The following is a 138,661-nucleotide window of genomic DNA, read 5'->3' as shown; positions in this document are numbered from 1 at the left end:
TAGGAGTGAATCTTCATAACTTTGGATTTCACAGTGGATTCTTAAATATGATACCAAAAGCATGAACAACAAAAGAACAAATAGATAAATTGGGATTTACAAAAATTGAAAACTTTTGTGCGTCAAAGGACATTATTAAGAAAGTAAAAAGACAACCTACAGAATGTGAGAAAACATTTGCAATATAATCTGATAAGGGTTATATATCTAGAATATATAAAGAAGTCTCACAACTCAGCCACAAGAAGTAAAAATTCCAATTTAAATATGCGCAAAGTACCTGAATAGCAACGTACCTATCTCCAAAGAAGATATACAAATGATCAAAAAGATGTCCAGTCTCACGGATCATTATAGAATTTCAAATCAAAAACACAATAAGGTACTACTTAATACCCACTAGGATAGCTATAATGAAATGACAACTACAAAAAACCATAAAAACAGAAAATAACAAGTCTTGGTAAGGGTGTGTAGACATTAGAATTTCCATACACCGCTGGTGAGACTGTCAAATGATGCCTCTGCTTTAGAAATGAGTTTGGCAGTTACTCAAAAAGTTTAGCATAGGTACCACATGACCAAGCAATTCCACTCCTAGGTGTACACTTTCCCAAATTGAAAACAGGTGTTCAAACAAATATTTGTTCATGAATGTTTGTGGAAGCATTATTCACAACAGCCAAAATGTAGAGACAACCCAAATGTCCATCGGTGGATGAAAGGGTAAACCAATATGGTGTATCCATACAATGGAATATTATCCCACCTTAGAAAGGAATGAAGCTTTGCTGCGAATCTAAAACCACTCTAAAATATAGTCTATTTTTTAAAAAATGAAGAACCTATACATGTGCTACTATATGGATGAAACTTGAAAACATTAGATTAAGTGGGAAAAAAAACAGACATCAAAGGGAACATGTTGAATGATTTGTTTTACATGAAATGGCTAGAAGAGGCAAATCCATATTGAGAAGATAGTTAAAATCTTATACAATAGAGTCTTGGAATCATATAATTTTTAAAATTACCCAAGGGCAGATTGACACAGAATCACGGAAGCCAAGACCATGATGCTGATTCTGACTTTCCACTTTGGAGTCCAGACGGCCACCCGGTCCCCTTACCCAGAGGTGACAGAGACATCAATATTGTACTTTACAACCAGACCTGGAGCTGCCAAAGGATGGAGCATCCACATCTGATGGCTTAATTAGGCGTCCCTGTAAGAGCTGGCCTGCTGGGGCTTGCTGCCATGACGAGTTATCCTGCTTGTTCTGGGTGTGTATGTGTGTGTTGCTTGTTATGGGTGTGGCCTGTTCCGTGTGTCTGTCTGTGGGTCTTGTCCAACTGCCAGGAGCAGTAAGAGGGGGGGTGTGGAGTCTTCTGATGGGGAGCCTACCCACCTGCAAGGCATGTCATTGGAAGTCATGCTCTTTCCCAGGCGGCTGCTCCGCGTGCCTGGGCTCATCCCTGGAAATGACTTTGAACTGTGGCCAGCTGTAGATCCATTGCCTTCCCCTCCCCTCGCTTGCCTGGCACGCCCAGGCACCCACACTTTTCCAAATGATGCCCCGCCCTGCTTATGGCTCAAGCATCTGGTTGCCCAGCTCTGTCTAGAATTTGGCTGGAACCCTGCCAGAAGGAGGTCGTTACATCTGCCATCAGAGAATATTGCCTTCCATGCCAGATGCTGCTGGGGAACGGGGAGGACAGGGTGCCAGCCCCCCCTCATGACCCAGTCTGGGTCTGCTTGTCATTGAAAGTCTGTGTATGAGGCAGGCAGTTTTCAGCCCCTTCATCTGTCTGAGTCTAGAGATCACCTGCTGGGAAGGCTGTGGAGAGGAGTGGGCCTCGCTGCCCTCCTAATGGCAGGATCCTCGAATCTGCCAAAAACAACTTGGTGACTAGTTTATGCTGGTTCAGAGCAGGGCCTGGGGCATCACAGACCATAGGTTTAATCTCTGTCCCCAGGCTGGGGCCAGAAAAGATGCTGCAGTTCTCTGGACAAGGCAGGAGGGGGGCCCAGGGTCCAACGAGGGACTCCCTGTGGGTAACTCCATGCCAGCCCTCTGCTAACACAGAGCTGCCCAAGCGTTCCCTGGTCCTGAAACTTCAGTGTCTCAGTAATTTTTTCACGGTGCTCCTAAGCCAAAAGAAATATCTAACTGTTCTATTTGTGAATTATTTTAGGTCCAATCAATAAATAAGTATGATCTAATAACTTAGTAGTCACTTAGAAAATATATTGAATAATACACACCAATAGAAAGAAAGAAAAAATGGCATTTTTATTTCCTTCACTAATAACCACCGGGCTTCACTGGTAGCTCAGTGGTAAAGAAGTCACCTACAATGTAGGAGACACATGCAGGAGACTGTTTTGATTCTTGGGTTGAGAAGATCCCCTGGAGAAAGAAATGGCAACCCACTGCAGTATTCTTGCCTTCAAAACCCCATGAACAGAGGAGCCTGGTGGGCTACAGTCCATGGGGTCGCAGAAGGGTCGGATATGACATAATGACTCGACAACAATAACCACTGTGACTTACAAACTGGCTGTGTGCACCAGTCAGCTTCTCAAACCTGAAATCAGATGGGACACCCCCGGTCTCATTTCTTGCTCCATGGTTATGTCCATTTTTTTATCCCGAAACCACAGGAAACCCACCTTCTCAAAGATGTGACATGAAAGGATTTGTGGTGTCATCTAACGCTGAAACTGTGAACCACCTGAACCTGTTAATTTGCTCAGAGCGGGGACATGTCCACATTTTAGACAATTTAAAATATCCTCTGTGCCCTTGTGAGTTTCCTACAGGCTCTGTGGACCTTGGTGCCACCACAGATACTGTTTACAGAGGAGGAAAGTGGCTCAGACGGGCTGACCCCCTGTCTGAGTTCCAGAGTCTGGCTCCAGGGCCCGCTGAGGCTGCTGGAACCAAACTCAAGTGAGGTCTGCGGGAGGCAGAGGAGAGAGGGCCACACTGGGTGGAAGAAACTAGGAGACCGATGCCGAAGTGGGTGTGGACAAGGGTCTGGGAGTCAGCCAGGGGTGGATGTGCTGTGAGGAGGAATGCTTTGGCTCCAGCATTGCTGGTACGGATCTGCTGGGGTGCAGCTGGGCTCCAGGACCCTCCTGTGGTCCCCTTGTGGGGATCTCAGTCCCCTCTCCCCACAGTGGTGGGTGACCTCGGGGGATAGGGGTCTGCCCCTCCCACCAGCATCTGCATCCCTCATGGACATCACAGAGTAGGTTGTCACCCCGGAAGACCAGCAGCCAAGTTTAGCTGGGCTCGGACATCAATGCCCCAGGCCCATACTGGACACAGGGTGACCCTCGCATGGCTCAGAAATGGACTTGGCCCCAAAAGGAGTCCCTTGGGGAGTTGTGGGCAGAAGCCGCCCAAGGGGTAAAGAAAAGATGGGGGTGGGGCAGGAGGGCTGGGGATGTTAGAGGAGGGGGCAGCGGGACCTGGGCTGCAGGATTCCATCCCCTCCTCTAGACCATCTGGGGGGCTGGCTGCCCCCATCACACTCCCCTGAGGTCCCTACTGACGAAGCCCAGGCGCCTCTTTGTCCTGGGTGGGTGGGGTGGAACTGGCAAAAGCCAGCGGGGGTGGGGAGGGGCGGTACCTCCAGGAGCGGGGACAGCCTGGTGAGCAGGGCTTAGGGGACCCTCCCTCCCCAACTTCAGTTCAAGGCAGGCGACCCCAGTGCCCCAGTCGGCTAGGTCACCCGGCCACACACGCCGGGCCATCTCTGCTCACCCACGACACGCTTCCCAATCAGGACAATACAAAAATCTCTTTATTGCCCATTTTCTTAAAGTCATACGGACCGTGGGATAGAATGTGCAAAGCGGGCGACACATCAATCGGCCCAGACCTGGAGCCGGGAGCTGGGGCGGGCCGGCGGGGTCCCTGCCCCGGGGCTGGGGCCGGGAAGGGGGTCGTGGAGAGAGGACCCCTAAGGTCAGAGGAGGGTTTCCGCTGTGCGGTCTCTTGAACACTGGGAGGGGTCTCGAGGACCCAGCCCGCCTTGGAAGAGGCTGCGGGGAGGACCCCAAGCTCCAGGTGGCCAGGCTCTGGGAGGGGCGTTCCTGAACTCGGGGCGGGGCGCGCAGAGGGTCCTTCCTGAAATTGGCGCGCGGAATCAGAGGGGCGCCGACCTGAGACGCGTCAAGCCTAGGCCGGAGATCACGCTTGGCCCCTCACTGCTCCTCCGGCCCGTCGCCCCCCTGCGCCTGTTCGTAGGGACAGGGCCGGCGGCAGAGACCGGCTGGGTCCGGGCCGGGCCGTGGCCCGGCGGGCGGCGCCTCCTCCTCCGCGCAGCGCCCCCGGCCGCCGCCTGCGCAGCCGCTGCGCTCGCCCTCCGCGTCGCTCGCGTCCGAGTTGTCCTCCTCCAGGTAGCGGTAGCCGCGCACCTTGTGCTGGGGCCGCGGGATGCGGGGCTGGCGCGGGGCCACGCCCCGCCGCAGCTTCTGCTCCATCCACAGGTACGAGGCGGCGGAGGCCGCCAGCGTCACCAGCAGCACCGTCAGCTTAGCCTGGGCAAACAGCGGGGGATGCAGGGGATCCGCGGCCCTCCCGGCCCAGCCCCTCGCCCGGAGAGGCACGCTCAGCCGCAGTCCCTCCTCCTGGGGTCCAGCCAAGCTTTTTGGGTACCGTCCTGCCGGCAAGGCCCGAACCCCAGCTCCGTCCTTTATGGCCGGCCACCCTACTTCTCAGGGCCTCGGTTTCCCTTACTGTATTGATAATCCTTTTGCCTCCCGGGGTAGACGTGAACGGAGGCTTGGCCCACCTTAACAGGGCTTAAATTACTCTCTCCCTTACATGTGAGGACCATAAATGACACTTGTTACAGGGTTTGACTGTAACAGGCAGTCAGAAATAATTTTACATCATAAGGCAGTACATTCACACATATTCACAGGCATACTCCCAGCTATTCCCTATGCTATTTCATTTAAAAAAAAAAAAAAAAAGTTCACCAGGGACTTCCCTAATAGTCCAGTGGCTGAGACTCTGTGCTCCCAATGCAAGAGGCCCAGGTTCAATCCCTGGCCAGGGAACTAGATCCCACATGCTCCAACTAAGATCCTGTGTGCTGTGACTAAGACCCAGTGCAGTCAAATAAATAAAAAAAAATTTTTAATTGTTTTTAACGTTGGCCAGGACCCTTGAGGGTCAAGGAGGGAGAGAGACTTTCAGCATCCAGCTCAGAGCCCAACATCTAGTTAACAGGTGACCGAACAGCCTACAAGGCAGCTGGGACGTGCCCACAAGGCTAGAGGGCAAACTATGAACCCTTTCAGACACAGGTAAACTGAGGCTGGCAGGAGATGAAGCAGTAAGTAACAAGCCAGTGGGCTTTGCCCAGGGTCTGGCTCTTGGACAGAGAATGCCTTTCAGCGTCTGTGAGGCCAGGGCGGGCACTCAAAAGTACCTGTTGTCTAGGGAGTCAAGTAGGGAGGGTCCTCACCTTCATGGGCAGGCTTGAGCCCAAGTAGACGGTGAAGATGGCCACAGCCTGCCACCAGTGATAGATGGTGAAGATGAAGTCTTGCCTCTCCTTGTCCTCATACAGGATTCCCAGGAGTGCTGCAGACAGGGCCGGGCAGAGAGGGGAGAGGAGCCAGGTGGGGCCCAGAGCTGCGGTTCTCCCTCTGGGGATCCCCCCATGCCCTGCGCTGGTCCCAGCCCTTGGCAAGAGCCCTTAGAAAGCTGTTGTAAACCGGTCCTGGCTTGCCCCCTAGTGGTTCATTATTGTTGGGTCACTCAGTCGTCTCCCTCTCTGCAATCCCATGGACTGCAGCACTCCAGGCTTCCCTGTCCTTCACTATTTCTCGGAGTTTGCTGAAACTCATGTCCATTGAGTCAGTGATGCTAACTAACCATTTCATCCTCTGTTGACCCTTTCTCCTTTTGCCTTCAATCTTTCCCAGCATCAGGGACTTTTCCAGTGAGCCCCCTAATGGACACACCCTGGTTATTATTCTGGGATGCAATGGACCTGTTCTGGGGCAGAGACCTTAATATGTTTCCAGTGTTCTGAAAACTATGCCAAGGTGGACCCTGCCCCCTAGTATGAAATAAGGCCTCCCCAGTGTTTTTTTTACATGGTTCCTAACAGGTGTCCAATACTTTGGCCACCTGATGTGAAGAACTGACTCATTGGAAAAGACCCTGATGCTGGGAAAGATTGAAGGCAGGAGGAAAAGGGGACGACAGAGGATGAGATGGTTGGATGGCATCACTGACTCGATGGACATGAGTTTGAGTAAACTCCGGGAGTTGGTGATGGACAGGGAAGCCTAGCGTGCTGCAGTTCATGGGGTCGCAAAGAGTCGGACATGACTGAGCAACTGAACTGAACAGGTGTCCACAGAGCCCCATACTCAGCTCACGGAACCACACAATGTCACCCTTGGTCCCATGCCTGCCCTGGGAGTCGACAGGATGTTCATGCAGGTGACTCCATACCTGCTTTGAGGGTGTCCACTGCCCCCATCTGTCCCTGCAGTGTCCACGGGACTTCCCCCCCCCCCCAACAGTGTGCATAGGGATCCCACCTGCACCCACCAAGGCACAGTCCTCATGACAGCCCTCCAGAGTGTCCATTGACCCTAAGCCTGTCCCTGGGATGTCTGTGCTCCCCACAACTGCCCCGAGGAGCCACTGGATCCCCTGTCCAGCTACCCAGGGCCCACGGCTGTACTCACTGCTGATCCCAGTCTTGTTGAGGGCACTGCCCACACCCCAGAGCACGGCTACTGTGTAGAGAATCCAGATGTGCTGCAGCGTCCGGGGCTTGGGGGCCCAGAAGAAGAGGCTGAGAGTGAGCAGCAGGTGCAGTCCAGCCCCAGCCACCAGGGGCACCGGCCGTGGCAGCCACGGCCCCAGCAGGCCCAGGGCCGAGGAGGCCGAGGCGCCCAGGCTATAAGCCACGAGGAGGTACGCCAGGCGTTCCAGCCCCACCGAGCATACGCCGTAGCCCTAAAGGGGACGGGGGTGAGGTTGGTGGTCAGCTGGCCCAGGCTCTTTGACTCAGGTCAGGCCACATCCTGCCCTCTCAACGGCCACCACAGGGCCAACTTCCTCCAAAGCTTGTGGGAAGTTTCCTTAGGGATAGACCATGAGGAAATGCTTGGACAGTGGCCCCAGACACCAAGGTTGGAACCCGCGTGGAACCAAACACTTTCTGGGCCCGATTCTGTCTCAACTGGAAGTGAGTCATTAGACACTTCCCAGATGAGGAAGCAGGCTGGGAGAGGTGAAAGTAACTTTCCCAAGGTACACAGGGATTGGGGGAGAGAGGCAAAAGGAGAGGGGAAGGATATCTGGGCCTATGATTGTCCCTCGGTGTCTGCAGGGGTTTGGCTCCAGGACTCTCTGCGGATACCCTCTGTAGATGCTCAGGTCTCTTCTATAAAATGGGGTAATACCGTGGGCCCTCTGGATCTGCACATGTGGAGGGCCGACTGTATTTGTATTACACATACTTATAAATTCGAAATTTGAAAAGACCCTGATGCTGGGAAAGACCGAAGGCAGGAGGAGAAGGGGACGACAGAGGATGAAATGGTTGGATGGCATCACCGACTCAATGGACATGAGTTTGGGTAAACTCCCGGAGTTGGCGATGGACAGGGAGGCCTGGCATGCTACAGTCCATGGGGTCACAAAGAGTCGGACACCACTGAGCCACTGAACTGAACTGAAGTGATCAATTCGAAACTTATTTGAAACTTATTCGAAACTTGTTTATCCGAAACTCAAATTTAACGGGATGTCGTGGACTTTATCTGGCTTTACCCTCTGCAGGCTGCACTTACCAGCGCGAGACCAGTGCAGGCAAAGAGCACCTCGAAGCCGCTGTAGATGAAAAAGGGCACGAGGTGGCGCAGGCGGAAGTCGCGCACGTGCTTGAAGGGCAGCTGGAAGATGTTGCCCCAGCCCACGCTGCGCAAGTCGATCTCCTCCGTGGGCCGGTATGCGGCTCCGCACAGGCCCAGCACCTGCGGGCCAGGTGGTGAGGGAGGGGGCGGGCAGCCGGGAGCCCTGGCTCCGCCCCTTGAACTCGGCCCCGCTCCCTAAGCCCCAGCCCCGCCCCGGGCAAATCCCAGGACTGGCCTCCCGGCCCCGCCCCCAGGTTGAAGCCACACCTCGGACCCTCGCCCCGCCCCCCATCCCCCCACCCCCGGTTCCGCCCGGTTCCACCCGGTGTCACAACCAGTCCTCCAGGACCCTGTCTCCAGCTCGACCCCGGATGTGGCCTGGACCTTCTCTCACTGGCCTCCAGTATTCCAACTCCACTCTCAGTCCACAGGCATCGGCCACGCCTCCGAGCCTCAAGCCCAGCGCGTAGGCTCAGATCCCCTCCCGAGGACTCAGCCCTGACTCCGGACTCAGACGAAGCCGCCTCTCTCCCCGCCAGGGGCCCCAGACCGACCCCGCCACACCCCCACCCCGGGCCGCACCAGCAGCATGGCCAGGAAGGCCACCGCCATGAGCACGCTCTCCACCACAATGAGGTTTCGGCTCCGCGGTAGCGTTCGCAGAACCGTCTTGTTGAAGCCGAGAAGGATGCCCTGGCTGTTAGTGCCTGAGAAACGGGGGGGGGGGGGGGGGGGGGGGGGAGCATCGTGAGGCAGGGAGCAGGGCACACTGGCAACTCAGCCATAAAGAAATGGGACCAAGCAGATGGGTGAGGGGAGTGTTAGAGGGGGTGGCTGAGGACCCGTGCCTGCAAAGGCAGGGTTCCCTTGGAAAGCACTTTGGAGGTGAGGGCCAAGGGGGCTGAAAATACCTCTCCCCAGGTTGCCAGCCCACCTCCCACCTCCATACATCTCCCTGCATTGAGGGTATACTTGATCCTGAGAGATTCCACAGGCAGCCTCAGCCCAGATGGCACCTCCTCTAGGCAGCCTTCCCTGATGCATCCTACCCTGACCCCTGGCTGAGTCAGATGTCCTAATGACAAGGCCCTTTGCTTTTCCTGATCACCAGAGTTGTGACGGCACGCTCTCAGCTCTGGATCCTGTGAGCGAGGGCATCCTTTCTGCCCTTGAGGGCCCAGTGTCTGGCGGGTGACTCAGTGGGGGAGGCGAGCAGACCTTAGGGAACCCACCCCCCTGAGCACTAACCGCAGTTCTGCACGTTGTATAGCGTGTGGTTCAGGTCATACAGGTAGTGGTTCAGGAAGTAGATCATGGGCAGCTGGGCACAGGCGAAGCTCAGCTGTGGGCAGAGGGTGGTGTGGGTCAGGTGTGGGGCACGGACCCAGGTGGAGCGCACAGGCGCCATCTGGGAGGGGTCTGGGCACAGCCTTGGGAGGACAGGGACCCTCCCACCTCTGGGGGGCAGTCCGGTGGTGGGGGGTGCCCGTTGCAGGAGGACGTCCTCCTGGTCAGCACCATGGACAGTGAGGTAATGAGGTCTCTGTCACCAGAGGTAAGCAAGCAAGGGTTGGCCTAAGAAAGGGCAGTGGACTAGAGGGCTGGAAAGACTGTGGGATGGGCTGCAATATGTGATTCTGGGCCTGGAATAGCCTGCCCCCAGGGTCCCCAGGTATGGCACTCACGTGGAAGAAGCTGTAGAAGATGGCTTGGAACACCATGAGGTAGGGTGCATGGGAGCCCCGCGGTGGGCGCTGCTGGGGGCCCTGCTCATCCTGCTCCTTGTAGTGGGAGTACTCATAGTATTTCTGGGCCATCCTGGACCACAAAGGAGAGAAGGCTTTCCCCAGCTCTACGTGAGCCAGATGCCTTACTTTCTGTACCCAGGCATATGTGCTACCTGGCCTGTGTCCCACCTATGGGGAAGCTGAGGCCCAGAGGGCAAATAAGGCTGGCCTAAGGTCCGCCAGCTGAGGTGGGCAGTACAGCTCTGTTGGGTTCCCGGTCTTCCACCCTGCTGTCCACCAGACTCACCTGGTGATGTAGTTGCCCATGGAGGCCCAAAGAGGCACAATGGCCATGCCCAGGGCCACGGCTGAGGGCACAAGCGTGTAGTAGCGCTCCCAGTAGTTGGTGGAGACAAAGAGGGCGTAGATGCCCACAGCCAGGAACATCATCCACTTGGTGCCAAAAAACCTGCAGGTGGTAGGAAGGATGCTGGCACCACGGGCTACCTAGGCGGCTGCGGCCCCAGACCACAGGGGCCACAACTCCGGGTCCCAGCTCCTGAGGCTGGGTGAGGTGGGGAGAGACCCCTGGCCTTGGAATCGAGGGACCCGAACTAGAGTCTCAGAGATACGGACTTGCTGGTGGCCTCAGGTGAGCCCTGTAACCACACGATGTAACGTGCGTCGTGCCCCAGCTGCGAGCTTCTCATGGCCACCGCAGGGACAGCGGAGGTAAAGCGAGGAGAAGGTGTCAGGAGACAGTGGCCTGTGGACACAAGGCCCCTCCTCTACCCATGAACAGTGACTGCAGGACCCAAAGCGAATGTCTAAGGAACTTGTCCCAGGAAACTGGGTGGAGGAAAACTGAGGACCACGCAGAGAGCCCTAGCGCCACGTCCCCTCTGCACTTTGCCCTTTCAGTCCAGCATGGTCAGTTGGGAAATTTCCTCTTCACTGGCTCCTAGAACAACAGCCTCACTGGCTCTTGGAAAGTTTCACACTATGTTAGGAAGGGGTTGACAAATGACAGGATAAGGGCCCATTCAGAGTGTGGAGGCTGATCGGGTTAGAAACCACCCCTCTCATCTTGGGATTAGCTTTGTTTTGGTTTTTGTTTTTCTGTTTTGAGTATTTGTGCTCATTATTTCCTTTCTTTGTTTGAGTTTCCAGCAAGCTCAAAGTTCAGTGACTCTGGTTTTCTGATACAATTGCTTTCTCTTCTACAATAGGGTCCTGGTTCTTTTTTATTTTATTTTATCTTATTGGAGTATACTTGCTTGTGAAGAGATTAAGAAGAGGTAGCAAGAATACACAGAACTATACAAAAAAGGTCTTAATGACCTAGATAACCATGATCATGTGGTCACACACCTAGGATCAAAATAGTCAATCCTAAAGGAAGTCAACCCTGAGTATTCATTGAAAGGACTGATGCTGAAGCTGAAGCTCCAATACTTTGGCGACCTGATGTGAAAAAGTTGACTAATTGGAAAAGATCCTCATGCTGGGAAAGATTGAGGGCAAGAGGAGAAGGGGGTGGGCAACAGAGGATGAGATGGTTGGATGGCATCGCTGACCCAATGGACATGAGTTTGAGTAAGCTCCAGGAGTTGGTGATGGACAGGGAAGCCTGGCGTGCTGCAGTCCACAGGGTCACAAAGAATCGGACACGACTGAGAGACTGAACTGAACTGAACTGCCATCTAATAAAGAGACATTCAGCTTCCCCTGATCTATTTGGGGAAGGGCACCGAAACTGCACTGTACATTTTGAAACTGCAAAAAGTAAAACTACTAACACTCATTGCTGGTGAGGCTGTGGTTTTAAACATGACACAGTCAGTGCTCAGGCAGGTGGTACAGTCCTTTGGAAAGTCCACCTGGGAGTATGGGGGTAGGGAAAGCATGGGGTTCCAAGTCACTCTGCCTGGGTTCAGGCTTTCCAGTCTGCACTTCTGCCTGTGGGAATCGGTTCAATCTCTTGGCCTCCCTGTGTCTAAGATTAGAGCATCCACCTTGGATTGTAGGGAATGCGATATGCTTATAAAATGCCCAGCACAAAGGAAATGAGGTCGCTGTGAATAACAGTGATAGGTTTCAAGAGCCATAAAGCCTTTTATATGTCTCTGACCTAGTCAGGGCAGGTCTGAAAATTTATCCTAGGAGGTTTTCTTCCTTCCTTCCTTTCTTTCTCAGCCTCTCTCTCTCCCTCACCCCCTCTCTCTCTTTAATTTTAAGACAAGGAAACAGCCCAGAAGCTTGGGGGTGGGGCGGGGTTGCTCTTGTTTTGGAAAGACAGGGGAAGAGATCCAGTGTACGCACTGATCTCTGGGTCCCATCTGAACACAGACCTACCACCTGGTGGTTAGGTTCTTGTGGAGGGCCTGGCGATGGCCCCGGATGCCAGTAAGGCTCAGGTCTGGAGTAGACACCCCCAGGGCACCGGCCCAACCATGCCCTTTGCAGTGAGCAATGTCCCTCAACACTGCCACCGCTGATGGGTCCTGGGGTGTGACCCCGGGCTTTGCTAGCCGATCAGGTTCTTTCCAGAAACGCCACAGCCCTGACCTCATAAGCTCATTGTGGCTACAGGCCACAAAGCAGGGCTCGACAGTGATGTCACATGGGGTACGGGCAAGCTGAGGGAAGGAGCCAGAGCGAATTTCTCTTGCTTGAAACCCACGGTGTCCCAGGTCAAAGCTCTTGTTTCTTCCCCAAACCTGGGTTTCACCCCTTCTCTCTCACCCCTCCAGGTCAGCAAGGCCTCTCCCCAGCCCCCAGGAACACCAGGGCAGCTGGAGACCCCGGTGTCCAATAGCCCTTGCACCCCTTCAAGGTCGGAGTGCGGGCAGCCCAGCCCTGGCAGGGACGGTGGCCGGCGCACCTGATGAGCACCGGCGTGTAGAGCAGGGCCGCGATGGGCGTCACGTTGATGCCCATCAGCATCTTGCTGTCGATGTCGGGCAGCCCCATGTTGCCGTACTTCACCTCGCGGTAGGTCTCGTCATAATGCAGGATCAGCTGCATCTGCAAGAGGCCTGGGGGGCAGGGAGCGGGCATGGAGGGGGCCGCCTGGCTCTGGGGTCAACCCAGCAGAGGCGGGAACGCAAAGCCCAGCAGGGAGCTCCAGGCACCAAAGGGATCCCTAACTCCAATGCCCAGGAGAACAGCGGGGAGGCCCAGGTCCCACCGGTCAGTGGCAACGACAGCGACTTGAATCTAGATCCCCCCCCCCCCCGCCCCTGCGTCGCTCTGCAAGACTTTCGGACCCCAGAGCCCCCATGCCCCCCGCCCCGAGGATGGCAGCAGATCCGCCCAGGGCCCCCAGAGCCGCCCCCACACTCTCGAGGGCCGAGGCTGGCCCCCACCCCGGGACGCCCCCACTGAGGGGGCGCCACAGCTGCATCTGCACGGGCGCAGATCGAGAAGTGAAAGAGGAAGGGAGGCCGAGGTTTCTCTTTCTCTGAGAAACAGATCCGCAGATGGAGTCGGAGGAGGATGGGGGAGCCTTGGGTCCCCGCGCGGAGCCCATGGGCAGTGCCTCCTCGCTGGGCCCGGGGCCCAGCCCGCCCCCAGCGGGGTGCGCCGCCGGCCACCTACCCAGGTAGACTCCGTAGATGAGCATGCCGCCCGCGCTGGCCGCCAGCACGTTCTTGAGCACGCCGAGCCGCTTGCGGCGGTAGTAGCGGCGCTCCTCCTCCTCCTCGTTGTAGTTGGGGTACGCGCCCACCAGCTCGTCCAGCTGCGGGGCACCACTGCCGCTCGCAAAGGCACATCCCAGCCGCTCCCGCGTCCAGCCCCGCTGCCCTCGCCCCCCGGGGCCGCATCCCTCTCCCGCCAGGGAGACCCAGGCCCTCCCGGTGTCCGCGCCCCGACGCCATCCGCGTCCCCGCTCACCGGGGCCTCGGGCCCGTCGGGGACTCCGAGCCGGTCCTCATCGCCCTGCGGCCCCGCGGCCCCCGCCACAGGGTAGAGCGGCGGCTCCGCCTCCATGGCCCGACCCGCGGGAGGACTCGCCCGGGAGTCCAGGCAGGGGGTCGGTACTTCCTCCCGGCGCCGGGACCGGCCGCGCCCCGCCCCGGGGCCACCTCCTCCTCCGCTGGGGGAGGCCCTGCGCGGCTGAGGGCGTGCCTGGCGTGTGTGTGTGGGTGTGTGCGTGTGTGTGTGGGTGTGTGCGTGTGTGTGTGTCCGTGTCTGTCTGTTTCTAGGTCTCTGTGTCTGCGTGTCTCTGCGTGTAGGGGAGCACACATGTGTCCCTCAGTGGCCTCAGGGATGGGAGGTGCTAGTTCAAATCCCCACTCTGCCACTTCCCTCTGTTGTGACTCTGGAGATTAACTCCACTTCTCTGTGCCTCAGCTTCCTCACCTGTAAACCAGGGATTGAAAAGCAGAGACATCACTGCCGACCAAGGGCTGTCTAGTCAAAGCTACGGCTTTTCCAGTAGTCCTGTATGGATGTGAGAGTTGGACTATAAAAAAGGCTGCTGAGCAGGGAAGAATTGATGCTTTGGAACTGTGGTGTTGGTGAAGACTCCTGAGAGTCCCTTGGACTGCAGGGAGATCCAACCAGTCCATCCTAAAGGAAATCGGTCCTGAATAGTCATTGGAAGGACTGGTGCTGAAGCTGAAGCTCCAATACTTTGGCCACCTGATGTGAAGAACTGACTCATTAGAAAAGACCCTGATGCTGGGAAAGATTGCAGGCAGGAGGAGAAGGGGACGACAGAGGATGAGATGGTTGCATGGCATCACTGACTCAATGGACATGAGTTTGAGCAAGTTCCGGGAGTTGGTGAAAAACCAGGAAGCCTGGCGTGCTGCAATCCATGTGGTTGCAAAGAGTCCGACATGACTGAGCGACTGAACAACAAACCAGGGATACTCAGCTCAAAGGGTTCAAAGGGCTGTTTCGGGATTACTGGGTTAACGCAAAGCCTTAGGAAAGTGCCAGGCCCATAATAAGCTCCCCTCAGTCTTACCACTGTCACCCCTATCCCATCTCCTGGCCACATCTGGTGTGTTCACAGGTCACCAAAGAGCCCCCCAAGGATTCCCTGGTGGCTCAGTTGGGAAAGAATCTTCCTGCAATGCAGGAGACCGAGATTCAATCCTTGGGTCAGGAAGATCCCCTGGAATCTTGACAATGGCAAGGAAATGGCAACCCAGTCCAGTATTCTTGCCTGGAAAACTCCATGGACAGAGGAGCCTGGTGGGCTACTGTCCATGGGGTCTCAAAGAGTCGGACATGACTGAGTGACTAACACTTCACTTCAAAGAGTCCCCACAGCACCCAGGAGAGGCTCCCAACACGGGACTTGGCAGCCCACACCCACCTCCCACTCACCCTGAGCTTCCTGTTGCAGGGTCATTGGGAGACAGAGGTTGCGGGGACTGCTGGACTGCAGTGGGGTGACCACCCCCAGCACCACGATGCAGCAGGGTTCAGAGCCTCCTGCCCCCTTCTGACTGGACACTGGGTCTGGGGCTTCAGTGAGAGCCCAGGAAACTTCTACTTTGCTGGAGGTGACACTCCACAGCTCTGGGTATCTGCCTGGTTAGAAACACCTGGGGAACTTTTTAAAATATTAGTTCCAGGATAGTCTCTTCAACAGATAGTGTTGGGAAAACTGGATAACTACATGATCAAAATGAAATTGGACCTCTCTCTGAAGGTACTCACAGAAATTAACTTGAAATGGATCAAAGACACTTTGTTGTTCAGTCACTCAGTCACATCTGACTGTTTGCTTCCCTGTCCATCACCATCTCCCAGAGTTTGCTCAAACTCATGTCCGTTGAGTCGATGATGCCATCCAACCATCTCATCCTCTGCCACCCTCTTCTCCTCTTGCCTTTAATCTTGCCCAGGATCAGGGTCTTTTCCAATAAGCTGACTCTTCACATCAGGTGGCCAAAGTATTGGAGTTTCAGCTTCAGCTCAGTCCTTCCAATGAATATTCAGGGTTAATTTCCTTTAGGATGGACTGGTTTGATTTCCTTGCTGTCCAAGGGACTCTCAAGAGTCTTCTCCAGCACCACAGTTCAAAGACATCAATTCTTTGGCTCTCAGCCTTGTTTATTGTCCAGCTCTCACATCCATACACAACTACTGGAAAAACCATAGCTTTGACTATATGGGTGTTTGTAGGCAAAGACACATAATACCTAATAACCTAATACCTGATAAAACTCCTAGAAGAAAATGTAGTAGCTCCTGAGAGTCATGTACACACTTCTATATTCAAAATAGATAACCAACAAGGACCTACTGCATAGTACATGGAGCTCTATTTAATGTTATATGCCAGCCTGGATGGGAGTGAGGTTGGGGGAGAAAAGATACTGTGTAAGTATGGCTGAGTTGCTTAGTTGTTCACCAGAAACTACCACAACATTGTTAATCGGCTATATCCCCAATACAAAACAAAAAGTTTAAAACTTGAAAAAAAAAAAAAAAAACAGTAGCTTCTCAGTATGGGTCTTGCAATAATGTCTCGGTTATGACATCAGAAGCACAAACAACAAAAGAAAAAAAAATCAACAGGTAGGACTATATCAACTTAAAAGTTTCTATACCGGATGCAAAGAACTGACTCATTAGAAAAGACCCTGATGCTGGGAAAGATTGAAGGCAGGAGGAGAAGGGGACAACAGAGGATGAGATGGTTGGATGGCATCACCAACTCGATGGACAGGAGTTTGAGTAAGCTCCGGGAGTTGGTGATGGACAGGGAGGCTGGTGTGCTGCGGTCCATGGGGTTGCAAAGAGTCGGACATGACTGAATGACTGAACTGAGCTAAACACTGCAAAAGAAACAATTAAAATAAAAAGGCACCCTTAGGACTACCTTGGTGATCCAGTGGTTAAGAATCTTCCTGCCAAAAATAAAAAAGAATCCTCCTGCCAATGCAGGGGACACAGTCTTGATCCCTGGTCCAGGAAGATTCCATGTGCTGAGGGGGCAGCTAAGCCTGAGCTCCAGCACTGCTGAAATCTGTGCTTGCGTGCTCTGGAGCCTGTGCCCCGAAATAAGAGACACCACCAGAAGGAGAGGCCTTCCCTGGAGGCTCAGCTGGTAAAGAGTCCGCCCGCGATGCAGGAGACCCGCGTTCGACCCCTGGTCGGGAAGATCCCCTGGAGAAGGGAAAGGCTACCCATTCCAGTATTCTGGCCTGGAAAATTCCACGGACTGTGTAGTCCATGGGGTCGCAAAGAGTCGGACGCAACTGAGCGACTTTCACTTTCACCACAAGCCGAGGCCTGTGCGATACAACTGGAGAGTGACTCCCACCCACTGCAACTAGAGAAAGCCCAGGCACAGCAACAAGGGCCCAGCGCAGCCAAAAAATAAATTAATGATAAAAAGGCAGCCTATGGCATGTGGGAGAATTATTTCAAGGCTTGCATCTGATAAGGGGTTCATATCCATAATTCATAAAGAACTCATACAACTCAATAACAGCAACAACAAAAACCGCTTTAAAATTGGGTAGGGGAGACTTCCCTGGCAGTCCAGTGGTTAAGACTCCATGCTTCGAATGCAGAGGGTGCAGGGGTCCAATCCCTGTTCCGGGAACTAAGATCCCATATGCCTTGAGGCCAAAAAAAAAAAGAGAACAGGAGCTAAATGGACTTTTTTTTTTTTTTTTTTTTCCTGAAGAAGACACACAAATGGCCAACAGCACACAAAAGTGCTCCATAGGTGAGTATCACCTGCCACATCAGTAAATAAAGGATGTTGCTGCCCTCAATCACTGAGGCGGCCCCAGACTCTGCTCCCCGAGGAGACTCAGGATGGAGAAAAGGATGCTGGCCCTAGATAGTTCAGGTGCAAATCAAAGGAATGATTTCACTAAGCCTAGATTCTTGCTTCCCATACCTAGAAAAGCACTAAATTCATTAACTTTGGCATGTCTGATTTTCTTTCATTATTGTAACGGTTATATTTTGATGTTCCCACTATGTGGTTTTTGTCGCATAACCTCCTATATATCCTAGCTCCTACCTGATCTCTTCAGAGCATTTCCTCAGAGTTTATTTGAGAGGCTGTCTCCCAGGCTTAAGTCCTCAGCAGGTCTGTTGAATAAAACATGCTTCAACTTTGAGGTTGTACATTTTTTCATCAACAGCAGAGCATCACCAATCATCAGGGAAATGCAAATCAAAACCACAAACTAAGATATCACCTCACACGTGTAAGAACGGCTATCATCCAGAGATGACCGGTGCTGGAGAGGATGTGGAGAAAAGAGAACATTTGTACCCTGTTGGTGGGGATATAAACGGGCCCAGCCATTGTGGAGAACAGTCTGGAGATTCCACAAAAAATTAAAAACAGAACCACCGTATGATCCAACAATCCCACTTCTGGCTACTTATCCAAAGAAAACGAAAACAGAACATCAGAGAGATACCTGTGCTCCCATGTGACTGCAGCTTTATTCAGAACAGTCGAGATATGAAAACAACCTGTGTCCACCAGTGGATGAGTATGGATAAAGATGCAATAGACACATACAATGGAATACTATTCCATCATGAGAAAAAAAGAGAATCTTGCCATTTGTGACAACTTGGATGGATCCTCAGGTTATGCTAAGTGAGATAAGTCAAAGAAGTGGGATGTCTCTTCTACGTAAAATCTTAAAAAATAAAAAGAATCTGAGAAAACAGAGTGGGATGGTGGTTAGCAAAGGCAGGTGATGGGGTATGGGAGAAATGTTGAAGGAACACACTTACAGCTAGCAGGTAAATAAAGCCTGGGGACCTAATACACTGTACAAGGACTACACACAACAAAACTGTATTATAAATATTAAGCCTACTGAGAGAATAGATCTCAGTCACTAGAAGAAATTTTGTTGTTGTTATTCAGTCGCTAAGTTGTGTCCAACTCTTTGTGACCCCATGGGCTGCAGTGCACCAGGCTTCCCTGTCCTTCACTGCCTCCCAGAGTTTGCTCAGATTCATGTCCATTGAGTCGGTGATGCCATCCAACCATCTCATCCTCTGTCGCCCCCTTCTCCTCCTGCCCTCAATCTTGCCCAGCATCAGGGTCTTTTCCAATGAGTCAGCTCTTTGCATCAGGTGCCCAAAGTACTGGAGCTTCAGCTTCAGCGTCAGTCCTTCTAATGGGTATTCAGGTTTGATGTCCTTTGGATTGACTGATTTGATCTCTTTGCAGTTCAAGCGACTCTCAAGCGTCTTCTCCAGCACTGGAATTCTCCAGTGCACAGCCTTCTTTATGGTCCGGCTCTCCCATCCGTACATGACCACTGGAAAAACAATAGTTTTGACTACATGGACCTTTGTCAGCTCCTAGGAGTGCACCCTCCTAAAGCCACATCAGAAAGGGGGCCCTTGGACTGGGTGGAGACTAGCATCTGTAGTCTGTTAATGACCTTCCTGTCTGCCGCTTTCTGCACTTGAAGCAATTAAGGAAAGAAATCACTCAGCCAAGTGTACCAGACTCCTCCACTCCTTGGATGGAGAACTGAAAATCCCAGACAAGCCAGGGCGGAAGGGTGGGGGACAGGCCCTCTCACCCTGCAGGGGGATCCCCAGGGTGCTTGGTCTTCTCTGGGTGTTCGTGTGGGAAGTCCCTTTGCCTCATTTCCTCTCACCCCAATATTTCCTCCCTTGGAAAACAGGCGTACGTGAAAAAGGCTTCCGCCGACTGAAAACTGGGTGGAGGGGGGCGAGCTGGTGGCCAGGGGAAGAGAGGAGTTTTAGAGACTGGAGCAGAACTTTGGGGGTGAGCGCGGACTGTGACAGCTGTGGATGAAAATAATCAATAAACAACCCATAATAGGAATAAAAAAGGGTTTTATTTGAGCCAAACTGAGGACTATAGCCCCGAAGAGAACCTCTCAGGCTATTCTGAGGAACTGCTCCAGAGAAACAGGGTTTTCAGCATAATTTTATGTCTTGTCAGAACACAGAATGTCAAACAAGTCAGGGAGATGTTCCTTCAAGGTTTCACAGAAAACAAATCAGGGTGAATACAGTGAGTCAGTATGGTCTTGGCGCCTGGGAACGGAGTCTTATCACCAAAGGAGTTACCAGCATGGACGTCCCAGGAAGAGAGGCATATCATCTTTATCTTTAACGTGGATATTCTTCTGGTCAATGCCTCCTTTTGTTTAACGATTGAAGAAGCAAATGCACAGTATTTGTCTGATAGGCCACAAGCAGTCTGTTCTAGTTAGCATCAAGTTCAAGTTAATTCATGGACAAGGCAGAATGGGCTCCCTAAACCTCAGTATGTGAGCATTTCTTCTATCACACCCATGGAAAGAGAAGGGCAGTGCCCCAGACCCAGTGGCTCTTAGAGAGAGGCCGGATAGGGGAGCTATTTAGTTGTCACTGTGTTGGAAAGAGGACAAGCCCAAAGAATTCCTATAACAGGACAAAGGGAAGAAGGGGTGACCTCTGAAGGGGCCAGGAAGCTCCAAGATGCAGTCTCTGGAAGCTGCCTCCAGCTGAGAGCTCACCATCCACATTTTGAGGTTTCACAGAAAACAAATCAGGGTGAATACAGTGAGTCAGTACGGTCTTAAATACCAGGTGGCCCGGTATTTACCCAGAGTGGATGCATGTCCTCCAAGAAAGGGTAAAGGTCACCTGGCTGGGCTTGCGTGCTCATGGGCAGACACCCTTGGGCTGTGAATCTCTCACAAGGAGGGACCCCCAAGATGTAATCAGATGGAGTGTATTTTATGAACCAGCCAGAAAGCAAAGAGAAGGTAGGAGGAGATCAGGGACGTTGCTCTAGGAAGTGGGTGGTTTGCCTGTACAAGTGGGTCCCTCCGCCTCTGTGCTGAGCACCACTGGAAGCTACTTCTTCTTTTATTTATTTATTTATTTATTTTTTTGGCCTTGCGGCACAGCATGTGGGATCTCAGTTCCCCAACCAGGGATCACACCCACACCGCCTGTGTTGGCAGCACAGTCTTAACCACTGTTCTGCCAGGAAAGTCCCTGGTATCACTTCTCAGATGCTGGCTTTCTACAATATTGCTTGCTTTATGTGGGATCTTGGTCCATGCCTAAGAAGCAGGTTACTGTACAGTGTAAGGTCCCAGAAATATTTAATTAGGTCTTAGAGTCCTTGTTACACATGGACTCCTTCTGTGATTTTGCTAGCTTTTACTTTTGAATTACTTTCTTAAAATCGATTCATTTTAGAACATTTTGGGGAGGTGGGGTCATGGTAGCTCATTTCCAAATCTGACTTTACGGCACCCACTGGTTAATGACACTATCTTAATCCTATCAGGCTTCCCTGGTGGCTCAGTGGTAAAGTATCTGCCTGCCAAGTAAGAGATGTTGGTTCAATCCCTGGTCTAGGAAGATCCCCTGGAGAAGGAAATGGCAGCCCACTCCAGGATTCTTTTTTTTTTTAGGAAAAAAATGGTTTTGTACATGGGAAGAAACAATATAAATTCAAAACTTACAGATAAGGGTTAGCTCTATCACTCATCTCTATAAAAAGTTTATACGAATATCCAGTCAACACCAACAGGGTTATCTCCCTTGAAATGTTATCTATACGGATTTCCAAGTAGACCACAGGGCTGTATACTGTCTTGGAATGTCCTCAGAAGGCTCTGTCATTGATCAGGTAACAGAGTAAAAACCCCAGAGTCCTTTCTTTCAAATGGAAGAGGGAGAGACAGGGATAGAAGAAACTATTCAAACTTCATCTTCTTTCCTTGTGGCTTTTGGTCTCCTCCTCCTCCTCTGCCTCCTCGGAAGCCTCCTCGCCCTCCAAAGCCTCCCCGGCCTCTGCCACCAAATCCACCTCTGCCTCCTCCTCGACCACCAAAGCCACCTTCACCCTTAGGTTTGGCCCAGTCTAAAGTGACTTTGTTTCCATCGATTTCACCATCTTCCATGGCCTCCTTGGCAGCTTTGGCATCTCCCTCACTATTGAAGTCTACAAAACCAAACCCTTTGGAGGATCCAGTCTCCCGGTCAGTGACTATCCTTGCTCGAACAGAGCCATCAAATGACTCCTTTAACGTCTCTTCTGTGGTATCCTCAGAGAGACCTTTGACAGAGTTTCGGATGGCTGGCTTCTTGCATTAGGTGATCCCCTGGGTCCTCGCAACTCCAGTCTGATGGCTCTGCCCTCAGTTTCCCTTTTATTACATGAATTTAAAGCTTCTTTAGCATCTTCAAATGAAGCAAATTCTATGAATGCATACCCTTTAGATTTGCCATTTTGGTTCTGGGGCACCTTGATATGAGTTGCCTTCTCAAAAACTTCCTGAAGAGTTTCTTCCGTTGCACTATAGGAGAGGTTGCTTAAAACCAGGGTTTTTGATTCACCACTCCAAGTGCTATTCTTTCCCCCTCTATGGTCTTGACTTTGACCTTTCTTTCCAGTGTAGTACAGAGAAATGGGTCGCCCATCTATCTCTGTTCCCAGCTTTTCTTCCAAGGTTTTTTCTGCATCAGCTTCTGTCTTAAATTCAATATAAGCAATCCCTTTACTCTTTCCATCCTTGCTGACTAATCTGATCTCCACAGCATCTTCAAACACTTCTTTTAATTCATCCTGAGTAACTTTGTAAGGCAGATTTTTAGCCAAAAGTGTTCTTGCATCTCGATCTTTCTTACTGTCTTTTCCCTTTGGTTTTTCTAGTTTAATTTCATTGCCAAAGACTTTTAAACCAGTGAGTTCCAAGGCTTTTTCCAGGTCTTCGGCAGATTCAAAATCCACATAGCCAAACTTCCTAGACACACCAATTCTGACATTGACAACAGCAAGATCATTTTTAGCAAAAAGATCACTGATACCCGTTTTCAATTCAGGAGCAGATTTATTGAAGTTCAGGTTTCCAACAAAGAGATTGAAAGATGTAGTTGGTTCTGTGCCTTCCACTTTTTGTTTCTTGGCTTCAGGAGCTGCTTTTTGTTTGGCCATTTCCTTCTTTCGTTTTTCAGGTGCTTCTTTGACAGGCTCTTCTTCCTCTTCCTCCTCTTCCTCCTCCTCCTCATCCTCTTCCTCCTCCTCCTCATCCTCTTCTTCCTCCTCCTCATCCTCTTCTTCCTCCTCGTCATCGTCCTCCTCTTCATCATCGTCATCCTCTTCCTCCTCCTCTTCATCATCATCGTCCTCTTCATCTTCATCTTCAGCAGCACTCTTGGCCTTCACAGGAACAGCTTTTACTGAAGCTTTCTTTCCTTTGGCTGGTACAATCTCCATAGGTTCTTCTTCAGAGTCATATTCGTCCTGCTCATCCTCCTCATCCTCCTCCTCCTCCTCCTCGTCATCCTTATCATCTGTGGCAGGAGCAGCACCAAAAGCAGCAGCTGCCTTCCTCACTGCTGGTTCATCCTCCTCTTCATCTTCGTCGTCTTCCTCTTCACTGTCATCTTCATCTTCTTCATCACTGTCTTCCTTCTTGGCATTCTTGCCATTCTTTGCTCCCTTGCCTGAGGCAGCTGCTCCCTTCTTACCAGAGGTTGCTACCAATGCTTTGCCTGAGGTGGCTCCCTTTTTGCCAGGTGTTACCACTGCTTTGGCAGGTGTAACTGTCTTCTTGGCTGGCATAGCTGCTGCCTTTTTGCCAGGGGTGACAACTGCTTTCTTTGCCGGTGTGGCAACTGCAACCTTTTTTGTTGGGGAAACCATCATCTTCTTTGCTGGAGTCGTGGTAGCCTTCTTGCCTTTTTTCTGAGGGATAACAACCTCTTCTCCACTGCTCTCATCGTCTTCATCTTCTGACATTTCCTCATCTTCACTATCTTCTTCTACCTCCTTTGGGGGAGGAGCCATTTTCTTGGAGTCACCTTGATTTTCACCGGCCTGCCGAAGCTCTTCACTTCGCTACCAAGCAGCTAAAAGACGCGAGACCTCCCAGCTAATCGCGCGAGACTTCCCACAGCATGGCGCCCTCGAACGCGCCCGCGACGGCGAGCAGGCCCTCCTCCTGGCGGCGCAGCGCGGGCGCTCCTCGGAAAACAGGCCTTGACCACTCCAGGATTCTTACCTGGGAAAACGCATGGACAGAGGAGCCTGGTGGGCTGCAGCCCGTGGGGTCACAAAGAGTCAGACATGACTTAGTGACTGAACAACAACTTAATCCTATTAAAAGCAAAAAGAAAATATATTAACACCATTAAATAACAAAAAATCAATTACTTTTTTTAAAAAACACTGACATAAAGAGTACAAATTCAAATGTCCCAAGTTGTGCGTGCATGCATGCTAAGTCGCTTGGTCATGTCCATTTCTTTGTGACCCCATGGATTGTAGCCCACCAGTCTCCTCTGTCCATGGAATTCTCCAGGCAAGAATACTGGAGTGGGTCGGCATGCCCTCCTCCAGGGGATTTTCCCGACCCAGGGATGGAACCCTAGTCTCCTTTGGCTCCTGCATCGCAGGTGGATTCTTTACCGTTGAGCCATTTGGGAAGGTCCAATTTTTTCTGTACTAGGTTCTATTTTTGTTCTCATTTGAAAATAATAGATGCTCCTCACAGAAAAGCAAACAGGAGACATACACATTATTCCTGATTCAAACACCTTGAAACAGCTCCAGAGGCCTTGTGAAGTGTCACCCCTACACTGAATCCAAAAGAGCACTCAGGTCCACTGCTAATTCCCCTAACACTGCTTCTGTGGCCTTGAGGCAGATTTTTGCCATTTTTTGAAACTAAAAAACATGGCAGGACTTCCCTAGGGGTTCAGTGGTTAGGACTCCACACTTCCAGTGGAGGGGGGCCGGGTTGGATCCCTGGTCAGGGAACTAGCTCTTACATGCCTCGACAAAGATTGAAGATCTTGAAGAAACTATCTCAACTGTGCTCATAATTCCATGAGAATGATTTTCGTCTTCTAAGGGCCCTCATGGACCTTCCAAGGGTCCTGTGAACAGAACTCTGGGATTCTATACACTCAAATGGGGAAAACATACCTTCTGTTTCACTGAATTCTAACTGACATTTAACAGTTCCTTCAAATATAAACACTGACAACAAACCAAAAAAAAAAAAAGATTGAAGATCTTCCCACACTGCAACTAAGACCCTGTGCAGCCAACAAAATTGATTAAAATAGCTATTTTAAAAAATCATAAAAAGCACTGAGAACCACGGGGATGATGATTGTCACAAGCTATTGGGAGGTCCCGAGCTGGGATGTGCCACAGACCCTGCCTAGTGCCTGACACAGCAAGTATCCAGAATAGATGCTGCTTTCAACTGAGACCCAAAGGCTCCTGGGAGTGGGGGTGACCCCCACCCGGCTCCTAGGCAAGACAGCGGGGCCCCTGGAGACGCCGAGGGCTGGGCACTCAGATCTGGCCGGATTAGAATCCCCGCTTGTCCCTCTGTGCGGCCCTGGCCCGGCCACTGCCCCTCTCTGAGTCTGTTGCCTCGTCTGTGAAGTTCAGACCACACGTCTGAGAATTATACGAGAGTCTGTGTCCCGTGTGAGTGAAGCTTTGCTAAGTGAGCACACAAATGAGTGCCGAATGTATGCTGGTCACTGTGCCCCAGTGGCCTCTGCCTGCACCCCGGGGTCACACTGGCCTCCTTGGGGGTGGCTGCCGGGGCAGAGACAGGTCCTGCCTTCAAAGCTGGGAGCAGGAAGGAGGGTGCGGGCAGGGTCCTGGGGGCAAGGCCTGGGGTGGCCACTCCCTTAGGAGGGTGGGCAAAGGGGCAGAAAACCCTTCACACCTACTGAGCACCTACTGTATACTGGGGGCTTTCCAGACTGATTTCACCCTCACAGCAGTCCTGTGAGGCAGAGAGCCCCAACCCCGTTTTAGGGGGAGGAAACAGAGGCCCAGAGAGCTGTTGGGACTTGCTCAAGGTCACCAAGCAGGGGGGCTGGAGAGCCTGGGCTGGCCGTGGGGTCAGATGTTCGGATCTGAGGCTCTGTGAGTCAGGCTCATCAGGTGAGGGACAGAATGAATGAATGAACGAATGAACGTGATGCCTTAGCCCATGACCTGCTCACCTTCCATCTCTGCCCAGAGAGGGAGCCCAAAGGTGACGATCACGAGGGTCTTTCATCCAGATCTCCAATCTGAAACCCAGAGGAGCTGCAGAAGGGCAGGGCCCAGCTGGTCAGATGTGCCCCCCTCCGCCAGCCGCCGATCTCTGTGCACCCCCAACACCACCCCGCCGGCTCACCTGGGTCCTCGGAAGACCCTCCCACCACCAGACTGGCTCTGAGAGTGGCTCCTAGTGGTACCTTGACAACATCCCCTCATCTATCCCGAGCTCTCTGGGACAAGCGTGTCACCCCAGGTCCCATATGAGCCCCTGGAGCTTTAAGGATCAACACAAGGCATCCAACCCAGAGAGGGCAGGGGGTTGCCCCCTGTTCCTCCCCATGGGGAGGTGCCCCTTAAGGCTCCGGGAGCTTCACTCCCAGGCCAGGTTAGGACCCTTGTGCCAGGAGGACAGTCCTCTCTGGGGACTTCCCAGGCTGAATTCGTGACAAATTCAGGGGTAACCCCTGCAGGAGGGATCCCCGGTCAGGGAGGGGCCCCTCAGGATCCTGCAATACCCCTGCCAGCCACCAATGTCTCCCCAGGTCGGTCCCTGATTTGCTGTGTGGCCTTAGATCAGTGACTGCCCCTCTCTGGGCCTGGTTCCAGGCTGACCGCTGCCAGGCTCAGCTCCAGCCCTGCCCCGCCTGCCGCTGGCTCTGCCTGGCTCAGCTCCAGACAGCAGGGCAGGGCTGTCACATGCCGAGCCACGTGACAGGCAGCGGCTGGGGGCTCCATCCCACGCAGAGGACAGGGGCCCCAGCAGCCCCTTACCCCGTCCCAGTGGCTGAAGCCTCTGGGGGCTACCAGATCCTGCAGGAGGGCCCGGAGGCCTCTCCTGCCCTCCCAGGTAGGCAGGGGCCGCGGGGAGGGCGGGGGCCATGAGGAGCATCTCCCGGGGGCCCAGTCGGCCCAGAGGCCCTGGGCCATGATCCCGGGCAAGACCCAGGGCACCAAGGTGGAGGGGCAGCCGCGGGCCCGGGGCGACAGGCCTGGGGTGATGGCAAGGACGATACGCCTGTCCCCAGGCCTGTAACCTAATCACCCACCTGTCTGACACCAGCACCCGCCGGGGGATCTTCCCCCTTTGTGCTGGCTCTGACAGGTGTGCAGGCGTGGGGGCTGGGGTGATGCGGAGAAGCGGGCACATGGGAACCTCCACGGCCGCACTTGTCTCCACGGCGGCTCACCTGGAGGGCAGAGAGCGGCGCTGTTTCCCGGGAGGTAGGAGGGGGCTGCTGGAGACGGACCCGGCCCGGCACAGAACGACAGCCTTCTCGTGTGGGTCCCAGCCCGCCACTGTGCCCTGTGGCGTCAGATCCTCCCCTCCCTGGGCCTCCGTCTCCTCCTTGTAAAATGTCACGTTGCAGGGGTGACAGGCGCCGCAAGTGGGGTGCTGGGGGAGGCAGACAATGCTGATGGACACAGACACGCGGCCGTCAGGACGAAGCCTGCGGCCCGCCTGGGCCCTGAGGTTGTGTTTCCGGACTCCAGCTGTCTTTGGATCTGATCTCTTCACTTTGCAGATGGGAAACTGAGGCACAGAGGGGCAGGGGTGGGAGGGTTGTGGGGAGCAGGCTTTCCCTGCCGCTCCAGGCCGCCGCCCCCATCCATATCAGAATTCTACTCCCTGGACTCTCCTCCTCCTCCTCCAGCCAGGCCTGGGACCCTTCCCACCTAAGGCCTCAGGATGGAGCCTCAGCTCAGAGCTCCCTTGAGGCCTGCTGTGTGGCACTGGCCTGGTGCTGGCCCTGTCTGGGCCCTGGCCCTCTCTCTGTGGTCCAGGGAAGGACCTAGAGGCACCCCCCACCCCCCACCAACTGAAGGAAGTGATAATGAAATCTCGGCCTGCAGCCTCCGGCCAGCCCAGAGTCAAAGTCAGGCACGAGGCCAGGGCGGCCCCGCCCCAGGGGCCGGCCCAGCTCTGGACATTTCATAACCGCAGGGCGGGCAGCTGGGCAGAGCGCGGCCGACCAGGAAGACGGGCAGCTGGGCAGGTCCTCAGGTATGGTGCTCCGTGGCAGCTGGGGATGCAGCTGCCAGTGGTCAGGGTTGGGGGGCCTGCCGGCAGGCTGGCATGGAGACTCTGGGCTGCTGTCAAGACTCTGGCTGCTCTTGGTCAGGGCAGGCCTGACCCCTTACGGTCGCATGCAGAAGCTAGCTTTGTCTTCTCGGAGCTGCTCTGCCCTCCTGGGGAGAAAGGAGGAGGAGGAAGGGACTTCCCTTCGCCCCAACCTCAGAGATCAAAGAGAGGAGCCGAGGGTCCCTGAGGCAGCCAGCATCCATACTGAGTCTGAGCTAGGCTGGGGTTACTGAGGGAGCCAGGGGACCCAGCTCTGGACCGGCTGCCTCAGGAAGGAATACACCCCTGTCCCTGGGGTGGAGGGGAGTGGCATCAAGCATCCGTCTGACAGCACATTTCCTGGGCATCAGCCGCGCGTACCCACTGCTGGGGTGGGGTTCACTGTGAGTGGTTCTGAGCTATCACATTCTTGGGAATGGACCCTGCCAACATCCAGGAAGAAAGGTCAGCCAGGCCCCGCCTTCCCTGCCTTGCAGAGAAGCTGTTATCAGATGGACCTGACCAGCATCAGGGAGCCCAGCCGGGGGCACAGCCTGTCCGTGCAGCGGGGCTGGGGTTGGCTCAGCCCACGGCCAAGGGTTGGTCCCCAGCTCCCCACGGCCAAGGGTTGGTCCCCAGCTCCCCACGGCCCCCACGGCCCCCACGGAAGGGAGGCAGCTGCTGCCCAGAGTGCGGGAGACCTTGGGAAAATCCAGGTTAAGGCTACACAGGTCCTGGGGTGAGGCCAGACTAGAGACTCTAGGGTATTAGGGCCTGTGGGGCCTTCGAGGCAGGCCGGTGACCTCCACCTGATGGTCGAGGGGCTCCCCAGGCCCTCAGATCACCAAGGTCACCTCTGTCGCTCTTGCCGGCTCCGCTTCCCTGCCCCCACTGGGTCCCAAGTTGATGTCCTTGCCTCCCAGGTGTCCTCGGGTTCCCACCCCAGGGTCTTCTCCTCTCGGCCCCCTCGGCACAGATGTCCTTTGCGGTCTTGTCTGAATAACAATCGTCAGGAACCATCCTCACGAGCACTCATGGGGCTCGGCCCGGCCCCAAGCGCTTCCCAGCACCACAGGGTAAACATAGGCATCATGCCCATTTCACAGATGGGAAAAGCGAGCCACAGGGAGGCCAAGCCACCTGCCCAAGACCCGAGCTGATAACCTGGGATTTGGACCCAGGTCCTTGGACCCCTGACACGGCATACTGGGAGCATGCTTTTAGAGGGACTGTGGTATAGATGGGGAAACCAAGGCAGAAAGCATGAGAGGGTAGACAGGGGTGGGGGCTGGGAGGTAGCTCATCGGCAGGACCAGGCAGGGTGCAGGGGCGGGGCCCGGGCAGCAGAGGATTCCCGATACTGCTTTGGAGGCAGCAGACCTGAGTGTCCACCCCGCCTGCCAGTGTCCTCAAGGCCACGGGCCCGGGGCCTCAGCTTCCTTCAGGGATGCCATCCGAACACCATGCTGTACCCACGTCTGGTGCCCCCGCCGCTGACACAGTACCTGCAGCGTCAGCACCTGGTCATTATTATTCTCACTAGCACATCCCCAGGCCCCAGGCCCCGGGGCCCCCTGGGAAACCAGCCGTCCCTTGTCACATCAAATGACTTAACAGCTCCCAGGGAGGTGGGCTCAGGGCCCCCAGACCCCCCGGTGCAGGAACCCATGCACTGGTGTGTCCATAGCAGCTGCTCGGCTCCCTTGTGAGGTCACAGGCCCAGGGTTCCCTCAGGCCCCAGGCCCCACAGGTAACTTTGGCTCACCTGCTCACGTGGGTTGAGTCAAGCTCCCCGCTCCCCAGCAGGCACCCCTGGGGGGTGGGGGGGACTCGGTCCTGACCAAATTGCAGGGGGCACTATTGTGTGAGTTGACCTCAGTGTCGCTGGAATGTTCCAACCAGACCTCCACCCCCGCAGAGCTCCCCGCCCCTCACTGCACCGGGAGATGCTCCCTTCAAGTGAGATGCCTCACATTTTTGTGGGTTCTGCGGAGACGCTTAGGAAAGGAACCCTGCAGAGGAGGGAGGGGGCAGGTGTGGTTCGTCCTCAGCATCTGTCAGCAGGAATCTGAAGGTGAGAGGGGGTGGGGGCAAGGGAAGAGGGATAAATAAATATTTGCCGAGCACTTGGTAACAATAACCACAGCTGACCATTAACTATGTGGGCAACGGCCACTGCTTCCCAAGGTGATACGTCATTTAATTCTCCGGATGGTAGCAAGTGTTATTGGTGATGGTGGTTTAGTTGCTCAGTTGTGTCCAGCTCTTTGTGACTCCAGGGACTGTAGCCCGCCAGGCTCCTCTGTCCGTGGCATTTCCCAGGCAAGAATGCTGGAGTGGGTTGCCATTTCCTTCTCCAGAGCAAGTGCTATCGGCATCCCCATTTTACAGACACGGAAACTGAGGCAGAGAGAAGACGAGTGACTTGTCCAAGGTCAAACAGCCAGAAGAGGCCGGGTCAGGGTTTGAGCTCACGAGGCGGCCCTGGGGGTCATCAAGGCTCTGGGCTCCTGGGCCTCTGGCCGGTACGCCTTCTTCCCAGGAGGAGGGTGGGAGCGGAGGGTGAGCCTGGGGCTGAGAGCGGCCCTGACAGTGTGCCTGCTCTGGGGCACTGTCACCCTCTCTGGGGGACGTGGAGCCCGCCCTGTGCCCAGACAACTGCCCGCTTTCTCCTGATCGCAGCAGGAGGCCTGTGGGCTCAGTCTGGCCTCCGTCACACGTATGGGGACAGCGCAGGGCTCCCGTCAGGCTCTAGCACAGAGTCCATCGTGCCAGGCCATCCTGTCGGCTGGAGCAGCTTGGCCCAGGTGGTCATGGAGCCCTGCAGAAAACAGGGCTGTGGCCGCAGCGGCCACTTAACCGTAGCTGACCGCCCCGGGGGCACTGATGCCACGCCCTGGGCCCCGAACTGGCTGGCAGGGTGCCACCCTTGATAAAAAAAAAACCCTGTCAGCTGGTAGGTGGAAGGGAGACCCTAACAGATGGGGAGCACGAAGACCCAAATGACAGGCCAAGAAGGCAGAGTGGGGCCCTGCCTCCCAGTCTAGTGGGAGAGGAGAGGGATGGGGGGGTGGGGACAGAGAAGCGGACAGAAGGAAACCAGGTATTTACCACAAAGTACGACACAGGGTGGGCTTCCCTGGGCTCAGAGGGTGAAGAATCTGCCCGCAATGCAGGAGACCTGGGTTTGATCCCAGGGTCAGGAAGATCGCCTGGAGAAGGAAATGGCAACCCACTCCAGTGTTCTTGCCTGCAGCAGTCCATGGACAGAGTAGTCTGGCGGGCTACAGTCCATGGGAATCACAGAGTCGGACACGACTGAGCAACTCACACACACGCAGTGTGGTAGGGAGCATGGTCGCGGGACCCCTGTGAGAATGTATAAGGGAGTAATCATGGTGGGCTGCCTGAAGGAGGCATCAGCCTAGCAGAGACCCGAGGGAAGGGAGTCAGAAGGGAAGAAGGAAAGGGCCCCCATGGGTCTTTGGCACCAGGCCGAGGACCAAGTGCGTCAGAGCACTCCTCTCATGAGCTTCAGGTAAACAGGCGGGGGCCCGGGGGGAATGCCAGGGCCCTTACCCAGTTTGCTGGCCCAGGCTGATGCCAGCACGCGGGCCGGGCTGCCCCTCACTGCTCGCCACCCCCGACTCCCTGTTCCTCCTGCACCGTGGCCGCGGAGTGGGGGTGGGCTGCGGCACCTGGGGGAGGCGAGCTCTTCCTTCCCCATTTTGCTGCGGAGCTGGGCCACGGCTGTGGGGGGAGGTCCTGTCACCTGGCCTCTGAGCCACCGCCCAACAGCCCGGCCTCTCTGGGCAGGGCCCCCAGCCTAGGGACCAGGGATGGCAGCACATTCTGAGTCAGGAATGTCCCAACGAGGTGGCTGCAGGGGCCGTTGGTGGCCACACTCCCCCCGGTTGCTCCACTCAGGCCTGCTGGGCTCAGGGCTGCCGTCTCTGGGAGGGGTGCGGAGCCGGGGGGTGGTGGGGGGGGGGCCGTGGTTTAAGGCTCTTCTCTGTGCGGCAGGAAGACGCATGGTCCCCTGGCCGCCTGCTTGCCCTTAGGGGCAGTGGAGTAGCTGTCCAGCCCAGGCCCAGGCCCGTGACTGCCCTGGGGTCCAGGGCCCTCCTGCCCACTGGCCGAGGGGCGTGATCTGTAGTTCTGTCAGTGGCTGTCTAAGTGTGTCCTGTGTGCGCATGTGTGTGGTGTGTGTGCGTGTAGGTGGGGCAGCCCGGGTCCCTGGGATTATGTGTGAGTCCCCGAGCGGGTGTCCGTGGGCCCATGTGGGTGTGAGCAGGGGCCGTGGAGGGGTCCGTGGAGGTGGGAGCACTCCGACCCACGCTGCCCCCACCCTGCAGGATGGACCCCTTTGCAGACACCCTGCAGCGGCTGCGGGAGGCCTTCAGCTCAGGGCGCACACGGCCCGCAGAGTTCCGGGCCGCCCAGCTGAACGGCCTGAGCCGCTTCCTGCAAGAGAACAAGCAGCTTCTGCAGGAGGCGCTGGCTCAGGACCTGCACAAGGTGGGTGGGGGGCGGGGTGGGGGGAGGAGGGCAGGGGTGAGGGAAGGAGGGCAGGGGTGAGGGGAGGAGGGCAGGGGTGGGGGGTGGAGGGCAGGGGTGGGGGGGGAGCAGGGGTGGGGAGGGGAGCAGGGGTGGGGAAGGCAGGGGTGGGGGAGGAGGGTAGGGGTTAGGGGAGGGGGGTTGCGGGGAAAGGGGCAGGGGTGGGGGGTGGGCAGCAAAGGTGGGGACAGCTGCATCCTCCACAAAGGGGAACTAAAAGCCATCACGCCCACCTCCTTTCCTGTATCAGAACCCACTCTTCTGCATTCATCTAGTCATTCATGCCTACCTCCTCTCCACTGCTATTTGGGGCTTCCCAGGTGGCGCTAGTGGAAAAGAACCCACCTGCCAATGCAGGAGACATAAGAGACACAGGTTTGATCCCTGGGTCAGGAAGACCCCCTGGAGGAGGGTATGGCAACCCACTCCAGTGTATTCTTGCCTGAAGCATTCCATAGACAGAGGAGTCTGGTGGGCTACAGTTCATGGGGTTGCAAAGAGTCGGACCACGACTTAGCACGCATGCGCACGAACCGCTTTTGGGATTTTAGTCCCCCGACAGGGAATTGAACCCGCACCTCGGCAGTGAAAGCTCCGAGTCCTAACCACTGGGCCGCCAGGGAATTCCCCCACTCCACCACTATTTACTGAACACTTACTATGTGCCAGGTCCTGTTCTAGGCTCTGGGGACACAACAAATAACACCAAGTCCCTGTGTCCAGGGAGCTGGCCTCCCGGGGAGAGACACAATTAGACAGTAAATAAATACAAAGCATGTTGGGTGGTGATAAATACCATGGAGAGACACTCCCAGTGAGAAGGGGGTGCGAGCGGGCCAGGGTCAGGGTGCTGTTCCGTATGTGGGAGTCAAGGGAGGTTTCTTGGAGACGGTGTTGTGTGAAGGGGGAGGGGGAAGTGTCCCAGGGACAAGGGGGGAAATGGCAGAGGGCCCAGCACACGCACAGGCCCTGAGGCCCTGTACTTGGTGTGTTTGTGCTGGAGGAGCGGCAAGGAGGCTGGCGTGGCTGGAGGGGAGGCCTAGAGGTGGAGACACATGAGGGATGAGGTCCAGTGAGGAGGGTCGCACCCTTAAGGCCACGTGTGTTGGGGGGACTCTGGCTTCACCAGGTACTGTGGGCATCATGGCCTCTGTCCAAACCTTGGAGGCCTAGGGCTCAGTCCCTCCCGTTTCCAGCAGTAGCCATGACAGGACCCCAAGAAATATCCTTCCTTGTAGTCAGCCTCCCACCCTCTCAGCCAGTAGGGCCCACCCATGTGGCTGCCGCTGCCCCAAGACAGCTGTCCCCGGGTTTCTTCTCTGGACAAAAGATCCCTGTGCTCGCCACAAAGCCACAGTGTCCAGACTCGCCCCGGCGCCCCCCTGCCCCTCACCACCAATAACCCTCCAAGGCTGTGACTCTTTGCCAACTGTAAAGGTGCTATTCCGATACTTCACACCAGGACAGGCCCAAGATGCATGTTGGCTGCTGGGCAGCTGCTGTGGTCACCACTTGTCCCCAGGGGCTGCAGCAGTCCCACACTGGCTCGTGCTGAGCACCAAGCTTTTCTTCAACCCTCCTGAGTCCATAAGCAGAGCCCTCCAGGGAGCCCTGGGGTCATCCCTTACCGCCCTCGGGCCATCTTTGCTGTTCTGCTGGGCCTGCTGGCTCCACCCAGTTCGTGGGAGAGATGCCAGCCCTGGCAGACCTGGGGGTGGCTTTTCAGCCTCCTTGGGACCCATCTGATTTGCAGACACCCAGCCGGGTGTCCACCCTGGCTCCAGAGCAGGCCTGGACTCGGAGACTACAGGGTTTCGTGGCATCTGAGGTCATGGATCAAGTCACCCCCATTCCATGGGACAGTAAAAGCTGGTCACAAGGACTTGTCCTCAGGACGTGGCCTCCTGGTGATGCCTAGCCACTTTCTCAGTGTCTTCAAGCTTCGGTTTATCACCATGCTCCAGGACTATAGCTGGGATCCCTCATCAGCTGTTTCTGGAATCATCTGTTGCCCCATTTATGAAACCAGGGTGCCAGAGCATCCTCTCCTTGGCTCTCTGACATCCAAGGGGCCTGGCTCTGCCTCCCTGTGTGGAGTGTCCTCACTGGACCTGGTCCACAACAGAGGGGACTCCCATCCCCTAACCTGGCTTATTGGGCTCCCTGGGGGCTGGTACCCCCACGGAGCCTCTGCCCGCACACCTGCGAGCCTGGCCTGTCCGCCTCTGTGACACCTGACCCGACGGTCTATCTGGTCCCTCTTCTCCCTACAGCTCAGTTTTCACCTCCCGCCTCCAACCCTCAAGGCCTTAGGAGCCAGGGCCCCATAAAGGGAACAGCAGCCCAGGAAATCCAATCTGTCCCTCCCTCTGGTCTCAGCCAGCCCTGTTCCCACCCTCCCAGCAGGCAGCATCTGCCCTGTCTGCCCTGCACGAATGCTCCCACTTAACCTCCAACAGCCCTTCCGGGTACAGGTGGTCACACCCAGTCACCCTCAGAGGTAACTAGGGCACACAGCCCCTGCTGAAAACAGCCTACTCTTCCATGGCATTCAATGGGGTCCAGATCATCCCTTGAAAACAGTGAAAGTGTTAGCCGCTCAGTCGTGTCCATCTATTTGTGACCCCATGGACTGTAGCCCCATGGACTGTAGCCCACCCCATGGACTGTTCATGGGATTCTCCAGGCAAGAGTACTAGAGTGGGTTGCCATGCCCTCCTCCAGGGGATCTTCCCAACCTAGGGATCGAACTCCGTTCTCCTGTGTTGCAGGCAGATTCTTTTCCATCTGAGTCACCAGAGAAGCCCCTTAAACAGGCCCAAACCTCACACAGGTCACAGGAGATCTCGCTGGGCAGGAGGGTGGCCTGTGAGCACAGACACAGTAGAAGGCATGCCTGAAGCAGGCTCAGCTCCCAGAGGAGCCGGTGGCCAGGGCTTCCTCCTCCAGGGTCCCCACACCCTTCCCGCTCAAGGCTCAGCTCTGGCACCCTGGGCCCATCGCCCTCACCTCTGGCAGGAAGGTGCTCTCCCTATAACAGCAGAGTCTCAGGCATGAGGACAGCTTGGCTCTGGTGCCCCGGGCGATGGGCCTCCAGTTGCCTGCGGCCCACGCGCTGGGTCCCTCCTCCCTCGCGGGGGTGGGGCAGGCATGCCAGCCAGCAGAGATCAGGACAATGTCCCTATTGATTTTTGCCTCTTTCTGACTCCTGCCCTCGAAATCTGCCCTTGGCCCCTGGGCTGTGGGAACTGATGGCAATTATCCAGAGACACCTGTCCCCAGTGTCTGCTGCAGACTGGAATCCACAAAAGCAGGCCACAGGGGCCACACGGACAGTCCTGTTCAAACTTGAGTTAGATCCTGTCCCTGCTCTGCTCAGCAGTCCTCACCCCAGTGGCTGGGCCTCATCACCACACCCACTCTCCTGCTTGCTAACCAGGAAGAGAGCAAAGCCTGCACCACCTCAGGGCCTTTGCACATGCCATACCCTCAGCTTGGAATATCCTGCCTCCAGGTATCCATGGCCTACCTCCCTTTCTTTCTTCACTGCTCAAATGTCACGCCATCCCAGAGGCTGGTACTGACCATCTCGTGTAAAATAGTGCAAAGAGACACACACACATGCACAGGCACTCACACACACACCCTGAAACCCTGTTCCATCCCTTCTATTGCATTTGTCACATCTTAATGGAGTAGTCAGTATTCTCATCATCACGTGGACTGTGCCCCCCACCACAACGTCAGCTCCGGGGGGGCAGGTCTTCTGTCTGATTCATCACCGCTACGTTCCCAGCACAGGAATGGGAGCCGTACGTTGTAAGCATTCAGTGAACGTGGAGAGAATAAATGAATGAATGAATGAGTCAATAAGACAGGCTTTGCCCTCCCCAGGGATCCAGCCCTCTCCAGGGCTCCAGCCACATGTGGATCCTGAGTCCCCAATCCTAGCCCTGACCCTGCCCCTTCCCCCTCACCCACCCTGCAGTCAGCCTTCGAGGCAGAGGTGTCTGAAATCAGCATCAGCCAGAACGAGATTAACTTGGCCCTTAGGAACCTGAGGGCCTGGATGAAGGATGAGAAAGTGTCCAAGAACCTGGTGAGTGACGCTGGGATCAGGAGGCCCCTCTGGGTGGAGGGTAGCTGAGAGGCTGAGACCCCAGCCTCTCACTGTTCTCCACCACGCTGGCCCTGGCCCAGGCCACTCAGCTGGACTCGGCCTTCATCCGGAAGGAGCCCTTCGGCCTGGTGCTGATCCTCTCCCCCTGGAACTACCCCTTGAACCTGAGCCTGGGGCCCCTGGTGGGCGCCCTCGCAGCAGGTGAGAGGGGCCCTCGGCCTTCCTGCCCCCTGCCCTTCCCCTCCCAGCCTCGTGGCATCACAGCTTCCCCAGAGCCAGGGCAGAGTTGGGGGGGTCTGGCACCAGGTGGCCACGACGGCCTGGTTTCCATGTGTGTGGCCTTGGGGCTGGCACCGCACCTCTCCTAGCCCAGCTGTATTCTTCACCTGGAGGGGGAGCGAGGCGGGCTCCTGCCCTGCCGGTGTGTGAGGACCCAGTGGAGACGGGCCCTCTCCCCACCCCGCCCCACAGGCAACTGCGTGGTCCTGAAACCCTCGGAGATCAGCAAGAGCACTGAGAAGGTCCTGGCCGAGGTGCTGCCCGGATACCTGGACCAGGTGAGCCGGGCCCAGTGCAGACGGGCAGCTAAACTGGGGCCGAGCAGGGCCAGGCCGGCCCCCTGGGCCCAGGGCAGGACCCGAGTTCCGACCTCCTCTGGGTTGTGTGGCCTTGCCCAGGTCACTGGCTTCTCTGTTCCCCTCTGCGTGAAACAGAGGGGTGGGGCCTGTCCCCAGGGGCTCCCTGCCTGTCTCTGGTCACCCTGGCCTCAGTCCCCAACCTAACTCTGCCAAGCCCCAACCTCACATGTGGTGGGCTGGTACTGCCCGTGCCCAGTGTCCCTGGGGGGGCTCCCAGCTCCCCACCCAGCCCACCTGGAGCCCTGGCATCGCTGGGTCAGGCCAGGCAAGGGGGGAGCGGCCGCAGGCAGGCAGGCAGCCCCCTGGGCTCTCAGGCTGGGACCCCAGAGGGAGCCTCCGTTTGTCCATCCCCCCTTGCAGAGCTGTTTTGCCGTGGTGCTGGGTGGGCCCCAGGAGACCGGGAGGCTGCTGGAGCACAAGTTCGACTACATCTTCTTCACGGGTGAGGGGCCGGCTGCGGGGAGCGCACGGGATGGGAGGGGCGAGAGGCCTGAGCCCAGCTCCACCCTCAGGGCCTTAGGGGACAGAGGTAGACAGCCAGCCAGGGAGGACACGGGGGTGAGCGCTGGGGGCTGTGCTTGGCTCCGGGACAAGCAGGCTAGAGAGCGGCCCTGGACCCCTGGGACCCTTGGGGAGCTGGGCCCTGTCCCAGGGAACAGCCCTCTCCATCAACCACAGTCTTATGTCACAGCATCTGCCCTTGCTGAGTGAGCTCCGCTGTGCCAGACACTCCCTCACCACCCCACGGCCCTTCTGGAAGGCTGGATGGATGAGGGTCCAGAGACTTGGGTGACAAAGCGATGCAGTGCCCACCTCACTAGCCAGGGTTAGGCTGGATTTTGCCCCTAGAGGTCACCTGCCCTCACCCTGGCATGTGCCCATGGGGCCCAGACACCACCTAGCTTCAGGTGACCAGGGCAGAATTCCCAGAAGAGAAGAAAGGGTGGAGGAGGCAGACAGCCGTGTGAGCGGGCCAGGCCCTGGAGGAGGGAGGCCAGACCTGCCTCCCCCACGGCACACTTCGTCCCTGTCCGGGGATGCTGTCTCGGCCTCTCTCCTCCCCAGACCCTGCCGTGAACCCAGGACAAGGCCTGCCAGCTGCCACCGTAACAGACAGTGAAGGAGACGGGGAGAGCACAGAGGCAGGGTCCTCAGCTGTTCCTCCAGATTCCCAGGGGGCAGGAATACCAGGAGGAGGCAGCTGGTGGCGGGGGGGGCCTGCCACCCACCCTCCACTCACCTTCCACCGCCACAGCTCAAAACTCAGTGGGCTTTGGGCCCTGGTCCCTCTGGACTGAGGTTGCAGAGGCAAGGCAGGCAGACCCCAGAGGCCAATGTCCAGGTCAGGCCCTGGAGGCAGTCTGTGCAGAGGCTGACGGACCATCAGAAGGTACTCTGCCACATCGCCTGACTTGTCCAGGCCTCAGTTTCCTTATCAGTGGGACAGGGGCCATCCCCAAGTCTCAGGCCTGTCTTAAGGATAGTGGATGAATGAAAGCCTTTGTCACAGCACGCGGCCTGGGCAGCATCCACTCACTCGCTCACCTGCTCGCTCAGTGAACGTTTACTAGAGCGCAGACCGGGCCTGGCATGGCCAGGCCTTGGGATGAAGCAGGGCTAGGAAGACAAGGTCTCCTGCGTTGTCATGGAGCCCATTCCAAGTTGATCAGGGCAGAGGTGGGAAGGCACGTGGCGGGGGTTGGTCAGGATGGCCTCATAGTCAAGGAGGTGTTTGACAAAGACAGGAGGCTCTGAGGGAGGAGCTGTGGTCAGGGGAGGGCACCTGGGGGGTGAGGAGGGCCTGGATAGAGGGGACCAACGACAGGGAAGCAGGAGGAAGTGAGACCAGAGAGGTGACTGGGCTTTGGGCTCCCTCGGGCCGTGGTGGCTGGGGAGAAAGACCAGGGTCATCAGGACACATATGGCAGCATGGCACCCTGGGTCAGGCATGGGCAGGAGGGTCTCAAGGCCTGGGGGGCATCGGGAGTGGTTGGGATGGCTGAGCGGAGGAGGGACTGTGAGACCAGGGTGACCAGCACAGAGGAGAGGCAGCGGCCGGGGGGAGGTGCCAGGGCTGCCGCATCAGGTCAGAGGGACGGGAGACCCGATGTGGGCCAACTGGACTGGGACGCTGACCTTGGGCCACAGGGGTCATTTTCAGAGGCCAGTGGAGAGAAGGGAGGGTGCAGAGGGGTGGGTTAGAAAGAGTCCCTGCAGGTCCCAACCTGGAATCAGGAGCCGGGAGACACTGTAGGGGGTGAAGGGATGGGGCGGTGGTGTTCCTGGAAGTCTAAGCTGGCAAGTTAGGTGAGGGAGCCAGCCGGCTTGCTATCAGGGGCAGAGCTCCTGGGGACCTTCCGCTGTGTGGGGCTGGTCAGGGTGGGGGTAGGGGGAAGATGATGGGAGGAAGGTCCAGGTGTAGCAGCAACTGACAAGGAAAGGCCAGATGAGACCCCATTCAAAGGCCTCTCCAGGAAGGCACAGGGCAGGGAGTGAACCCCCTTGAGGGTGCCCAGCCCTGGGCTGGGACCACCCTGCCTGGTCAAGTGATTGAGAGCCACTTTGGTTTCCTTCCTTGCCCAGGGAACCCTCAAGTTGGCAAGATCGTCATGGCTGCCGCCGCCAAGCACCTGACGCCCGTCACGCTAGAGCTGGGAGGCAAGAACCCCTGCTACGTGGACGACAACTGCGACCCCCAGACCGTGGCCAACAGGGTGGCCTTCTTCCGCTGTTTCAACGCGGGCCAGACCTGCGTGGCCCCCGACTACGTCCTGTGCAGCCCCGAGATGCAGGCGCGGCTGGTGCCCGCCCTGCAGAGCGCCATCACCCGTTTCTATGGCGACGACCCCCAGAGCTCCCCGAACCTGGGCCGCATCATCAGCGAGAAGCATTTCCAGCGGCTCCGGGGCCTGCTGAGCTGCGGTCGCGTGGTCATCGGCGGCCAGAGTGATGAAAGCGATCTCTACATCGGTGAGCCCCGCCCTCCCTGCCACTGTGCCCCACCCCCACCCCCACCCCAGCGAAGGCCGCTCCACGCTGGGGGCCACAGCTGGGCCCCGAGTCTGGGCTCTGAGGCTCCCCCGACCCCACCCCTACAGCCCAGCTGGGTGCCATGGCTTCATGACACTGGTGTTCCCTGTTGCCGGGGTCTGAGCCCGCGACCCCACGACTCCACTCTGGCCCAAGTTCTCCAAGCTCAGACCCTAGAGTTCTAGGCTTAGGTTCCCAACTTCAGCCCCACGATCTGCTGCTCCACGGGCCACACGACCCCAGGTGCTACGTGCCCATGATTCCAGTTCTCCCCTTCCACTGCCCGTCCTGAATATCCGCTCTGCTGTGAACAAAGAACCCTGGTCTCCTGGGCCAAACGGCTTGGAGGGTCTAACAGGCTGGGACTTGCGGCCTCAGACTCTGGGGTCTAAGATCGGGTCACCCTCTGACTGTGAGACCAAGGCTGAATGGTTCTCTGGGCCCCACAGACCCTGTCAGGTTGGGGAGCCCCTCGTGGTCACTTCCCCGGGGCTGCGGGGATAGTACCATCCCTGGGACATCCGGGTCCCTGGGCCCTGACATTCCCGCGGGTCTGCCCACCAGAGGCTCCGCCCTCCAGAGGCCCCGCCCTCCAGATGCCCCGCCCGCCAGAGGCCCCACCTATCAGATGCCCCGCCCGCCAGAGGCCCCACCTATCAGAGGCCCCACCTATCGGAGGCCCCACCTATCGGAGGCCCCGCCCCTGGGCTGAGCAGACCCCTGTCCCGGGCAGCCCCCACGGTGCTGGTGGACGTGCAGGAGACCGAGCCGGTGATGCAGGAGGAGATCTTCGGGCCCATCCTGCCCATCGTGAACGTGAGGAGCCTGGGCCAGGCCATCGACTTCATCAACCGTCGGGAGAAGCCCCTGGCCCTGTACGTCTTCTCCAAGAGCAGCCAGGTAGGGCTGGATGCAGGCGGGGGCAGGTGGCAGCAGTGGAGAGTGGAGTGGGGTCAGCAGAGGGCGATGGCTCCACGACCAGAGTGGACCAATGGGCCTGGCAGGAGGGCAGGGGCTCCTGGGCCCTCGGGGGCACTGACAGGTGGCACGCTTGGCTCTGTCTCTCTCCTTTCTCCTGGGGGCAGCAGGGCCTCCCCCCTGCCTTTCAATCTAGGCCACGTTCTCCTGGGCCTTTAGTGGGCAGCTCCCCAGGGCCTCCTCTAGGGCCCAGGGTGCCCTCTAGGTCAGCGCTGGCCTCTCTTATTCTGCATCATCTCTGCCTGGTGGCCGCACTGTCCTCTTCAGTGCTTGGCTCGTGGAAGGCACACACAACATGGGATGGAATGACTGAGGGGGGATGAATGACCAGAACACGCAGACCCAAGAGTGAGCCCTGGTGCCCTGCCCCTCCCTGGGGTCCCCTGCCCCTCCCTAGGAGGGGAGGCTCACGTGTGTGTGGCCAGCGATCTGCAGCTCAGGACACACGTCCCTCACCCCCAGCACTCCTGAGATCCCTCATAGGCTGGGCAATGCTTCCCCCTGCTCCCCACCCCATCCCGGTGTGCTGTGTAGCATGCAGTATCTTAGTTCCCAACCAGGGCTTGAACCCATGGCCCCTGCAGTGGAAGTGCAGACCCTCCAGGGGATTCCCCTGGACAACGCGCTTTTACTTTTTATTTATTTAGGCTGTGTCAGGTCTTAGCTGTGGCATGCGAACTCTTAGTTGCAGCAGGCATGTGTGGGATCTAGTTCTCCGATCAGGGATGGAACACAGACCTCCTGCACTGGGAGCATGGAGTCTTACCCACTGGACCACCAGGAAAGTCCTAGCAAGGCTTTTTCAAAATAAACTTTTAATTTTGGAATAATTTTAGATTTACAGAAAAGTTGCAGAGAGTCCAGGGAAGGCCCATATACTCCAGTTTCTCCCCTTACATTGGTCAAAACCAAGAAACAGACATTGGCACATTGCTGTCAACCACACTCCAGACTTTAGACAGATTTTGCCAGTTTTTCTTTCCGCCCCAGGATCCAGGCCAGGGTCCCGAGCTGCATTTAGTTGCCATGGCTCCTCTGGTCCCCTTGTGGTCATCTCTCAGCTTACGCGGTGCTGGCCTTCTGTCCTGCAGAATGTCCCCCATATCCGTGGCCAGCTGTTTCTCTCATGAAAGAAACCCCCAGGGCCAAAGGCCCATCTCTGCTCATCCTCAGGGGACTATGAGATCCATGCATCACTGGTGAGGTTAACCTTCATCCCTGGCCAAGGTTGGGTCTGGCACAGGCCTCCACCAAAGACTATTTTTCCCTTTCCTTATTCTCTTCTGTGAGAGCAAGTCACTAAGTCTAGCCTACCTTCAATGGAAGGGGGTGAGAGTAAGCTCTACCTGCTGGAGGGGGAGCATCTAATATCCTACCTGGAATCTTGGCCTGGTTCTTTATATCAATGCCTTTTTTCTTTTTGGCCATGCCACGTGGCATGTGCAATCTTAGTTCTCCAACCAGGAACTGAACCTGTGCTTCCTGCAGTGGAAGCACGGAGTCTTAACCACTGGCCCACCAGGGAAGCCTGGTTCTTTATATCAGCGTGGACTCCAGTGCATCTGCTTTATTTTCCGGGTTACAACCCAATACCACCTGATTTGTTTCCTTGTTCAACCTGTCCCCAATACCACCTCATTTTCATTCAACCTGTCCAGCCTCTGGGCACTGGGAGCTGCTCTGTCCCAGACACCTGCCCATCCTTTGGTTTTCCCACCACTTCCTTTCTTTATGGGTCTACAAGCTGCCTGGCCCTAGAATCAGCTGTTCCTCCAAGGAGCCCTTGTTTATCTGTGTAATGTTAACTTTAGAAAATGCAACCCAGGGACTTCCCTGGTTGTCCAGTTAAGGCTCTGTGAAACCTGCTCCCAATGCAGGGGGCACAGGCTCACTCCCTGGTGGGGGAACTGATTCCACATGCTGCACAGAGCAGTCAAAAAAGGAAGTGCTACCCAGGTGCTTGGAAGCGGGGAGGGGGGTCATCTGGCCAATCGGCTTTCAAGCTTTTCTGACCGCCCGGCGCTGTTCCAGGGCACGCGGTGACACAAACCCTCATCCCACCCCGCGTGCCCTGCCCTGGGTCCTCACTGAGCACTGATGGTCCCAACTCCGCCTTCTGCTGTCCTTACTGCAGGTCTCAACGGGATTTTCTGACCCTGAGGATGGGGGTCCACTCTGCGGGCAGGCCCTGATCTAGCTGTGACCTGAGGGTCACACGTTGTAATTAACTACAGCCAAGATTTTGTGCAACAACTCTTTAGTGTCTGCTCATCTTGGTGATGGACAGGGAAGCCTGGTGCACTGCAGTCCACGGGGTCGCAGAGTCGGGCACAACTGAGCGACTGGACTGCATCTTTCTTTAGTGTCCACAGACTGAAGAGGAAGGGCCTTCATTAAGTCAAGCAGGGGTTAAGTTCATGTTTCCAAAGTACAAATCTCAGTGTCCTCCCGGTGGTGCAGACCGCAAGGCCTCCCACAGCTTCCCTGCCCCTCAGCCTCCCCACTTGGCCTTCACCCTGGGTGGGGAGGGTCCCTCCTACTCACCTCTGCCCTCCTGGACACCCAGCAGGCACCTCACATCCCTCCCAGGGCATCTCCCTGATCGCCCGCCCTTCCACATCCCCAGGAGGAGGCGGGGTTTCCCACCTCCTCTGCCAGCCTGAGTCTGTGTCCATGGCCGCCTGCGTGGACCACACTCAAGGGAGGCTCAAGACGCATGTCTCCAGTGGGGACGTGGGGGTGGCAGGCTACTCTTCAGCTCACACAGCGGCCTCAGACCCTGCCATGGGCCCCGGGGCACCGAGGGGGCCAGATAGAGCCTTGGGAACCAAGGAGGGTCAGGTAAGGGTCCTGGGGCACCAGCAGCTCCCTCACCAGCCTCACCGCTGCTTCCCCCCAGGTGGTGAAGCGGGTCCTGGCCCAGACCAGCAGCGGGGGCTTCTGTGGGAACGACGGCTTCATGCACTTGACCTTGGCCAGCCTGCCTTTCGGAGGAGTGGGTAGGTGCTGTCTCTCACCTTGCCCTGCTCCCCTCCACAGAGCCTGGAGTGGAACCTTCCACGCCGGTCCTGGCACTTCCATCCGCAGGCGGACCCACAGGCACACAACTTAGGTTGTTTTCAACATCACTGTGATTTCTGTCTGCGGTGCCTGCTGTGGCTTTTCTCCCCGAGTGGCCTGGCAGCGCGCGCAGGGCGGCCCAGCTGTGCTCTCTACTCCACGTGCGGCTACATGCGGCTCTTTCAAGCCCTCCCGCGCCCCCTCGGGTCCATGATGGAGATGGGGTGCTGCTGTCAGCTCCCCCCTGTACCAGGCCCTAGCAGCCCCCAGGCTGGCTGCAAGGTCCTGGCTTCTGAGGCTGGCCCCAGCAAGCCCGATGGCTGTGTGAGGTGGGGCCACTACGGCCCCTCTCTGAGCGACCTCGTCCTCAGGGGACAAGAGGGCCCACACTGGGCACCAGGGTAAATGACCGGCAGGGCCTGGCAGGCTGCCCTGGTAGTCCCAGGCCCTCCCAGAGCTGGGCACAGGGCCGACCCCCTTCTGGAAGTCCCGCCCCCAGCCCACCTGGCTCCCCACCTCCAGTCCCAGTCCCTCCTCCTCAGGGAAGTGAGCGGCTCTGTCGGTGGGTGAACCTGGTCCTGTTACTCCCCTGACGAAGCCCCCCATAGTTCCCAGCCCCTGACGGAGCCACAGGACCCCGACTCGGCTTCTGGAGGCTGGCCCTGCCAGGCCTGGCCGTGGAGTCCTGCTCCCGCCTCCTCTCCCGTTTCCCTAGCTGCTGCCTCAGCCACACGGAGCTTGACCTGGGTCCCAGCACAGCCAGGTCACCCACTTCCAACCCTCTCCCGAGTTGTCCCTCAGTCTGGGGCCTTCCTGCCCCCACATGCCCACTTTATCTGGTCAATGCCATATCCCTCAGGCCTCACCCACTCCAGGAAGCCTTCTCAGATTGCCTCTGCTTCCATCAGGCTGCATCCCCTGGACTTCCTACTACCTGGTCCTTGACTGCCTCCCTACCTAGACATTGTGGACTCAACACAGCACTCGCGGTATCTATGGGGCTGAACACGTGTCCCCACGACTCTAGAAGGCGGCGCCACTGTCACCCCACGTCACAGAGGGAGACCAGGCGAAGTCACTTGCCAGTTCAAAGCTGGGATTCAAACCTAGGGAGTCACCCCAGAATCCACTGTGGGGTTGCTTTCCTTACTTTCCATCTTGCCTCCCTCTTTTTTTTTTTAACTGAAGTATATTTGATTTACAATAATGTGTTGGTTTCAGCAATTCATACACACACACACACACACACACACACACACACACACACACACACACACGACTTCCCTATAGCTCAAATGGTTAAGAATCTGCCTGTGATGCAGGAGACCAGGGTTCAATCCCTGGGCTGGGAAGATCCTCTGGGGAAGGGAATGGCAATCCACTCCAGTACTCTTGCCTGGAGAATTCCATGAACAGAGAAGCCTGGCGGACTACGGTTCGTGGGGTTGCAAAGAGTTGGACACGACTAAGCAACACACACACACACGTTTTCAGACTCTTTTCCATTATAGGTTATTACAGGATGTTGGAAAAAAAAAAAAGTTGAATGTAGTTCCCTGTGCTATACAGTAGGTCCCTGTTGTCTATTTTCTATAGTGTGCACTCTTAATCTCAAATTCCCAGTCCCTCCCTCCCCCACCACCCCTGGAATCCACTCACCCACCATCCACCCATCTTGCCCCAGACCTGGCGTCCTCAACATTTATTTGACTGGGTGCTGGTGCCAGGGTGGGGCTAAGCCCTTTACCCACAGCATCTCATGATTAGCCCACTTTACAGGTGGGGAAACCAAGGCTCAGGGGATGAAGCAGCCCACCCAGGTCATACCCTGTGACCAGCAGAGCCCAGGTGTGTCTGACACCCCTCGGCTGGCCACTGGGGGGCCTCACTGTCGTGCCCCCTGCCCCTCTGCAGGCAGCAGCGGGATGGGCAACTACCACGGCAAGTTCTCCTTCGACACCTTCTCCCACCACCGCGCCTGCCTGCTGCGCCCCCCGGGGCTGGAGAAGATCTACGCCATCCGCTACCCGCCCCACACTCCGCGCAACTTGAGGGTGCTGCTGATGGCTATGGAGACCCGCAGCTGCAGCTGCACCCTGCTCTGAGCCCACCCCAGGCATGGGGGCACCGAGCGTCCCTCCCAGCCCACGTCCATGAGTCCTCTGCTGCCGTGGCCACCTGAGGCTGGAGGAGACACGACCTGGGATCCACGACGCAGGGGGAAAGGACCTGCCAAGGCCACAGTCCAGACCAGTGCTTGCCCTCCTCCCGCCTGGGGCTTCTCTTTTCAGGCCCTCAGCTGCCCCCCACCCAGGACGGGCCAAGGTGTGGGAGCGTGGGAAACTGTGTAGCCTGCTCTCTAGTTCCCAGGCTGGCCACCTATGTCCCGGGAGAGTCGGGCAGCTGTGGGCACTTCTCGGGACCGCTCTTTCTGTGGAGGGGCGCAGAAGGGGCCCTGGCATCTGGTCCACACCCCGCTGTGGACCTGCGGTGACCTGGGTCTTCCCTGCCCTCTCTGAGCCTGTCCCCCTATCTCGTGTACAGAGGAGGTGACGAACATCATCTCCTGAGATCATTGTGAGGATTAAATTTTGGAACATAATTGCGGACTCCAAGCTCCAGCGTCCTGTCTCCTCATTCGGGTGGGGGGTACACTGCCCCACCTCTCCCTCCAGGAAAGATTGATGAGATGCCCGCAGTAGATCCCCCTTCCCTTCAGCTCGGGCCTCAGAGGTGCTCTGAACACGCTCCTGTCCCCCAGGTGGCTGGCCCTGGGCACCCTCCCCTCTCCATGTCCCACCCTGGGCTCATCCTTTTCCCTGAACTGTTCATCCTCCTGAACCTCGATGCTATGGAGTGGTCCCCACCCATTCAGCTGTCAAACTCCCAGGCCTCCTGCTGGACACTCCCTTCTACCTCCCGAGTCCCATCTTTGAGCAATTCCTGATGATTCGATGATGCCACAGATCTCCCCAATTCACACTCTAAAGGCTGTGCCCAGGGCCATCCATCACCTACCCTCTTCCCGCAGGCCCAGTCCTTCTCCTCAGTGCACCCACGGACCAAAGCCCACTGGACCATGCCAGGCCTCAGCCTGAACCCCTTCACTGGCTCCCTCTGGCCCACGAGTCTGGACGGGAAACTTCCCTTGGGAGGCTCTGCCACAGCCCTGTGTACGCCCCGGGGCACCGCCGTCCTTGTCCTCTTCTGATGCCCTTGATGTGTCCTCCTCCAGGGGCCTCCGCACATGCCCTGGGCGCGCCCTCTGGCCCTTCTTGTTCTGCCCAACTCCTCCGTGCTCTCTCCTTGGATGTCAGCTCTTCCAGGAACACCTCCTTGTCCACATTCCACTCCCCGCCCACCCACCCCCGCCAAGACACAGAAGGCCTTCAAGGGTCTTCTCAGTGTCCGCAGCCTCCCAGTTCCCTCTGCCACACAAGTCACCGGGAGGAAACATGGGTTTGTTTGGTGGCTGTTGGGGTTACGGGGCTCCCGAGTGGTGTACATCCAGGAGCGGTTGAGGCGGCCGCACCGCGCAGCTCTCAAGGATTGGACCAAGTTCCTGCACAAACCCGGGTCTCAGTTTTCCCATTCGTAAATCGTTCCTCCACACAGGGTTGCGGTGAGGATTAAGTGAAGCTGCCCGGGTGGAGGCTTGGCATAGAGCAAGCACAGCTATGATGATAAAGCGTCTGCATGCAGTGCAGGAGACCCAGGTTCGATCGCTGGGTCGGAAAGATCCCCTGGAGAAGGGAATGGCAACCCACTCCAGTATTCTTGCCTGGAGGATCCTAACTGGAGGATTCCTGACTGGAGGGCTCCAAAGTGAAAGCGAAAGTAGCTCAGTCGTGTCCGACTCTTTGTGACCCCATGGACTGTATATGGAATTCTCCAGGCCAGAATAATAGAGTGGGTAGCCTTTTCCTTCTCCAGGAGATCTTCCCAACCCAGGTCTCCCGCATTGCAGGCAGATTCTTTGCTAGATGAGCTACAAGGGAAGCCCAAAAGCCTACCAAAGCCCAGCTATGGTGCAGAATCACCGTTATCGCCCGTACCCCGCTGGGGCGCAGCGCGTCTCCCTTCACCCGGAGGGCCCGGTCGGATGGGAGCTGCACCCTGAAACCACGCCTCGGATGTCCCGCCTCTAAGGGTTCGGGAGTCCCGGCTCCTTCGCCCTTCCAGCGCCTGCTCTTCCCTAGCCAATCGGGAGAAGATTTTTTTTTTATTCCGCCTCCTTCGGCTGCACCGCCAGCCAATCAGACCACGCCATGGAGAGTCAGCGCGGAAATGGCGAAGCCAGCCGGCCCAATGGCAGCGTCTCGGGAGGCAGGCTCCGCCTCTCGGCGGACGGGCCGCGCTGCACCGGACGGAGCGGCCGCGCTTCAAGGTGGGTGATGCGGTCTCAGCCCTTAAGGCCGCGTCTAGGCAGCGCGGCGTCGGGGGGCGGGGGTGCGGCCCCCGTGGGCCCTGCCGGCTCCGCGCCCAGGTTTCACCTCGGCCTGCTCAGCACCCGCGGCCGCCGTGTCCTTGGGCGTGCAGCCGGGGGCGGGGGTGACCGAGACGCCGGCGGCCTCCAGGGCGCATGCGCCATCGACTCCGTGGGGTCAGAGGTCGGGAGGAAAGTTAAGGAAGGAGCCGATTTGGGCACCTGACCCTGAAGTCAGCGGTCGAAAGAAATGGGCCCGCCAGAGGTCGCAGGTCACGGGAAGGGCACTTTGCGGCTCTGGCTAAGTGCCAGGCTCTGGGCTAAACCCGTGGCCTCTTCGAGCCCCCCTCCATCCCCGTGACCCCCTTATCACAGAGGAGAAGACCCAAGGTCATTCGGCAGGCAGGGAGGCAGGTCCAGAAGGACCTTGATGCGGGGGGCAGGGGAGAGGAATTTGATCTTGAGGGTTATTTAAGCCTTTAAGGGGTCCCAGCAGGGGCAGGCTGGGGGGTGTGAAGGGTGGGGTTTGGCCTGGTTCACATCAGGAACCCTCCCTTCAGTATGCGACTTTGGGCAAGTCACTTAACATGACAGCGTCTCATCCGTGACCCCTAGCACTGTGCCTGGCACGGCAAGCTCTCAATAAATGCAGGTGGCGGTTGGCAGTGTTACCTGGGTCAGGTTGGAGGTTGAGAGGGGCAGCTGCTGGGAACAGGGAGGCTATCTGTGCCTCTGGCAGGAACGAGGGTGAGCAGGGGCCGAGACGCCACAGTGGCACTGGGGTCAAGGGTCAGGGCACCAGCCGTGCTGGAGTTTCATATGGGGAGGACCACACCTGTCTGGGACCCACCTGTGCCTGCCTCTCTTTTCACACCCCACAGATGCGCTGCCTGACCATGCCCACGCTGCTTCGGGCCCTGGCCCAGGCCCAGACCGCACGTGCAGGTAGGACGAAGGGCACCTTTCCTGGGGGTGGGCGCCCAGCCTCCCGGCATGAGGTCACATCTGCACAGCGTAACCCTTCTCCTTGCAGGGCATGCCAGTGGCCGGGGCCTCCACAGCAGTGCAGTGGCAGCCACCTACAGTGAGTCCCGGGGTGCCTCGAGCCTCAGGCTTGGTGATCATGGTCCTGCCGGGGGCAGGAGAGAAGGCCTGGGTTCTTGTCCTGGCTTTGCTGGGGGCTCCCCCTCTCGGAGCTTCAGTTTCCCTTCTGTAAAATGAAGCGGGTGATCAAGATGATTCATGGGGGTGGGGTCTGTTATTCCAGGGTGTGGGGGCGGTGGTCGTGGTCCTTCGCTGTGGCTATACATGTGATCTCAGACCTCCCTGCGTGGGACAAGGAGGGGACTGCCAGGTGTGAGCCCTGGGAGCCTGTACCTCCTCCTCAGGACCCGAGCACCCAAGCCCCACCTGCGTCCCCTCTGGGCCTGAACGGCCACACAGGCGGAGGGGGAAGCAGGCCAAGACTGCCCCTGGCCGGAGGCCAGCCTCGAGGGTTGCTGAGGCAAGGGGCGTTTGATGAATGAACAAGCCCCCCAGGGACCCAGCTCTTACGTCTAGGAGGCCAGGCCTCATCTCCTGAGCTGGAGTCCTTGAAGAGGGCCTGTGCGCGGTTCCTGCCATGGCCTCTCTGCCCGCCTCCCCTGCAGAGTATGTGAACCTGCGGGAGCCCGCGATGGACATGAAGTCGGTGACCGACCGGGCAGCACAGACCCTGCTGTGGACCGAGCTCGTCCGAGGTGGGCCCGGGGGACGGGAGGCTCGAGGCGGGCTCAGGGTGGGTAGAGATGTGGGAGGGAGGAGGGCCCCCACCACCATGCCCGTGCTGCCCCCAGGCCTGGGCATGACCCTGAGCTACCTGTTCCGTGAGCCGGCCACCATCAACTACCCGTTTGAGAAGGGCCCACTGAGCCCGCGCTTCCGCGGGGAGCACGCACTACGCCGATACCCGTCCGGTGAGGAGCGCTGCATCGCCTGCAAGCTCTGTGAGGCTGTCTGCCCTGCCCAGGTATGCCCCGACCCCAGCTGACCGCCACCCTGACCCTGGCTGCTGGGAGGGGGCAGCCACAGTCTGCTGCAGAGAGAGAGAGACGCGGGCAGCCCTGGGTCCCAGTTCTCAACCCCCTGCTGGGTGTGTCCCCAGGGAAGTCCCCTCCCGCTCTGAGCCACTTACCCCGGGATAGGAACCATGAGGCCTTTTTGCCGGAGCCGACTCAGGGGTGGTGAGTCAACGGAGGGAAGCTTCCAGTCCTGAGCAGACCACAGGACACACATGGGGCCTGCCCTTGGGGGTCTGGTCGTGAGTGTCAGAGCCAGGCCGGAGCCTCCACTTTGACATGGTGCAGCAGCAGTGTCAGGAGCCCTGCCTACATGTGTGCCCTTCACAGGGCCGGACCCGGGGCCACTCGGGCCACAGCCGGGCCGCCCGTTGCCCCTGGCTGCAGCTCCTTTGAGCCCCTGGCATTTGGTTCTGTCGGAGGGTCCCGCATGGACTGCCAAGAGTCACAGCCTGTGGGTGCAGAAACAGACAAAGTGGGGGGCGCTCAGGTGGTGGATGTGCCCGGCAGTACGCAGCAGGCACAGGGTCCTCACTGCCCACACAGCGTCCCCCTCCCAGCGGTTGCTCCAGCCACGTCTCTATGACTCAGGACGGCTCCCGCCCGAGTCCTGGCTCGTCTCCTGCATCACTCCCAGGTTCTGCAGCCGTGGCCTTGTGATCCCCAGTCTCTGAAGCATGTAGGAGCCCCCCCAGAGATAACAGTGGCATCCGGGCAGTGAGTGCCGACCACAGACCAGCACTGTGCCAAGCTCACGACCTCTCTCTGCAGCAGCTCTAGGTGGTCAGGGTTATTATCCCCATTTTTATAGAGGAGGAAACTGAGGCACAAAGAGAGAGGCTACTAGGCAAAGGTCCCTCTGTGAGCGGTGGGCCTTACGCTCCTGGGGACGTCTCAGGGCCATGGCCACATCCCTTTGAAGGTCCTCGCCTCTGTGGAAGCCCTGGGCCACCCCTTCCTTCGGCGGTGCCAGGCTGCACCCGGGAACTGAGAGTTAAGGACCTGTGTTTGAGTCTAGGCTCTGCCCCTCATTTACTCCTTGGCTTTGGGAAGGCCCTCCACCTTTCTGAGCTTCAGTTTTCTTATCCATTAAGTGGAGATAACTAGGTGTAGTTGGGAGGGTTGTTCAACATGCAGCCAGCAGAAAGTGGGCATTATTTACAGGGTGAAACCCCCTGGGGCTGCAGGTGCTATGGTGTGCCAGGCAGGCAACAGCCCTCTCCTCATGGGACTCATGTCCTCGGGCAGGAGGTGCTGGCTGATAGCATATGAGAGTGTTGGCTCGGGCAAGCATGCAGAGGCCGGCCTCCTGGCCGTGCCACGTGGCCTCTTAGGAGGGGAGTCAGGAAAGGCCCACGAGGGCTGAGAGTGGACGACAGAGGGGCCTTTCTGTAGGCCCATGCAGGGCTGAATCCTGTGCCAGGGGCCAGTGTGGCTAGCAGCTGACAGTCCCCTGTGCCACCGCCCAGGCCATCACCATTGAGGCTGAGCCGCGGGCCGATGGCAGCCGCCGGACCACGCGCTACGACATCGACATGACCAAGTGCATCTACTGCGGCTTCTGCCAGGAGGCCTGCCCCGTGGATGCCATCGTGGAGGTGAGCGGGGCCCCGAGGTGGGGGAGGAGGGGGCAGGAGCTCCTGGGAGGGGCCTGACTCACCTGCTCCTGCTCCCCGCCCACAGGGCCCCAACTTCGAGTTTTCCACGGAGACGCACGAGGAGCTTCTATACAACAAGGAGAAGCTGCTCAACAACGGGGACAAGTGGGAGGCCGAGATCGCCGCCAACATCCAGGCCGACTACCTTTACCGATGACCGGCTGGCCGAGGCCCCTCCTGCCCAATAAAAAGCTCTGACCTCCCCCACTGCCTCTGTCATGCGTCTGCTGTCTGGGCCGGGACTGTCCGCAGTCTGTGGGTTCTTCCGTTGGATCAGATCCTTGGACCAAGTTGCCTTCCTGTGGGACCTGCCAGGCCCTCTCTGTGGCTGGGCCCCAGCCCACAGCAGCCTGCGGTCCACATGTCTTCCTGGGCATATTCCACAAAGGCTTAGCTGAAGGTCAGCTCAGGGCACTGTTTGCATAATCCTGTGTGTCCAGTTGGTGAGGCCGGGGCCTGTCTTCTCCTGAGGACCACCCACAGCTGAGACTCTTGAGAACCTAGAGCCTTCTGAGAAAGGGGGCTCTCCAGAAATAAATTGGGCAAAGTCTCATTTGTCCAATCGCGGGCAGAAGTACATCAAGTAGCAGGAACTTGGAAAGGCCAGGGCATCCTTGCCAGGGGTGAAGTGGGGGAAGCCTGCTCTGGGGTAACAGTCACGAGGGGATGACACAAGCCCTGCTGCCCGTGAGCTGGCTTTGCCTGTCCTCCAGCCACATCCCGTTTCCTCCCCAAGTTCCTCAGAGCAGACTGCTCGTGTGGCCTCTGCTGCTCAGGACTTCCTGCTTTGTAGCCCCAGCAAAGCAATGTGGTCCCTTCTGGGGACCAGTGCCAGTAGAATAGCCCCCACAACAACCCCTTCTGACTTGGTGCTGAGCAGTGTGAGAACATTTCATTTCATTCTCAGCAGTGAGGAAGCGGGTTCAGAGAGGTGAAGTGACTTGCTCAAGGTCACACAGCTCGCATCTTGAGGAAAAAACTAACTGAGGTCTGAGAGAGCTCAAGAATTCCCTTCATCATTTCCAAAAGTGCTTTTTTTTACAAAACTCTCATCTCCCCAGATGCTTCTTAGAAGGGGGAGGGTGTTCTTTGGATCAGTAAGTGTAGGAAGTGCCCCAAGGGGCCTCTCCTGGGACAGGCTCTGCCCAGGAGCATATTCAAGGCTCTGAGAAGGCCTGTAGCAGAGAAGCCCAGACTTTGGCCAACTCATTCCTGGAGACCCCCCTTTCTCAGACCACCTGCTGACATAATGGGCCTGCTTACCAGGCCCTACTGGGCCATCTCCCAGGACCTGTGTGGTCCCACCACTGGCCAAGGTTTTGGGGACCTTACATCCCACAGGTGGCTGAGAGGTAAGAAGTATAGGACCAGAAAGGACAACTTGAGCTCTGGGAGTATCAAGGAGTCCAGGACTGCTAGTCTTGGCGGCTGCTGGCAGCAGGAACTCCAAAAAATAGGCCAGCTGTCAGAGGCAGGCTTGAATATCCTAAATCACTTCTAGTTTTGCTTTTTTTCAGACACAGCCAGTATTAGATGCTTGACATTGAGTCTATCTGTACACGGAAATGGTTCACTCAGTCATGTCCAACTCTTTCTGACCCCATTAACTGCAGCACACCAGGCTTCCCCATCTTTTCCCCATTTCCCAGAGTTTGCTTAAACTTACGTCCATTCATCCGATGATGCTATCCAACTGTTTTGCCCTCTGTTGCCCCCTTTTCCTGCCCTCAATCTTTTCCAGCATTGAGGTCTTTTCTAATTAGTTGGCTCTTTGCATCAGGTGGCCAAAGTATTGGAGCTTCAGCATCAGTCCTTCCAATGAATATTCAGGGTTGATTTCCTTTAGGATTGAATGATTTGATCTCCTTGCTGTCCAAGGGATTCTCAAGAGTCTTCTCTAGCACCACATATGAACCTGTCCAGCCCCTGACTTAATTCCTTCCCTTACTGCCGGGTCAGAGTGCAGCTCTTAAGGCCATTTTGAACCATGTTAAGAGTTCCAGTTTGCCACAACATAGGAAGCACTGACCTGAGGCCCCCAGTGGCACTCAGTTCAGCTGTGTTGAAGTTTCTCCTTGAAAGTAACCCTACCAAAAGTGTCTCCTACTCTTCCGAAGACACCTTGGCTGTGACTCAGTTTCCAGCCCCCAGCTCTGGGGCTCCATTTGCCCACCCCTCAGAGACCCTTGGGCTTCCCTTATAGCTCAGTTGGGAGAGAATCTACCTGCAATGCAGGAGACCCAGGTTCAATTTCCTGGGTCGAGAAGATCCCCTGGAGAAGGAAATGGCCACCCACTCCAGTATTCTTGCCTGGAGAATCTCATGGACAGAGGAGCCTGGCGGGCTACAGTCCATGGGGTCACAAGAGTTGGATACGACTTCGCGACTACACCACCACCACCACCACAAGAGGCCCTTCCTCTGCTGGGGGTTCAAGGATCACCAGATCTGACGGGCCCCAGTGGGTACAGTCTTGGCCCGTCCAAAGTGCAGGCAGCTGGACAGTGGTGACCCACAGGCTGGGACCGGACAGGTTGCATGAAGCTAATTGGGAGTAAGGACACAGGGGCAAGTCCAGTCACAGGAGGAGTGACAGTGAGGGCAGAGCACTCCCCAGTGCCTGCTGGCCGCGGTCTGAAGCCTGGCCCTCGGGGTCCTGCTGCCACTGAGGGAAGAGGCCCAGAGAAGGGCAGCCGCCCACCCAAGGGCCCAGGGCACTGGGCCTGGAGTCCAGGCGGGTGCTCAGAAACAGGAAGATAGAAGGACCTGTGTGACTACAGCCTCACTCAAGAGGGAAGGGGTCCCAGAGGTGGGGACACGTGGGTCGGGCCTGGGGCCCGAGTGTACTGGGGGGTCTTGTCAGCCACAGGCCCAGGTGGTGGAGGTCCCGACATGTAGCCCCTGGGCCTGGGCTGGGCACCTCCCCACATCCCAGCCTTGTAGACGTGCACGGTGGACGCCAGTGTCTGCCCTGGGGTCTGGGCCTCCTCGCCCAGATTTAGGCGGCTCACGGCTCTGAACGGTTTCCCACTTGGGGGGCGAGCAAGCGAGGGCCCAGCCCGAGGCCTGCCTCCCGCCCGCTCTCGGCCGGGGCTCGTGCACCCGCTCCAGGACTCCGGGGGCGGGTCCGGGGCGGCCTGGGGGCGGGGCTTCCCTGGCTCCGCCCCTCCCTGCCCCGCCTGTCGGGAAAAGTGAGTTGCGTGGGCGCCGCGGAGGCAGAGAGAAGTTGAGCCAGGAGATCCGAGTGGAGTCGAGCGGTGCCGCGTGCGGCCGACCCGGGGTGAGTGCCCCAGAGCGGGCTGCGGGGCCCTCCGCTCTGCCTGCCGCCCTCGCTTCCCTCCGCCCCGGAAGGGAGTCTTGGCGCCCCCACCCGTGTGGTTCAGTAGAGGCAGCTCAGTCCGCAGGCCCGCGGGTGTCAGCCCTTGTTGGGGGGTGGGGGGGTGGGGGTGCACAGACGCGACTCAGAGGAGGAAGAGGAGGAGAAATGGGGGTGTTAACAGCCTGTGATCCCTCGTATTGAGCTCTGCTGGGCCAGGCTCTGCTCAGAGCTTTCTCTGCTGCATCTTCTTGGGAGGGAGGAACCCATTCTACAGATGTGGAAACTGAGGCCCAACCCAACGAGGAAGAGGCAGAGTTAAAAGAGAGTGCAGACCCTCGCCCGCAGCGTGGCTCATCGTGGCGAGCCAGGGTCTCAGAGGAGAGGTGTCTGGAGGAGCTGGCCTTAGCCTCCAGCCTCCCAAGGGAGGAGGCGGGGGGCACAAAAGTGACTAGTCTGGACCCTGAAGGACCTCGGCCCCTTCATTTGCTCTGTAAATGTCGCGGGTGTGGGTCCTGGCCCAGGCAGGGGCCAAGGTAGAGGAGGGGGAGGGGATGAGCCGGTGGAGGGCTGAAACCCCAGGGGAGGGGTCTGACCAGGTCTCTGGACTCCTGTGCTGACCACCCAAGGGGAGGGCCAGGCCCCGTGGCAACTGTGAGCTGGGTACCAGGCCAGACTGGTCATAGCAGCTGTCCTGGACTGCTGCCCACCGAGATCCCGGATCTAGCTCCCTGCAACCCCTCATTTGGCCAGCCCCGCCTTGCAGGGAGCCTGGGGCAAAGAAAAACCCTCCCTCTGAGGACATACTTCAGGCCGGAACTTCCAAACCTGCAGCCCGGAGACCGGGCTCCTGCCTGACTTGGCCATCTGCTGACCCGTCTATAAAACAGGGGTACAGTGCCCCTCGCCTCCAAGGCCTGCTGTTAGTTTTAATTGAGGTAGTGGAGGTGAAGAGGTACATGGGGACCCTGGTTATTTTTATCTCCCCACCAGGTCCTGCTTCTGCTGAGTGGCCGAGTCCCGGTCACCCAAAGAGGAAGTGGAGGCTCAGAGAGGGTGGGAGAGTCCCCCAAGGACACACAGCTAACCCCAGCTTGGGCAGGGCTCAGAGCCTCTGTCCCTGGGCCGTCTGCTCACCCTCCCCTATTCAGGGCCCCCAGCCGTCTCTCGCCATTCTCTCCAGCTGGGGAAGGGGCTGCTTTTCCTATTTACTCTTAAGTTAACCAGACCCAGGGGAGGAAGTGACCCGCTAGCGCGCCAAACGTTCACCCTCAGCGGGGCCCTCGCCCGGCCCTGCCCCTTTCCCACCTCAATGGAAGAGCTAAGGAAATGGAGTCCCACAGAGGGGCCGGGGCCGGCCTCGGGCCCCCAGGGCAGCAGCCGTCAAGTCCTGGCCTGTGGGCTGAGTGTCCACAGGGCCCATTGGAGGCCAGGGGAGCCTCCCCCGCCGACGTTGGAGCAGGGCCCCCACCAGGCCCTTCCTGCCCATTCAGTTTCCATAGTTTCACTTTCGGTGGTTTCGACACCTGGAGGACTCCTCCCTGGGCTGCGGTTGGGCTGCCCAGGCCCCAGGGGAAGGTCCTCTGTGCTCAGAGGCCCTGCCTGTCCACGGTGTCTTCCCCAAGGCCCAGGGGTGGCCCCCACCCCCTCAGCACACGGATGCCGCAGGACAGAGGCAGGCTCCGACCGCCCAAGGGGACAGGCCAGACCTCAGCCCCGTGTCCTTGTCATGGATATGCCCTGGGGTGGAAAGGCGAGGGCTCCCGCTGGCCACGGCAGGTCAGGGGGCCAGCGCTGGAGGTGGCCTTTGACCTGGGGCCCTGAAGAGGTGAGGGCAGGTCATGGAGAGGGGACAACAGGAGACGGGGCCAGGTGTGAGAAAAGCCAGTGTCGCCAGGAGCTGGGGGTGCAGGGGTCTCAGACAAGTCAGACCCAGCTGGGAAGGAGCTTGGTGTTGGACTCCGGGTCTGGCCGTGGAGTCAGCTGCGCCGCCTACTTCTGGTGTGACCTCAGCACCCCGCTGAGCCGCCCTGGGCCTCAGTTTTCCCATCTGTCAGATGGGGTGATGACAGCACCTTGCAGGATCATAGGAGCGTGGAGTTCCTAGGCGGTGGGCAGCTGCCTGTCTCCTGCCTCCCAGCCTGAGCTCCCATGCCTGCCTGCCCCGCAGGACCATGGGCTCCATGTTCCGGAGCGAGGAGGTGGCACTGGTCCAGCTCTTCCTGCCCACAGCTGCTGCCTACACCTGCGTGAGCCAGCTCGGGGAGCTGGGCCTGGTGGAGTTCAGGGATGTGAGTGGGGCTGGGATGGGTGTGGGGGGAGGCCTCATCCCTGGGCATCCCAGACGGTGGACTCTTGCCCTGTTCTGACCCCCTGCCCAGCTCAAATCCCAGCGGCCTCTGTCCCTGGGTACTCTGTTCTCAAGAAGGCTGGCTTTACTCACGCTTGCCCCAGCCTGGGTTCAGCCAGGCCTCCTCGGCCCTGGTCCACGTGGGGCTTGGTCGTCCTCACCTGGGCATCGAGAGGGTCATGGTGTGGTCAGCACCTTTTGGGGGAGGCAGCTATGGCCTAAGGAGAGCCAGCTTGGCCCTCGTGGGGGAACTCCTTGGCCCCCCGGCCTGGAATATTGATCCCTCCATGCACAACCACAGCTCAACGCCTCGGTGAGTGCCTTCCAGAGACGCTTCGTGGTGGATGTTCGGCGCTGCGAAGAGTTGGAGAAGACCTTCAGTGAGTTGGCCCTGGGCCTGCACACCCCAGGCAGGCTTCCTGGAGGAGGTGCCAGTGGAGCTTGGTCTGAAAGGAAGAGTCCCAGGCACCCAGTTGGAAGGCAGAGAAGGGAGAGCCAGGCCAGGGCAGCTGGGATCTGTGGGGTGTTCCTGAGTGAGCTGAGCTGATGCCCAGGCCAGGGTTTGGACGAGCCCTTGAGCGCCGAGTGAGAACTCAGGACATCATCATGCAGATGCTGAGCGCCACCTGTAGGTCTCTAAGCAGGAGAGAAGCATGGACAGAACTTTCTCTGCTGCCGGTGGACCGGGGTGAGCAGAGGCCACCAATCTTGGCTCGGTGCCCCAAGGAGTAGCTTCTCCTTGGACCTGGGCAAGAAGGACCCCTGCCCTAGGTTGTGTTCCAGAAACCCCTCCCAGGAGGACCCAGCACAGTGGGAGGATAGAGCGTCTGGTTAATGGTTGGCTTGCCTGATGGGTTTTAAGTACTCAGCCAAGTCCTCCGTGGGCCTACATGCAAGCTGCTCTCCGAGGCCCTGCAGTGCTAGGCCGCCTGCCGGAAGACCGCTGTTGGACCCAGGCCAGGGGCTGGGGATGGACGGAGAGCAGCCCAGAAGAGCCCCAGGGCAGGGAAGCAAAGTAAACACACAGGGGTGGACGTTTAGCCTGAGGTTTTTCTGGGGTCTTGGACTCAGTGAATCAGTTGGCTCGTGGCCAGGGGAATTTGAGGTGACGTTTGGAATCCCCTAGATGTTAGCCAGCCCTTGGCTGTGTGTGCGCTCAGTTGCTCAGTCATGTCTGACTCTTTGTGACCCCATGGACTGCAGCCCACCAGGCTCCTCTGTCCATGGAATTCTCCAGGACAGATTACTGGAGTGGGTTGCCATTTCCTCCTCCAGGGGATCTTTCCGACCCAGGGATCGAACCTGGGTCTCCGGTGTCCGCTGCACTGGCAGGCGGAATTCTTTGCCTGATGAACTGCTGGGGAAGCCTTCCAGCCCTTGGCTAGTAGCAGCCATTAGCTGGTGGCGGCCCCCGAGCGGTGCTCCCTGACACCCCTCCCCTCCGCACCCAGCCTTCCTGCAGGAGGAGGTGCGGCGGGCTGGGCTGACGCTGCCTCTGCCCGAGGGGGGGCTGCCGGCGCCCCCGCCCCGCGACCTTCTGCGCATCCAGGAGGAGACTGATCGCCTGGCTCAGGAGCTCCGGGACGTGCGAGGCAACCAGCAGGCCCTGCGGGCCCAGTGGCACCAGCTGCAGCTCCACTCGGCTGTGCTGGGCCAGGGCCACAGCCCCCCGGTCAGTGTAGCCCCCCGGGCGGGGGTGCAGGGCAGGGGCGCCGGGCCCCCCAGGCTGGGGCTCACGGTGCCTCTCGGCTCCTAGTCGGCAGCCACGCACACAGATGGGCCGTCGGAAAGGACCCCCCTGCTCCAGGCCCCCGGAGGGCCGCACCAGGACCTAAGGGTCAAGTAAGTGAGGGGCAGCTTGGCGCTTTTTCCGACCAGCGCAGACTCCCTGTCCAGTGCTCCCTCAGACTGCCCCCTGCCTCCTCCTCCCTCAGGCCTGGGATTCCCCTTGGCCCACGGGTTTCTTCCCCTCCTAGCTGTGTGTGTGCCGGGTGGGCTTCTGCCTACCTACCTGGGGGTGAGGGGTGGTGTGCCTGACCCGGATGGGGAGGCGGGGTGGAAGAGAGGGGAGGCCGGCGCAGCCCCTGCCCAGCCCCGCCTGGCCCCGCAGCTTCGTGGCCGGTGCGGTGGAACCCCACAAGGCCGCAGCCCTGGAGCGCCTGCTCTGGAGGGCCTGCCGCGGCTTCCTCATCGCCAGCTTCCGGGAGACGGAGCAGCAGCTGGAGGACCCAGTGACGGTGTGCAGGCGCGGGCGGGGGGCGGCCTGGGTGGGGGTGCGCCCCCCGGGGTGGGGACTGCAGGGTGACCTGGGCCCCCCTCCGCAGGGTGAGCCTGCCACGTGGATGACCTTCCTCATCTCCTACTGGGGCGGGCAGATTGGGCAGAAGATCCGCAAGATCACTGACTGGTGAGCCCCCCGGGGCCCTGGGTGCTCCCCCCCGCCTCGACACTGAGCCCACACCATCCTCCAAACTCCCGCGGGCGCAGCCTGGACCCCGGGCCCCGCTCACCGCCCGGCTCCCTGCCAGCTTCCACTGCCACGTCTTCCCGTTCGCGGAGGAGGAGGCGGCCCGGCGCGCGGCCCTGCAGCAGCTGCAACAGCAGAGCCAGGAGCTGCAAGAGGTGGGTGCCGGCGGCCGCGGTGGACCTCCGGCGCCACCCCACCGGCCCACACCCCCTGACCGCCCGCTCTGGCCACAGGTCCTGGGGGAGACGGAGCGCTTTCTGAGCCAGGTGCTGGGCCGCGTGCAGAGGCTGCTGCCGCCCTGGCAGGTGCAGATCCGCAAGGTGAAGGCCGTGTACCTGGCCCTCAACCAGTGCAGCGTGAGCTCCACGCACAAGTGCCTCATCGCCGAGGCCTGGTGTGCCACACGCGACCTGCCCGCCCTGCAGCAGGCCCTGCAGGACAGCTCGGTGAGTGGGGGTGGGGGGCCTCCCCCCCGCCCCACTGCCAAGCAGGGGCTCCTCCTCACAACACGCTTCCCATTCCCCGTGCCATGGGTGTGCTGCCTTTCCCGGGGCTCACCCTCCTCCAGGGAGTCCTCCAGGATGACTCTGGCCCCGCAAGCCCTCTCCCCACCCCCACTTCTCCCTGAGGCCCTGGGATGGGCCGTCGTACCCTGTGGGCCGTGCTGGGTGTTAGAACCATGTTGAGATCCAGGCTCTGCAGGCCCTGGCCCTGTGACCTTGGGCTGATTGGAGGGAGCCTTGGGCTCATCTGTGAAACGGGTGTGCTGACCCTGCCTCCCAGGGGTGGCCACGGTAGGCAGGGTCACCGGCGGCAACAAGGGGCTCCCTCTCCCCAGCCACCTGGATGGGGAGAAGCATGCTTGTGTCTCCCAAGTGACTTCTGGGCCAGTCTCTGGCCATCTCTAAAGCCTCCTGAACAGGGGGCAGGTGGGGCTGGTCATCCGGTTTCACAGGGAGAGAAGGGGCTGCCCCGGGTGAGTCCCCACAGTGCTCTGCCTCTCCAGCTCTTCCTGGCTGGGGAGGTCCAAGGCCCCTGGAGGCCCCTGCATTCAGCCTTCTCTGTCTGTCTGTCTGTCTGTCTGTCTGTCTGCCTGCCTGCTGGGTGCCCCAGAGCGAGGCGGGTGTGAGCGCCGTGGTTCACTGCATCCCCTGCCGGGACATGCCCCCCACGCTCATCCGTACCAACCGCTTCACGGCCAGCTTCCAGGGCATCGTGGACGCCTACGGTGTGGGCCGCTACCAGGAGGTCAACCCCGGTGAGGGCCGCCGCCTCCCGCAGCCCCGGCCTTCGGGAGGGTCAGCTGCTGCCCTGGGTGGAAGGCTGGCAGGGCTGCGTCTCCACGCTGGGGCTGCCCCAGCCTCCTGGGATGAGACACGCTCTGCTTCTCATGCTCTCACGGGGCGCCTTGGGGCTTCGAGTTTATCCCCAGAAAACCCCACCTTGTTACACGTACAAGGGAGCCAGCTGAGTTGTGCAAAGAACAGCAGTTTTGCAGTAGGAGTGGCCCGGGTTTGAGATCCTACTTGCTTACTTTGATGAGTTTTTTAGCTTCTCTGAGCCTCAGTTTCCTCATCTGCAAAATGGAGATAACGGTTCAGCTCTGAGCAGTCTTGGGAAGATGAATGGTCACCAAAGGTTGCAAACCAGTGGCCCACGAGGCCAGAATCAGTCTGCTGGTGTGTTTTGTTTGGCCATGTTGTCCAGACATGTTGAAAGGTTTGAGTTGGGTACAGCCCTAGGTCAGGTTTTCCCAGAAGCAGATCCTGAGGTGGGGTCTCTGGTGCAAGTGGTCTCTTAAGAGAGGTGCTCCCGGGAGAAACCAGTAAGGGACCTCAAGGGGATGGGCAGGCATGCGGGGAAGGGACGGCTGAGCAGGGCCAGGCCTGGGTGAAGTCCGGCCACACTGGAGCGTGTCTGTCTCAAGGCCGACGAGCAGGGCTTCCACACCCAGTGCCCTCAGTTGTTGGCCAGCCCTGGTGGGCGGGCAGCGAGGCTGTCAGCTCCTGGCACTTCCTGGGTGCTTACCAGCCTGGCAAGGCTGCTGCTTGTAGACTGGTGCACCCAGCAGGGGCCCACACAGAGCTGCCGAGGGCCCCGTGCCACCCGGGCCGAGCGTCTGCTGCAAGTACCAGGGAGTTTTGGCAAAAGTCTGCATTTTCCTAAGACTTTGGCAAAATGTGAGAGATTTGGCAGCATGGTGCCCGCCCCCAGGAGGCTGGAGCTGGGTGTGGCCACCCCTCCTGTTTGGGTCCATCCTGGGGCCAGCGGGCACTGGCTCCCTCTCTCCCTGGCGCTGGCCACCTTCCCAAGGCCCGTGGGACCTGGCCTGTCACCCACCCGGTCCCTCTCCTTCCAGACAGCACTCCCCCTGAGGCAGGCTGGCTGCCGTGTGCCCAGTGGCCCAGCGTCCCCAGTGTCGTTGGGTGAGGGCTGCAGGGCATCTCCGTGTGAGCCCGGAGGAGGGGTCTGGGGGTGAAGCGTGAGGAGGGCCCTTTCAGGAGTCGGACTTAGTCCGATGCCAGGGAGGGGTCCTGCCTCACCCAGTGGGCAGGAGAAAGGGTTTGGGGCCCCCAAGGTGGTACGAACAGGACCTAAGGGTGGAATCTGGGACTGTGTGGACCAAGGCCTGGATTGCATGTCCTCTGGGGCCTGCTGACCCTCCAGGACAGCACCTGGGAGCTTGATGTGCGCTCCCCCCACCCGTTTCGACTGCCCGTAGTGCCTCTGCCTTGGCAGGTGGCAGTCTGCTTGGAGCAGCCTGATCCCCAGATATCCACGGCTGCTGATGTGCCTGCCCCCAGCTCTCAGCAATAGCTCTGGGGAGGTATTCATTTGCTCGGGCTGCCGTAACGGAGCATCCCCGATGGGGTGGCTTCAACAGTAGGTATTTATCATCTCTCCATTCTGGAGTCTGGAAACCTGAGATCAGGGTATTGGCAGGGCTGGTTCCTCCTGAGAGCTTGAGGGGGCTTCTGTTAAGGCCTCTCTCCTTGGCTGGCAGGCAGCCGTCTTCATGTTCGCATGGCCTTCTCCAGTGTCTGTGTCTAAGGTCCAAATTCACCCATTCTATAAGGACAGCAGTCATATTCGATTAGGACCCACTCTACTGACCTCGTTTTCACTTGGTTACATCTGTAAAGATTGGATCTCCAAATGAGGTCACTTTCTAAGGAGCTGGGGGTTATGACTCCAACCTACCTTTGTGGGGGCGGGGTGCACAATTCGACCCATAACTGGGATGTGCATTAGAATCCTAACATCTATGAGAAATTCTCCCTATTTGCTAAAGGGAAGCTGAGGCCCCAAAGATGAAGTGACCAACTTGGCCTTCTGGAACTTGCCACGGGCCAGCCAGGACTTCCACTGGGCTCTCTGTGCTTCTGCTTAAAGCTCTTTTCATAAATAATAGCTAGAACTAATGAGTTTATATTGCTTATTTATGGCCTGCTGTCTCATTTTTAATAGCCCCAGAAAGTAGTGGTATTATTATCTCCATTTTGCCCATGGGTAGATGGAGGTTCAGAGAGGTTAAGACACTAGCCAAAGTTTGCACAGCTAGTAGATGGCTGGCTCTTGCATGCGGGCAAGTGGTGTGGCGGCTCTGCCTGGCAAACACCACCTTTGTGTCTCCTGGGGCCCTGGACCCTGGCTTGGGGGCCCCTCTACAGGGCCGGGGTCCTGGCTGACAGTGTGGCCCCTCTGCCCACAGCGCCCTACACCATCATCACCTTCCCCTTCCTCTTTGCTGTCATGTTTGGTGACGTGGGCCACGGGCTGCTGATGTTCCTCTTTGCCCTGGCCATGGTGCTAGCCGAGAACCAGCCGGCTGTGAAGTCAGCACAGAACGAGGTGAGGGGTGGCGGGGGGCTGGGGGTTGGGGGAGAAGCAGGGTGCAGGCACGGCCGGGGCCGGCTCTCACCATACCCACACCCCCAGATCTGGAGGACCTTCTTCGGGGGCCGCTACCTGCTGCTGCTCATGGGCCTGTTCTCCGTCTACACCGGCTTCATCTACAACGAGTGCTTCAGCCGCGCCACGGCCATCTTCCCCTCGGGCTGGAGCGTGGCAGCCATGGCCAACCAGTCCGGCTGGAGGTGAGGCCCGGCCACTCCCCTACTGCAGTCCTGAGGCCCCTGGGCCCCTAACCGCCCCCTCCCCACTCTTGTCACAGCGATGCCTTCCTGGCCCAGCACCAGCTGCTTGCCCTGGACCCCAACGTCACCGGCGTCTTCCTGGGACCCTACCCCTTCGGCATCGACCCTGTGAGTTCTGGCCATCCGTCCGGGGTGGTGTGGGCGGGAGGGTGGGTTGGGGCTCTCCGCTCAGGGTCCCCCAGACCAGGGCCTGCCTGGCAGGGCCCACACTGCAGCCACTTGAAAAGCAGAGAAGTGAGTCCTGATAAGGACAGTGTTCTGTGCCAGGCAGGCACCGTTCTGAGGCCTTGTTGAAATGATTTTGTGTCCAGTCCTTGTGACAACTCCATGGAGTGCATGCCAGTGCACACTCTCCCCGTTTCATACATGAGGAAGCTGAGGGTACATGCCCAGAGTTGCCCGGCCAGGAGGAACTGGGGTAGGGGCCCAGGCTGTGCTCCGAACCATGCCGCTCTCCTGCCCCTCATCTGGTGGGTGACAGATTGTGCAGGGGGCCCTGGAGGGGCACACACAGGCCGATGAGAGTGACTTGGGTGGGGAGGCCCCTTCGTGACCCCCCTGGCCCTCCTGCTCCCCCAGGTCTGGAGCCTGGCGGTCAACCACCTGAGCTTCCTCAACTCCTTCAAGATGAAGATGTCCGTCATCCTGGGGGTCACCCACATGACCTTCGGGGTGGTCCTGGGAGTCTTCAACCACGTGTGAGGGCCGGGGTCCTGGGGTCGGGGGGCCTGAGCAGGGCCAGAGTGGCCTGGTGACCCGACGCCCCTGCCCCAGGCACTTCGGCCAGTGGCACCGGCTGCTTCTGGAGACCCTCCCCGAGCTGGTCTTCCTGCTGGGGCTGTTCGGCTACCTGGTCTTCCTGGTCATCTACAAGTGGCTGTGCTTCACGGCCGACAGCGCTGCCACGGCCCCCAGCATCCTGATCCACTTCATCAACATGTTCCTCTTTTCGCGCAGCCCCACCAACCGGCCGCTCTTCCGGGGGCAGGTGGGCGGGGCCGGGGCCGATGGGCGGGACGGAGAAGGGCATGTGGGCGGGGCCGGGTGGGTGGGGCGGGGCGGGGCGGGACCTGGTGGACCCACCCCCACGACGGGACCCCGCCCCTTGGCGGCAGGCTCCTGGTCTGAAAAGCGGGATGCAGACCTGAGGCCGTGAGACGAGGAGGGAGGTCGGAGGACCAGCAGAGATGGTCCAGCCGAGGGGGCGCTGGAAGCCTGGGGTGCCATCCTCCCAGAACTGCGTGTGGGGCGGCGTCCCTGCTCCGTGAGGGGCCCCGGCGGAGGAGTGGGGGGCAGGCTCCTTGGGCTCCGGGAACCGCGTGGCGCCCTGACTCCCGCCCCTCCCCCGCAGGAGGTGGTGCAGTCCACCCTGGTGGTCCTGGCCCTGGCCACGGTGCCCGTGCTGCTGCTGGGCACTCCGCTGTTCCTGCGCCGGAAGCACCGGCGCTGCCAGTCTCGGAGGCGGCGACCGCTGGTAGGGGCAGGGGAGGCGTGTGGACTAGGCGCGGAGGGTCGCGTCCGGGCCGTGAGAGCCCACCTGGCCTGTGCGTCTGCTGATGCTGCTGCTCCCACCTCCAGGATGAGGACAAGGCTGGGCTCCTGGGCCAGCCCGACGTGTCTGTGGCCAGCCAGAACTCTGATGAGGAGAAGGCCGGATGCCCCGGGGACCAAGAGGAGGAAGAGGTGGGTGTGGGACTCCCTGGGTTGCAGGAGGCCAGCGACCCGGCTTGCCCCTCACTGCTGCCCGTCCCCCCCCCCCCCCCCCCCCCCCCAGTTTGTCCTGTCCGAGGTGTTCATGCACCAGGCCATCCACACCATCGAGTTCTGCCTCGGCTGCATCTCCAACACGGCCTCCTACCTGCGCCTCTGGGCCCTAAGCCTGGCCCATGCCCGTGAGTCCCGGCGCCTCCCCCCACACATCTCCTCCCGGCACTTCCCAGTGTCCCTGTCTGGAAAGGGGGGGTGGGGGTGGGGGTCCCCTGCTGACCCTCGGGGAGGATGGACTTCAGGACGCCGAGGCAGTTCCCACCACTCCCTCCCTCACCTGCAGAACTGTCGGAGGTCCTATGGGCCATGGTGATGCGAGTTGGCCTGGGCCTGGGCGGCGAGATGGGCGTGGAGGCCGTGGTGCTGGTCCCCGTCTTTGCCGCCTTTGCCGTGATGACCGTGGCCATCCTGCTGGTGATGGAGGGGCTCTCGGCCTTCCTGCACGCGCTGCGGCTGCACTGGTGAGAGGCCACGGGCTGGTGCGGGCAGCGCAGGGGGCGGGCTGGGGGGCAGGGGTCCTCTCACCAGCTCTCTCCTCCCCCAGGGTGGAGTTCCAGAACAAGTTCTACTCGGGCTCCGGCTACAAGCTGAGCCCCTTCACCTTTGCCATGGAGGATGAGTAATGCCCACAGCCTGCCCTTACTGCGTGGAGCAGGAAACAAATACCGAGGCCGCAGACTTCCCTGGTGGCTCAGCACTTGAGACCTCACGCTTCCAACAGAGGGACGGTGCTTCCAATACAGTCCGACCCTTGTTCAGGGAACTATGATCCCAGTGCCACACGGTGCGACCGAGTTAAAAAAATAACAGAGACGAAGAAGGCCTAGGACCGGTGTCTTGGTCTTGTCTGAGAGGCAGGGCCTGGGAGGCTGGTGTGCAGGAGCCTGGGCTCTCGCTGGGCTGGTCCTTCCTCGGGAGCCTCTTCTGGTTTGAGGGACACCGTCCCAGCCTATGTCTCTCTGAGGTCTGTCTTTGCAGCTGAAGCTGATATGGGGTGTGGAGAGGTGGGAAGCACTGATCTAGGATCTGGGGCCTCAAGATGTCACCAGAGGCCCAGAAACACACCTGCAGGACCCCCAGACTCAGGGAAGCGGGGAGAGGGCAGAACTAGGACAGATGACAGATGTGTCTAGCGCATTTTAGCTCAGGATGACTGTTGTCCCAGGCTGGACCAGGGGGAGTGAATGAGCTCCCTGTCCTTGGAGGTATGCAAACTGTAGGATGATGTCTCGGATACTCAGGGTGTGGAGGGAGGTGCTTGGCATGAATTGGCCAGATTCTCATGTCCTTATGCTGGCGCTGGCCACTGGCACTCACGAAGCTCTGGAGCAGAGAGCAGCCTGGGGCACTGTGTAACCCGCATTGCACAGGAGACAGTGCATCAGTCCACGGGGGATGGCAGGTCACACCCAAGGCCACCTTCCTGCAGATGTGGGCAGAGGCTGTCCAGGGCACCCCGAGCGTTGCCCAGGGCTCTTAGGGTCAAAAAAGGGCTGAACCGGACCCCACGCCCTGCCTCCCTTCCTGTCCCCAGAGGCCACCATCTTACCCGTTTCCCACCCCCCCCCCCCACCCTGGTGGGCAATCCTGCCCCCTGGTTGTCCAGCTGCTGGGGGGAAGGTGGCACCCTGTGGGCGTCTCTGACCTGGGACCCACTGCTGGCTGGAGGGCAGAGCCAGTGCTTCCCAGAGGCCTCACGCTCTTCTGCCGAGGAGCTGCCAAGTGGTTCTTCCGGCTGCAGGCCCCAGGAACAAAGGCTGCCTTGAAGGCAGAGACGCCCCGGGCACAGCGAGCAGGGAGGAGGCCCCACCACTGTGGCTCCATCTGGCCAGCTGCTGGGAGGAGCCTGTCCCTCTGGAGTCCAGGGCTGCCCCGGCTCAGGGCCTCAGGCCGCTGGGCTACAGCCTACATGCCTGGCAGAGACTCGGCTCCAAGAAAGAGCAGCATCTGGTTAGGAACAGAGGGCGGCGTGTGTCTCAGGAACTGGACTGAGCCCAGGACTCTGAGCTTCACCTTCCTGGGGAGCAGAGCTGAGCACTCGCAGGTGGGGCAGGTGCCCAGTGCCGAGCCGGGCGTGTTTGGGGGGAGGGAGGTGTGAGCCGAGAGAGAGGCTGGCCGCACGGACAGCTGGCAGCCTGGCTGAGAGCGCTGGGCGCTGTGGGACCAGCACACCCAGGGCTTGGGGTGGGGCACCCCGGGGCTGGAGGTCACTCTCAGGAGACGCAGGGACGGGGTGGGTGGGGGGGCCACCTGCGCCGGGGACAAGCCTGACCCCTGCTCCGGCGAGCGTACAGTCTGACCCAGGAAGACACTGAGGAGATGGGAAGCCAGGATGAAAGCAGTGAGGAGGGGGCGAGGGTGGGGCTGAGAGGAGAGCTGCCACCCAAGCCGTGACTTCAGAGCGGACTCGACCCTGCAGGGCGCCACCCGGCAGAGTCCTGGGGTCTAAGGCAGACGGGGCAGGGGTGGAGGGCCTCGTGGGCACAGGCAGCACTGGGGGCTGTGTCCCAAGACCTCGCACAGAGGGCACAGCATCGAGGGCCCCTCCCGGCCACGCTCCAGACATCTGGAAGGACGGGCGGTGGTCTCCCTCCACCTGCCCGGCCACCCCACCGTCCCGCCCATCCTGCCGCATCAGGAGCAGCTGCGTCCCCCCAACCCAGAGACTCAGGACACATCCCAGGTGACGGCAGAGATAGGCTTTTATACTTTTTATTGTTTGTATAGTACAATCTTTGTGGTAGCGGGAATGTATGCACAAAAAAACAATTCAAATAAGAGTTCAGAGTAAAAAACAAAAGGATTTATCCCAAAGGACATTTAATATACATGGACTTCACAGCTATACTCTATCCATGCCCCAGACTCCACCCACGGGCTGTGGTCTCCCACTGGGATGGCCGCACGATGACCACATGAACGGGCAGCGGGCGCAGGCACGCCAAGGCCCCAGCACCGGGGTGGCAGGAGGTTTCCGAGGGCACGGGGCAGGACCAGGCCTGGGGGTGGGGGGCCAGCCCTGCCGGAGCAGCCCCAGCTCCAGGCTGAGCAGGGGGGGTGGGAGCCGGGGGCAGAGAGCAGGTGGGGGGACAGGTGTGTCCACGTGGCCCTCAGTGGCCATGGCCCGCTACCCGCCCCGAAGCCAGGGTTAATAAAGCACTTTGTTAGAGGGCATGGGGCGGGGCACATCCAGTTGGGGTGAGACTCACCGGCGGAGGGAAGTTCGGACGACAGGAAGCAGGTAGCCACGTTCCTCACGGCCCCCGCGCCCCCCGCGCCGTCGGGGGGCAGTCAAGCCAAGGAGCATGGTCACAGTGTCACCGCCCCCTCGGGAGCGAGCAGTGTCTGCACGCCCATCACAGGGCCCACTCAGCGCTGTCCGCCAGCACAGCCATTCACACCGGGTAAAGATCAACATTAACCACAAAAGGCACCTGCGACAGAAACGTCTTCTCTAGATGAGAGGGGTCTGAGATCTTGCACTATTGCACTAGTGTACTATAATTCTGCTTCCCAATCTCAGAGTCCTAGTGAGGTCGTAAACGAGATAAGAAATAAATGTTACTCAATTTTAATACAGTCTTTCGTATCATACACATCTGTGTTGGGCGGCGCGACGTCTGAGCCTTCCGGCCGCGGGTACAGTGGTCAGAGCACAGAGGCGCCGCGGGCTCGGCCACCCCGACGCCATCCAGGGATGCAGGCAGGAAGGCCGCACATGGTCACACCCCGAGCCTCCTCTTCTGGTCAAAGTAGGCATCGAACCTGGCTTGGGCGTACTCCTAGGAGACACAAGCAAGAGTGGCCTCACCAAGGGTCCCACCTGTCCCCGGCACAGAGGGAGCCGCTGCGGGCCGGCCAGCAGCCGTGCTGCCCCAGGGCCATCCTCTCCCACTGGCAGCCCAGCTCCCCGCTGCGGCCTGCCACGCTGGCCCGGCCCTGCCGACCCAGACAGGAGACGGGACGTCCGTCTATGGACCTGGCGCTGCCACAGTGCACCAACTCATTCACTTCCAACGCTACGGACACAGGTTGACAGCCCCAACAGGCTCCTCTTCCAAAGCCCAAGGCCCTTGGGCGTCAGCAAGTGTGGCACCAAGGTGGAAGACAGGATGCGTGTGTGTGCCACGTATGTGCTGGGATCACTGCGGCACACTTACTAAAAGGAGGGAGTGAGCACACCTGGCCAGCCTGCGTGTCCCCGGTCTGTCCCCCCCGTCGGTCCATCAGTGTGGGGACAGTTTCTGAAGGACCACTCCAAGTTGAGAAGCCTGCTGTGCCAGCTGCCAAGATTATAGCATCACCTTAAAAAACCTGAACACTGAGGGAGAATTTATAAACCAACACAAACTCACTCATCTAAAACGTGCGGTGTTGGCTAAAGCACACAGCCAGCCTACCACCAGCACTACCGTCACCCTCCGAGTTCTTGGGGCCTCCGCAGTCAGGCCCTCCAGGCTGCAACAGAATGCTTCCACGTGAACGGAATCATCAGACACAGCCCCTCTGGGGTCAGGGACACTTCTGCGCGGCTGGGGAGGGCAGTGTTCGTCCGTCTGGTGCGGAGCAGTTCTCTGTGACATGGCCCCAATGCAGCGTGGTCACACAGTCGTCTGATGTTGGGCACGTAGAATGCTCCCAGTCTGGGGCTATCAGAGCATGTGAATTCGGGTCTTGGTGTGCAAACAGGCTTTCATTTCTCTTGGCTCAGTACCAAAGAGAGGAACTGCTGGGCTGTATGGTTAAGTGTGTATTTGACTTTAGATAAGAGGCAACTGGTTTTCCACACTGGTCACCCCCTTTTGCAGTCCCACCTGCAGTGTATGTGACATCACCTTCTTGCCAACATTCAGCATTGTCGGTTTAAGTTCTACCCACTGACACGGGTGTGCAGGGCATCTCTCTGGGCTTTAACTGGCATTTCTTTCATGACTATATCAGCAGAAGAACAGATGCTTCCTGGTCATTTATCTTCTGCATCGTGTTCAAATCTTCTGTCCTTTCATAAAGTAAGTTGTTTGCTTTCTTGCTGAGTTATGAGTTCTTTAGACATTCTAAACACAAGTCTTTGTCAGATGTAAATTTGCAATATTTTCTCCCAGTCTGTGGCTTGGCTTTTCATTTTAATGATGTCTTTCAAAAAACAAAAAGTTGTAAATTTTGAATCAGTCCAATCTATTGTATCTTTTTTCTTTGATGGTGAGAGCTGTGTGTAACCTCCAAAAATCTTTGCCACAGTCATGAAGCTTTTCTCCCATTTCAGCTTTTCCATTTAGGTCTATTATCTGTTTCAAGTCAACTTTTGTGTATGGTACAAGTTCAAAGTTCATTATCTTTTTTCCGTACAGCTTATTCAGTTGTTCCCATGTCATATTTGGAAAATCTAACCCTTCCTGCAATGAACTTTCTTGGCCTTTCTGGGGAATACCAGTTGCCTATGTGTGTAGGAGTCCATTTCTGGAACTCAATTCTATTCCATCTGATTTATGTATGTCTTTATACCAACACCACATGATCTTAATTATTTTGCTTGGTAAACTGTGAAATCAGGTAGCATGTCTTCCAAACTCTGTTCTACAATTTTGGTCTTTTAGTTATTCCAGGGCCTTTGCACTTTCACGTAAGTTTTAGAATCAGCTTGTCAATATCTATCAAAAGCCTGTGGGGTTTCGATGGGGTCATGGAGACGCAGAGATTGGTTTGGGGAGAATGAACATTTTAAGTCTTCTAAATCCATACATGTGGTTATTTCTCTGTTTATAATTGTCAGTGTACAGATCATGCATGTTATTTTAAGTATTTCACATTTTTTATGCCAAACTATTAAATTGTTTCCAGCACATCTGAATGCAGCTGGCTTTTGCATATTGACCTTGTATCCTATGACCTTGATAAACTCAGTGATTTAAACAGCTTTTCTATTGACTCTTTTCTATTCTTCCATGTACACAATCATGTCACCTATAAAATAAAGGCGGTTTTCTTCTTTCACCTTCCTGTACTGGCGAGAACTCAGCACACACACCCTGGCCTGCTCTCCACTCGGGGCACATGTGGGAGGAACGTCTGGTCCTTTACTGTTGATTGTCACAGCCCACTGTGGGCTCCCATGAAGCCCTTTACCTGGCTGAGGAAGTTCTCCGTTACTAGTTTGCTGAGACTTTCTGTCGTGAACAGGTGTTCCAAATGACTGAATTCTGTCAAACACTTTTCCTGCGTTCACTGAGGTGACTGCATGATTCTTCTCCTTTCTTCTGTTAACATGGTGAATTACATTAATGGGTTTTTCAAATGTCGATGGCAGTCTTGCACTTCAGGGATAAATGCCACTTGGTCATACAATAATTATCCTTTTATATATACTGGATTTACTCTTGCCTGTTCTTTGGTAACGGCTTTTGGGTGATGTCCATGAAGGGCACTGATGTGCAGTCTTCTTGAAATGTCTAGTTTTGGTGTCAGGGTCATGCTAGTCTCGTCAAATGAGCTGAAAAATGATCCCTCCCCCTTTATTTTCTAAAAGTTTCTGTTAGATTGTTACTTCTTCCTTAAATGTTTGATAATATTCATCAGGACCTGAAGTTTAGTCTACAGGTTTTTGATTATCAGTTCAATTTAATAAATACATGGCCATTTATGATGTCAGTTTTGGCCATTTTTATCTTCCAAGAAATTGGCACGTTTCAAGCAAGTCGTCAGATCTGCAGGCAGAGTTGTTTCTCACTCTTGTACTTTAACATCTACCGACTTTATGAGGATGGCCTCTCTCTGTACCTGGTTTTGGTAATGTCTGCCTTCTCCTTTCTTGCTCAGTATAGCCAGATATTTTTAAATACTTTTGTGGTATCATTGATTTTTTCTCTATTTTTAATATTTTATATTTCAATGATTTCTGCCCTTACCTTTATTCTACTTCTATATACTCGGGTTTAATTGGTTTTTCACTTTCTAGCTTCTCAAGGTAGAAGCTTATGTTACTAGTTTGAGAACTTTCTTCTTACTCAGAACAAATGTTTAAGCTACAAAACCAAAAGATTCCAAACACTGTTTTAACTGCATCCCACAAATTCTAGGATGTTGTGTTTCCACTCTTGTTCGGTTGCTAAGCCATGTCCTTTAAAACCCCGTGGACTGCAGCACTGCCAGGCTTCCCTGTCCTTCACCATCTCCCAGAGTTTGCTCAAATTCATGTCCATTGAGTTGGTGATGCTATCTAACCATCTCGTCCTCTGCTGCCTCCTGCTTTTGTTTTCAATCTTTTCCTGAATCAGGGTCTTTCCCAATGAGTCGGCTCTTCCTATCAGGTGGCCAAAGTACTGGAGCTTCACCTGCAACATCAGACCTTCCAATGGATATTCAGGACTGATCTCCTTTAGGATTGACTGGTTTGATCTCCTTCCTGTCCCAGGGACTCTCAACAGTCTTCTCCAACACCACAGTTCAAAAGAATCAATTCCTTGGTGCTCAGCTTTCTTTATGGTCCAACATGCACGTCTGTACACGACTACTGGAAAAACTATAGCTTTGACTATATGAACCTTTGTCAGCAATGTGATGTCTCTGCTTTTTAAGACATTGTCCAGGTTTGTCAAAGCTTTCCTTCCAAGGAGCAACTGTCTTTTTTAATTTCATGGGTACAATCACCATCCACAGAGATTTTGGAGCCCAAGAAAACAAAATCTATCACTGCTTCCACTTTTTCCTCTTCTAAAAAAATGGTGTTTCCATTATAACTCAATTAAAATGTTTTCTAATTGTCCTTTTAATTTCTCCTTTGACCCAGGCTTTATTTAGAAGTATACAGTTAATTTCCAAAAAGAATTTTCCAGATATTTTTGTGGTGGTTGGTGATTTCCAGTTAAATTGCACTGTGGTCAGAGAACTTACTCTACAGCAAATGTGAGGGCTCACAGCCCAGCCCGTGGCCTATCCTGATGAAGGCGCCCCATTCTCTGAAAAGGAAGTGTGTCCTGCAGCCTCTGGGGCTCCGCACATGTTCGTCAGGTTGAGCTGGCTGAGGTGCCGTTCAGGTGTCAGACGTCCCTGCGGCAGGGCTCCTGGCTCCATCCGCTATCGCCAGGGGTGCAGCCTACCAGGTGAAGGCGCCCCTCTGTTCTTTCAGCTTTGTCAGTTTCTGCTCTATGACTTTCGTTCTGGCCATGCTGTGAGGCACGTGAGATCCCAGTTTCCTGACCAGGGACTGAACCCATGTCCCCTGCAGTGGAAGCACAGAGTCCTAACCACCGCACCACCAGGAAAGCTCCTGCCCTGTGTCTCCTGAAGAAGACAGGGGCACGCACACTCAGGACCTCTGTGTCCCGCGCGTGAACTGATGCCTGTTCTAGGATGCAACCCTTTTCTCTGTCTTCGGTGGTCCTGTTCTGAAGTCCACTCGGTCTTACAGTAACATCTGGTCATGACTCCAAATCCGCTTTAAAAAACCTGAATGTTCTCGTCTACGAGCGTCTGTGCGTTACCAAAGCTTCTGCCCATCAGCAGAAACCATCCTCATGGTGGACTGAGGACAAAAGGAACCGGCCGTTTCCCACCGCAAGTGCCAAAGCCAGGTGCCGCTGCACTCGGGAGCACCCCTGCCCGGGACACCCCCACCACTCACTGCGGAACGGAGTTAAATGCAGGGTCTGTGCCAAGGACAGTTCTCAGAATAGAGTAAAAAAACAGCCTAGTATGGTATAAAACTTGCTGCAAAAAGGGGTCTAATTCATTCAGCTTCCAGCTCTTAGGCCAGGCACTGCAGGCTAGAGGATGGGGTGGGAAGAGATGAATAAACGAAAGCGTGGGAGGCACAGGCCCCCACCGCCGTCAGGAGGACTGAGGTCGGGATGGGTCTCGAGGGGCCGGATTTCTACATCCACCATCCGAATCACAGGACCACATGGCACTCCCCTGAAGCAGGGAGGCGGGGATTGCGGGCCCGGGAAGGGAGGGCAGCTCCAGAGGCAGACTCCGCACCCGCGACAGGGGCTTCCACTATGCGGCCGGGGGAGCCCGCTGTCCCGGTGTTGGTCACAAGGCACAGGCAGGCGGAGGGGAACGCGTGACCCTCTGGAAGGAAGAGCCGTTTACCGCCAGGTGCTCGTGTACAAGGACGCATTTCCCCTGGGAGGAGAAGAGAAAAACCACCCGCAACACATACCATGTACCCAAATTCAATGGAGGAAATCTTGGCCTGAACGACGGACCAGAGTCCCCAGAAGAAATGGGACGCGAGAGCAAACCTGTAAGGACAGAAGCAGGACGTGCAGTGAGACGGGGCCCGGGACGTCACTCCATGCCCAGCGGGCGCTCTGACTCGGCAGGGTGCAGGGGACGACATGCCCCAGCAAGGGTGGCGGGAGCCCTTGGCCAGCCGTCCCCGCCCCCAGCCGGCGGCCCTGAGGGGGTGAAGCCCCGACAGCCCATCCCATGTTGGGCACATGGGCCAACACTCACGGGACCCACACGGGGGCCCTGGCGGCCGTGCTGGTGAAACAGGGCTCACATGAGGAATGAAACCCTCTGCACGGAGGTGGGCGCCGGTGGCCCCCAGCACACACCAGCGACAGGAGGACAGCCTGGGCCTGGGGGACCTGCTGCGGTCCCGTCCCTTCTGCCCCGGAGGTGGACTGGGGGGAGGTGTGGCCAGGTCCCACCTCTAGGCTGTGCCATGCCTCTCGCCACCGCGAACCCATACTCCCCTCCAACAATGAAGATGAGCTCTCACTCGGGAACGAGCGCTTCGGGGCTTCTGCTGCTCTTGCCCCTGACCCACTGTATCCCTGGCACCACCATTCTGTCTGGGCCTGTCCTCCATGCCCCCTTCCTATTTCCATCTGTTCAGGAACCAGAGAGGGAAGCTCTCTGCTGCAGGAGGAGCTGAGGGGCCACCGGGGTGGCCGCAGCTCAGAGAAAGAAGTGTGGACACTTCTGAGGCCTGCGAGGAGGGGGCTCTGTGCCAAGGGAGGGGGGTCACAGGGATTCCAGCCGTCCCTGGTACCACGGAATCTCACGGGAAAGCCCAGAGGCTAGGGGTAACTCGGACCTCTCCACTAAAGAGATGAGAGAGGGTGAAAATACCGTGCTCTAGACCTCTGTGGAATCTGGGGGTTTCTCAGCCTTGCTTCGAGAGCTGCCAAGGACACAGACGTTCGGTTATTTCCTCGTATTACCTGATGGAGCCCCCACTCCAGGAGCACGCGTGACGGGAGGGCACAGGCCCTGGGGCTGGGCAGCGGGGTCTGTGGCGGGGATGCCGGTTCGGAACGCCACCCCACGCACTGATCCTGTGCACAGACCCCTCTCCTAACTTGCTGTGTGCTGAGAGCTGAAGGATCCTAACACACTCAGCCACATGGGCCAGAACCAAATGATCTGCTGTTTTTTTTTGGCAAACTACAAGACCCATAGATGTAGGGTTATGAGGAAGCTCCTAAATATTCTTATTTGCAAGGAAGCATCCAAGTGCGCGCCTTGAAGGAAGCTACTGTGACAGATCAACAAAGGAAAAGTTACCTATTGACTTCAAGCAGCATTTCTTCTTCTATAACAGACTTTTCTTCATTACTGAGGTTTTCAAATTCATTTTGGAATGCAGCCAAGTAATTGGAAATAAAATGGAGCTTTAAAAAAAAGTAATGACATTAGGATCAATGATGGTTAAAAATAGATGATGTCAAAGTTGTCCCTCAGTGGACACCTTGCGTGACTCTTCCAGATGTCAGAGAAGCCCGCAACGTTCCTCTGCCCAGGGGCAGGGATGCAGGGAGCTCACCCACCCCGCTGGGGTGCCGGGGTGACAGAGAATGAAAGGACTCTCCAGGCCGTACTGCTGCCGAGACCACTACTACTCCTGCAGAGGGTTGTTTAGGTCGAGTCGCTCTTCTCCGCTCACCCACGCTCCTGTCTCCCACTGTCTGCCCACAAAGCGAGGCCAGCCAACAGCCCACCCCCAGCCCGGACGGCACTCCATGTGGCATGGGCTTGAGGCGCCAGGGCACCCTGACCTTCACCAGTAAATACTCCCTCAGGGCAGGAGCTGGCCCGGGCGCTGGGAAGGGGCCTTTTTCCACCTCTCAGATGCCTTGACTATCTACACACTCATGTCCGTGCACTAGCAGCGTCTGATTCCAGGCCAGAGGAGACGCGGTTTACCCTGATGTTCTACCAGGTGGCACCATGGGTCTGCGTGTGAGTAGGATTTCTGAGAGTCCCTGTGCTTCACTATTTCATGCTCTATCAAAAGGTGACAGAACATGGCCAACCACTGCATGTTTGCTTTTGTGAAGAAGAAAACAGCCATCAGTCTTTCTTCCAGGTAGGAACCCCTGCTAACTAGTTACCCGGCTGGAAGTAACCAGTACCTCTCCCTCCCCAGCCTGCCCCTCTTTCATCCTCCTGCTCTGAAATCATCTTCCCACACTCTGCACCTCCTCCATCGGAAAGCATCCTTCACGTTCTAGCACTGTTCCAGGCTGGGGGCCGTGGATTCTGCAGTAAACTTGGTACAAGACACCTATTAAACTCTGTGTGGCAGGCACCAAGCTGAGCATCGTTCCCGCACAGTGACTCACTCCCAAGACACAGTAAGTTCCACAAGATGAGGAAACTGAAGCGTGGAAACAGCAGGTTACAACCAGCAGTGGCAGACCTGGGATTCAAATCCAGGCCTATTAGTTTTTAAAACCCATGCTGGAACCACCACCCTAGATGGTTGATTTCTGGGAGATTCTAAACGCTGAAGGTAGCAAATGAAGATAGAAAATCTGAAGAGACTGAAACCCTAACAAAGTGGTAATTAAGTGGCTCTCCCTCCCAAAAAAGTTCTAGGCCCAGATGGTTTTATGGGCAAAGTCTACCAAACTTTCAAACGGCACCATCTTATAAAAATTTGCTCCAGAAAATAAAAAGGGACACTCATTTTGTAAACTAGCATAATTTTTTATTCCAAAAGTAGGTATGAATAATTTTTTAAATGAACATTAAAGTCCTGTTTCATATACATAAAACTGCGAAAATAAGAAACTGCCTAACTGGATCCAACCAAGCATCACAAAATAACATAACTCAAATAATTTATTTTAGGAATTCCAGTATCGTTTAACATTTTAAAACACCTCAATGCACTAAAGAGAGAAAAGCATGAGATGACCTCAGGAGATGGCGACAGGGTAGGTGACCAAGACAGACACTGTATGTGATTGTTAAAACCACTCAGAAAACAGAAATGGCACTTCCTTGCCTTTCCACCACCGTGCAGTGAGGATGGTCACACAGCTCTGCCTCCACTAGAATGAAATCCTTCTTCTTACTGACAATCTCCCCTTACTGGTTTCAGAGCTCCCTCTCTGGAGACAGCTGCCCAGTGTCACAGCAGGAAGCTGAAGCCTGCTCTGTGCTGTCCTCCATGGGCTCACCAGCCTTCCTGCCCACATAGCATGACCCTGAGGTTCCAAACCATCCTGGTCACTCTGGACATAAGCAAGGTCATTGGGTCAGCCTGAAACGTGGCCAGAGGGAAGCGGCCCAGCTCTGGCTGCACAGTGTTTCAATGGCTGCCCCTGAGCATGGGCACCTGCTGGAGATGATGCCTGTGCCCAGCTCGGGCGGGTACTCGAGAAACCTCTCCCGAGTGAGCTACTGCAGCAACTGACCATCTGTGTCCTCGCCCCCAGCCCCTGGGCAATGCTCTGATCAGGCAGGGCTCCTGGGAGAAGGCTGACCTAAAGCAGGGCTGCCCAGCACAGACAAAGCTGAGGCCCTGCAAGGCTGGGAGAGTCAGGGGTGGTGTCCCCTCTGCCCAGCCTGCTTGCTTCCACATCGCAACCTACTCATCCTCAACCCAAGGCTTGGGCCATGGCTTACGAATAGAACAGAGAGCTTCCCGGGAGAAGTCCCACAGGACTGACTCCAGTCACTGGACTCCTCTCACCCAGGACAGGAAAGGGGGCTGTGGGTGCTGCAACAGCTGCAGACTTTTGTCTGCGCAGAGTGAAACACAGAGGAAAGTCTGTGGCCCCCAAAAGGCCAGAGGGCAGGGCAGAAAAAACTGGAAGGAGTTATCAAGGAGACTGTGATCCTCTCTGACTAGCTACAGGCCACCTCTGGCAAAGGACTTTAAAAGGCTGGACTCCAATACTGTTTCTATCTCGACACAACATTTTAAAGCAAAAGGACCTGCTTAACCAACCAAAACAAGCATCTTTAGAAGTGGAGCTGCAGTCAACTCTAACTGGGTAAACCGACATATGTATGAGTCACTCACTTCTCAGCAAGTGTGCATGCCTGAGGCGCCTACCTGTTGCTTCCTGGTAGGGTACTTCAGGATGTTTGCTCTGAAAAAAGGATACTTTTCATAATTATAATCATACATCCATTCACAGAAATGATTCCCAACGTCGAATCCCCTGAAAAAGAGTGAGAGGCAGAGAATGAGGCAGCAGGCCTGCCAACGAGCCCTCCCCAGACCGCAGGGTCCCGAGAACACGACTATGTCAGCGACAGGCCCGCCAACTGGGCAGCCCCAGCGACCACAGCGCCCAGGCCCACCGTCCGGAGCAACTGCTCGGGAGCCCCCTGCAGTCAGCGCTCTGAGGAGCCCATGTCAGGCCAAGCTCTGGACTCTGAGGAGCCCGGGGCTGCTCCTCACTAGCTCGACTGAGAACAGGCTAAGTGCCCATCTCACCCACCGGGACAGAAAGTGCCAGCCCCCAGCGAGGAAACTCGCAGCTGAGGATGATACCGTGACCCAAGGTCTCCTTCAACTGTTTCATACACGTATTAAGATGCTCACAGAAATAAAAACATTTGACATTACCTATAGTTGTAACTGCTGTATTCAAAATCGATGAGCATGAGTTTCTGTTTTTCGGAATTCTCCCTGCCATCCAGCAGTAAGATGTTACCTGCAGAAGGGTTTGGATGACATGACGTTTACTCTGGGCATGTTCCGTCACCAAAGACGCAGGTCCTCCAAGAGCTGGGCCAAGAGTGGTTCTGATCTGCTCAAGGCATCCTACACACGAGCCTGCCTTCCCACACCCTGCCCAGTCTGACTTGTCCAGCAATCATCAGCTAATTAGTAAAAGGTATTCTGGCTCAAACTGACATCTTACTGATGACAAGTCTTCACCAGGGGATATTCTCAAAATTAAAAACAACCGAAGAGCCTGGAAAGGGCCCAAGGGTGGACCTCAGCCAGCTGTTCTGGGAAGATCAGGATGAGGACAGCACGGCAGAGCCAGGTGCCACGGCAGTGTCGGGGAGGGAAGCCCGCCGGATGGGGCCTCGGAGGAAACTGTTTCAGTTTGAAATGACACTGAGTAAAGTCTGGTTACAGTTAGCGGTACCTGGCATTGCAATTAAAAAAAAAATTTTAATAGTTTTTAAAAACAAATTTATTTCTTTGACTATATTGTGTCTTAGCTGCAGCATGCAGGATCTGCTCTCTGACCAGGGACTGAGCCCGGGCCCCCTGTATCGGGAGTGTGGAGCCTTAGCCACTGGACCATTAGATAAGTCCCTGCAGTTTTTCAAAGAGGAGAAACCCAAGGTCATTAGAAGCACCTGAACCAGCGCTGAGAGAGCAGGGGCTCTGGCCAGTGCAGTACATGCAAGGTGCAGAGGCCTGGGTCCCCGGGCTGGTTGAGGAGGCCACCTTGCTCTTTAACACTTCTTCACATCAACAAGGTCACACGTTGACCAAAAGGAGTTAAACACTGCACAAGCATGTAGCTTTGTCGATCCCAGATCTCGGTTTAGTGGATCCTCTCAGAATTTTTTCTTATGGAAATGAGATGATCTTACATATTTTTCTAAAACTTGCTCTTTCTGCTAAATGTATCCCGGAGGTTTTTCTGTTGGTCTGTATAGAACTCAACCTCGTTATTTTAATAGTCACACAACACACATGCACAGCTGGGCCATAAATCCATGTATCTCACCCCCTCCTCATGGGCCCCTGGCGGTTATCACACACACTGGAGCGAACCTTCTAAGCAGATACACAAGGCCCAGGTTCTGCACCACGGGCAGCGTTTCTTACCTTCCTGACAGTCATTGTGACAGAACACGACGGGCGATGGAGTGGATTCAAGCAATGACCTGGGAGAGGAAGTTTCTGCTGTTACTTCTCAGACCTGCAGCTCCCTCCCCTGGCAGGGCCTCTGAGCAAGTGCTCCCTGCCCGGGGGTGGGGTGGGGGGCCTCCTCCTTGGAGCCCTCTGACCACAGAGGCCGAGCAGAGCCCTGTGTTGGGTCTGTTTGGGCCTCTGGTTTCCTTCATAGCGCTCATCACAACCTGACACTATTTTATTTACTTGTCTCCTCTCTCTCCCAACAAAAGAGACGCTCCCTGCAGGATATCTTGGTCATAATAGCTCGGAGCCATTCCTGATGTTGGTATAGCAGATGCTTAAACTTGTGAGAAATGAAAGATGGAAATACTGACACTCAGCTATGGGTGAGAGTCTAGAACCCTGCACGCCCCACAGCCTAGGGATACCCCTATAGTCTACTCAGAAACCTGTGTCAAGCTTCCTGTTCCGTGCCCTCCCAAGCTTGGGCTCAACTGTATTCCTTGTCTGTTGACACCCTCTGGCCTGTCCCAAGGGTTCTTGCTTTTTGTTTTTGTTTCAGAAAAAACCTATTGCCCTAGTCACTGACCAGGCCTGGAATTCTGGCATTTTACCTCCTCCGTGAAGCCTTCATGGATGATCAGAGGAAGGTGATGCCACTCGTGTAAAATTGAGACGGCAGAATTAACCTGTTTAAACTCATCCCACCAACCCCACATAAGACACCAGGCCTGAGACGATGCTTGCAGGGTTGCCTGGCAGCAAACGCAGTGACTCGGGGCGTTGCCGTGTCTGGGCAGACGCACTCGCCAAGGCAGGACATGGAAGCACTCACTCACCTCAGGTTTTCCAGCTCCAAAGGCAGGTTGTAGCTGAGGAACCTGTGCAGCTGCTTCGCTTTGGACTCCCCCGTAAACCTAATTCTCAGCACTTGATTCAGGTATCTTGGAAGAGAGGGAAGCAAAGGATCAGGGCTCAGTTCACCGTGACCTCGGCTCGGGGCTCCCACTCAAGAGACCATGCAGAATCTGCAGGGCCCCCGACCCCAGAGCCTAGGAAGTTGATTTTCTGCCCACCCAGCCTGTTCAGGAGCATTTCTGCAAACACTCCTCTTTCATGGCTCAGGAATTGATTTTTACATGCTAGAACGTTCGATTTATTCATGAGACCATAAGTGCCAGCAGACAGCCTGTGCGCCGGGGGACTGAGAAAGGCCTCTGACCCTCAGGGCAAACAAGAACTGCTCCAGAGACTCGAAGAGCCCTGGGGAAAGCCATGGGAGAGTCAGGCGCCTGACCACTTACTTTTCCATTGTTCCAAAGAGCCATTTTGGTTCCTTATTGAATGGCATTTTCATACCATGAAATCTGGCCATTTTCTCAGCTATTTCTGCAGAAATATCTGGCAAACTTAATTCTTCAGTGTCTAATCGCCGGCTCTGAAATAAAAGAGTGAAAAGATGGCATTTATCCAGGTAAACTTGACATGTGAGGTCACATGACCCTAGACCTAGAGTCTCTCTGGGGGCATCTCAGTCTGGTCCAGGGAACAATTCCTCCTGAAGGGGCACCGTGCCCACAGACAGCACTGCTCAGGGAGGGGCAGGCCACCTGCAAAGGTCCACTTCTTGGAGAGAACATCCTTCCCACGTACAATCGTAGCACCCCTGGGCCTGCCTTCCAGTCGCCCCACCCCATGCTGAAGGGGGCCTCTTCCCCGGGCACAACACGCCGGGCACGTCTCCAACAGTTTACGACGGGATTGCATCCAGCTCTGCCGCCAGCTCGGCCCCTCCACCTGCCCAGCTGGCCCGCGAGGCGTGATGCTCAAGGCAGCTGCTGACCGGAAGCGTTTCCCGCTCCTGCCCTCGGGCAGCCTGGCACCCAGCAGCTCCAGGCGGGGACCGTGCCCACGACCCTGACCGGCAGACGTTAAGGCAACACTGACGACGGGCCAGCATAGGGAGAACGGGCGCATGGCCCTGACTCTCGGAACCGGGATCGGAGCCAGGCCTGGCCACGTGAAGGACCCGACAGGCGCACGGGGGCAGGGGAGGCCCTACAGTGAAGCAGGCAGGGGGAGACAAGGGGGGAACAGCAGCGGCCCCGCCCCTACAGGGCAAAGACACGTGTCAGTGCGGTCAGGACCACCTCCTGCAGTGGTTCTGTGACCAGGGCCAGGGAGATGAGCCCTGGGTGACCGGGCCTGGTTCCAAGGCAAGCAGCTTTAGAGGGTGATGCAGTGCCAGGTTCCACGGACAGCTGTAGCTGGAGATACCGGGGTCGGTCCCAGATCACCACGGTCACAGTGATGCCACAACAAAGCAAGTCACATCAATGTTTTCGTCTCCCAGCATGTACAAAAGCTATGCTTACGCTACACTACAGTGCATTAAGTGGCTATAAAATTATGTCGAAGAGTCCCACAGCAACTTAATTAAAAAATATTTTATTGCTCAAAAATGCTAACCATTGTCTGACAGTGCGGGGCCACCACAAACCAATTCATAAAATACGCAGTATCTGCGGAGCTTAGTTAAACAAGGTCTGGCAGTGTGTTTTGATTTGGATGAATATACCTTTGCAGGAAAGACAGAGGTTTTGATGCAAATTCAATAGAAATCCTGCTTTTGTTTCCTGTGGTAACACAGGCCACACTATTTCGGATCACGGTGCCCGGGCTCCTGCGGTGATGACATAGACTGCACCTTCTCTGTGGGCCTCCCCCAGCCCCGACCAGTGCCCCCACACTCCTTACCGGGATGAACTGCTCCAGGCGGCCTTGGGGGAAAATGCCGAAGAGCTTCGGCCCCAGCGACCTCTCGGCGAGAATGGCAAACATGACGCTCTCCAGGACCATGGCCTCGGCACCCTGAAACACACGGTGGCACGCAGACGGTTACCGGGTCAGCCACATGCCAGGCGCCAGAAGCCCTTCCACGTGAGCCGTTCATCTAGTCCCACAGCGACTCTGTGGTTGGGCACTTTTACTACTACTGTTGTTATTGTTATTAATACTACACTTGTTGTTACCATCATCGCCCCTACTTTAAATATGAAGAAACAGATTGGTAAACTGCAGGTTTCATGCTGGCAAGGGCTTCCCAGATGGCTCAGTGATAAAGAACCCCCCCTTGCCAGTGTAGGAGACCTAAGAGATGCAGGTTCAATCCCTGGGTTGGGAAGATCCTCTGGAGTAAGACATGGTAACCCACTCTAGTATTCTTGCCTGGAGAATTCCATGGACTAAGTAGCCTGGTGGGCTATAGTCCATGGGGTCGTAAAGAGTCGGACACATCTGAATGACTAACACTAGGATGCTGGTAAGCATCCCACTCTATTGATGAGAGTCAAAATTCTAGTTGAATTTAGGTCACTGGTTCCAAAAATAGAACAGTATCAATAGTTTACCACTTCAATTTAGTCTCACCCTTGGCATCTCATCAAAGGCCACACAGTCCACCGTCCTGGTGAAGGTTAATTTGCTTTTCGGCTGACAGCACCCAGTGAGAGTAAATAGGCAAAGGGCCCTCCGCCCAGGAAGCTATGCCTGGGATTACTGGTTCAGGCCGGCTCTGCGCTGGAGCATAAAGCAGTCAAGGTTTCTGTTTTCTGCTTTTACTCCCAATCCTGTCATTTAATGTTTGTTTGAAAATGAAAGAACACACCAAGTCACAGACGCTGCTACATTAGTCCTACTAACTAAGTGGGATCTAGAGTCATTCTGCCTTCAAAATCCATCTTTTGTTCTCAATTCAAATCCATTCCTTAGTCCTCTTCCCTTCAGCAGCAAATCATAGCTTAAGAGTGTCCATCTGTTGGGGTGGACGGGTGGGAAGGAGCCCTATATCCAGTTCTCCGAAGGAGCTTCTGCAGGTGGAGCTTCTAGGTCGATGTGTCAGGAGGGGCGTCAGGTGTGGTCTGGAAACACTCAGGGGTGACCTTGTCACCCCTTGTTCAGAAAGGGGCTGTGTGGACAGGATCTCAGAGAAACACTGTTCACATAAAACACAGTTTTTAAAATACACTCATTTTACCAAAACAGATGGAGAGACTTCACAGGACAAATTCACCAGGCAGGGACATGATTCTGAGGTTGGCGATTAAAAAACAAAAAGGAACAACTGCTTTCAAAGGATATGGGACACATATCAAGGTAAAAGGTGACCCAGTCACTTTATATTTGGGGGACTGGGTAATCCATCCACCACCTCGTGTAATCCCCCCGACTATGTCTGACCACCTAGTGAGTTATGACATCACCGCCTTGCCAGGTCTAACCATCACCACCTTGAGAGGCCCCATCCCACTAACCTGCAGTTCTGTACATATGACTGCAACGAACCAAACTGCATCCTCCCCAAAGTCCTAGGTTAGTTCACACCCTCACCCCTAGTGAGATGCTATTTGGAGATGCCTTTGGGAGGTGCTGAGTTTAGATGAGGCTGAGTTTAGATTAGTTTTAGAGGGCGGAGCCCTAATGCGTCCGCATCCTTGTTAAGAGGTGACTCCAAAGAGTGTGCACCCTCTCCCAGGCCCTCTCTCTCTCTCTCCCTGCCGCGTGAGGGCACAGGCAGAAGACGGCATCTGCCATCCAGGAAAGGACCGTCACCAGAACCCAGCTGAGTGCTGGCACCCTGACCCCGCCCACCAACCTCTGGAACCATGAACAGTAAACGTGGGGTTTTTCCTGGCAGTCCAAGCAGATGAAGACACTACCATCCAGACACAGCATCGATCTGTCAGGTTCATGGATTTGAGGAGGATTTCTACCAGACAGGTGCTACTCCTTAAATCCTTAGAGAATGACAACAAATTCCTAACAGCTCTGCTGAAGTGGCAGAATGTTTTCTCTCTCTCATCTGACCTCACGGCAAACCTCGGCAGGAGGTATGGTCAGCGTGGGCCTGTTTACCTCAAGTCCAGCCTCAGAGACACCCCGCAAGCAAAATGGAGGCTCACATCGTGGAAAGGGGGTGCTGGGATCAGGCCGGGAGAAGGCCATCCACAGGCAGTGGCTCCTGGCAGCCCCCTGCCCTCTGTACAACCTCCCACTTCAAAGATCCAACCCCCTCCCAACTGTTTCCAAGAGCAGGACCAGGGTATCCTCTGCCCTAGGTAGCCAGAATTCTGTGAGAATTAAAGTTTGGTTTTTCAACTTTTTTTGTGTAGAGTAACTAAGCTGGAGGGCACTGGGGACACATGCACCCAATCAGAAATGGCCCTTTTGTCTGAAATGTCTAGATCTGGACACGGATTTAACCCACGCCATGACTTCAGGAAGTTCGGCGCTTTGCTCGTGGCACCCAGTCTGTGCAGAGAGCGGGAGCTGCCTTCACCCTTGTCGCCGGTGCTCCTGCCCCGGGCTGAGCCCACACCGTCAGCACCCTCCTGAGCAGAGTCAACCAGCGCCAGGACGGCAGAGAGAAGAGCGAAGAGACTTTGGAGTGTCCCAGTTCTCCTTGGCATTGCTCTGCACAGTGTGAACAAGAAACACCTCTGTTTTCCTGTGATGTTATAGGTCAGCATTTATTCACAGCAGGGAGAAGCAGAGTGAAGAGTTTGGAGAGGGAGAAAATGAAAGAACACACCAAGTCCCGGAACGACAGCAGGTAACCTCGGGTCTCCAAACCTTCAAGGAAAGCGCACCCAGGGAAACATGGGTGTGAGGGCCGTGACCCAATCCGCTGCCCATCACCTGGGCTGGACTCTGACTGTCCATCCACAGCTGGTCCTGCTTTCTCAGGAGAGAAGACAATACCTCCACTGGAAACGATTCACGCTGGCTTCAGAAATATACATTTATATACTCCAGCCCCACGGAGACAAGAACTGGACATACGTGGCCACTGCCTGGACGGCGCCTGCCTTCCAGGGACAGAAGCAGCCAGAAGTGAGCAGGGCCATCGGCAGACTGGGGCACACGCAGGGAAGGAGCAGAGGGCATCCTGACGGAGTGTGAGGGCGGTGGCCACCCTCAAGGAGAGATGCGGACCCTGGAAGGGGCCGATGTGCGGAGCAGAGGAACCCAGGAGGAAGAGGACGGAACCAGTCTGGAGGAGTCCCCGGGGCTGCCCAGGGGTCTGGGCCAGATAGCCCTCGGCATTGGAACAGCATTACATGAACTGGCCCAAGAGGAGGAAGCAGCATGGAGCCCAAGGACGCCCCACGTTTGTAGCAATGCTTTCACACTGTACATGGCAAGCCAGTGTGCGCACGGGCGCACACACACACACACACACACACACACACACACACACGCTTGAAACAAACCATACATGCTCACAGCTGGGCAATGCTTTCCAACATTTCCTACTCTAGTTCACTTAAGGAAGCAACAGAAGGCTGACATCTGACGCCCCAGTGGAGGTTTACAGCTCACCCCGTGAAAGTGGATGGAGATGGGGCGGTGGGGGAGGGGAGACGCCTGCTGTCAGGACGGGGCAGAGGAAAGTGGCCACTGGATCTGGCCACATGAGTCACTGGTAACAAAACCTAGAGTGGTTCAGGAGGCCACGGGGACAGGGCTCAGAATGCAGCTGGGGCAGAGGAGCAGAAGGGGCGGCAGCGGCCCCAGGGGGCGGGAGGAAGTGTGAGACTGTCTTTCCACTTTATCCGTGTGGCTTTATCTCTGAGAAAAATTAAATCCAGCAATAATACACAGACTGTAACAACAACATGACCCTCCTGAGAGGATACAACAGTGCTTCCCTGGTGGGGAGGGGGAGTCTGAAGAGGAAAGAAGGTGGGACACACCGCCACTGCAGGCCAGGGAGGTGAGCCAACCAGGCTCGCAGGCCCCCTAAGCGGAAATGAAGTCGGGCCTCCTGCAGGTTTGAGGGAGAGGGGACAAAGGCCAGCCATTCAAAGAGGCTCAAAGGCCAACCACCTTCCCTGTTCTGACCACCGACTGCCCACCTTCTGACCCAAGGGGATCATAAACCAACAGCACCAACTACTGCTGTCTGCTGGGCCCCGAGTGGAAATCTGGCCAGGAAGCTCCGTGGGGTCAGGCCTCCCGGACCTGGTAGGATAAAGCTCACCTAACTTGGATCAGGAGAGAAAGCGATCACCAAAGGACTGTCAGCGAGAGGCCGACATGATCAGATGAGTTCAAAAATATGGCTCTGGTGATGACGAAGGGAATGGTCTGTGGGCAACAAGAGTGGAAGCGGGAGCCCCGAGGGGAGCTGGGGCAGCTTGGACTAGCCAGGTTCACAGCCTGGGTGGAGAGAAACTTACAGATCCAAGGTCTGGTTCAAAGGAAAACAACCAACAGAGTTGTGGGTGGGACATGGGGTGAGGGGAGAAGAGTGACGGAGGTGACTTCCTGCTTCTGGCCTGCCCAGAAAGGATGGACTGAAAGAGAACGTGGGTTCAGTCTTGGACCTGGTGAGACACCCTGGGAGACAGGGGGCAGCTGGGGTTAGTTCCATTGGCTGGAGGAGCTGCAGATCCCTGGCCTCCAGGACAAACAAAGGACCAGCTTTGGACCAGGTGGTCTGGGAAGAGTAGGGAGGGATAGGGCGTCGGGCCTGGGGATTTCGAGTACTTAAGAGAAGAGGAGAGGGACTTCCCTAGTGGTCCAGTGGCTAAGAACCTACATTCCCCATGCAGAGGGCCCAGGTTTGATCCCTGGTCAGGGAACTAGATCTCACATGTCACAACTAAAGATCCTGTGTGCCACAAGTAAGACCCGGTGCAGCCAAAGAAATAAATAAATACTGAGGGGGGGAAGACAATAGGAGAACGAGCCCAGAAAGAAAGCAAGGAAGGGATGGAGTAAAGGAAGGGCCTTCACTTGGTGCCCCTGAGTCCCGGCCCCTTGGCTGCTAAGAAATCAAGGTGAAACAAGAACTGAAAATACACTTTGGTTCAGCGTCATGGAGGGCCTAGTGACCCAACAGTTTTAATCCCAGTATAGACAGAGGTCTGTATGCAAAGGCCCAGGAGATTGAAGACAGAACATCAGCTACTTCCCCCCGACAGCAGCTCAGTCAGGGTCTCCCCTAAGAGCACACAGTCCAGACCCTCCAGTCTTTGGAGCTGGGCCCAGGCAGAAGATCCATGGAAACTCGAGAAAGAACGTCAATACTTTTATTCCATTATAATCTCAGCTCTCTTAAATTCCTGTTTCTTGATCATTTTAATAATTAGTATTGCTGCTGTTCTTCAGTCGCTAAGTTGTGTCCGACTCTTTGCGACCCCATGGACTGCAGCACGCCAGGCTTCCCGGTCCTTCACTATCTCCCGGAGTGTGCTCAAACACATGTTCATTGAGTCAGTGATGCCATCCAACCATCTTATCCTCTGTCTTCCCCTTCTCCTCTGCTCTCAATCTTTTCCAGCATCAGGGTCTTTTTCTAATAAGTCAGTTCTTCATATCAGGTGGCCAAAGTATTGGGGCTTCAGCTTCAGCATCAGTCCTTCCAATGAATATTCAGGACTGATTTCCTTTAGGATTGACTGGTTTGATCTCCTTACTGTCCAAGGGACTCCCAAGAGTCTTCTCCAATACCACAGTTCAAGAGCAACAATTCTTTGGTGCTCAGCCTTCTTCACAGTCCAACTCTTACATTCACACACAACTACTGGAAAAACCATAGCTTGACTAGACGGACCTTTGTTGGCAAAGTGATGTCTCTGCTTTTTAATACCCTGTCTAGGTTGGTCATAGCTTTTCTTCCAATGAGCGAGCCCCTTTTAATTTCACAGCTGCAGTCACCATCCACAGTGATTTTGGAGCCTAGGAAAATGAAATCTGACACTTGCCACTTTCCCCTCATCTATTTGCCATAAAGTAATGGGACTGGATGCCATAATCTTTGTTTTTTGAATATTGAGTTTTAAGCCACTTTTTTCACAATAAGAGACAATAAGAGAGGGATTTCCCTGGTAGTCCAGTGGCTAAGACTAACTTCCAATGCAGAGGGCCCAGGTTTGATCTCTGGTCAGGGAACTAGATTTCACATGCCATAGCTAAAGATCCTGCATGCCACAGTAAGTGTACAATGAACAAAACCAGTTTATTCACATGCATGTAGGTATTTCTTTCATCCACAGCGTGTGTGTGTGTACACACTGCACACACACCTCCGCACACTGGGAGAGTGGGCTGCACAACAGTCACTCCCTGCAGTGTGGGGGTCACAACACTGGACTCCCCACCTCTGAGTCTCAGGGCCAGGTGCTCTTGACCTGAAGCTCCTCTGAGCACACACACTGCTGGGAGTGAGACCTCGCAGTTCAGAAGCAGCCTCTGGACCCGGGCACCACACTGAGAGGGCTTCCCTCGGGGCTCAGATGGTAAACGGTCCACCTACGGTGCAGAGGGAAAAACACTCCCGCCTGCCCGGGGACGGGCAGCCCCTGAGACCCCTGGGCAATGACAGAGTCAGGGCAGCGCGGACGCCAGGCCGCCTCCACGTCGGAACATCATGCATGCCGGCCACCCAAGTTGCCGCAGCTCAAGTGCCGCTCAGCTCCCTACAGTCCTCCCTACACCCTCGGCAGGAGCCGGGAACACGGGCTCTTCGCGGTCTCTTCCTGAGGTGGTTTCCAGTACCCGGAGCCCCTCCTCTGGGACACAACCAGGACTCAGGGACAGCAAGGGACAAAGCCAGAGCGGGGCCGAGGCGCGGAGACCCCGTGCCCGCTTCCTGCCGCACAGGGACCCTCGTCCACCCAGCACTGCCCGGCCCACCACCAGCTCACACCTCACACCGGACGCAGGGTGGGCTGAATTACTTACTTGAAATTCACTGTCTTTCTGAGCTTGTTCGGATCCCTCCTTATTACAGGACCGCTACGAACGAGAAAAAGCAAACACTTCCGGTGAAATGGGGAACGCTGAGCAGGCACTCACTCAGCAGCCATCAGAACAGTCAGGGTGCACAAGACATCACAGATCTTTAAACGAGGGTTTCTTGCACCGTCTAAATGCACCACCAGAGTCCCACACTCGGACCGACACCTGAGGAAGCCTCACTGCTTTAGGAGGAAAGGGAGGCGCTGGGGGGTCCGCACAGCCGCCACCTCACCACCACCCTGGTACCTTTTACAATTTCATCGCTGGAGGAAAGTCAGCGGAGGGAGCTTTCCCGTGAACGCCCGGCCGGCTCACCGGTTTAGCCAGGTGGGTCTTTCGAGGCAGCAGCGGCCCAGGAAGACACTGTCCCACAAGGCCAGGGGGCACAAGGCCCGTGGCCACCGAAGGTCAGCACTGGGTGGACGAGGGTGCCCCGTGCGGGCAGCAGGCCTGCTGGTCAGGCCGCCACTAGCTCAGCGTGGAGTCTTCTCCACCCAAGAGAGGCCCGAGCCAATTTAATACAGGCCCTAGAATTACTTCATCTGTTAACGTATTGAGAGAGACTTCTACACCCCTTTCCTCAATGAAATTGCAAGTGAGCGGTAACCAGGAGTCTATCAGGAACACACCCGGAGTCTGACCTTCCACAAGCCACTGTCTGCCTTCATCGGCCCCTCACGGCAGATCTGAGCCCTTAAAAGCAACCCCCACCCAAGTGCTTTAAAAACCTTCACACGGTGTTTAATCGGGAGACAGGGGAAAGCAAGGGAGAAACTTACGTGTCCTGTCAAAGTTTATACTTAAATATTGCCCCTAGAAAAATGTTATTTGTTTAATTTATTAAACTAAGTCTGCTTAAGTCAGACACGGAGGCCCATAAAGGAAGCTCTTACAGAAATTTAAGGTAAAAGATTCTTGAACATCCCATGAAAAACATACCTTTCCATTCCACAGCTTTATCAAAAATACCTGTACCAAGGGTAGAAAGTGTGGACAGGAAAAAAAAAAATGCCACGTTAAGCACCACCAGCTACTCTAGCACCATTCAAAACACCTAGCCAGACAGAGCGACCACTCCCGTCCATCAACACGGGAATAATCTCCCACAGACATCTTAATGTACGTTCTGTACAAATAGTGTATGTTCCAGTTTACTCAATATAAAAAGTAAACAAAATAATGTTCATATGAAGTTATCTGCAAAGACTTGCACTTACACATACTTGGTAATATCTTTAGCTCACAGTGAGTACACTTTGTACAAAGTGCAGGAAGTACAAATGGGGGATATATGCGATTTTCTTTTGTGTAATCTGCATTTCTCTGATGGAAAGATGTTACAGGTTAAATCCCGTTAAAATGAAAACTGCAAAATGAAAATATTACAGAGACAGTTTTTTACTCTTGCTGATGGCTTGACGTGGGGCGGGACAAACGCTAGGGAGGAGGAGTAGGTACTCACTCCTTCCCTAAGTGCAAAACGCCCTCCTGACTGCAGCGTGGCCTTAGCCTACACTCCAGCTGGCCCCTCCCCAGTGGCCCACACATTCCTAATGAACAGGGACTCCACCTTTTCTTTATTGTTGGTCTTTCCCAACAAATCCTGGTGCTCACAACATTTTGTGGATGGCAGGACCAAATAAACACTCCTGCACCATGAAGCTCAAGGAGCGACCAAGGGCGATGGAGCCTGGCAAGGGGAGACCCAGGTCTGTGACCCCAGAAGTGGGGAGACGGGCTACAGCATTAGGTAGGATACCCAGGGGGCTGCAATGCCCCCCAAAGATTAAATTCTTGTGCTTTCTCTCCCCAAAGGACACTAAGAACAGAACAAGTTCTATGATCTGATATTATACATATTGATACTTCATAGGAAGAGACAAAGAAGGAATTTGGAGACCCCACTGAGGTCTGCAGTAACGGGATTTGACCTGTACACACTTCTAGACTGTGGTTATTTCTATGCTGTTATTACTTGAACTGTATCTTCTCAGGCAGATACAGTTAAGGGGTTACTGAGCCAACACAAGTCCCTCTCCCTTGCCTAATGGTGCTCTCAACAACAGCGAGTCACCTCATCTGAGTCACCAATTGTCTTAGTTCCCAAGGCCATTTCTTTTTAACAAAGTAGCGTCATTAGGTAGAAGTAAGTTCTATGAATACTTTCCCCATCTGCCCACTCCATTCTGCCCTCCGTGAATCACTACCCACCCCCCATCAGAGCACCATCAGGAAGGCAAGACGGACTTCTGCCGCACCCGGCCCTCTGTTCCGTTTCCTCAGTACAGAATGCTCAGGGTCCCTCGATCTTGCAGGTAAGAAGAGCAAAGCAGGCTGAATATTCACAGAAAGGCGAGGGAAGTGGCCTCCCGCAGAGAGAGCTACCGAAAAGGAGGCCTTTCTGCCCAGGGAGAAAGGAGGTAAAACTTAACTTGGAATCTCTTGGGATTTGATTTCAGAGGCACAGATTTAATCAAAGCAGATATTAAAATACAATATACAAATACTTAACATGACTCTGACTTCTTCACCAACTAGCTTGTACATTAATAAAAATTAGCTTTAAGTTATAAAATAAAGGTGAGTTTTAACATTTATTAGAAATATGGACACTAACTCATTTAATATTAAATAATTGTTTTAAAATTTTCATTTTCGACACTACTGTGGTCATGTGTTTAAAATCAGCTTACATGAGTACAGACTGAAACCTGCATGCAAGAAATACTATGAAATCTGGAAGAACCCTAGAGAACAAGTGAGGGTAAAGACGAAAGAAAGCTGGGCAGAGACACAGACAAATATTGGGCACCTGGGGTTCGCTACGCTCTTCTGGTCTACTTCTATATACATCTGAAATTCTCCATAATAAAATGTTTTTTAAAATAAACACTGAAACCTAAGAAGTCAGAATGTACCAGATATGCTAAAGAAGATACCCAACTCTAGGAATAAACTAAAAACTCCTGAATTGTACACTTAAATAAGTGAATTGTATGCTACAAAGAGAGACGATATCCAATGATAATAAAAATACACTGTCACCGGTTTCCTGCCGTCTTTCTTGTTCTTTTCTTCCTAGTTTGGGCTTGGTTTTCAAGAGAATCTACAAGTATTCATTGTAATCTAAGTATTCATCAGCTCTGCTGTAGGAAACAGGCTAACGGGATAGTAGAAAAAAAGGGGGTGTGGTTTACATTTTGTTTTAAAGTCACAGAAGAATTTAAAAGCTGAAACAGAATTTTGGTTGGCCAAGCATCTCTAAATTTAAATTCTAAATTCCTAAACACTATTGGCTAGGTAATAAGATGAGACCAAACTGGACTCTGACTTTTCACTTTACATACACCTATACTTAGAAAGTATTTAAAGGTATGCTATTTCTACAGGAAATATATTTGGTACAAGGTTTCAAATGTTACTCTTCTGATGAAATTGCATTTAAAGGATTTCATACTTTAAAGACTATGAAGAAAGTAAGTTACCTAATATTCCACACTATAACAGGGTTATTTCTTTACATTTGTTTAAGCCAAATAAACTCTCATTGCTTGGGCAGTTGTTAATAAAAGATTCTGCTAATGATGAGGGAACTAGTTTAATGATTAAACTACTTTAATAAAGCCACATTTGCTGGATGAACAAAAGCAGCATCTGGATTTTCCCTGGTCTGTGTATGTGTGGCTGTGTGTGTAAATAGAGGGGCATGCAGCTACTTAAATATCATGTGTAAAACCTGAAACATTTATCTTCACAGTGCATTTAAAGACCCACTACTGCATTAGCTGCTTGTGGGGTAGGTTGGGGAAAACTGATGAACCAACTGAGAAAGAGTGACACGTCTTCACTAGTATACTAAGCTGGAAATGGTGTTTAAAATCAAATCATCAATTACAGATAATGTCAGAAGGAGGAGGTTGTACCATGTTAAATATGATGGTGGCTACAGAAATAAAAGATACAAATGGGAATCTACACACAATAAGGGCAAGGATCATTTACCTATTGTCTCTTTTAAAGGCTCGTATAAAACAAAAGATTAAGTTGGCTGCAGCCTTTTAATAAAAGAGCTTTGGGATCCAAAAATGAGTAATTAAGAAAGAATAAGCCAAATGTTAGCTAGACTCAGCTTCTAGGGCATCTAAGACTCGGTCTGGGAAAACCTTCCCTCTCTCCACTAACCAGAGGGTCTCCTGCTGAACCACGCCCCGAGGGACTCCGGGCTACCAGGGTTCACCCTGGGCTCCTGCCCGCCTGCCTGTGGTTCTGAAGGTGACTCAGCGGAGAGAAGAGGTTCTCAGTGTTGGGGCTACACCTGCTGCCACCCCTGTTGGCCAAGGTGGCAGGAATGCACAGCAGGGATGCGGCTCTTCAGTAACCTTCTGCAGTATGTTTTCTACTCAATATCATGGCCCCTAACCTTCCTGCTTTCTGATTTCTATGAAAACATTCTGTATTTATTGCTCTTACGGCTGCTTCCACCATTTTCTGAAAATATTTTACAGGACACATTAAGATGTGAGGCGACAACGAAGTGGCCTGAAGTATAGCTTGTGTAATTCTCTAGTGAACACACAGGGATGGTGAGAACTGAAATGGATGAAGATTTCCAACATTTCACTGGAGTCTAGAGTGTGTTCCATCTACTCAAGGACCTATCTAAAACAGTCTGATCCCACTGAACTCTGCAAAGCCAGATGATGTGACGAATATGGAGAGGAGACTAGAACTTCTAAGAGGCCCCAGGCAGACCTGAACTAGGAGGGGGACAGGTGAGTGCAAGGCCAGGTAAAGAAGGTGGCTTTCCGAAGGTGACTTTCTCAAAACTGAGGGCTGATCCCAGGTGACCTGCCGCCCCAGGACTCTGACGGCTTCGGGTTCCTCCGGCATGAGCACCCCAAGGTTGACTTGCAGGCAGCACGTTCCCAGGAACAGATCCTGTGTGTCCTCCCACGTCAGAGCAGCACTGCTGAGCTTCGTAAAGGCCCAGGGTGTGGAGAAGGACACTACATGATAAGGGCAGAGAAGGAAGCTTCCAACTCCAACCACAACATCAGTATGTACGTGGCATTTCCTGAAGGCTGAAAATGGCATGAGAGAAGCAGCAGCTGAATACTAGAAATGAATTTTCAAGCTGAGGCCCATAAACGTCTATAATTACTAAATGTTTGTCATTTTCTACTGAGGAAACAGAAGAAAGGGATCTGATTTGCCTGGGACTGAAAAAAAAAACAACCACCCCAAAGTGATATATTCAAATACATAGCATTCTGAAATCTTAATTACTGTAGCTTTTTAAGCAAGCACAAACTGTAGCTGGTGCTACTTAACAAAAGCATTACAACTGTGTTTTTTTTTAAAAACATTTCTTGAAACCAAGAACTGAAAGAAAGAAACGAAAGCTGTAGAGAAGGCTCCCACTTCAGAGGACTCATACTATACCGTGAACCGTGTCTGTCACCTGGAAACCAGAGTGCTCCACGCACGATCGCATGGGCAGCCTGCAGCAGAGAACACATGCACATACAGCTAAAGGCGTACATTCCCCATGCCCCTCACGCCACCCAACACAGGACACTCCTTCCCAGAGGGCGACTGCAGTCACACCAGCGTTCCAGGGGCCAGACCTCTGTCCTGGCTTCATGCTATAAACCCCACACATTTAAGACCAGCAAGACAAAAGACACTTGGCACATGTCAAAATTAGACAAAGTAGCCTGTGGTTTATTTCGTTATCAAAAGAAGGCACCAAAGCAGGTATGGAAGGTGGTACCACGGTAGGGGTTAATTTGGCAACTGCCTTTGAGAGGATTCATGGAAGAAATGCTAAGTGAGACCAAATGGGAACACGCAATACTAGAAAGATGCTTCACTTCCGGGAGGAAGGTTTTGACTGCTTTACAATAGATATAATTACACCATGCTCAACATAGAAGGGGAGTTTTTAAAAGTAGAGTAAATTAGGTCACAATGACCTAATACAATGAGAAAAAAAAAACCCAATGCGCCGTGTTCATCCGGCGGGAACGTGTGCCCAGCCACTGGGGACTGAGCTGGGCTCTGCGTGAAGTGGGGCGGCCACCCCATCTCAGCTCCAGAGCCAAGTGCTGCTCACAGGTAGCTTCTCCGGGTGCCAGCAGTTTACTGCTGACTACCTGTGGGCGGCTCCGGACTTTATCGTGCCTGAATTCTCAATTAAGCTGGGGTTAAGACAGGGACGGTGACTTTTGGTTTTCTGGATTCAAAAAAGACTCTGCCCCAGACAGTGCTCTTTGAGTCCCTGAGACATATCTGCGTTGTGCCTTGATGCCTTTCATTTTATTATGGTTAGTACTCCAACAAGCACTAATATTAGCCTTCTATTACTCAGAGAACAAAAACAAAAGTTCCCCAGACAACACTCAAGAGATCTAGGGTGTGTTACAAACGTTCAGGCCTGTGAGGCCGTTGGGAAAGGCCAGGCCGAATCTCTCCATTCATGCAGAGAAGTGACCGGCTCCACACAGTCACTGTTCTGACAGAGGCGGGGACAAAGCCTCCTGAGACTTCCACCCACTGGCACAGGTCACATTGAAGGAACAATACGTACTGACATTTGTGTCTTCCACAATTCATGATAAATAAGCAAACTGGTTATTTGTAATCAGCCAAACTCGCTTCTGGGAAAAGGCTGCTGCTGGACGATGCAGAGCGCATGTTCCTTCCCAGAAACCAGAAAGGAAAAAAAATCACGTTACATTGGCAGCTGACGTCATCAGTTCAAGCTCTCTTCTAGCAATTATACCTCTTCCCACAATGGCAAAGACTAAACCAGGACTTCTCAAGGCTTCTACTCAGCTATCCTACCTGCTTTAGTTATGGTCGATTTTATAATTAATTTCAGTTTCCATCGTCTATCCAGCTAAGGAGGATAACCTCCTTTTCATTAAAGTTAGAGCTGGCCCATGGGAAATAGACACTACATTCTACTGACGTACACTGTTTGAAGATCAGACCAATATTTTTGTGTTTAATAATCTCCTACAAACAATATTGTGTGGTGTGGCAGTTTTTCAAGCTGTGTGTGTCTGATCTTGTTTCATTCTCAAAAGGGCCCATTTTCCTCTTGTCCAATGCAGGACTTTCATGCGCCCCTAAAATTAACACGAATCCTGAAAAGAACCTCCAGGGTTCAGCTGGGAAGTCTGCTTCTGATTCATCTTGTGGAGAAATGGGGGCTGGCAGAGACAGCTGTGTGGGGACAGAACTGTCGGCCTTAAACACGCCGGGAGGCTTCACCTTGGCCGTCTATTGTTTAGCCCGTGGTGAGCTGCACCAGAGAGCATCTCAGGGCTGCTATGGAAACAAGGTCAGACATCTCACAATACCAAGATGAAGAATGAGAAAGTCGAGAAGCAACTAATTATTTTAAACCAAGTTACCTGTGAATGATTGTAAATGCAAATTTTAAAAGTACTATTGAATATTCGATTCTCACAGAGTTTTGTAAAAAGTCCCAGAGCTGAAAACGAGGAGGAGAAAGGGAAAGAAGGGATGTGTGAAACTCAACCAGGCTCTCATGTTATTAAGCCAAACAGCTAAACATTGAGAAAATATTACATAAGCTGATCATCACATGCTGTCATGATTTGTCATGTTTCAAGGAAGGAGCTTATTCTAACCCAGCTTGAAGGATGTGAAAACTGCATTTATATGGCCAATGCAGGAAATACCATAAATGCACACACATGTATAGGGATGTGTGTGTGCTTTCCTCTAAGGCAGAGCAAAAAATAAGGCAAGCATGACGTATGTGTTGTATGATATTTCTGTCTTTAATCCATGCATTCATGAAAGTAATGTGACTTATTATTTGGGTTTCATATTTGCTCAGCCACATCTCTTAATGAATGCAAATCCTGACAAGTTACTATCAATTCTGGCCATTTTTTCAGTTATGATGGGAATATAACCTGTAGACTATAAATACCCCTCCTCCCATAGGAGGCCAGATTCACCGCAAAGAGGTGATCAGCAATATGACCCAGCAACAAAATAAGTAATAGACATTTTAAAATCTGACTTGAAAATAGGAGAAGAGGAAGAACTCACACTTGTGGTAAAATCCTGGCCCCAGGCCACGAAAGCCCAGCTTTTAAAGCACAGGGCGCTGCACTTGGAGAGTGTCTTACTGGCTGCTGAGTCTCCACCCCTGACTCCCCACTCCTCCTCCCTCTTAAACAGAAGTCCCTGCTCAGAAGATCCTGAATTTCTCTCCCTCCTCGTGCTGCCCAAGTGTTCAATAGCCAGCAGTTGACAAGGGCCATTAACGTCTGAAACTCTTAACTGGCAGCAAGAGCCCCTGCCAAGTCCAGAAGAACATGGGAACCAAAAATATTTGAGGCTGTAGGTTTCACAGTTTTTACTAAGTTCATACTTCAACAAAAAAAGTGTACTTGAACTAGGGGCTCGATCAAAAGCGTACTTGAACTTGAGTAATTAAGTGAAAACACCGAGTCCCACCTAGAAAGTAAAGGAACAGGTCTTTTTCTAACAAAAGCAAGTCTGTTGTCTCATGAGTCAATTGTGAGGCCGTCAGACGCTTGCTCAGTACCCATCTCGTGAGCAACCTGTTTCCCTCTCTACCCGTATGCTTTCAAGCATAGCTTCTGTGCTTCATCAGCAGATGCAGTTTTAGGAATGGAAACTGACAGCCTAGTAAAAATAGAACTGAGAAGCTAAATGCAGAGTGCTGCCCCCACCTCCCCCATTAGAACTGCGTGTAGAACATGCTCTGATCCATTAGCTCAGTAAAAAGTCAAATTCATTTTAAGTGGCGTCCATTATTCTCTATTTTTCTATTGAGTTACCCAATAATCTTTCTTTCCCTTTAAAAATAAATTGGGACAGAGAATTCTGTTAAATTCTATTTCCAGACATGTCTATTGCACTTAAGCACTGTAATGTAATAATTCCAGACTGCTAAAATTTCAAAAAAGGTAGATATTAACTACAGATGATGAATCTTCATTTATTTGGGGAAAAGAAAATTTCGGGGTGCACAGGCTATGTTGCAGCTGGCTTTCTCTAAGCTGCCCATCCTTAACATGGCACATTCTACAGCCGTGCTGGCCAACACAGCAGTCACCAACTACACGGGACCGTGTCCATTTAAACGAATTAAAATTAAATAAAGTTTAAAACTCCATTCCGTGGCTGCCCTTGCCACATTTCAAGTGTGCCTAATGGCCACAGGTGGCTGGTGACCGGTGTCCTGGACAGCATGGATCAGTGTATCATCCCCTTTGGACAGGGCTCCGGGACCCCATCTGGCTCAGGGGGGGCACACAGTGCACGCTGAACACGCTCCTGTTTAAGTTAAAACAGGAGCCTCAGGAACCAGAGGTAAATAAGTCTTATTGCCTGCGATTCCAGGAGGTGGATATTAAGGTATTTTTAAAGTGTTGCTTAAATGAAAGCATACAAAAGAAATGAGCCGAAATGGGACTTCACTGTTACAGAAAGTCCTCGGGGGGGAAAAATGGCTGAAAGCTGATTTCATTAAAAGACCAAAAGGACGTAAATTGAGTATTTCAAGAACTTCTCTGAGACTGCAACTTGATTAAATAAAAAAACTGAACCGCAGGGTCAGCGGGCAGAGCCGGGTGTCAGTGAGAACCCAACTCCACGGCAGCTCAGGCTTCCTCAGACGTGCGGGCTGGTTTCCAACCTCAGACCTTCACCCTCTGAGCCTGACAAGCCTAAGGGGAAGCTACCTAATGGGAAGGTTTGGTCACATCATGACAACTTTTTAAGTGAGTTAACACCCAGAACGGCAACTTTATTATTTCTAAACATATAATCGATTATCACAGGTAATGGACATTACCTGCTTTTTAGACTGAGCTGAGAGAGACTAGTCTTAGAAAAAAAAACTAAGTGAGAAAACTAATTTTCCATTTCATGAGGATCAAAACAGGCCCTTCCGAGGAAGATTTAAATGGATATAAAAATTCTGCCATTGCAATATACACGCATTTATATGTGTGTTCAGTAAAATGATAAATTCATGTATAGGTTTGTTTTTAATCCAGACATTTGAGATATAATTGGTTAAGACAATTCAACAAATAAGATACTTTAACTGAATGTTAAGATTCAATTATTTAAGTCATATAAAAATTCAGAAAGATTAAAAATCTAACAAACTCAAAGTTTTAAAATAAATCTCAAAGGGAGGTACTTACTAAATTCAGCTTCACTGAGCTTGTTCCTTTGCACTGAGGTTATCCTGTAGCCCCTTTCTGACGATGCTAAACAAACCATACCTTCCCCACATTGGAACCTTACAACCTAAGTCTGAGCTGAAAATTTCAGTGTGGGGAAAATCTAGGCGTCATCAAAGCACTATTACAGATTTGACCAACACTGTACTTTTTCTGGACTTAAAAGTGGTACTTGTACTAGTTTGCTAACAAATAGTAAGACAGAATTCACTTGGAATAATAAAGAAAAAAACTCAGGGGTGCAGCCTGATTACAATAAAAGCCGTGTTTTTAAATAATTTCCACAATACCACTAATATGTCTTAAATCTCCTCCCAGGTAATCAGGCCAAGAGGATGAGAACTGTGGCCAGGCACCCCACCCCGAGCAGCCAAGGGACTCACCATCTTCAGGATCGCCCCGTACAGCCGCAGGAGCACCTTCCGAGGCTCGTCTCCGACGGAGGCCAGGGTGTCGGGCAAGGAGCACTGGAACAACATGTTGCTGAGGCCACCTCTGTTGGAAACAAGAGCACCGTAAGCAGCAGAACCTGAGGGCGAGCCAGGTCACTCTTCTGGAGTAGCTACGGGCAAGAAGTCGGCTCCCGCCCACGACACCTGCCCGCACCTGAGTCTCCACTCAGTCTCTCAGGGCACTCGGAACACAGATGAACTCCACAGTTCTCAGATCAATTCCACAGGCAAACTCCCCATCGGTCCTTCTAGGACAGCCATGAGAGAGGTTTTGTTTTTTTTTTAATTTATTTTAATTGGAGGATATTTATTTTAATTGGAGGATAATTACTTTATAACATTGTGATAGCTTCTGACATACATCAACATGAATGGGCCACAGGCATACCTGTGCCCCCCACCCCCCGCATTCGGAACCCCACCCCATCCCTCTAGATTGTTCCAGAGCACCGGCTTTAGGTGCCCTGCTTCATGCATTGAACTTGCACTGGTCAGCTATTTTATATATGGTAACGTATATGTTTCAATGTTCTTTTCTCAAATCATCCCACCCTCACCTTCTCCCACTGAAGCCAAAAGTCTGTTATTTATGGCTGTGTCTCCTTTGCTGCCCTGCATGTAGGACCATCAGTACCATCTTCCTAAATTCCACATATATGCGTTAATATACAGTATTTGTCTCTCTCTTCCTGACTTACTTCACTCTGTATAACAGGCTGCAGGTTCATCCACCTCATTAGAACGGCTTTTAATTGCATGTAGCATCTGCCTAAGAGAGGGACAAGGGGCAAGGAGACCCTCCTCAGCCCTGGAAACTGGGGGTGGGGATATCTCAGATGTATCCCTTCCAGTCCATGTTCATCTGTGACCCCAAATTTCCATCCTGTTCCCATCACTGCTGAGTTAAAATCTTGGAGCCATACCTAAACCATCCCCCCCAGGGCTTTCCACTTGAAGTTGCAAGATCCACCCCTTCTCAACCAGATTTGACTAACAGCTGTTTCAAACAACTTGCAATATTAAGAATTACTGGAGCTCTCAGAGGAAAGGGGAGATCTCAACAAAACCAAAACCTTTCACATGACTGCTGCAGACAAGGAACACGTTACAGGGGACACTTAACAGGAAAGTGTAGCCTTGGGGACAAATCACCTGCCTGGGTTGGAAACGATTAGTTAGTGAAGATACTGGAGACTTAAATGAAGGAACACAAACCACTGTGCAGTTAGGAACTCAAGACCCCAGGCACCTCAACTGTAGCAGGCTTCAGAGTCCAGTCAACAGATCGTGAAGAGCTATCACCTAAGCGAAGCACGATGCTGGAAGCTCAGATAACACAACTGCCTCGAGAAACTTCCACTCCAGGGAAGCAAGCAGACACAAAACTATAAGAGAGATTGCAAAATCGCAGGACAGTGTCTAAACCAGATGCTCAGTGAACCCTGGCCTACACCTGCCTGTCAGATGCAGCTGCATCACACAGCAATGCTGAACCTGTGCGACTTCTGGAGACAAAGTTATGAGCCAGCTGGAGTGCGGCTTTCTAGGACAGCAGCCCCCAGTCTCCAGGGCCAGCTGCCTCTTTCCCTGTCCTATCCACCAACAGTCCAGGGAAACTATGCTCCCCAGGGGAGGCTGAAGCACAAACCACAACGGAACCATCACACGCCCAGACAGGGGTCACGGCACACAGTGGGAGGTACTGCCAAGAACCAGTCCGAGAGAGAAAGTTCCGTTTGTGTGGAGGAGAGCGATAACTGGGAGATGTTTTTATCTGGAGGTGTTACCGCTGCTGCACAAACGGTAGCCCAGAGTCGTGCCCAGCTCCACTCCCGTGGCGGACGGTCTCCGCCCTTCCTGGGTTAGAAAGGCTGGGCCGTGCCCGGGGGCAGCCTGCCTCACATCGGGACTGTACTTAGCAGCTGCCTCTGCAGCCGTCCAGGCCTGTGCGGCCAAGAGCCAGCACAGAGCGTGCAAAGGAAGGGTCTGAAACCAGCGCCGGACCCGCTCACGCGCTGGGCCCCTGCCCCGTCCATCCCACGGTGTGGACCGGCTGCCAGGTCGGTTCTGCGATGATGCTGGCGTCTTCGGGGACACCCCTCCGTGAGCAGCGGCTCCTGTGTCACCAGGTTCTGGAGGCAGGCAGACCTGCCCACGTGCTGTGGTACCAACCCGCCCGCTCCCATCCTCACTTCTTTGGGCAACCCCAGCACCAGCCTTGTGGTCCCCCCAGGGTACCAGCCCAGAGGTCAGGGCCCCCACAGCCTAGCGGTGCCCTCGGAGGTCGGGGTCCCAACTCTGCGGGCCCCTCCTCTCAGCTCCCAGGTTCTGATCACTCTTCCCTTGTTTCCCCAGCCCCAGGAGTCTGCCCCTGCACACGCAGTACTCCTCATCGTACTCACTTGTGCTCCCTTTTTTGCTTTTCTGGTTCTCCTCCACCTGTTCACCCAATTTCCTATATCAAATTCTCTAGGTTTGCTGAAGTAAGTGTTGTTCCCATTTTCTTGCCAGGATCCTGACTGGCACACGTGGCCAGAGCTGCAGCGGCTTCTTAAACCATGAGGTTAAGGGCCACATCCCAGGAACGGCGCGGCCATCAGCCGCGAGGAGTGCGCGTCCCCACTGAGCCCAGGAAGCTGCCGCACCGGCTCAGCCTGGCGACTCCCAGGCCTCTTCCCTGCAAGAGGGAAGCGAATTTCTAGGTGGTTTAAGCCACTGTGGCTCTGGGGTCCTCTGTCACAAGCAGCTAAGCCCAACACTAACGGATACCACCTGCCACCTCACCCACTGACTCCTGTTCTTCCAGTCAAAACTCCTTACTCTTCTCTATCTACCTACCTACTATTTAAAACCAAGCTGAAGTCCACGCTCCTCAGGAAGCTTTTGCTATCTTCTTGCTAGCTCCTTGAAGGCAGGGGTCATGTCTAGCTTCAATTCTCCAGGCCCACAGCCCCCAAGGGAAGACGCTAGACACCTTCTGAAAACGACAAGGCCCGCACTCTCCCTTCACCGGTCTCCTCCCTGTTACATCATAACTGACCATCCTACACTGTCCTCTAACAGGCTGGCGGGTTAGTCCCGGCTCTCTAATGAGACTGAAAGCTCCCCCAGGGACAGTCCCTTTCTCCTGAGGGAGGCCGTCGTTTAAAAGAAAAACCACAGGCTTCCGGGTCAGGGAGCCAGAGATTCAAATCCCAGCTCTGCACTCACTGTGAGACCTCAGGCACAGCGCTAAAGCTCTCTGACTCACAAAAATCCACTGCTCGGTCAAAGAGCAGCACCTCACGTAGTCACTGCAGCAGGCAGGGTCACGGGGCCCGGGGACTGCGACGCTCCGAGTATCCGGCACGGCGGGACCATCTCAACCTCCCGACAACCTCAGGGCGGCCGCTGGGCTGCCCACATCGCATGCAGGACGAAGTGGAGGTGCAAAGCAAGGAGGTGGCAGAGCCAGGAGGGAAGGCAGGCGTCGGGCGTGAATTCCGGGGTTTCACTCTGACACTGAGAGAGGCGGGAGACAGAGCAGGAGGGCGCCACACGCCACGCCGGGCACACGGCAGGTCTGGGCACCCCCGTGGATCACAGGGGCATGACGAGTCTGCAGAAGTCTTGCGTAAGACAAATGACTGCTCCTGTGGTCACATATGGCCACAAACTTTGTGGCTTTAAACAGCACACATTCATTGTCTTACAGTTCCGGAGGTCAGGTGCCTGAAAACAGGTCTCACAGGGCTAAAATCAAGGAGTCAGCAGGGCTAGACACCAACAGGACACACCACCTTCCAGGAAACACAAACATGGCCGAAACAGAGCTGGAGTGAGTGGCAGGAGTCACGGGTTCGATCCCTGGGCTGGGAAGACCCCCTGGAGAAGAAGTGGCAACCCACTCCAGCATTCTTGCCTGGAGAATTCCACGAACGGAGGAGCCTAGCTCCTCTCCACGGCAGAGGAGTCTGCAGTCCACAGGGCAGCAAAAGAGTCGGACAAGACTTAACGACTGAACAACAACAACAAATGAATTTCAAATAGGGGTCACCAGCTGGGATCAGGAGTCCGTGTTTAATAGGCACAAAGGTTCAGTTTAGGAAGATGAAAACATTCTTGTGATGAATGTTGGTGACAGCTGAACAACAACTGACTGACTTAATGCCACTAAACTGTACACGTAAAAATGGCTAAGATGGTAAATGCTATAAGGGGACGACAGACGACAAGATGGTTGGGTGGCATCACCGACTCAATGGACAGGAGTTTGAGCAAACTCCCAGACATGGTGAAAGACAGGGAAGCCAGGTGTGCTGCGGCCCATGGGGTTGCAAAGAGTCACACGTGACTGAGTGACTGAACACCACCACCATGTACATTTTACCATAATTTTTAAAAAAGGAGTGAAGTCCTGACACACATGCTACAACACAGATGAACCTTAAAAACATGCTCCACGAAAGAAGCTAGCACAAAGACCACACACTATGCTTCTATTCATATGCCATGTCCAGAACAGGAAACCTACAGAGTGGGTGCCTAGGGCGAGGGTAGAAGGGGTCTGAAGGGGCCTGGGTTTCCTTTTGAGGTGAGGAAATGCTCTAAAATTGATTGTGGTGATGGCTGCATATACCCATGGATATATTCAAAACCATACACTAAAAACCACTGAATCTATCATTTAAGTGGGTGAATTATATGATATGTGAACTGTATCTCAATAAAGGTGTTTTAGGGGAAAAAAAAAAAGAACTTTTTTCCTATGTAATGATTTTTTCAGAACCAAGTAAATTGGAATGTGCTTCCACATAAACATTTCACAGATGTAAATAAGTCATTTTAAAGAATATTTTCAACAGCTTATTTAAAGAAAAGCAATCACGCAGCATCTGGGAGCCTCTATAAGGGACTATTTTCCCAGGAGTCTGATATTCAGAATATCAGTCCTAAATATTCATTGGAAGGACTGATGCTGAAGCTGAAGCTCCAATACTTTGGCCACCTGATGTGACGAACTGACTGACTGGAAAAGACCCTGATGCTGGGAAAGATTGAAGGAAGGTGGAGAAGGGGACGACAGAGGACAAGATGGTTGGATGGCATCACCGACCCGATGGACATGAGTTTGAGCAGACTCCGGGCATGGGTGATGGACAGGGAGGCCTGGCGTGCTGCAGTCCATGGGGTCACAAAGAGTCAGACATGACTGAGCGACTGGACTGAACTGAACTTCCCAGGAGGCAAGCTGGCTGTGCACCTCAGTTCGGGAAGCCCAGAAAGACAGGAGAAAAGGCAGACTCAGAGACAGGCTGGCCCAGCAGCCTCCACCTTCCATCACGAGGGCCCGCCACGTCCAGTCCTGGCCACCACGGGCGTCTGGCTGCCAAGCAACAGGACCGGCATGACATCAGCTAAAAGCCCTAGTTTTCCTTCCTGTCACATACTCTCCAAAGCTCAGTTCACAGCGAGAGCAAACAGATGAGCTACTGTTCTAAGCTGTGTAACTCAATTCAAAGTTTATCCTTGGACTCCCGAAGAAGACAGGCAGGCCGGCTTGGCCAGAAACAGGCCCACAACCTGGAAATCCTTCATCTCTTGTATTTTCTGTAGCCTCTTGCTCAACATGCTCTAGTGGGAGGAAGGAAACCATTGATGATTTTGTGTGTGTGTGTGACAATCAGATGAAACCCCGACAGGCCACAAAAACGGCAGCAGAAATACAACAGCTCATTTACCAAAACCCCAGGAACACTGGAGGACTCCAGAGAAGTCTGAAACCCATGCTTTTTGTCGTGTGGCAGAAGCGCTTTATAATAAACATATCTGCCATAATTCAATTTAGGAGGTAACAGAGATACTTACATAAGCAAAATATCAAAGAAAATGAAAATAACACCTTTATTTCATATTCAACACATGTAAGTAAGCAAGCAAGCCATGGCAGATAGGATGCTGAAAAGAGAGGTCCCTGCGGTGGGAATTCTAACCAGCGCCCTGGAGATCCAGCTGAGTGTGGTACCTAATCTCCACCCCACGGTCCCTCAAACAGCACCAACGGGACTGCCTTTACAGACTGTTGATCACACAGGAAAATCATTTCAATTTCTCTTGAAACTGATATTCAATTTCAATTGAAATATACAATTTCTCTATTCAATCTCTCTTGATATTATGAAGAATTAACTTACGGGCTTCCCTGGTGGCTCAGTGGCAAAGCGTCTGCCTGCCAGTGCAGGAGACAGGGGTTTGGTCCCTGATCTGGAAGATCCCATGGCCGCAGAGCAAATAAGCGCATGCACCACAACCACTTAGCTCATGTTCTAGAGCTGCAGCTACTGAGCCCGTGTGTGGCAACTCCTGAAGCTCCGGCACCTGGAGCCGCGCCCCACGAGAGAAGCCCCTGCAGTGAGAAACCCGTGCGTCCAGGCTCCCTGCAACTGGAGAACAGCCCTCGCAGCAACAAAGACCCCGCAGGGCCAGAAATAAATAAATAAAATAAACTCAAAAAAGAAAAAAGGGTAAGAGCCAGTCAACAATGTTAAAAAAAGAATTAACTTACAATTAAGAATAATTTGATGTGTCAAATAACAATACACATAGAACATAAAGGATATCTGAAAAAAAAATGCAAAAACAAAATGAGGAGCACATCCCTAACTGAAGACCCAAACGGCTACCTGGATCACACGCTGAAGAAAATGAGTTTGTGATCACAGAGCCACAAAGCGGTCACTTGGGAGAGCTTCGATGCTTCCGGCACCTTCAACGTCACCTACACACAAGTGACAAAGAACCTGCGTGACCCAGGCATAGCTTTTAAAACTCAAATTTAAGTTTATCAGTTTATTAGTTGTTGAAGCAACTAAAGTAGGCTATTTTAACATGCATTAAACATTTTTTTGACTTTCAGACTTTAAAATCGAGGTTCCAAAAATTTCTGTGTACAAGGATCTGAAAGACCTTCCCAAAATAAAAAAGATAACTTCTTGCCCAAATTCTATTATTCAAATATTACCAGTTTGAATACTGTGGTATATATATTTTTTCTTGTCATTTTCCCAAGCTCTTTTTCCCAGTTTCTTTCTATTAAAGTTGGAATCACGGTGCATATACTGTTCTGTTAAGTTGCTTTTCCGCTTCTATTATGAGCATTTTCCATCAATTCAGTATTAAAAACATAATTTTTAATCATGCACAGAATTTCACCTTAAAGACACAGCATGGTTTAACCATTGCCTACTGCTAAAGATAAAGAGTTTTTCCATTATTTTTAACTTCTATACACAACCCTATAAAATGCATACCCATATGTCAACCTTTATGCACAATCTGAGGAGATCCTTTAAAGTTGGGTTTTCTGGGCCAAAGGGCACTACCATTTTAAAATTTCCTGATGGCTGCTGTCAAGGTGTCCCAGAAAAGAGCCACACCAGGTCACTCCTCACCCATTAGTGGTGTCAGAACTCCTGTCTCATAGCTAGATGGACCTGTTTTTTTTTTTTATTTAAAACCTGATATAGCAGAATATAACTTTTTTGAACATTAAATTGCTAGTGAAGATAATGAAATTTTTTAATGCTTCAAGATATATATAAAGTTAACACATGGCATGAAATAGGTTAAAGTTAAAAAAATACTGCAAAGGGAATATTTGTAAGTACAACAATATGGGAAAAGAAAAATCATTAATTCAAGTAAACTATGAAACATACTGAAAGTTAGCCAATTTAAAGGGATTTCTTGAAACATCTTATGATCTAAATCATAAATAACTTCCCCCTAAACTGATAAACATCAATTCATTACTCCCCTCAAAGTCATACAATTAATTATGAAATCATTGAGAAAAGAAACTCGTCATACAATTAATTATGAAATCATTGAGAAAAGAAAACTGGAAAATGTAAAACAGCAGATAATCTAAAAATGTAGTTGATCCAAAAATGGATCAAAGAAACGGTGTCTCAATAGGCATCATATTGATTAGACTGACTTTAAAAGAACCAAGACCAATTCCACAAAATCAGTGCAAAACAAAAGCCCCATGAAACTAAGATCTGGCATCTGATGATACTTACTCTCAAGGTTTCTCATAGCAGGAACTATCATTATGCTTTCCTGATGTGAAAGGTCTTCTTAAAACAGAAGACTAGATGAACCAGTTCCATTTGGTTAAATTGGAACCAAAATGTTTCAAAACGCACAGGATTATTAACCCTCCTATCACAAATACATCTGTCACACAAAATGCTCTAACACTTTAGCACTTACACCAAACACACAGATTATGGAAGATTTCAAAAGTCTGCTTTAATGATCAGACTCATTTCAGAATGAAACAAGCAAATTTTAACATCAATGTAAAATGGTGGTTACCTCTGGACAAAGGAAAGGAACCCGAGGCCAATTTGGCAAAATGTTCAGATTTGATAAAGCTACTTTATTCTTTTTAAAATTTTGTTCTTTACTACTTTACAAATGTAATTTTTAATAAAGAGAACTTATCTTGCATAAAAATTCATGGCATCTACAACACAATCACCAGCATATGCTATAATGAACTCTTCTCAAAAATCAGTTGGCAATTTAGCATATGTATAAAACCACGATCACCGGCAGTAAGGGGAAAAGAAGGTGCTGGTGAAGGATCACAATGGGTCAAAGCAATGGCCTCTCGATCTCAACAGCGGTATTTGTGGGGGTCCATGGGGATCCTCTGACAGAGGCCTCAAAAAATCAGCGCGTGCCGCTGTGGATGCTAGGTCGCTTCAGCCGTGTCCGACTCTTTGTGACCCCGTGGACTGTAGCCTGCCAGGCTCCTCCGTCCATGGGATTTCCCAAGCAAGAATACTCGAGTGGGCTGCTGTGCCCACCTCCAGGGGATTTTCCTGACCCAGGGATTGAACCTGCATCTCTTCCATCTACTGCACTGGCAGGGGGGTTCTTAACCACTAGTACCAGCTGGGAACATCTTCAAAAAGTTAAACACCGAGTTACTGAATGATCCAGCAATTCCACTCCTACACATATACCTAGGATAAATGAAAACATATGTTCTCACAAACACTGTACACAGAATTTCGTAACAGCCCCAAAAAGAGAAAGAACCCAAATGTCCATCAGTTACTGAATGAATAAACAAACTTTCGTATATCATGTAATGGAATATTACTCAGTCAGAAAAAGGCATGAAGTACCAATATACACTACAGCAAGGATAAACCTAGAAAACATTATACTAAGTGAAAGAAACTGTCACCAGAGGCCACACATACTGTACGATTCTATCTATATGAGACGTCCAGAAGAGGCAAATCCATAAAAATCAGTCAGTCAGTGGTGGTCAAACTAGGGAGAGGGGAGGATGGAGGAGATTGCTAAAACAGTAGAGGGTCTCATTTTGAGATGATGAAAATGTCCTGGAAAAATCGCAGTGAATGCTGTATAACTGTAAAAATACTAAAAAACACTGAACTGTACCATTTAAGAGGATGAATTTCACACTATGTGAGTTATATCCCAATAAAGCTATTATATTTTCCTTTTCTAAACCAGTGATAACTGGTTTATTAAGATCAACCATTCATTGATTTACCTGAATCTATGAATGACCATCCTCTTTAATATTAAGCTCCCTGTGTAGGATCTGTGGTGATCACTATTCGATTAAAATCTGCTCCCAAGTACTGAACACTTTCAATGAAACTGCCAGAGCTTAGAGAAATCAAGCCCATGAAAAAGACGCCTCTGATTTTAGGATCTGGAGAAAGAAGTGCTACTAAGGGCTTTGGAATGAGAAAAGTTACCAAGTTTCAGGAAACCTCTGTGGTTACGCTGGGTTTCCAGCTTCCCACACCTATCTGTAACTCTGTTCGGAGGTGGCCCCTGTCCCCCACCAGTTCCACCAGAAGTCCTTTCCTCCAGTCCTGCCATGACTCCTTGCTTTCCTCCCCACGTATCTTTTGAAGGCCTTTCCCTCACCACCCCTGCTCAGTTGAGGCCTGTCAGGGAGCGCCCTCACACAGAGCCTTCTCTGCCACAACCCAGTCACCTTTCACAAGCCAGGTATCCAGGCCATTGTAAAAACTGTCAAGAGAAAACATTTCAGAATCAAGCCCAGGGAGGGAAGGTTGGCCAACACCTGCCTCCTCTGCCCTTTGCCTTCCTCCTGCTGACTGGCTCTCTTCCCTGTGCTCATAATCCCTGGACTTCTCAAAGTTTTAAAATTACGCTTTAGTAGCAACCACCTCTGCCCTGGGGGCCTTCTACAGTAATCTTTAATGCAGCATCCTGAATTCCACCCCTGCGCTGCCAGGACAAATGTAGTGCAGGAAAACTAAGAGAGGAAGACTCGGAAGAAATGCAATTCCCAACAGCCTATGTGCACGGGAAAACAATAAAATGCCACCACCTTCGCTTCTGGTATTAATTACCGCCATTATATGTGCACCCAACAGAGCCCTTAGCATCCTTACCCACAATCCACAGACAAAGGTGACTCACAAACCCGGTCTGGCTGCAGTTCTCATCGGTGAATCAGGGTCCCTGGCAAGGTCAGACACCCCCGCCTTCTCCACGCAACGCATCCATACGAACGCCACGTGGCCCTGGACTGTGACAGCAGGCCCATCCAGAGGCTTCTAACCGACAGGAGCACTGCCTGGACCTGAGGGTAGACCTGTCCCTTGACTGGATTTCTCACCTAAAGGACAGGACTCATCAGCACACTCAAACTCATTTGACATTCTTGCCAGACATCATATTCTCAGCATACTTTTGCACATACTTCACAAGCAGTAGGTAGTGTTGTAGAGAGCTGCTTGTCACAAAAAAATGTGGGCAAAAAAGAGAGACAGGTGTATGTAATCGCTGCCAAAACTGAAGTGCATGCCTGAGGGAACAGTGAAATAACCATCACACTGTGTTACAACCAGCAAGGAGTCACCACCTGTTAACACTTTAACTTCTGGCAAGTTACTCAACCTCTCTGGGCCCCTAGGGTAAAGAATACCTCCTTGAGGGACTTTTCTGGCAGTCCAGTGGTTAGGGCTCCGTGTTTCCACTGCAGGGGGCACAGGTTTGATCCCTGGTCCAGGAAGGAGGATCCTGCCTGCCATGCAGCTTGGCCAAGAAAGAAAAAAGAATAATACTTCTCCTGGAGGCCTGGTGCCCAGGTTAACTGAGATAAGCACAACTACCATAACCTGGCAACAGTAGGCACTTAACAAATGAAATCTTTTATTACCACGATTAACTTAAGAAAGCAGAAGCTTTAACTGTCCTGAAATCTTTAACTGGCCTGAAAAAAATCAAAATGATATTTCAATTAAAATATAACACTATATGGCTATTCAAGAGAGTAAGACAGCTCAATAATTACCAACACAAAACAATCTCTAAGACACAGTGCTGCTTTTAGTGCAAAAAAGTGACCTACTCTGAGTATTAACATTAAAGGGAGGGGAAGTCAGGGATTCCCAGCCTCTGGCACATTGCAACTCTCGAGTCTGCTGGAGAAACAGGTAAACCCACACATGCTCTATGCCTGACGTCTCTCTGGAAGAACGGATAAAAGGAGGGACAATGCTTGCTTCTAGGGAGAGGCACTGGGGCCAGAGGTGGGAAAGACACCCTTCTGTAAAAATTTTTGAATTTTTACACCAGTACACCGATTACCTGCTCAAAGATTTTTTTTTTAATATAATGAACAAAAATAATCTTTATTTTCTTTTTCCAACTGTCTTCTCCAATCACTGCACAAACAAAAAGAAGGGAGCTATCCCACTCAACTGAATTTCCTGGTTAATCACCAAGTCGTATGAAGTACCATCCTAACCACAAGATAATCAGAGGTTAACAAATGAAATATTCTTGTGTAAAATACAAAAACTCTTCACACCTCCCCTTCATTCCTGCCTTAAATCTAGGGTGGCAAATACGAGGTACCTGTTAATGTTTCGAGCCCCTCACTGGTCTGCGGCCCTCATCATGAACACAAAACAGCACTGAAGAGTCCCAGGAGGTAAGACACACACACACAGGAGCTCAGATGTGAGCAGCTCCCAAGGCAGGCCAGGAAATGTTCTGAATTCTTAGTCTTGCTTTTTCTTATTTTCACACTTTCTCTTTAGAAAATTAAGGGAAATGTTTAGTAACTTTGGCTCCAGTTAACTGAAACTTTCCTGCTGATTTCCTTCCTCTAGTCACATAACAGATAAGACCCTGGGTATGTTTCAGGACTTTTAGGCCCAGGCCTCCTTTTCAGCCCTGAATTTCCTGGCAGAGTCCTTAAAAAAACCAAAGTATTTTTCGCTGATGGCACTCTATAATAATAATGATGAATTTGCTTCTTGGTGATTTTTCTAACTTTCAACTCGAGAGCCAGTTCTAGATTCAGCCAACTTGATTTTTTTCTGACTTGTCTTTTTCTACATTAGCCCCACTGTTCCAGAACCTACAGCATAACCCTTTCCAACTGAAGACAACCATGTTACACAATAAAAGGGCTCGGGGAAATTCACATGCTACCTACACACAGGGCAAAGCCCCCAAACCTGGTAGGGCACAAACTTGATCGAGACCCCCTTAATTTGCTAATTGTTGTTGTTGTTCAGTCGCTGAGTCCTGTCCGACTCTTTGTGAGCCCATGGGCTGCAGCACCCCAGGTTCCCTGTCCTTCACTAACTCCTGGCGTCTGCTCAAACTCATGTCCATTGAGTCGGTGATGCCACCCAACCGTCTTGTCCTGTTGCCCCCTTAGGTCCCTACATTTCCAACAGGCTACTGTCACATTTGGAGAAGGAAATGGCAACCCACTCCAGTATTCTTGCCTGGAAAATCCCATGGACTGAGGATCCTGGTAGGCTACAGACCATGGGGTTGCAGAGAGTCGGACACGACTGAGCGACTTCACTTCACTTCACTTCACTTCACTGTCACATTTGGGATAAAGTACAATTCATTTCCAGACTTAATGGCAGTGGAGATTTTCAAGGAGGGAGAAGATGATGAACACGTCCCCACGTCCCCGCCATGAGGCCAATGAGGAAACACTGCTGACTTTTTATCAGCTCCCCACTTAGGGCACTGCTGCACTTTCCCCGGAGGCCAGAGGTGGCAGAAGCACTCCCCACTCCAACACCGAGAGCCAGGAAACCTGACTGGAACACGGGGAAGCCAAGGAAAGTGGCTGCAGCCCCAGCAATGGGAAAAGCCATCCTCCCAGCCCCCTGGTCCCTCTAAGGCTCATTCTCGAGGTGGACACCTGGCCCAGCCCGGCCCTCCTCGCTCCAGCTAAGAAGCTGCAGGGCAAGATGGCATCTTGCTTGCACGGCTATTTCACAAATCCTTCCCGACTCTTCACCCACCTTGTGAAAAAACACTGAAATTTTTGGGGGGTGTTTTTCAGGTACTGGCTGTTAAGACTGTCAGTCAAGTTTGGTTGCTCTGGGAAGTTCTCATAGATGGAAAATACCCTCCACGTGCAGAAAGGAGGTCAAGTTTGAGTCCACGCTAAGCCCGTTAAGGCGGAAGAGCCCAGCAGATCTGACTCAGCCGAGCTGAGCTGTGAGTCACTCTGACGTGGCGGCAGGAAGCCGGTCTACGCAGGGCAGGCTCTGGGCACCTGAGAACGTCATGCCCGGAGCGGCGAGTACTCACTGGCGACAGGAAGTGGCTGGCACTGTTAAGTACAGTGATAAAGAGAATGCGGGGGAGGGCCTGCGTCCAGCACGTGGACTGTCCCAGAGAAACAATCTCTGAAAGTTCTGGAGTAAAATCAGCTCACTAGACAGCGGTTCACTGGGTAACACAGCTTCTGTTCTAGCAACGTGTGTTCAAGTAGCTTTACAAATGGCTTGGATCCTTTATCTGTAGACTTACCCAAGTCTTAATGAGGTGTTTGTTTGATTCTACAACGCTCTACTTGGGGAAAATCCACGCTGTGGGGACACTACACTTTGGTGCAGTGCCCAGGGTCTTGCAATACGCCATTCCTAATGTCAAACATCCAGAGTGCATTCCTTTCCAATTTGTTAAGTTTGAGGTAGAATACACATAACACACAGTCTGCCATCTGAGCTATTTGTGACTGTCCGTTAGGTACATTCACACTGCTGTGAATCACCACCTTCCACCTCCACAGCTCTTCATCTCATAAAGCTGACCCCCTTTAAACACGAACTCCCCATTCCCCACCCCAGTCCCTGGCACCCACCTGGATACTGTGTCCCCATGAACTTGACTCCTCTCGGGAACTCATAGAAGTGGTGTCAGGCAGTATTTGTCTTTTGGGGACTGGCTTATTTCACTTCGCATAACGTCCGCCAGGTTCACCATGCTGTAACATTTCAGCATCTCCTTTTTTATCAAAGCTGGATAATATCTGATTGTACGTATATGCCACACTCTGCTCATCCATTCATCCATCAAAAACATCTATATTATTTTTAATCACTTGTAAAAAGAGTCAGCTTAAATAATGAGAAACCCAAGATGCTGCCTGCTCCAGGGAAGCCTTTAATATAAAGGCTTACACTGCTAAACTGCAGTGGTTAGTTTCTGGTCTGCACCAAACTGACTGCACTCTGCTGAAAAACAGAAAGTTACTGAAACCTCTGCAAACTGTCCACAAGTTACCTGGCTCAAAACCCAGCACGCACAGGACTTGGCCTCCCTAAGGCTCAGGGCCTGCACCCAGGAGCTGCAAAAGCACCATCTAAAAGTCAAGAGGACCTCACTCATGGTCCAACAGTTAAAGACTCCGTGCTTCCATTGCAGAGGGCACAAGCCGGATCCCCGGTTGGGGAACTAAGATCCCACATGCTGCACGGTGTGGCCAAAAGAAAAAAATGAAATAAAATTATAAAGAATAAAATAAATAAATGTCAAGATGACTAGAAAAAAGTTAACATCATAACCAATACCTAAGCAGAAAAAAGTATCCTAAGTCCATAGGGCTGTAAGCGGGGAAGATGGAAGACAGGATAATATTGAAACATATTTAGATGATATCTAAATTCCTGAACATCTAAATATCTAAATTCCTAAATACCTGAATTTAGAACACAAACAAGGGGGGGGCGGGCAAAGTGCACTTTTGAAAAATTTCTTCTAACCATCTAAAATTCAACTTGAACCAACCACAGCTCAGGGGGAAAAACCCCTTCAGCTCCATGACAGCACGGCTGTGCCATCATCGGGAGCAGGTGTCTGAGCGCCCAGCCGTCTCAGCACCGAGTCTGCGGGCACAGTTAAGGCAGAGGCTTTGTCCCAGGTGGGCCGCTGGCCCTGCAGACAGCTGCAGGGCCTTCAGCACGTTGCTCAGTTAAACAGTGTAATGGGGTCTAGTGCGGAATGACGTCAGTCGGTTGCCACCAATTGCAAAGCAAAGGTTAATTTTTTTGGGGGGGGGGCCACACTTCAGGGCACACGGGATCTTGGTTCACTGACCAGGGACTGAACCCGTGTCCCCTGCAGTGGAAGCGCAAAAGCTCATTTATTAAGGGTGTGCCGGGTGGAGAAAGCTCCGTCTTCAGTCCTCTACTCCAGGCTGCACAACCCTCAGCCCCATCGCTACTGGGGGCACGAGAGGAAAGCGCTGCGCTGTGCGCTGTAGGACGTTCAGAACAGTGTCCCTGCCCTCTACCCACCAGGTGCCAGGATCTCCACCACCACCATGAAACCGTGACAATCAAAAGGTGTCCAGACATGACCAGGTGTCCTTCAGAAAGTATTCTGAAGATACCCATTTCAAGCCACCAACCTGAGCGTCCTTGGGACACAGCCCGCCTCTGCCTTCTCTTCCCACCTGCAAGGTCCTTCCCCCTCTCAGAGTGAATTCAGGGATGCTCTCACTTTCTCCACAAAGTGCCCACATCCCTTCCAGCCCACCTAGACCTCCTAGGCCTTACATTTTATTGTTTCATCACCAGCCCCTGGACTACTATGATACTGAACAACAAAAAAAGGGTTAGGCGCAGTGAGATGATTGAATGTTGATATACAGGGAGATGGCAGTCCAGCTACAGATGCACAACAGGCCGATGGAAAGCTGAAGACGATGGCTGTCCTAGGGCGGTACAAGACTCCCTGCCAGTGGGCAGACGCTGAGATCAGGGAGGGGGAGGTGGCCAGTCTAAGCTGGTGGCCAGGGCTTCACTGGAGAAGAAAACTGGAAAGGAGAGCATGGGCATCAGGGTCAGAGCTGAGCAAGCCAGAGACTAGACTGAAAGAAAACAACTAAGCAATTACAACAAGGTTATATGATACAAGGTTAATACACAAAAGTCAGTCTCCTTCCTATATATGAGCGATGAACAAGTAGAAACTGAAATTAAAAACATATTATTTACATTAGCACTCCCCAAAATTAAATACTGAGGTATAAACCTAATAAAATATGTACAAGATCTATATGAGGAAAACTACAAAATTCTAAAGAAAGACATCAAAGAAGAACTAAATACATGGAGACATGTCCCATGGCTGCGAAGAGTAAGACTCAATACTGTCAAGATGCCCGTTCTTCCCTACTGGGCCTATATATTCATGTGATCCCAATAAAAATCCCATCAAGTTATTTTGCGGATGTCAGTAAACTGATTCTAAAGCTATATGGAGAAGCAAAAGACCTAGAATAGCCGGCTTGATGTTAAAAAAGAACAAAGTCTAAGGACTAATCCTATCAGATTTCAAGACTTTACTACAAAGCTACGGTAATCAAGACACTGTGATACTGGCAAAAAAAAAAGACATACAGATCAATGGAACAGCATGCAGAGCCTAAAACAGACCCACACAGTCAACTGATCTTGACAGAGAGCAAAGACAAAACTGTAGAGAAAGGACAGTCTTTTCAAAAATGGTGCTGGAACAACTGGACATCCACAAGCAAAAAATGAAATGTAGGGAATTCCCTGGTGGTCCAGTGATTAGGACTCTGAGCTTTTATTCCAGGGGGCATGGGTTCGATGCCTGGCTAGGGAACTAAGATCCCCCAAACCTTGAAGCCCAGCCAAAAGAAAAACGAACTCTAGATACAGACCTTATATCTTCACAAAAATTAACTCAAAATAGAGCATTCCCGGGTGGTCTAGTGGTTAGGATTTGACACTTTCACTGTCATGGGCCTGGGTTCAATCTCTGGTTGGGGATCTGAGATCCTGCAAGCTGTGCAGTGAGAAAAAAAAAAGAACCTCAAATTGAATGACTGACCTAAATGTAAAATGCAAAACTATAAAACTAAAAAATCACACTGAAGAAAATCTAGAAGACCTTGGGCATGGTTGATGAGGTTTTAGGCACAACTCCAAAGACAGGATCCATGAAAGAAATAATTCATAAGCTGGACTTCATTAAGATTAAACAATTCTGCTCTGCAAAAGGCACTATCCAGAGAAAGTGAAGACAAAGCCACAAACTGGAAAAAAATATCCGCAAACGACAAATCTGATAAAGGTGGCACTCCGTCGCTCAGCCGTGTCTGCTCTTTACGACCCACGGACTGTGGCCCGCCAGGCTCCTCTGCCCATGGGTTTCCCACGCAAGAATACTGGAGTGGGTTGCCATTCCCGCCTCCAGGGGATCTTCCCAACTCAGGGATCGAACCCACATCTCTTGTGTCTCCTGCACTGGCAGGCGGATTCTTTACCACTAGTGCCACCAGGGAAAAAATAAAGGACTATTATCTAAAATATTCAAAGAACTCTCAAAATTCAACAATAAGAAAACAACCTGACTGAAAATGGGCAAAAAACCTAAACAAACAACTAACCAAGGAAGATATACAGATGGCAAGTAAGCATATGAAAAGATGCTTCACATCACTTGTCATTAGAGAATCACAAATTAAAACCAGATCCATTACATACCTTCTCAAATGGCCAAAATCCAGAAAACTGACATCAAACGCTGATGCGGGCATGGAGCAGCATGAGCCCTCACTCATGCTGACAGGCATGCGCAGCGGCACGGCCACTTAGGCGGCTTCTTACATAAACATGCTCTCACCATATAATCCAGCAACCGTGCTTGCTCTTTACCCCAACGAACTGAAAAATTATGTCCACACAAAAACCTGCACAAGGATGTTCCTAAGAGCTGTATTCATAACTGTCAAAACTTGAAGCAATCAAAAATATCCTTCAGTAGGCCAATGGATAAAACTGTGGTACACCCAGACCATGGGAAATGATTCAGCATTAAGACTATCAAGCCATGAAAAGACATGGAGTAAATGTAAATGTTTATCAAGTGAAAGAAGGCAATCTGAAAAGGCTATACTGCATGAGTCCAACCATATGACATTCTAGAAAAGGCAAACCTATGGAGACACTAAAAAGATCAGGAGTTGAGGGGAGGGTGGGATAAACAGAGGACACAGGACTTTGGGGGTCATGAGGCTCTTCTGTAGGAGCCTACAGTAGTGGATACGACACGTCATTATGCATTTGTCCAAAATGCACCACCAGGGGTGAACCCTAATGTAAACTGTGGACCATGATACTGACATGTCGGTGCAGGTCCGTGGACTGTAACAAGGGTACCACTGCGCAAGGAGAATGACCAACACTGACGGCGGCTGTGCGGGATGGGGAGGTAAAAGCGAACTCTGTACTTTATGCCCAACTTGGCTGTTAATCTAAACCTGCTCTAAAGTTTATTCTTTTTTTTTTGGAAAGAAGTAAAGCCACTTAAAGGACCAAATTTTCAGTGCGTAGTAAAAACAGAGTGTAAATGAAACTTTATCTTGAAAAATGAAACAGAATCATTTGTGTTTTTACATGTAACATAATGTAGGTTATAAATGGAACTATGACATAAAAAGGAAACCAAGTAGAGAATTTTGGCTTAATTTTTCCAAAAACATTTACGATGGCGCCATAAAGCACAACTCACTCCTTCTTTAACTTCTGCTGTAGAATTGTGCAAATACAGCTGAAGATTTTGCCAGTCTTTTTCAAGGACCTCTCTGTCTTGATACTCAAAACGATTCAATTTTGAAGAGCTTGTGGTACCATCTACCCCATCATTTCTTAACTAGTAGTTGGCCGTGGAGGGACATGTGTGAAACTTTCAGTCCTCAAACATTTCTTTCCTCAAACTTACAAGACATCATGCATCTTTTGCAAGATTAACAACTGCATTTCACAACTGTGGTCACAGTTGTGACCACTCGCTTTACCAACCAGCACCGAGTGTGACAATAACACTGATTTGATGGCAGAGGTACAAGCTGGTGTTCAGCTATGACGTCCGGGCACAGAGAAAACTCTCAAGTGGTCAGCTCATTACAGACAATTTTCATGTTACGATAATTTTTATCTTTCCCTATACCACTCTTAGCTGGAGGGACTTGGGCAACCAGCAGTCTGATGACAAAGATCCCTGTCATCACATTAGAAGGACAGAAAAGAAGCCAATTTAAGCTAAAATCCAGGGGCTAAAGTTAGGCGCTTTTCTACTGCTGGAGATGTAAAGATGCACATGACCTCCCTCTAAAAATTCAATCTAACACAGGTGAACAAATAAACAGACAATACGGTAAGTGCTGTGACACAAAGGGGTCTATGCAGAAAGTGCTATAGAAGAAACCCAAGGAAGAAATTAATTCTTCTGGCTCTCTAACTTAGGCCTTGAAGGAGGTATTTTGAAAGCAGACACCAGGCTGCCAAGTAGAGTGTAGGAGCAAAGAAAGGCCTGGAAACACAAAGCTCATTCAAGAAATACAAGGTCAAGTGTAACTAGCTCAGTTCGTTGTTGCTGGTTCGAGGAAAGGAGAAATTTATAAAACAATAACAAAAAACGAACCACTCTGAAAAAGTAAGGCTGGGGCCCAAGTGTAACACATGCAAACAAGTTTGGATTTTATTTTCCCGCTACAGAAGCCACAGTAAACTTTCAAACAAAGGAGTCAGGATATTTGAGAAATCCCTGGCAATGGGGTACTGAAGGAGGGTGAAGCAACCCATAGCACAAGCGCCTCCTGTTACAGGGTCTGAGCCAGGACAGCAAGGCAGGAGCAGACGGGCGGTGTGGGCGCAGAAGCAGGTCACCAGGGTTTAGCTGCCATCCAGTGTTGACAAAGGCTTCCAGAGAGAATAAGAAGACTGAGAATAACCCTGGGGCACCAGCAGGCTGCTGTTAACATTAATAGTTCAAAGAAAAAGAAAAAAAAAAAAGCAGGAGAAGCATATTCCAGGGTGGGGGAGGAGCAAAAGGGTTAAACGTGGGACAGACTGGCTGGGCTGAGCTGGGCAAGCGCTCATAAACCGAAGACGGACCAGCACCCAGCAGAAAGCCGGGGCTGGAGACAGGGGCCAGGGGATGTGATCGCCAGAACCTAGAAAGGAGCTGGCTATGGAGGGCCACTGAATTTCAAACAGGTGTACCCCTCTCCCCACTCTGAACTGTCTCTTCTATCTTTTTTCTTTTAAACTAGGCATCACCCACCTTCTATACCCGAAAACACATCATTTCTCCTCATTCAACTCATTCCATAACTACATTATTCCAGAAAACAGAGCTGACACCACACCATACAACATTATTCTAAAAGGTCCACCAAGCCAATAGGAAAGCTGTGTCTTCCAAGATTACCGATTCTTGGAGAAAAGAAACAAAACATTCTTGATGAAATAAAAATTTGTATTTTAAGGCAAGACATGAAAAATTTAAACATAAAATTCTTCTCTGCCCATTTCGGCCTCCTCCCTCCCCTCTGGAGTATTACATTGTTAACCAGCCCTACCCAATGGCAGAAATACCCACTCAACCATAAAGATCAATTTCCTTCTTCTGGAGCCAACCACGAAACTCCTCTCTTGATCCTTTCTGTCTCAGTCCTCTCAGGGCTCACTCACCTTGCATGTGCAGACATCTTTGGTGAACTTTAGTGCCAATACATCATTTCCCTTAAAGTATATCATACATAGATATATCATATTTACAATGCCAATACATCATTTCCCTTCAAGACAGCAATTGACCCAGAAGAGACTGGGCTGAACCTAACACAAAGATCGTAGTTTAAATACTCACTTGTGACCTTGTTAATGTCACTAGCTATATTATTTGCATTCTGCCTATTTTATAAGATTACTGTCTCCTGAGTTACCAAATGTGTGACTAAGCCTCCAATAAAATTAATGGCCATTAGATAATTTGAAATGATTGACTAAGTATATAGCTCTGTAAAACCAAGATTATAGTAGTATAGCTCTACATGTGGGAAGAAGCAACAAGAGGCAGCTGTTTCTTAGAGCATAAGAGACTACTAAGATACATGGTCCAGAGGCTTTTGGTTACTATTCAGAGGGCCTAGTCCACTAACAGCACATCAAGGGGTCTATCAAGGAAATCCTCCCCTGACCTGGGAATGAGCATTGCTAGCACCATGGAGTTACTCACCACATGCCTCCTAAACCTTGGTCAAATTAATACCGAAAGGGAAAGGACTGTAGAGAATCTTGCCTACCGTCCAGTTCTATAAGAATCAAATCATTAGCCACTATAGTTACTGACTCACATACATCCCAAAAGGAATTCAGGGCAAAGATTAGGATGAGGTACTTCTTGCTCTAGGAAACATGACAGAATTGGCCCTCAGATTGTTTCCAGGAGAAATATTTCACAAAGCCGGATTCCGGCACCTTCCCACACTGAGATCATTAACACAGATGTCTGTTCCTCCTGATTAGCAGCAGCCTTCTGCTGAGACGTGTACTTGTTAGCAAGGTCACTCTTGGCCACGTACACACAGCTCCCCACACCCTCAACAGTTCTTAGAGCTCTCAGAGACTGTCTCTGGGTTATGAAGCTCAGCCTCGCTCGAATAAAACTTCCCATTTCTTTCCTAGATTGACTGATTAGTTTTTTCATCAACATCCTCTAAGCTTTTAGATTGTCAGATTTGTGCAAAACCCAAAAGGTTTCGTTAATGAGTGACACTCCCCAGAAAGGGGTCACAAAAACACCTACAGCTGGATCCAGGGTGTCCAGATGTTTTCAGAGGCAACAGGAGAGAGCACTGGAGTAGGCAGTGGGTTCAAGAGGCTGGGCAGCTAGCCCTAAGGTCGGCTCAGAGCCACTGACCTCAGGCAAGACACTGCCCCTTTACACCTTCCACTGTACAGCTGGATGATCTGAACAGCACATGGGACAATCCTCTCACAGAGAATTTTCAGGCCTAACTAAATGTGATAGCTTGGAAGAAAGTTTCGTTTGGGGAGAAAAAAACCAAAAAAAACAAAACCTTGCCCTAACGTTTAATTAGGCAATTCTTGGGCTTTCCTTTCTCTTCAACTCTCACTGCTCCTAAGCATATCTGTAAGAAAGGCCACTGGCACAAAACGAAAGTGAAGGTCAGTTAATTCTGCTGCATTTGCGGCTCTGGTGAAACACTGGGCACAGAAAAGGAATCAAATGACGAAAACTGGATTTCAGAATTACTGGTGGCAGCCAGCCAGCCAGTTTCTAGACACTGCACTCAACCTTGTCAAACAGTTAAAGAAAATTAGCAGTAAAGACCACACATTTTTAAATGTCTCAACAGAAGGAAGCCTACTAAACACTAAGTGGTCATCTCAAAGGTGCAGTATTGACAAAAACCAAATTTATGTTTTCTGGTTAAGCCTGAATACGTACACACACACATACACACACGCTTCTTGTAATTTAAACTTATGATTAAGTTTTCTAAGCTTAAAAAAGGGGACAAAATCTTTTTACCTTCCTCTTAATAGTTATTTTTAGAGCCACATATCCTAATTTTGGCTTGTCACCCACCTACATGTCTGCAAGGTTAGTGAGGAATGAACAGAGGCCACCCCTTCACCGCATACAAATGTCTCTTTCAGCAGGAAAGAGATCTAATCTTGGACTAGAGGAACTAAAAGCAAAAGTCACCAAGTGATTTTTTTTTAAGCCGGCCACAATATCCCTCCTTCATTCAAGGCCCTAAACCCAATGGGACTTGCTAGACATATTTCGGGCTTCCTGGGTGGTTCAGACGGTAAAGAATCCGCCTGCCTATGCAGGAGACCCGGGTGCGATCCCTGGGTTGGGAAGATCCCCTGGAGGAGGGCATGGCAACCCATTCCAGTATCCTTGCCTGGAGAATCCCCATGGATGGAGGAGCCTGGTGGGCTACAGCCCATGGAGTCACAAAGAGTCAGACATGACTGAACGACCAACACTTTCACTTCTTTCAGACCCATTTTAAGCTTCTGTACAAAGTGTACTTTGTGACTGAACAGTATTGTTCTCCTGAGAAGAGACCTGCTTTCCCACGACACCGGTATGTTTTCAACAGCCTGCCTTCAGGCCTGGGGTGGGAGGGTGGCCTTGAGGGGCCGCGTGGTCCGTTTTACTGGATCTGGCCCCTATTTCAGAAGGGCTAGAGAAAGGAGGCTTAGTCGGCCGCAGAGCCCCCCGGTCGGGCCCGCGCCCCTTTCATCGGGCCCCGCCCCCGGCCGGCGTCACCTGACCGCCCGCCCCCGCCGCCACCGACCTGATAACACTGATGTGGAACTGGTCCTCACGAAGGCCCCGCCAGGCGCCGGGCAGGAACTCCTTGCACCACAGATAGGCCCTGCGCCGCGTCCGGGGCTCGGGCTGGTCGTCCGCCGGTGGCGGCGGCGGGGGCGGCGGGGGCAGCGCGAGCGGCGGCTGCCGCCCGCCCAGCTGCTTGGGCTCGCGGTCACTGGCGGCGTCGCGTTGCTGCCCCGCGCCGGGCGCCGGGGCCGCGCTGCCGCTGCCGCAGCTCAGCAGCAGCCCGAGAGGCGAGGGCTCCGCCTCGCCCCCGTTGCAGAACTTGGTCTTCATGCCGGGCAGGCGGCCGAGGAGGCGCGGTCGGCCGCAGCGCGTGAAGGCGAGGCTCAGGGTCCGGCCGGACGCCCCCCTCACGGAGGCCGGGCGCCGAGGCCTCTCGCCCCCTTGCTGACGGGCCGGCCCGGGGCGCGGGCGGCTGGGGGCGCGGCGGACCGATGTGGGGCGGCGGCGGCGGCGGCGGCGGCGGCGGCGCGGAGGTAGCGAGTGGCGGGCGGCAGCAGAGCTCCGCTGGTCCCGTTCGCCGCGGCGCTCGCTCCTATACCGCCGCCGCACGAGGAGCGCCGGCCGCGTCACAGCGCGCCCTCGCGCTCGCCGCTGATTGGCCGCGGCCCGCCGGCCCCGGCGCATCACAACCGCCTCCGCCCTCTCCACGCCGCCTTCCCATTGGCTGCGGGAGTACACCGGCCCCGCCCCGCCTCCCTGCCAGTCCCGGGTTCTGCGGGGGAGGGAGGCGGGGCCTATAAGGGGCGGGGTCTCAAGGGGGCGGAGCGTCGAGCCGGCTTCTGGGGTCGCAAGGATGGAGAAAGCTAGTAAACCCGCTTGGGGGCTCCCCGAGAGCGGTCGGGGGCCGGGCGGCCCTTGAACTTCGGGAGAGCCAGACCTCGGCTTTGGGGGCTGAAACTTTGCTTGGACCCCCCTCGAAACCTGCAGGACAGCAGAGGCTGGGGCCTGGCAGGGGGCGGGCAGGCAGGAAGTGGGTGCCCGGAGGCCGGCTTCTCTTTCCCCACGACCTTGGAGCGAGGCACCTCCTTCTGCAGCTCCGTACGTGTGTTTTTAGAACGTTTCCCGGCGCCGGCTCCGCTCTCCGCGAAGCATGGCCACGCCCCGTCCAAGCTGGAGCGTGAGAAATTATTGTCCCCTGGTCTGAGGCCGAGGCCCGAAAGGGGGAAGACAGGTTCAAGGCCGCGCCGCCGGCCCTACCCTCTGAAGCCTCAATCTCCCTGTCCGTGGTGCTGAGGATGCCTGGGCCTATGGGCACGGGGCGGGCGGGGCGGTGTCCCCGCGACCTCCCTGAACACTGGCCAAAGGTGAGTGTCGCGGGGGCTCCTGGCTTTGTGGAGGCCGCCCCGCCCGCCCCCGCACAGGAGGCCGTCCCGTGACTGTGACTAACGCACCTTTGCCCGCGGAGGTGGCGGGGGGGGGGGGGGTGGCGGGTCAGGGCCCCCCCTCTCCATTTACCCCATGTGCTGCCCCGGCGCCCCAGTCCTTTCCAAAAGTAATTGGAGTACGGATACATTTAAAAATTACGGATCCTCTTTTCCCTGGTTGCTTAGGAAATTCAGCGCCTGGGATACAGAAAATGGCTTATGTGTGCGGATTTCACAGTCTTCAGGAAGAAAACATCTCTTCTTAGCAGTATGCGCTTGGCTGCACTTGCTCCAAGAGGGAAAAAAAGGGGGGGGGGGGGCTCATTGAACAAAGGATTATGATGAAAGGGGGCTTTTGTCAAGATAGCTGTGGAGGTGGGCCTGGACACTGAACTGGACGGAGCTGGAAGCCAACCCAGCACTTTGGGGAGAGGAGGAGCTGGATGTTGGGAAAGCTGAGAAGTCAAGGTCTCCAGTCAGGCCATTTAGATAAGAGGGCCAAGGACTTTGTCTAAAAATACCAGCCCTGAGAAGGTGGGGCTGTGGCTATGGTCTGCCCAGGTGACAGGCCTTTATTGCCACTGTCCCGTGGCAGCGGCCTGGTAATCTCACAGGAATGCTTGAAACGTGGCCGGGAGGAAGGGGTACAGGAAGTGAGGGCTGGGCCTCTGTCATTTGAGGGGACTCTGTCTGCTGGTTTGGGCTATTAGAACCCACAGATTCCTGTGGGATCACAATTCATTGTAGGAATAAGAAATTGCCTTGTTAAAGGTGTTGGAAAGTTATGTCCGTTACTGCTTCCATTTAATGGATGTGGAGACTGTCCTGTGAAGCCTGAACGCCTCAGGCGAGGACCCGTGGCTACGGTGAAGAAGGTGAAGAGCAAGGCAGGTGTCCTGGTTCCCTCATGTGAAAAGCATCATGCCTGTATGGATACAAAACTTCCCGCAAGTCAAACTAAAGTCCTGGACTTGCTCTCAATGGCCCATCCTGGGCCCGGCCAGTCAGGGCCCACCCTTAGCCCTGGGGTTGTCAACTCCACGCAAAACCTCCATGGCAGAGACTTTTAGGGGCATTCATTACTGGTCTATTAATGGAGGTAGCTTGGCATGGTAATGCTAAAATATTAAATTTTACATTAGGGGGTATTTGAGCTGGGCTTTGAAAGGTTGAGAAGACATCTCTCCTAGGCAGTCAGGAACCTCAGGCTGCTTTTACCTCTGCAATGAGAATAATAGGAGCAACTTTCCTGAATCATCTGTGATGATGTATCCAACACACAGTGGGTGTTTAGGAAAAATGTCAGACACATCACTACCCAAAGGAGAAATCGAGAAGGATAAATATGCCCACAACCCTTGAGGTAGCACCCATCCCCAATTCTTCCTCCCCAAACAAGAACTCGTCAGCAGCAAAAAGCCCCGAATACGTGTACAAAACTGGCCATCACCACATATTTCTCACTGAAGAGAGCTGGAAATAACCTAAATGTTCAGGAGTGAAGCTGGTAGGAAGGGTTCATTTTTCCCTCGAGTGCCTTCAGTATGCCAGAAATATTTGCTGAAAAGGTCTTCCCTGGTGGCTCAGTGGTAAAGAATCCACCTGTCAATGCAGGAGACGCAGGTTCGATCCCTGGTCTGGGAAGATCCTACATGCTGTGGAGCAACCAAGCCCATGCACCACAATTATTGAACCTGTGCTCCAGAGCTCTAGTTGCTCCTAGCTCTAGGGGCTGCAACAATTGAGCCCACGTGCCGCAACTCCTGAAGCCTGCACACCCTAGATCCTGTGGTCTGCAGCAAGAGAAGCTGCCACAGTGAGAAGCCCATGCACTGCAAAGAAGAGTAGCCCCCACTTGCTGCAACTAGAGAAAAGCCCACGCAGCAATGAAGATGCAGCACAGCCAAAAAAGAAAACATTTTTAAAAAGAAATATTTGCTGAACGAATGAAGTCCTGGCTCAGCACTTGCTAACTTTATGACTTTGGGTTGAGCCTCAGTTTCCTCAGCTGTAAAATGGGTTATCATTCACAGGGCACAGGGTTGTTGTGAAGGGTGAACCTGTGGATGTACAGTATGTGTGCAGCGAGCAGGACACCCCAACCCTCCTGTTGTTACGTGCAGTCGCTGCTTGGTGTGGCTTCTTATCCAGCAGCTGACATTGAGTCATGAATAATGCACATCCTTGTAGCAAACCAGCCTCGGAAGACAATACTGTGTAAGACGAGAATGCAATGTACATTCTGATCACCAAAATGTGATCGTTTGTGCACACGTGGACAAGGCTTGGAGAGAAATTTGCTACGGCAGGTGCTGGTGCTGGGAGGAGTGTGTTCCAAGCATAAAGTCTTTTCTTCTAGGAGATCAGAAAAAAATCTCTGAAAGCTCCTTGATGCTAAATTCTGTCTGAGAGCAGACACATGGTATGGGTGATGGGCCTTAGGATGAATCAGGGAACAGGGGAGTGGGGGAGATTGGGAGGTCCCTGCCCAGTCTCTGGCCTTCCTGCAGATTGGTTCCTGTGATCTAGCCTGAGAGGCCTGGCAGGGAAGTCACTGGGCAAACCATAGGCAAGCTCCTTACACTTGTTTCCCGCATCTTTGAACTTTCAAAGCCAGCAGTATGTTAAGTATAATTAGCACTTCGTCTCTCGGGTAAGAAGGTTGAGCTTCACCCCAGAGGTAAAACAATGTCCAAGGCAGGCAGCTAGTAAGGACAGGACCCAGGGACCCACCCAGGACTCCTCCCCTGAATATAGGGGAACTCCATCCTTCTGCACCAAAAGCACCTTTGACCCAGAAAGTCCTAGGCACTTGGCACAGTGGGGATTTCCTAGAGGACTGCAGAAGGAGAGCCCTGGTTGGGCTCTGCTTACCACCCCCTCCCAGGCTGCACTCAACCCAGTCACCCCAGTTTCAGTTCTGAGCCTTAAAATATTAATGTGGGTGGAGAGAGGCCATTGGACTGAAATCCTAACTGCTCGAGATTGAATTACAGCCCTTGCCAACAGTGTGACATAGAACTGGGCCCTTCACTGAGTGCCTGGGTTTGACCCCAGCCCAGGATGCTCTGTTAGCCCGAGGCCTAGCAGGCCCAGCAGCTTCCAGAGGTCTCTGAGCCTTTCTGAGACACGATTCTACCTTACACCTAGCATCAGTGCTTCAAGGCCAAGGCCACAGGCAGGACCGAGGGCCCAGAGAGTTTAATGATAGCAGGGGACTTGTACACCCGTGTGTCTGGTGGTTGGGACAGGCTCTCACCCCACCCCATATGCAGGTATCCTGAGTATAGCATTAGAGATAAAAAGCTGTCTAGAGTGTTTGCCTCCACCAGCTGTGTGACCTAGGACAAGTTACTTACCCCTTTAAACCAGATGTTGATGACTGTTTCTGCCCTACAAGTTTGGTGGTGGTGGGGAAAGTCATGGAAGGAGCCGGGAAAGGGGTGGGTTCAAGGTCAGGGCCACACAAAGGGTAGCTATGCACTTGTACTGGTCGCTCGCTGGATCCCCACCACCTGGTGCTATTAATAGTAAGGGCGGCCCTGCAGAAACTCATCCCATTAGCCAGGGGCTGGGGCAGGGGGACTGAGGTTCAGAGGAGGTGGGAGCAAAGAACTCTGTTCATAGCAATACAGAGCCTCCCAGAAGTCTACCAGGGCCTGGGGCCTTTTCCATTCTTTGAGGCACCTAGCACTTTTCAAAAAATGAAGAAATACAGGCAAAACTTGTTTTATTGCTCCTCAAAAATACCACATTTTTTTTCCCCGAAATTTGTGGCAACCCTGTATGGAGCAAGCCTATTGGTGGCATTTTTCCAACAGCATCTTCTCACTTCATGTCTGTGTCACATTTTGGTAATTTGGGGAAACACTATTATTATTATATTTGTTATTGTGATCTGAGATCTTGTTTTTGTGGACAAAAATTACTGCCCGCCATTTCGGTAAACAGTGAATGCTGTGGCCATCGGAGCCATCAGTCACTGCGGCAGCCCCCTTGCTGTACACCCTGAGGGGAATGCAGGATGGAGAAAAGCAGAATACTGGCACTAGACAGCTGAGATGCCTATCAAAGGAATAAATGCACTGAGCCCAGATTCTTGCATCTTGCCATCCAGAGAAAACTCTAAAACCATTAACTAGAGATGTCTGATTTTTGTGATTAGCAGTAATCTTTTGATGTTTGACTCTAAGTTTCATTTATTTGTTTGGTTTTTTTCCAGCAAAAATCCTGTATATCCCAATTTCTCCCTTTGCCTCTTTGGAACATTTCCTCAGAGCTCTCTGAAAGGCTATTTCCCAGACTACACTCCTCAGGAAGGTCCCCCTATAAACATACCTCTCAGCTCTTAGGTTGTGCATTTTATTCCCAGCTGATATTGATAGATTTGCCGCTCAGCGAAGGCTCAGATGATGGTTAGCATTTTTTAGCAATAAAGTATTTTTTTAAGTATGTGGATAAAGAATGTTACCTGCCATATCAGTGAACAAAGGATGTGGTGGCCATCCAGCCATCAACCACTGCAGCTATGCCCAGCGGTGCACCCTGAGGAACCAGGATGGGGAAGAATAGGATATGGGCCCTAGATAGTTCAGGTGCAGAGCAGAGGAATTATTTCAGTGAACCTAGACTCTTACATCTTTCCTACATAGAAAAGCACTAAATTCATTAACTCAACGTGTCTAGTTTCCTTTAATTAACAGTAATCTTTGAATGATCCCACTACCTGGTTTTTATTGCAAAAACTCCTCTATACCCTGGTTCATTCCTTACCTCTTTGGAGCAGTCCCTCCAAGCTATCTCAGAATGTTCACCCAATAAAACATAATTCTCAGGCTTCCCTGGGGGTCTAGTGGTTAAGAAGCTACCTGCCAATGCAGGGGACACAGGTTTGATCCCTGGTCTGGGAAGATGCCACATGGCTCAGAGCAACTAAGCCCATGCACCTCAACTACTGAAGCCTGCAGGCCCAGAACCTGTGCTGTGAAATGAGAGAAGCCACTGCAATGAGAAGCCCAAAACTGCAACTAGAGAGTAGCCCAAACTCACCACAACTAGAGAAAGGCCACAGGCACAGCAACAAAAACGCACCGCAGCCAAAAAATTTTTTTAGAAAACTGTAATTCTCAACCTTTAGGTTGTGGATTTTTTCAGTTGACAGGATGTATACTGTTTTTTAGACATAGTTATTGCACACTTAATAGACTGTGGTATACTAGGAATATGTGGTATGTGCACTAGGAAACAAACAAACAAAAAAAATCTTATGACTTGCTTTATTTTGATACTTGCTTTATTGACATAGTCTAGAACTCAACCCACAGTATCTCCAAGGCATGCTGGTACCTCAACATAATTATCAAAACTGGGGCACGGGGCTTCCCTGATGGCTGGGTAAAGAATCCACCTGCCAATACAGATGACGTGGGTTCAATCCCTGACCCGGATAGATCTTGCATGCCCCGGAGCTACTAAGCGTGAGCACCACAACTACTGTGTCTGCTGTGTTCCAGAGCCTGGGAATTGCAACCACTGAAGACTGTTTGCCCTAGAGCCCGTGCTCCACAATAAGAGAAGCCACGGCAATGAGAAGCCTGCGCTCTGCAAAGGAGAGTAGCCCACAGTCAACCCAGCTGGAGAAAAGCCTCTCAACAACAAAGACCCAGCACAGCCAAAATAAATTTAAAAAAATTTTTAATCTAAAAAAATTTATTTTTTTAAAAACTGGGACATATTTGAAACACTTAAATTGAACAAATCAATGCTTTTTTTTTTTTTTGGCTGTGATGTGTGGTGTGGGGGATCTTAGTTCCCAGAAAAGGGATTGAATCCATGCCCCCTGCAGTGGAAACATGGAGTCTTAACCACTGGACCACCAGGGAAGTCCCACACATCAGTGCTTTTAACACACATGCAAAAGCTCCTGCACAAGATAATTTTACTGTTTCCAAGTTAATAGCAGGATTCATTAAAAATAATTATGGCTTGTGGCTCACTGAAGAACATTGTCAAGCCTGACCACGTCTCTCTGATTATCCTTATTTAGAAATAACACCAAAAATCTCTGAGGCCCTAGGGCACAGGAAGCCCTCCTGGGGCTCCCGAGGCAGACACAGGTGCGTTTCCTGTGTCCCCACCAGAGAGCCTTCCAAACCCACCTTTCTATTTTGGTGGAAACCTGTCCCCTGGTTTTGTGCCCTAGATGCCTTATTTTTGTGACACAATAAATGCAGTTGTTTAGAAGATCCCTGTTCTGATGGAAGTCACCCTGTGGGGAACCAGACCCCTGGGCAGGAGTCAGGAAACCTTGGTTCAAGAACCGTGCCCCACTGGACTCCTTCCTGCTCAGTCAGGCCTGGGCCCTGCGGACTGGACTTGTGCCAAGTGGCCTCGGGGTGGCTTTCCTTCCTGTGGAGAACAACCAGCAGGACCCGAGGGCCCCTTGAACAGATGGGTAAGCTGAGGCTGGGACGCAGGTAGGAGTCAGTGGTTCTGTCTACCCGGGATCCCATGGCCCGCGCTGCGCCCCCCTGTACTCCCTACTCTGCACGCTCAGGACCTGGCCCCTCTCTCCTGGGAGGGTCTCTCCCCCTGGGAGGGTCTCTCCCCCTGGGAGAGTCTCTTCCCCAGGAGCACCTCCGGTCCCTAGCCTGGGTGCCCCTAGCTCTGTCCTTGGTGACCCCCACTCCCACCTCAGTCTGAAGGAGCCTTCCCGGGGGTGGGGCTCCCCGGCGACCCTCTGTGTGACCTTGGCCGATGCCCAGCCTCTGAGCCACCTAACAGGGCAGAGGGGCACTCAGCGGCAGCCTTGGAATCCACTGGGTCCTCGAAACCAGCAGCCGTACCCAGCACCCCCCTACAGCTGCCAGGCCACATTCCAAGGCCACGGGCTTCGGGGAGGAGGGCGGGGGAGGATTCCTGCGCCCCCCCGGCCGCTGTCCGGTGAGAGGGCGCTGGGCCGAGAGGGGGTGGCTGGGGGCACAGGCCTCCCCTGCTCTACAAGCCCCCTCCCCGGCTTAGGACCTGGTGGGAGCCGCTCCTGTGTTCTTCAGGAGCAGCTAAAGGCTTTTCCGGTTTTTTCCGACCGGCTTGATGAAGTCGCTTTTGCAATTACAGCTTATATTTACCAGATAACAGCTAGGCACCGCCCGAGGCTGTGGCGCCAGACTGGCCGGGGGAGAGTGCGGGGGTGGCCGGGGGCAGCTCCTGGAGCCTTGGGGCAAAGGTTTGACCCCCGGAAGGCAAGTGGAATCCACTAGCAGATTCTCCCAGGAAGCCAGACCTCCAGACTGGGGCCCCCGCAGCGACCCCCTCCCCCAAAGGCCCGCAGCCTTGGTCCTCCTGCCCATGAGACCCCCGCCCCGCCTCACCTGTGCTGGCCGCTGCCTCCACCGACCCCTTAGTCCCCGTCCTCCTCCAGGGACTGAATGCATGTGCTGGGATACCGGTGGTGGTGGGAATAATTTGAGCCCCTACCTCATACAGTTGTTAGAGGATTAAATAAGTGAATAGTCACCAAGAGCTTCAAACAGAGCCTGGCCCACAGCTGACAGTGAAAAGAGAAAGAACTCTGTGCTCCTGGCCTCTTGTCCACACGTCCACCCGCACTGAGTCATATGCCAGGGGCCCTTTGCTGTTTCATTATTTAATATGAGACATTATTTAATATGTCTCATATTAAAAAGCAGAGACATTACTTTGTCAACAAAGGTCCATGTAGTCAAAGCTATGGTTTTTCCAGTAGTCATGTATGGATGTGAGAGTTGGACCATAAAGAAAGCAGAGTACCAAAAAATTGATGCTTTTGAACTGTGGTGTTGGAGAAGACTTTTGAGAGTCCCTTGGACTGCAAGGAGATCAAACCAGTCAGTCTTAAAGGAAATCAGTCCTGAATACTCACTGGAAGGACTGATGCTGAAGCTGAAGATGTGAAGAACTGACTCATTGGAAAAGACCCTGATGCTGGGAAGGATTGAAGGCAGGAGGAGAAGGGGACGACAGAGGATGAGATGGATGGATGGCATCACCGACTCAATGGGCATGAGTTTGAGCAAGTTCTGGGAGTTGGTGATGGACAAAGAAGCCTGGTGTGCTGCAATCCTGGATTGCAGAGTCGGACACGACTGAGTGACTGAACTGAACTGTGCTGTTTCACCACCAGAAATAGCCCTTTACAGCATCCGGCTTTGGATCCACCAGCTCCTATTGTTTGATCTAAGTGTGCTCCACTGGGATCTTCCCTAGCTACCACTTCTATTCTTTCCTTTCTTTCTATTTTTTAAAGTATTTGTTTATTTGGCTACGCTGGGTCTTAGTTGCCCCATGCAGGATCTTCAAACTTCATTGCGGCATGTGGGATCTAGTTCCCTGACCAGAGATGGAACCCAGGCACCCTATGTTGGGACCACAGAGTCTTAGCCACTGGACCCCCCAGGGAAGCACCCTGGCTACCATTTCTGATCTTTTTCAACCCTTGGATCAAGCTGCAATTACCACGGCCTCTTAAACTCACCCTCCTGGCAGAGACTCGTTGAGAACTCCCACTACCTGGGCTCCCTTCTTCCTGGGAACATGGGAAGACCACACTTCCCTGTAACCCCTCCCCTTGCGGTGGGCTGGGACCACGAGACTCCTTGTGTCCTGGGGGAGCCTCTCTGCCCTCCTGCTTCCCTGGATCCAGGGGAAGAAGCCAGGGCAGGGGCACTCCTTCCAAAGTGCCTGCTTCAGGACTTCCCCTGGCGGCCCAGTGATTAAGACTCTGCTCCCAAGGCAGGGGGCCCCGGGTTCAATCTCTGGTCTGAGAACTAGATCCTGCTTGCTGCAACGACGATCCTATGGGCCGTGACTAAGACCCAGCACAGCTGAAAACAACAACAACAGGGAAACCCCAAAGTTCCTGGTTCCCTGGATCTCCACGTGGAAGGTAGGCTGCCTGCCCACACATGGGTGGACTGTGGCACGCTCGGAGGTCAGACGCGCCCCTCCAGGGCCACGGAGGTTAAATGTCTGACACGCCCTCACACCTCCTTCCCACTTCCTGGTGACCTAGGAGCTGCAGAGTGAAGGCAACAGCATCACGAGAAGGAGGGAAACTAGATCTCACAGTGACCCCCTGGAGGAGAGACCCCTGACCAGGAACCAAGAAGGCTTTTAACATGAGCTTGAAGCAAAGCTTTGTGGTACTCACCAGGGCGATTGGGGGCTCCTTATTACAGCAGCTGGTCCCTCCTAATACATCATTCTCTTCCTCTGTTAATTACATCCACCTGGCAAACCCCCACTCAAGGCGAACCCAACTACCTCCTCTTCACCTGCGCCTCTCAGCTGCCTCTGGAAAGCTGAATGTTCTGGATTAACATCCTCTGACTGGTTCTACTGGTTTTCTTTCAAATTCATGACCATGGGCCCAGTGGGGTCCTCACACCATCCTACTGCCTGTCCTAGGAACCTGAACTTGCTCATCTGAGACAACCAGCCTTACCATCTTAAACATTCTTAGGTGTCCTGCTCAGTAGCGTTAAGTAAATTCACATTGTTGTCCACCCAGTCTCTGGAACTCTTTTCATCTTGCAGAACTGAGAACTCTGTACACATTAAACAACTTCCTATTCCTCCTTCCATCTGGCCCTGGTGACCCCCATTCTATTCTCTGCCTCTGTGAATGTGTGTATTCTAGGGACTTCATATAAATGGAACTATGCAATATGTGTCTGACCTATTTTAATTCTTTTTAAAAAATTGTTTATTTGGCTTTGCTGGGTCTTTGTTGCAGCACATAGGATCTTTAGCTGTGGCATGTGGGATCTAGTTCCCCAACCAGGGATTGAACCCAGGCCCCTGTGTTGGGAGCACAGAGTCTTAGCCACGGGACCACCAGGGAAAGCCGTGACCTATTTTATTTAGCACAATGTCTCTGAGGTTCGTCCATGTAATGGCATATATCGGAATTTTAATCCTTTTTAGGCCAAAAAAACATTCCAATGTATGGCTAGATCACGTTTTAAAAATCCATTTATCCGTTGACGGACACTGGTTTTTACCACCTTTCGTGCGTGCTCAGTCGCTCTGTCCTGCCCAACTCTTTTCGACCCCTTGGACTGGGGCCCACCTCTGTCCATGGAATTCTCTAGGCAAGAATAATGGAGTGGGTGGCCATTCCCTTCTCCAGGGGTTCTTCCCAACCCAGGAGTCGAACCCAGGTCTCTTACAAAAAGTCTCCTGCATTGTCAGGGAGATTTTTTTACTGCTGTGCCACCTAGGAAGTCCCCAAAATACTGGATGCTAATACATACTGTAGACATTTTAAGAAGTCTTCAAAAGGTATATAAAAATACATGTTTATAAAAATACATGTGCCTTGCCATTCATTCAATAAATATGATTTGTTTTAAAATAGGTCACAAAAGTTCGATTGACCAAAATTCTATACCTGTTTCCTGCCTTTTTATTTCAGTCTCAAATCTGACTTTATATCAAAAGCAGTAGTTTAAGAATTGATTCATAAGATTAATCCCAAGAGTTACTGGGTAGATTTCAAATTATTTCACTCCTTATAAATATAAATGACTGGAAAGTCTTGACCAGTAGTTTCTTGCATCAGATATGTCTGGGGGGCTGCTTAAAATGTGCATAGGCTCTACCTAAGAACTAATGACTAAAGATCTTCCAGAAACTTTTCTTCTTTTTAGAGTTTTCAGGTGATAATATGCAGCCTAGTGTGGAAGCCTCTGACCTGGATCACCAGACCAGTGGTTCTCAACTTACAAGGTACATCAGAATCATTTGACAAATTTTTTTAAAACAGGGAAAGAGAGAAAAACAAACAGATTTGCTTCAGTAGACTGAGAACGGTGCCCAAGAACCAGGATTTCAAATATTCATCGCAGTCGGACCGCAAACCACTCTAAGAAGCAAGGCACAACCTTTGTCAGGTTATGAATTCGCATTTCAGCTACCGTGAGTAATGCTTCCAGGAACACCAGGGCCCAGATACCTGTCCATGTGCTTACTTTAGTTCTTTGGAGGATGTACCGCGACGTGGAACTTTTGGGTCAAATGGGAGTTCAGTGTTTAGTGTTTTGAGGAACTGCACCGTGCTTTCCACAATGCATGGGGGTTGTGCTTTTCCCACAATTCACCAACACTTTTTCTTTCTCGCTTCTTTTTTAAAAATAGGGGTCCTAGGGACTTAGCAGGTGGTTCGGTGGCTAAGACTTCACGGTTCCCAATATTGGGGATCCAGGTTGGATCCCTGGTCAGGGAGCCAGATCCCACATGTTGCCACTGAGAATTCATATGCCGCAATTCAAGATTCCACATGCTGCAACTAAAGTAAGACTGGGCGCGGCCAACGTAGAAAAAGTAAAGCATCCTAATGGGTGTAAAGTGATAGCCCCTGTTTTTTTTTTCTTTTTGACCGTGCCACATGTATTGTGGGGCTTCCCTGGTGGTGGCTCAGATGGTAAAGAATCTGCCTGCAATGTGGGAGACCTGGGTTCGTCCCCTGAGTTGGGAAGATCCCCTAGAGAAGGGAATGGCAACACACTCCAGTATTCTTGCCTGGGAAATCCCATAGACAGAGGAGCCTGGTGGCCTACAGTCCATGGGCTCGTCCAGAGCCGGACATGACTGAGCGACTAATACGTTCACTTTCACGTGTCTTGTGGGATCTTAGTTCCCCATCCGGGGATTGAACCTGGGCCCTTGTCAGAGGAAGTGCCAAGTCCTAATGCCTGGACCACCAGGGAAGTCCCTCTTCTGGTAGTTTTGATCTACATCTCCCTGGTGATTAGTGATGTTGAGCATTTTTTTATAAACTCATTGATCATTTCATATCTGTTAAAGCTTTTCATAGAAATAAACACGCAAGCATAACATGGTGCC

The 138,661-nt window shown here is 53.4% G+C and overlaps 5 protein-coding genes, 1 long non-coding RNA gene and 2 pseudogenes across 19 annotated transcripts; 3 read left to right on the top strand and 5 right to left on the bottom strand.

Moving 5' to 3' along the window:
- The window catches only part of LOC133067753 (small ribosomal subunit protein eS26-like), a 1,426-nt pseudogene extending 1,074 nt beyond the window's left edge, over positions 1-352 (bottom strand).
- A 3,443-nt stretch (positions 353-3,795) lies between these two features.
- On the bottom strand, positions 3,796-13,713 carry UNC93B1 (unc-93 homolog B1, TLR signaling regulator). Its single transcript, XM_061162287.1, has 11 exons — positions 13,528-13,713; positions 13,231-13,372; positions 12,515-12,668; positions 9,938-10,099; positions 9,589-9,721; positions 9,152-9,245; positions 8,486-8,610; positions 7,841-8,023; positions 6,728-7,001; positions 5,488-5,606; positions 3,796-4,552 (listed from the first exon to the last, which is right to left on the bottom strand). Exons 1-11 carry the CDS (start codon positions 13,621-13,623, stop codon positions 4,217-4,219), a joined length of 1,818 nt encoding a protein of 605 aa, XP_061018270.1. The 5' UTR covers positions 13,624-13,713; the 3' UTR covers positions 3,796-4,216.
- Positions 13,714-21,018: 7,305 nt separating this feature from the next.
- Positions 21,019-31,734, bottom strand: LOC133067748 (nucleolin-like; annotated as a pseudogene).
- Positions 27,569-46,699, top strand: ALDH3B1 (aldehyde dehydrogenase 3 family member B1). 4 transcript variants are annotated; one of them, XM_061162256.1, is made up of 10 exons: positions 27,569-27,644; positions 32,057-32,219; positions 36,247-36,357; positions 36,459-36,579; positions 36,850-36,935; positions 37,377-37,458; positions 39,600-39,986; positions 40,780-40,946; positions 43,924-44,023; positions 45,999-46,699. In XM_061162256.1, exons 2-10 carry the CDS (start codon positions 32,058-32,060, stop codon positions 46,187-46,189), a joined length of 1,407 nt encoding a protein of 468 aa, XP_061018239.1. In that variant the 5' UTR covers positions 27,569-27,644; position 32,057; the 3' UTR covers positions 46,190-46,699. The 4 variants fall into 4 exon arrangements, with proteins under 4 accessions (XP_061018239.1, XP_061018247.1, XP_061018230.1 ...); XM_061162264.1 differs by lacking the exon at positions 27,569-27,644 and adding an exon at positions 31,519-31,577; XM_061162247.1 differs by lacking the exon at positions 27,569-27,644 and adding an exon at positions 31,709-31,949.
- A 1,656-nt stretch (positions 46,700-48,355) lies between these two features.
- NDUFS8 (NADH:ubiquinone oxidoreductase core subunit S8) lies at positions 48,356-52,432 on the top strand. 2 transcript variants are annotated; one of them, XM_061162226.1, is made up of 7 exons: positions 48,356-48,471; positions 49,392-49,455; positions 49,544-49,594; positions 50,160-50,249; positions 50,346-50,518; positions 52,037-52,165; positions 52,251-52,432. In XM_061162226.1, the coding sequence occupies exons 2-7, from the start codon at positions 49,392-49,394 to the stop codon at positions 52,380-52,382; spliced, it is 639 nt and encodes a 212-aa protein (XP_061018209.1). In that variant the 5' UTR covers positions 48,356-48,471; the 3' UTR covers positions 52,383-52,432. The 2 variants fall into 2 exon arrangements, with proteins under 2 accessions (XP_061018209.1, XP_061018217.1); XM_061162234.1 differs by lacking the exon at positions 48,356-48,471 and adding an exon at positions 48,695-48,900.
- A 2,966-nt stretch (positions 52,433-55,398) lies between these two features.
- TCIRG1 (T cell immune regulator 1, ATPase H+ transporting V0 subunit a3) lies at positions 55,399-67,109 on the top strand. The gene is made up of 20 exons (XM_061162138.1): positions 55,399-55,505; positions 57,712-57,832; positions 58,193-58,271; positions 59,343-59,563; positions 59,648-59,733; positions 60,002-60,128; positions 60,216-60,298; positions 60,420-60,513; positions 60,592-60,804; positions 61,472-61,616; positions 64,071-64,210; positions 64,298-64,455; positions 64,533-64,623; positions 65,095-65,213; positions 65,290-65,503; positions 65,867-65,989; positions 66,094-66,198; positions 66,290-66,407; positions 66,566-66,743; positions 66,827-67,109. The coding sequence occupies exons 2-20, from the start codon at positions 57,716-57,718 to the stop codon at positions 66,903-66,905; spliced, it is 2,490 nt and encodes an 829-aa protein (XP_061018121.1). The 5' UTR covers positions 55,399-55,505; positions 57,712-57,715; the 3' UTR covers positions 66,906-67,109.
- Positions 67,110-68,978: 1,869 nt separating this feature from the next.
- On the bottom strand, positions 68,979-125,699 carry CHKA (choline kinase alpha). Of its 5 annotated transcripts, XM_061162188.1 has the most exons (13): positions 125,371-125,699; positions 101,808-101,919; positions 92,099-92,128; positions 91,103-91,156; positions 84,110-84,223; positions 82,657-82,790; positions 82,192-82,296; positions 81,323-81,381; positions 80,096-80,183; positions 79,577-79,685; positions 76,795-76,901; positions 75,440-75,521; positions 69,857-70,064 (listed from the first exon to the last, which is right to left on the bottom strand). In XM_061162188.1, exons 1-13 carry the CDS (start codon positions 125,682-125,684, stop codon positions 70,005-70,007), a joined length of 1,368 nt encoding a protein of 455 aa, XP_061018171.1. In that variant the 5' UTR covers positions 125,685-125,699; the 3' UTR covers positions 69,857-70,004. The 5 variants fall into 5 exon arrangements, with proteins under 5 accessions (XP_061018134.1, XP_061018153.1, XP_061018171.1 ...); XM_061162161.1 differs by lacking the exon at positions 92,099-92,128; XM_061162151.1 differs by lacking the exons at positions 75,440-75,521; positions 92,099-92,128 and having other exon boundaries at positions 68,979-70,064.
- Positions 110,313-124,931, bottom strand: LOC133070253 (uncharacterized). Of its 6 annotated transcripts, XR_009696115.1 has the most exons (11): positions 122,723-124,931; positions 119,732-122,464; positions 117,773-119,030; positions 116,077-116,199; positions 115,229-115,542; positions 113,808-113,986; positions 113,107-113,160; positions 112,873-112,982; positions 112,648-112,752; positions 111,137-112,563; positions 110,313-110,893 (listed from the first exon to the last, which is right to left on the bottom strand). It is a non-coding gene; the product is annotated as an uncharacterized LOC133070253 (long non-coding RNA). The 6 variants fall into 6 exon arrangements; XR_009696109.1 differs by having other exon boundaries at positions 112,873-113,986; positions 119,732-121,948; positions 122,313-122,464; XR_009696107.1 differs by having other exon boundaries at positions 112,873-113,986.
- Positions 125,700-138,661: the final 12,962 nt, after the last annotated feature.

This window comes from Dama dama, chromosome 2 (genome assembly GCF_033118175.1).
Source record: "Dama dama isolate Ldn47 chromosome 2, ASM3311817v1, whole genome shotgun sequence".
Taxonomy (NCBI): Eukaryota; Metazoa; Chordata; class Mammalia; order Artiodactyla; family Cervidae; genus Dama; species Dama dama.
The sequence above is the reverse complement of the archived record's forward strand: the minus strand, read 5'-3'. Positions and strand labels throughout refer to the sequence as shown.

Coding starts and splice junctions, on each gene's coding strand:
- ALDH3B1 (XM_061162256.1), top strand. CDS start 32,058: ATGGACCCCTTTGCAGACACCCTGCAGCGGCTGCGGGAGGCCTTCAGC. Junction 39,987..40,779: donor TGAAAGCGATCTCTACATCG/GTGAGCCCCGCC, acceptor TGTCCCGGGCAG/CCCCCACGGTGCTGGTGGAC. Junction 44,024..45,998: donor CCTGCCTTTCGGAGGAGTGG/GTAGGTGCTGTC, acceptor GCCCCTCTGCAG/GCAGCAGCGGGATGGGCAAC.
- UNC93B1 (XM_061162287.1), bottom strand. CDS start 13,623: ATGGAGGCGGAGCCGCCGCTCTACCCTGTGGCGGGGGCCGCGGGGCCG. Junction 9,246..9,588: donor TCTTCTACAGCTTCTTCCAC/GTGAGTGCCATA, acceptor CTCTGCCCACAG/CTGAGCTTCGCCTGTGCCCA. Junction 5,607..6,727: donor CAACAAGACTGGGATCAGCA/GTGAGTACAGCC, acceptor CCCTGTCTGCAG/CACTCCTGGGAATCCTGTAT.
- CHKA (XM_061162151.1), bottom strand. CDS start 125,684: ATGAAGACCAAGTTCTGCAACGGGGGCGAGGCGGAGCCCTCGCCTCTC. Junction 101,920..125,370: donor TTCCACATCAGTGTTATCAG/GTCGGTGGCGGC, acceptor TGTTTCCAACAG/AGGTGGCCTCAGCAACATGT. Junction 84,224..91,102: donor AGAAAGACAGTGAATTTCAA/GTAAGTAATTCA, acceptor CGTGTGTTTCAG/GGTGCCGAGGCCATGGTCCT.
- TCIRG1 (XM_061162138.1), top strand. CDS start 57,716: ATGGGCTCCATGTTCCGGAGCGAGGAGGTGGCACTGGTCCAGCTCTTC. Junction 59,564..59,647: donor GCCAGGGCCACAGCCCCCCG/GTCAGTGTAGCC, acceptor CTCGGCTCCTAG/TCGGCAGCCACGCACACAGA. Junction 64,456..64,532: donor GCCAACCAGTCCGGCTGGAG/GTGAGGCCCGGC, acceptor CTCTTGTCACAG/CGATGCCTTCCTGGCCCAGC.
- NDUFS8 (XM_061162226.1), top strand. CDS start 49,392: ATGCGCTGCCTGACCATGCCCACGCTGCTTCGGGCCCTGGCCCAGGCC. Junction 50,250..50,345: donor GTGGACCGAGCTCGTCCGAG/GTGGGCCCGGGG, acceptor TGCTGCCCCCAG/GCCTGGGCATGACCCTGAGC. Junction 52,166..52,250: donor CCGTGGATGCCATCGTGGAG/GTGAGCGGGGCC, acceptor CCCCGCCCACAG/GGCCCCAACTTCGAGTTTTC.